Genomic DNA, 144,179 nt, shown 5'->3' on the forward strand with positions numbered 1-144,179 from the left:
CAGAGAAATTAGGCCTGATGCACATTCCAGTCTTTGAATCATCTTAACAGTTGGGAAGGAACACAACCTGAACAGCAGAGGTGCCCTGGAGCACACATCATCAGCGCCTTATCTGTCTTCAGCACCTTCTCAGTTGATGTCAGAAATTCCCATTTTCCCATGGTCAGGGCGGAGCGCCCCACGCTCGGGTTGCTTTGCTTTGCACGAGTGTGACATTCGACCACTGTGTAAATGTTGGAGCCATGAGCATCCTCAAAGCTACTTCTCTGGGCCTCCATGCCTCCTTTGGAAATTGAGGCTGGGAAGCCCTCACCTGCTCCAAGGAAGAGTGCTGAACAAAATGGGTCCTTGCAGGTTAGAGATCTAGGACCACTCCCCACACCCATGACCTCACTAACGTGTCCAACAAGAGTTTGCTGACAGACGCCACCGTGGTGGGGAGTGGTGAGCTGCTCATCACTCCTTTCTGAGCTTGTTTCTGCTTCTGCAAAGTGAGCAGCTTTGAAGCCACAAACCTCTTTGAGAATCTGATGAAAACCAGGCACCATCTCCCTAGGAGATACGCGTGAGCATAAAACATTGCATAAAGTTTCAGGAGTTCACAGGGCCCCTTTGAGGATTCCTGGACCAGGGCAGGAATAGTTGGTTAGAGGCCTCTAGGACTGCTTTCCATTCCTACTTCCTGGGGCCTGGAAGCAACGCTGGAGCAACGCTGACGACCCTAAGTCAGCGCCAGGTTGCAGCGACCTGGGGACAGGATGACCGAGGGCAGAAAGGAAGGTGGAGTGAATGACAGCGTGGGAAAGATAGCGTCTTACTGTGCTGGGTCCTTTCATCACATCAAGTCTCAGCTGGACGCGTGTCACCTCCTTACCGCCGCCCTGAGCTGCTGAACCTCTATCAGCGAGAGGCCTCAAGCTCGTCACCTTTAGGAAGCAACGTATCTAGCCAGAATTTAAAGCCAATGCTTTGCTTTCACTGCATTTTTTCAAACTGTTTTTATTGAATTCCCAAAGCAGAAAGTATCAGTGGGGATATACAGGAATAGCCACTAAACGTTGTCCCCACCTCCATCCCCAGCCACCAGCTCTTCTCTCCATAGGAGATCCGTATGCCCTCCTTCCGGAAATATTTTATGTGTATGTAAGCATATGCAAATATGCTCTTGCATTTATTTTAAAAATCAATATCTATTTATGGCAAATGAGGCTAGTTCCCATTTATGATTTTGATATATATTTTCTTTTCAAATAAATGTGTTTACATTTAAAAGAAGGGGAGTCACTTTAAGGTATAGTGCTAAGTAAATACACAGAGGTGACAAAAAGTATGAATCGGGTATGGGATGACACGCACAGGAAGTCCACGGGGATCTCTGCAGGGGAGGGGGCTGGGAGGCAGAGTCTTCACCCCCGCCTCCTCCTCCCCCCAGTGAGAGAGGCTGGAAAGTGCTTTGCTGAGGTTCAAGAGCAGCCCCTCCCCAGGACCCCTTCTCCCCTGAAGGAAGGGGAGCCCAGGCAGAGGGCACAGACCCTACTGAGAAGGCTCCCAGCCACAGAGGACATCTCTTGGTAGGACCTGGGCCTCCTGTCTCCCACAGAACATCAGACCATATGGGGTCTCTCTGTTTCTACGGTTACATCCAAGTAATGGCGGTTCCATTAGATCACACCTGACATGTATTTGCTTCCAGAAAGGATGAGTCACCTGGACACCGTCCTTCTTCCTGCTGTGCAAGGGGCCTTGGTGCAGACGTGTATACTCGTGCCTGCGTGAGTACCTCTGGGTCCCTGTGTGTCTGAACAAAGGAGCAGGGAAGCTGCAGAAATGCAGCAATAGCTCAAAATTCCTTGTACCCAGCACAGTGCTGGCCTGCCTCGCGGCCCTTAATTGTTATGAATAAAATGTTAATGCATTTTATTTATGCACTAATGAATTTCATTATAAATACAATTAACACTCTCATTCTTCTCAGATACAACACCTCATGGATCTAATGAACAAAGTTTAGAGAGAGTCAAATACTGTCATTATCCATAACTGAATTCAGATTTCAGAAGATATCCGCAGACTCTCAAAATCGGCCCTTATAACTCGAAGCGTGTACTTCTCAGAAATAGTTTTAGGAGCTGTGTTGAATTCAAAAGAGGTGGGGCATGCTTACCATTGCACAGAACAATGCTAAGATTAATTTCAAAAGGATCAGATGAAGGGCTTCCCTGGTGGCGCAGTGGTTGAGAGTCCGTCTGCCAATGCAGGGGACACGGGTTCGTGCCCTGCTCCGGGAAGATCCCACATGCCGCGGAGCGGCTGGGCCCGTGAGCCATGGCCGCTGAGCCTGCGCGTCCGGAGCCTGTGCTCCGCAACGGGAGAGGCCACAACAGTGAGAGGCCCGCGTACCGCAAAAAAAAAAAAAAAAAAGGATCAGATGAAAACATACTCAGAAATGCCTACAACTGTCATAAATAGTCACTCTGTGATATGCCACGTGTCACGCCATTATGGTCACTTATGTAGTAACAGGCTTGATTTTCTTGCGATCACTGGATTCTTGCTCATTCACTGGTTGGAGGGATGCTGAGACCCTCAGGCCCAGCTGAACCTACCTGAGCATCTTACATAGAGAGTTATTCACTGGAACACAAAACCCCAAGTCCCAGGCGCTGCCTTCAGTAAACACGTGGGCCTCTCAAGGAGCTGTGGGAAGGCTGAGGCCACACCCCAGAAAAACGTGTGAGTCTTCTATATTTGGTGTACACCTGTGTAGCTGGGGTTTTTAAAAACTAGATTTTTTTATAGCAGTTTTACGTTCACAGTAAAATTGAGCAGAAGGTAGAGATTTCCCACATACTCCCTGACCCTACACACACACACACGCACACACGTATGCACACACGGACACACAAACATGCGCACGTGCGCACACATGCACGCACACACACGCAGCCTCCCCCACTATCAACATACCCACCAGAACGGTACATGTGTTACAGTTCATGAACCTACATTGATTGACACATCGTGATCACGCAAAGTCCATAGCTTACATTAGGGATCACTCTTGGTGTTGTACATGCTACAGGTTTGGACAACTGTATAATGACATGTATCCACAATTATAGCATCATACAGAGTAGTTTCACTGCCCTAAGCATCTCCTTTAATATACTGACTTGTCCCCTGATCTACAATCTATAAGCTTTTTCTCATATCATTAAATATTTTCTGGAAAAAAAATTTTAATGGCTGCATTAGTTGAAGTACAGGCTAAGCTGCTATATCAAAGAGTGGTCCAGATAAGATACATGTCTTTGTCTCTCATCCAGCAGATGGAGGGTCCTTGAAGGAACCCTGGTTCCTTCCATCTTGTTCCCCCTTTTGCACTTTATTTGCTGAAGAAACCATGTGTTACCTTTCTACACATGTGTTACCACCCAGAGGTTCTTCTGGAAAATGGGATGATAATGGCCAGCTCTTGGGTCCATCTGGGAGCTGAACGAGATGATGCATGAAAGTGCCTCAGATGGTGTGCAGAGAAGCGGTGCTTTTCTTAGAGTATCCTTATTTCATAGGTTCAGGGGAGAGTAGAGTTTATAACAGTGACAGCGAGCTAAGCCCTTGTGAAGCACAGCTCTTCAAATTCTGCATGTGGCAGTGGGGGAGTTCCACCCCAGTCTTCCAGAGCTGCCTGACACCACACCTACCAAGAAATGACCCCTGGCAGGCCCAGCCCTGATCAGCTGCTAATGGCCTTTTCTTCCCTTCCTTTGCTTAATGGCCCTGAATGTGGACTCCGGCAGAATGCCACAAGAATCATAAAAAGAAATTTAGACCAAGGCAGTCATTAAACTGTGCAAGCCACACAGGAGGCAAGGTAATTGAATTCCTAATCACGTTCCTGTCTCCTCACTTCACCATGAGAAATTCATTTCACCAACTATTAGGCTCAAATTCACTACAGCAGGAAAGGGGCCGGGGAAGGGAGGTGCCTATGACGAAGTCAATCACCACCCCACACCCTAGAGCGGGGACTCGTCCCACAAAATCCCCTTTCCACGCTAGGGCTTTGGGGAAGGGCTGGGGGGTATTGGCTCCTGATAACACCCACCATCAAGTTACCTTACAGGGTTCCTAAACAGGAAGGCACAAAGCAAGGCTGTGCTCTCGTTTAATTTTGTAACTACTCTCAGATGAGGCCTATGTGGGTTCCCGCTGGCTGATGGGGGCCAGAGCATGGAGGGGCCTTTTCTTCCCTGGCTTCTGTGCTTGTCCCCAAGGCAGGGACAGGCCTTTCCTTCTGGTCTCCCTCCTGCTGGCCCCATGCTTGCCCTGGGGTCACCCTCACGTCGTTGAGCATCAGCGGAGGCTCTGAGACACACCCCACGTCAGCTGGGCTCAGGGTCCCCCGGGAAGGTATTTGAAAATATGTAGTGCTCTCCCAATTCCCAACAGACTTCCTGGCTTGGGGCCCAGGAATGACAGACATGCGGAGGCTCTAGTCGTAGGTGGGAGTGAGTGGGGCTGGAGTAGAGAGACACGGAATTGCCCTGAACTTGAATCTCAGTGCTGCCCCTTCACATTTTTGGACCTCATCTGCTGAGAGCTGGGTTACTCACACTCAACTAATAAGAATAATAAATAATAAATAATAATAATAATAAATAATGAATAAATAACAACAGCATCCACTCACCCAGCACCGCCGGCCTTGTGCCCCCTGTTCTAAGTGCTTGATCAGGTGCGTAACCAACTTGATCCTCAAGGCACCTCTGGGAGGTGAGCACTGTTATTATCCCCATTTAATGGGGAAGAAAAGAGAGACCCTGAGAGGCTCTCTTTTTCTTCAACTTCCCTGCAGTGCCATAGCTCCACAGTCGGCTGCTCCGATCTGCTGGATATGTGCTGTCTGCGGGGGTCCTTGTAAGACTCGGGCCATGGCAGCGTGTGCCTGCATCTTTAACGTACACAGGCAGTTGTAGGGCTCATTCTCTTTTTTTTTTTTTTTTTTCCGGTACGTGGGCCTCTCACTGTTGTGGCCTCTCCCGTTGCGGAGCACAGTCTCCGGACGCGCAGGCTCAGCGGCCATGGCTCACGGGCCCAGCTGCTCCGCGGCATGTGGGATCTTCCCGGAGTCGGGGCACGAACCCGCGTCCCCTGCATCGGCAGGCGGACTCTCAACCACTGCGCCACCAGGGAAGCCCTGGGTCAGATCTTTTGATGCAGTCGTTTTGCCTGTGGTTTGTGCTTTTGTTTTTGGCCGCACCTCTCAGCTTGTGGGATCTTAGTTCCCCAACCAGGGGTTGAACCCGGCCGGGCCCACGGGAGTGAGAGCGCAGAGTCCTAACTACTGGACCGCCAGGGAATTCCCTATGGTTTGTGCCTTGAGGTCACGGTGTATGAAGTCCTTCTCCGTCTCTAGATCACAGAGATATTTTTGGTATTTGTCATATAAACTTTATGGTTGTACCATATACGTTTAGGTTTTTACTGTTTCAAGCCTAGCTTTGTTATACGGTGCTTGATGACGATGCAGTTTTATAGTTATACATAGTGATCGAGTTTCTCCAGTATTATCTGCTAAGGTGTTTGTCCTTTTCTTTTGATTTGCAAGCCCTGCAACTTTTTAGCTCTGCGGCTTTATTTATTCAAGAGGGTAGTTTGTGTTCCAAGCAAAATAACGGAGCACTGCGAAGCAGAAGCGGCAGCCTGCTGTTCACAAGGGTGGACACTAGGGGGCATACCTTCTCTTTCTGCTCCACACAAGCCGTCTGAGCTTGGACAAGACTAAGTAACACCCAACCTCATTTTGCTCACTTGAAAAACGGGTACCACAGTTCTAAGGGCTCTTACAGAGATGAAAACAGAACCACTCACTGCAAAGGAAGTGGCCTGGGGGTGCAGTTGTTTCTCCTTGTCTGCAGCCCCCATTAGTAATGCATCTTCTCTTCACAGTTCCTCTCGGGGCCACTTCAAGGCCTTTGTTCCCCCCAGGCCCTTGTACTTGCAGAGCTACCCCGTCATTCCAAACATAGTGAACTGCAGCCCTTCCTGTGTTAAATATAATGTTTATAAATATATGGGCATTGGATCCAACGGCAGTTGATTGGCTGAAATAATATTACGGAGGCATTTAAAGACTCGTCCATTGCAATTTTTGCTGCACCAATTTTTCTTTTTTTTCTTCATATTTTGAAGCATTTTGTAAAAGGTCTCAAATGTCTTTATAAACACTAGGTCTTTTGCTCATAGTACTTAGTGGATAAAACAGCCCAGCCTTCTCTGCCTCAGCAACACTAACTCACCTTGTGGCTGTCGATAGCCCTGCTTGTATAGATACTGGCTCAAACCCGGCACCTCCCCTGCCTCCTGAGCCTGAGACCCACCTACCCATCTTCCACTCAATCGACCCCACTAAGTCCACTCGAGGACGTGCGGTATTTGTTTCTAGTGCAGGAGCCAAGAACGCAGGCCCTGGGCTAGGCCAAGTGCAAATTCTCGTCCCGCCATTTTCTGGCTGTGATCTTGGGCAAGTTCATTAACCTCTCTATGCTCACTTCCTAATTTGTAAAATGGGACATTAATGACACTGACCTCAGAAAGGCAGTTGTGAGGATTACAGAAAAGGAGTCATGTGTGCAAAGTACCTGGACAAGTACTAAATTCCCTTTTGCTATTACTACCGTTCTGTTCAGAGAAGTTGTCTTCTCCACAGGATGTACCCTAGTGTCTCCAAGATGGGCTTGCTCATAAAAATCACCTGGAGTACTTGATAAAAATACACATTCCCCACGGTGGTTGATTCCCTTGAGGATCTGATTCTGTTGGTCTAGGGTGAGACACTGGAATCTGTATTTTAACAAGTGCTCAAAACCTAGATTCAATCTCGATTTTGTAATCTAAGAATCATATACTGTTTGGCAAATTACAGAATCTCTCTAAGCCTGTTTCCTCCTATGAAAGATGGGAATAAGACCTATGTAGATTATTGTGAGAATTAAAAAAGTAAAGCCTGTATCATTCTGCATAATGCCTGGTGCATAGCTTCCTTTCCTTTTTCTCATCTTAGTCACTGCATAAAAACAATAGCTTCTTGAACTATTTCTTTCTATATTTTCTTTATTTCATTTTGAAAATTGTTTTTAACAATTTTTCTGGGTTTGTGTTTTCTTTTTTTGAAAAAAAAAGCTCTAAATATTCCTCTGAATACAACTTTAACTGTATCCCATAAGTATTCTCCTTTCTGTTATTTTCAGTTATCATAGTTTTAATCACCTCTTTGATTCAGTTTTTGAAGAATGTTTCTCAATTTCCAGGTGGGTAAGTTTCCTGAATTTATATTTTTGCTTCTGATTTATGTAATCAGATATTATAGCTGTTATATCACATCTCTGTGAAATGGACTCAGGTTTCTTTTGTGGTTTCTACAAATGTTTCATGGACATAAAAGAAAAATGTGCATTTTCTATTTGTAAGGGCAGAGTTAAACAAACTGAATGATCATGTCGGTCAAATAGTCTGTGTTCTCACTGCTTATTTTGGTCTTTTTCAGTGTTTTCTAAACTGGAGCCATTAAAAAACTCACCTTTGTGATTTTTCCTGTATCCATGTATCAGCTATACTGCTATTTAATACACTTATTTTAAAGGGAAACCAATGTCATTTGTCCTTTTAGCTCAACATGAATATGGGTCTAGCACAGGGCGCTGTAGGCTCTGAAATGTTTGAGAATGAACGTGTTACGGGCTGAACTGTGTCCCTCCCCACCTCCAAATCCCTATGTTGAAGCCCTAAGTTCCAAATGTGGCTGTATTTGGAGATGGGGTCTTTAGAGACGTGATTAAAGTCAAAAGAGGGCATGTGGTCGGGTCCTCAGACAACATGATTGGTGTCCTAAAAGAAGAGGAAATTTGGACACGGACACAGCGATGCATGCACAGAGGAAAGGCCACGTGAAGACACAAGGAGAACGTGACCGTCCACATGCCAAGGAGAGAGGCCTCAAAAGAAACGAAACCTGCCAACACCTTGCTCTTGGAGTTCTGGCTTCCAGACTCCGTCGTTTAATCTGCACAGTCTGCGGTATTCTGATACAGCAGCCTGGGCAAACTAATACACAGTGAATGAATGGGTAGTTCCCTTCTCAGGTGAGACCCGTCACGGAGACCAGAAGTACTACCTATGACCCAACCTCCACTTCAGCCTGCCCATTGTGGGTTTGGGGCCTCGCGTGCGACTCAAAGAGCAAGTGGACTTGCCTCGGACCTCACGGGGCTCAGACCTCGCTCTTTGCTGAGGGACCCATGCATGGGTCAGGCCGCCTTGGGCAGCAGCGGTTAAGTGTTGCCCCAGGCCCTGCTGGAGACTCAAACCTTCCTCCTGTTTCGAGACCCACAGCCCCTAAATCACCTGGGATTCCCTTTAGCCCGTTTTTAGGCTTGTTCTGCTGAACTGCCCAGCTGGAAGTTTGGGGATTGAGCTGACGCCACTTGTCTCCTTCTGTCCTTCAGAGTCCTTTTTGGAAGACTAGACTTTCCCTTGCTTTCCAATCAACCAGCTCTCAGAACAACTCCAAGTTCACAGTAGTAACTTTACACATAATTGTGGAATGAAAGCACAGAACTGGGTCCCACTGATTTTATCATTCTTGATAACACCCATCACCTCATCTTTTCATGACAAGTTCCCTCTTTAGCCTCCCTTTATCTCTTACTCTGACCTGCAGTTGCCTAAAATTTCTCTCTCCAACCCTCCTTCCACTCTTTATTCTGACCAAACAGTGCGATAATAACAGTCGACTTTACCACATGCTTACTCTCAGTGCTTTACGTGTTATCGGCTCATTTAACCCTCACAGCCACCCTGGGAAGGTACAATTAATATTCTCATTTTGAAGATGAGGAAACGAGGCAGAGTGAGGTTAAGCAACTTGGCCAAGAGGTGGCAGAGCTGTGATTCTAACCTACACTGCATGGGTCTGGAGGAGGGGAGGACGCTAACCTGCACCAAACCTGGCTACTCATCATTTACGCAGGGCCGGGATTAGCGTGAGGTGAGTGAGAGGCCGAGGGTGCGGAATCTAATTCTGAGTCGTGCAGGGGCCGCTCCTGCTCTTACAGGACCCTCAGTGTGCCTCTCCTCACCCCGTCTCGGCCCCGCGGTTGTGTACTTTCTCTGCTCCCCAGAGCCCCAGGATGATGCCCCAAAGCGCTGGCCCGCTGTTTGAAGCAACTTACACCTCATCTCTCCACCTTTCTCTCATTTTCTATTTCCATGTCTTGACTGCTTGTCTGTGTGGAACATCCTTTTTCCACCCCTTGAATCTTTTACCACCCCTTGTGGATCTAAAACCTGCCACCTGGCACTCACAGGAAGGGTCCCCAGGAGATCCCCTTGAAACAGGAGGGGAAGGGGGCAGGGCACGACATTTTAAAAGAATGACAGCCACAGGACGTGACAAAAACTGGTTAGAACCAACTACGTCCAAGATGGCAGAAGATTCGACTTCCAGTAGACCTTGAGCCTCATTATACCCTCGCTGCAATACATTAGCTAAATGACACACCCACAGGTGCCATGACAGTTCTGACCCTAAAAGGTCAAAGTGGGCATGGCCCAATTCCTGGAAATCCCGCCCCTTCCCCCAAATAGTTGGAATGATCCTCCCACTCATTAGCCTATGAAATTACCCGGCCCATATTTCAGGGCCTCTAGCCTTCTGAGATGGCCTGCACTCTGTCCGTGGAGTGTGTTTCCCTCTAAATAAATCCACTTCTTACCTATCACCTTGTCTCTCACTGAATTCTTTCTGCAAGGAGACATCAAGAACCTGAGCTTCATTAAATCCCGAGACCAAGTGTGTGATCTCAATTAAAAGGCCTTGGGTTCAAGTCCCAATCTGGGTTCTGGCTGGGTTCGAGTCCCAGCATGTGGGTTCATGTCCCAATCTGAGTTGCACAGTTTCACCCTAGTCCTGCTCTGTTCTCCTGGCATGGGGTACCTTCCTTTGGGGCAGCTGCTGGTTTCTAGCAGAGCTTTTCTCCTTTTTATCTGCACTCATGCCCTCAGGGCCTCATCTTTCTCAGGACTTTTAAACAGCCTCTCTGGGCTGACGCCCTGACATTTAACTCTCTATCTTGAACTTCTTTCTGGAACTCCAGCCTCATGTGTTAACCGTCCAAAACCTCTACTCGGATGTCTACAAGGCATCTCAACCTCGGCACCTAAAACTCGAGCTTCTGATATTCCTCTCAAACCTGCCCCTCCTCCGCAGTTTTCCCATCTCAGTGAAATGGCACCTCCAGCCTCAATGCTTCCAGTGTTGAAGCCCAAAATGTAGGAGTCATCCTTGAACCTCTCTCTCTCTCTCATCCCACATCCAATCCAACACTAAGTCCTATTGGTTCTCCTCTAAAATTATGTCAGACTGGGATTTACTTACCATACCTACTGCTACCACCTTGGACTAAGACATCATCTTCTCACCCCTATCACTGCAGCAGCCTCCACCCACCCAAAGCCTCAGGCTGCCCTCAGACCAGCCACCCGTGTGCTCCTGACCACCTGGAAGTGTGATCAGGAAGTGGGGTCACACTCCTCCTCTGTTCAGAGCCCTCCAGTGGCTCCCAATGCTGCTGCTTCTTACTACAACCAACAAGACCCTACCTGATCTGTTCTCTCTCTGACCTTGACTTTTATTCTTCCCCTCCTTGCTTGCTGGACTCCACCCACCATGATGGACTTAGACTCATTCCCCCAACATCCCAGTCATTCTCTGCCTCAGGGCCTTTACACTTGCTGACCTCCCTGCCTGGAATGTTCCTTCCCCCAGGATCTCCTTCACCTCCTCCAAGTGTTCAGTCAAATGCCACCTTCTCTATGGGGTCTTCCCTGACCACCTTAATTAAAATTCCACTCCCCACACACCTCCCCTTCCCTGCTTAGATTTTTCTCCGTGGCACTTATCACCACTTATTCAATATAATGACTTATGTTATTTTTGCCTATTTCCCTCAACTATAATGTAAACCCCTTGAGGACACAGATTATTGATGTTTTTGTTCACTGCTGAACTCTCCTGCCTAGAACAGTACCTGGTACATAGTATTTGCTGAAAAAATGAGGGAGTAACTGTGTGCATTCACCCACCCTACCTGACTGCACACACCTTCAGAGTGAGGTCTATGTGTGTTTCGGTCAAAGATCTCTAGAGAAAGTGGACCAGTAGAAGATAAGACAGATGACAGATAGATTCATTTATTATAAAGAATTGGCACATGCAAATATGGTGGCTGGAAGTCCCACCATCTGCCATCTGCAAGATGGAAAATCAGGAAAGCGGTGGAGTAGTTCAGTCTGAGTCCAAAGGTCTGAGAACCAGGGCCGCGGAGGGTCAATGTTCCAGGTCAAGCAATCAGGTAGAAAGAGCCAAATTCTTCCTTCCTTTTATTAAGGCCCTCAATGGATTGGGTGATGCCCACCCACACTGGGGAGGGTAAACCATTTTACTGAGTCCACTGATGAATGCAATTTCATTCCGAAACATCCTCAAGACACACTCAGAAATACTGTTTAACCATCTGTCTGGGCATCCCTGTGACGCAGTCAAGCGGACACATAAATTAACCATCAGTGTTCATTCACTCTGTATCCACTGTGCCTTGATGTACAGCACATGCCATGAAGTTTGTTTCTTGTCTCTTCACTCCTTTAGCAATTGCTCTTCCAAGGTGCTGCTTTTGCAATTACGAGGCAGGCTCTACCTCATTTTCCTGACAGACAAGAAGGCGTCCCCATCACGCACGCAGGAAAGCCAACACGGAGGGCTCTGATGCCTCCCTTCAGGTCAATTTGCATGCATTTCCTGCACACCTACTGTGTGCTGACCACAGGGCCAAGGACCTACCTATTGGCTTTTTCAGAGTCAACACATACTCCCATGCCCTTCAGCTTCACAGCAATCAGAGTGTGCTTACATGGCTGGGTGTTTTTAAGCACGTAGGAGAATTTACAAAGGAGATGGTGGCAGGAACAAAGTAGCATCATGTTGTAGAAAAGCACATAGTTGGAAGCCAGATGGCTTCTGGTCTCAGATCTGTGTTTAGCTGGTTAACCTTGACCTTGATGTTGATCAGTCAGCTTCACCTGTCCAGCCCTCAGTTTCTGCATCTGTAGACGGACTTGGAGAAGCTGACCTCCCTTGCCAATCTCAAAGCCTATGAAATAGCGCCTGAGAAACGAACAGCTGCAGTAAGGTTGTGCAGTGATGGGATCAGGCTCAGAGACGGCCAAGGGGTCCAGAAAACCCTGCTCTGCTCAGCTCCTCCGGAGACTCTTAGGAGTGCCCAGAGGGCAACGTACGGCATCAGTGATACAGGGCATCAGCAGAACAGGGTCTGCAGGAAAACCCTTGGCTCCTTAGAGTGAACTTCAAATTAAAAAAAAAATTTTTTAAGCTCTTTTCTTTTTCTAAATAAAATCTCTTGAAATGTTAAAAGTTGAGTGCTCTGATTTTAAGTGGGTTTAAGGAAAGAGGACCGGGCCTGCTTGTTGTGCGACCCCTCCAACTCCCACGTATTCATTATCGATTGCTGTGTCACAATTACTCCCAAACTTAGTGCATGTTTAGCCCATTCCCAGACCTCATATCAAGGATGGACTCATGGATGGTCAGGAAAGGCCTTCTGCTGGATTCTCTGTCTTTAGAGTCTGGTCTCCTAGCTCCTGTGTGAGACCCTGACGGACACATTCCTGCTCCGGGCATTCTAATACTCCCAGCTACCCCTTCCCCACCTTTTAAAGCTATTTGAATAAACTACTGAGTAGATACAAAGGAACATTTGTAACAAACATAAATAATGATGCAACAAATGCACAAGTCCTCCACTTGGGTTAGGAAAGAAGCCTTTAGGTCCTGGGTGCCCCTTCCTGACTCCAGCCTCTGCCCTGTCCCTTCATAGGTAACCACCAGCTTAAACTCCAGATTCTTCATTTTGAATTTGTTTCCCTTGTGGTTCTACTCCTACTGTCCATCTAAACACACATACACATTGCTTAGTTTTGCCTGTTTATGTATATAATGGAATCACACTGTACATATGCCTTTGACTTTTTCACTCACTGATCCACTGTTTGTAACATGTATCTTGCTGTTACTTCGTCTTCTGTTGTATGGATACACCGCAGTTGACCTGTCCATTCTTGTTCTGATGAATATTTGGGTTGTTTCCATGTTTCGTTTTTTTGCTATTGCTAACAGTGTCGTGTCTTTTGGTGCACAGATGTGCATCTGTGCTGGGTACGTACCTAGAGTATGCACAGGATCTTGACTTTACTGGGTCATGTCAAATCATTTTCCAAAGTGACTGTACCAATTTACACTCCTCACAGCAATAAATGCGTCCCATTTGCACCACAGCTTTGCCAACGTTTGATACTGTCAGACTCTCTAAACTGTGCCACAGAATGGGTCAGAAGTGGTATTTCACAGCAGTTTAACTGTATTTCCTCAACAAGTGACGTTGGCCATTTTTATGTTTATGCCCTTTCTACTTTCATTAACATTTGGGTCAAAGGTTCCTGACACGAGAGATTAACAGTGTCCTGAAGTGGTCATCTCTGATAGGTACAGATCCAAGTGGTAAGGCTCTACCTGCCCACCCAATTACACGAAGCTTTACGTGCCTCCGTAGTGCACGTGTAGGCTTCGTGCTGGAAGCTACGCAGCACACAGACGCAAAGAACCCTAATTATCTAGAAGTGGGCTCGTGCAGGGTAACCTGAAGTGCTCTAGAGAAAGTACAGAGTCCTGTGGAGTACACGCAGAAAGAGCTCTGGCTGGAGGCAACCCAGCGCAGGGGGGTTAGGAGCGGTGTCTTTGGGGCAGAGGCCAGAGGTGCAGGTGACTGGCCCAGGGTCTGACAGAGGGCCCAGAGCCTATTTACAGGGCTTTGGAAGACCCTGAGGACTCGGGGCAAGGGAAGTCTGAGGAATAAGATCCTGGCAATAGTGTGGAAATACACCGGCAGTGTTACGACCAGTTAGAAAAAGCACTAAAACATCTCAGACAAGGTGTTTGTTAATTGTGCGGACCACACTGCTCGAGGGCACGTGAAAACACGACGGGACCCCAGGCTTCAGCTCAGTCGCCCTTCATGAAAGCTCCCACCCGTCAGAGATGAATGAGGCAGACTGCAAGGTGGTCGAGAGGTCTGGGCCTTTGAAGTCACAGACTTCTCTGGCTTCAAAAGTGTGCTATACCACTACCTAGCTGTGTAACCCTGAGCCAGGATTCCTACCTCTGAGCCTGCTCTTCCATCTGTAAGCGGGCACAGGAGCTTCCTGAGAGGGCTGTTATGTGCCTGGTACATGCTGCAGTAACAAGCACTTAGTGGTACTGTTAGCACTCTGCAGTTACTCAGGACAGAGAGGAACTTTGGGAAGGTTTTTGTTAAGGATTACCACAAGATAGGAGTTTCTGCTCATCAACTGATGCATCAGAAAATTAAGTGCATATGAGTGAATAATCTGAGCCTGACAATAAACATCAATGTAAACACTTACTGAACCCCGGGTATGTGCCTGATACAGTTCAGAGAGAAAGGAAGGCTCACGTACCCTCACAGTGCTGTTGTCAGGTGGGGCAGGTGGGGCGGTTTTGCCACCTTAAAAACTAAGATGGACAGATCAAGTGGGGATAAGCTCAAAAATGGAATCTGGAATGCCAACACGGCTAAAATGTGAACCTCAGCACACCCACCAGGCCCCGCAGCACAGCATCGATGAAACTCACTCAGCACCTAGTTCTCACGATCGCCAACAGAAGCCCGGAAGTCCATTTGGCTGTCAGCTGAACAGTCCCAAGACCACCATTCAACAAGAGCCACACAGGGTGGATATTAACAGCTTTTAAGGTTTCACATGGTTTCTTTTCAGAAGATTTGTAACAAAAATACACGGAATTTAATACGAGTTCTGATACACTGGGCAATTACGCAGACAAGTCTATAAAGTAGAATCCTTCTCGTGGGGGCAGAACATTCTATTCCACAAAGAAGGCAGAATCACAACATGATTAGGCATGATCACCCCGTACTGCCTATCTTCTAATTTCAGAGATTGGCAGACTTGGAGAAAAAAACAAATTTAAAAATAAATAAAGAAAACTGAACACGGTCAGCTGTCGCAATTCCCCTCCCCTCTTTTCCTTTTCCCATTGTCTCCACACAACCAGATGGGACGGAGGGTGAGGCAGGGCTGTGAGGCAGACAGGGTCAGGGGATCTGCTGACTAAATGCTGGGCAGACGCTGAGTTCCCTGAGGTGACGGAGAAACGTACTTTCAATCAACCACTCAGTGCTGTAGCCGAGACACACACACAGAGGGGAGGGAATGAAAAAGGAGCTACAAGAACTGCTGGTGGGAGGTCTGACGTCCACAACATGTTTAAAATCCAACTTCTGTAGTGGGAAAACGGCCTAAATATGATCCGTCGCCAGTACATTTAGGCAGAAATCTGTAACTGTAGGGTAATACCTCTTTGTGATAATACAAGTTGGAATGCTAATGGAGCAGAAACACTTCTGCCCAAATTCCACCAAGTACAGTCAACAGAAAAAGCCAAAACCATTTGGTTTTTACACGAAAAGTCCTTCACATCCACCTGTGTTCAAAAATAATAAATTATGATATTAACAGCTTTCTTTAAAAAAGTAATTACCACAAGAGTTAAATTGTTAAGTGTGGAAAGACATTTCTCCTATGAATATAGTTCTTAGGAAGGGATAGATGCATAACACACATGAAAAATAAAGCTGTAGTATTTTGTGATTTTAGCTTAAAGCAAAAGCCACCCCCAAAAAGTCTTTAAACAAGCGTTAAATGTTTCCCATTGCAAAAGATCTCAGCTCACTTAGACCAGCACACAATGGACTAAACAACGACATTTATTGTTTTTCCCCATTTCGGCTGTGCATCTGCCTCCGTGATGAAGAACAGTGGAGATCACGCTGTACGACCAAGTTCCCTGCATTGGAATATTCCTCCTAACAGGCTGGCCAGGTAGCCATTTCATCATCAGTGGTATAGTGCCTGGGAGCACACCTGGCCAGTGGTGACCACTTGTTTTGGGGAGATGCTCTCTCCCCGGGACAAGCCTAGGAGCCACGGTGCGCCGTCCCAGCAACGAGCCACCTTATTTGCACACGGTGGCCACGACTTGCTTTTGGATAAAAATTGTCTGCTATCATCTCTACTTTCACTAACACGGCGGAGAAAAAAAATAACCAACCTGAGAAAGGTTGACAGTGAGAATAAGAAAACCTACAAAGGAAAGGCCATGCAAAAACTGCTTCGACGGTTCCATCACCACCCACCGCGCGGGCTTGAGGCTGGTGACTTCATGGACGCCCCTCTGCGAAGCGCTGCCGAAAGCCAGTTTCGAGTGCGTCATGCTGACCCCAGTGCGATGCTGCCTGCCACCCACGCGTCACCTCCGGCCCATGAGATCCAAGGGGGCCTCGGGGCTCTAAGCACAGGACACGTGGCTGCTGAAGCCCCAGAACCTTCCGCAAACTTCGCCTTGGACTTGGGCAAGAAATACGTCAGTGGTTTGGAGTCCTGGCAGCAGCACCCACACTGGGGCTTAACCTCAGCAACCGGTCTGGAGGATGTTCTCCCCCGAGCGCTTGGTCACCGACAGTGTCGTGAATACCTGCAGGGAAGGAGACAGCATGAGACTCGGACACGGGCGCAGAAGTTAACTGGGCGCAGCTCAGGTAACACCGCGGGACTAAGAATGACTTGAGTAACTACTTACAACAGAGATGTAGTATGACCAAGGTAAGCATTTCACCACCAACGTGAAAGAGAAAAAAATGTAGCTTATATCTAATAAAGCACTTACTTGCATGAGGGTGATTAAAATAATACCCTGGTTGTTTACCAGTTCTCTAAAAGAAATGTACCATGAAATATTCTGGACACATAGAAAGAAGTGAAGTGTACTATCATGAACACCCTTGTGCTCACCCAACTCAGGGAGCTTCGTAACACATGGTTCGAGCCCCATGTGTATCCCCTTCTTGATAACTTTCCCCCTCCCCGCCCCCTGACTGGTGCTTTTCTTTTGTAGGTTTTTAAAAACTTAATATGCAAATGGCAAGATGGTATATACATCCTCTTCTGCTACCTGCTTTCTTGGGCTCAATACTTTATTTCTATTATTCACGCATACGGACACAGATAGCTCTAATTCTTCCATTTCTCACTGAATAGTATTCAATTACTATAGTATACAATACCATATTAGAGTATAGTATATATACTATAGTAGTGCTCTCCAACCTTTTCGGCACCAGGGACCGGTTTCGTGGAAGACAATTTTTCCGTGGCTGGAGGGGGGCGGGCAGGAAGGGGGTGACGGTTCAGGGAGTAATGCAAGCGACGGGGACTGGGAGATGAAGCGTCCCTCGCTCACCTGCCGCTCACCTCCTTCTGTGTGGCCCAGTTCCTAACGGGCCACGCCCAGGGGTTGGGGACCCCTGTACTATAGTATTCAATCACTCAAATAGTGAGTATATTACAAATTACATACCCAGGCTCCTTTTGCTGGCCACTCAAGCTATAACCAATATGCTATCTGCAACGTGCTATGACATTCTGGTACATCTCCCTGCACCTGGAGCTAGAGGTACAACTGCTGGGTGCGAGGGCAGGATTGGCTAGATTTCCAAAGTGCCTGACGAACTGATGCTCTCACTTGCAGTGACTGACAAGTTCTCCTGGTTTCACATCCTTGAAACATTGGTCCTTGTGGACTTAGAGCCTAAGAACTTTAGTTGGCTTTGATTTGCTACTACTGAGGATTGCCTATACCAAAAAAACAAGGGCTCTCAAACCTTAAAGCCTGTTCACGCTGATTAAAATACACGGAAATTACAGATTCTAATTTGGCAGATCTAGGGTGGGCCCCAGGAATCTCATTTTTAGCAAGAGTCCCAAGTGATTCTAACGCAGGTTGCCTAAAGACCACAGATTAGAACTTCTTGAGGAACACCAGTGTAGGCAACGCACTGAGAATTTAACGCAAAATTCAAAGCCTAGAAGCCCACTGCGTGGTAAACTAACCATTGGTTGCTTAACTTTGTAGTTTCCCCAAACAGGAAACCTGCAGCTCTCCTACAGTCTATCTGTAACAGTAACTCTCTAAGTTGCCAAATCCAGAGGGCACCTTGCCGCTTTCATTTCTCAGCCTCTCTGTAGCATTTCTTGTTGTCGATCTCAATGATCTTCTAACAATTCTTTCTTCTTTTTGCTTCCGTGAAAGCACTCTTTCCTGTTTCCTTCTTTTGTGGCTACTCCTCAGCCATGGCTTAGAGGTGTGCTGCTGAAACACCGATTTTTTTTTAATTAATTAATTAATTAATTTATTTTTGGCTGCATCGGGTCTCGGTCGCTGCACGCGGGCTTTCTCTCATTGCGGCGAGCAGGCGCTACTCTTCGTTGCGGTGCACGGGCTTCTCATTGCGGTGGCTTCTCTCGTTGCGGTGCACGGGCTCTAGGCACGCGGGCTCAGTAGTTGTGGCTCGCGGGCTCTAGAGTGCGGGCTCAGTAGCTGCGGCGCACGGGCTTAGTTGCTCCGCCGCATGTGGAATCTTCCCCCCGGACCAGGGCTCGAACCCATGTCCCCCTGCAGGCGGATTCTTAACCACCGTTCCAGGTGGCACGTCCCTGAAACACTGATTTTCCCCAGCCCTTAGGGTGGTCAGAGCCCCAGGGCACGTGGGCTGCAGAACCAGGTGCCTGATCTGCTTATTCCAGTGTGCTGCCCAAACAATGCCACCGTCCACACGTGCACGACATGAACAAGGCCAGGCAGCATGGCCCTGAGGGTCCTTCCTCAGCTCTCTCCCCTTTAGATGCTCTCGTCATGGTCTCATTCAGGCAATTACTCCCTTTTAGGCAGATGGCTCCCGGTGAATGGCAGCGCCACTACTTGATTGACCAGGCCACGCGCCACGCATCTGGAATTGACCCTTCATTGACCCTTAATTCCTCTATTTCCATTACTGCTGATGTACCATCAATTAGTAAGTCTTAGATATGTTGTTTCTTTTCTGTCAAATCTGATCCCTCTTCATGTTAAGTCTGACTGAACTATGAGATTTTTGTTAGTTTCCAAAACATATGGTGCCTTCACCTCCCTGTGATGACACTGTGTGGACCACACATAATACATTCCCGCCCTACTGGACACAAACGTGGGGGGCAGGGGCTTGCTCTGGCCAAGGATACATGTGGAAGTGGGAAGCATCACTCCTGAACAGAAGCCTTGGGCACCAAGGTGCTTTTCCTATACCTCCTGTCCCTCTGCCATTCAGCCAGCTGTGCCCCTAGGAGAGGCTGCCCCACCAGCCAGGTCCTGGAGTGATGATGGAATTGGAGCTGAGCTGCAGCTGTTCCATGATGACCTTAGAGCACCACAAGGAATAAACCTCTGTTTTTATAGGCAAAAAAAACCCAAACAAAATCACCACCCAAACTGATCATCTATACTGTCCAGGCATGAAAACATAAAAGGACTTTGTGTAAAATCAATTAAACTTAGAAACTTATTTGGCTGCTGAATACAATTAAGATTTCAATCCAGGGGCTTCCCTGGTGGCGCAGTGGTTCAGAGTCCGCCTGCCGATGCGGGGACGCAGGTTCGTGCCCCGGTCTGGGAAGATCCCACATGCCGCGGAGCGGCTGGGCCCGTGAGCCATGGCCGCTGAGCCTGTGCATCCGGAGCCTGTGCTCTGCGACGGGAGAGGCCACAACAGTGAGAGGCCTGCGTACCGCAAAAAAAAAAAAATTTCAATCCAAATCTTTTTGGTCACACCAAGTAAGTTGAAAGGTAACTCTAAGTAAGATTCTGCAGAGTCCATTTGTCCTACTCTAACCTAGACCGACCTTTGAGAACCACTGAGTAAGTGTCATACTGAGACAGGAGGCTATGGCTGATTTGGGAGAGACCCCAGTGGAAGCGAGACTCATCAAGTGCTTGTATCACTGTCAGCACACCTGGACAAGCTTTTTGGTCAGCTGCATTCTCTGATTCCTGAGAAACAACTGGTCTCCTGATTTTTATTTTTATTTATTTATTATTATTATTTTTTTGCGGTACGTGGGCCTCTCACTGTTGTGGCCTCTCCCGCTGTGGAGCACAGGCTCCGGATGCGCAGGCCCAGCGGCCATGGCTCACGGGCCCAGCCGCTCCGCGGCACGTGGGATCCTCCCGGACTGGGGCACGAACCCGTGTCCCCTGCATCGGCAGGCGGACTCCCAACCACTGCGCCACCAGGGAAGCCCTGGTCTCCTGATTTTTAATACAAAGAGGAAAGAGCACAAGAAATCGAGGCCACTTTGACTTATATAGGTCAAAGCAACAGGAATCAACATCAAAAATACTTGTGAATAAAAGGGGAAAATACTTTTGTGTAAAGGAGGAACAATACTGAGAAAAACCCGTGGTCTATTTTAGCCTTAAAAGCAGCAACAAAGCCTTTTTTCTTCCTATATATCAGCAGCGCCTCAAAAAAGTCAGACCCAAGTAATGATGGCTAGTAAAACATTTAAAGTATGAACCCAGAAGAAAAATGTGTGAACAGCTTGCATCCAAAAAAACAGTAATTATAAGAAAAAAAAGGTTCATCCTTGTTAATAAAGATGTGTGAAAATCCTTGAAATAGTTATCTTTCATACTTATTAAAGAAAAAGTTACACTGAATTTTGCAACGTTTTCATTAGCACTCAAATTCAACACTGATGACACTGTAAACTAGTACAATTCTTCTTTGAAAAGCAATACAACTCCCTTGTTTAAAAAATGTGTGACTGTGGATGAGGACAGAACAGAAAGATAATATGCGATAATGAAAATAGCTGTGTTTGGATGATGGTATCACGGGCAATTTAAAACACCATCAAACATGCTCTCTCTCCAATTTTCATAAAGGAAGAAAAATAATGAGGTAGGGAATACATTAAAGCAAATTCCAGGCTTGTGAATTTGCAAGCTTATGTTTTATTTCTCAGGAATTAATTTAGAAATAGAACTTGTAGGACATGTGGTTAAAAAACTAAACCCATCAAAAATGGAAACAAATTAAGGGGGAAAAAAAGAGCTCTTATCAATAGCCAGGACATGGAAGCAACCTAAATGTCCACAGACAGATGAATGGATAAAGATGTGGCACATATATACAACGGAGTATTCCTCAGCCATAAAAAGGAATGAAATTGAGTTATGTGTAATGAGGTGAATGGAACTAGAGTCTGTCATACAGAGTGACGTAAGTCAGAAAGAGAAAAATAAATAACCGTATGCTAACGTACATATATGGAATCAAGTGACTGATGAATCTAGTGGCAGGGCAGGAATAAAGACCCAGATGTAGAGAATGGAGTTGAGGACACAGGGAGGGGGGAAGGGTAAGCTGGGACGAAGTGAAAGAGTGGCACGGACATACATACACTAACAAATGTAAAATGGATATAGTGGGAAGCAGCCGCATAGCACAGGGAGATCAGCTCAGTGCTTTGTGACCACCTAGAGGGGTGGGATAGGGAGGGAGGCTCAAGAGGGAGGGGATATGGGGATATATGTATGCATATAGCTGATTCACTTTGTTGCACAGCAGAAACTAACAACACTGTAAAGCAATTATACGCCAATAAAGATATTAGAAAAAAAGAGCTCTTATCTATTTTTCTTATACTGGAAACCATGCTGATGTTAAAGAGATGGGGGAAGCCAAACTGCTGCTGCTGGTTAGGCTAAACGGAAAAACTGATGGGGTCAGTTCTTACACATATTTTATACGTGCAGAGCTGCGTTAGAATTTTCATAAAAATACATGTAAAAAAAATGAGCAGAGGCAGCTTTTCGATCCCAGCACAAAGAACACTCACAAAAGGGCAAATGCGATAGGCATGTACCTCACATTTCTTATCTGGCCAACACCTCCCAGCCTCACAAGACCCCCTTCACTGAAGACTGTGATTATGTTGACTATTAATAAAACAAAACTTCTGACGTTTGGCACTACAAGTCATTTTAAGACATTTCACAGGGACTTCTCTCTGATGCTCCTTCTTCTTGAGCCATTTTTTTCCCTCTACAAATAAACTTAAGTTGAAATTATTACTCAAAATGATGTGTAATCAGTTTCCTATTCAACTATTACTGCTCAGATGTCCAGAATAAATTATCACCGTATCGTCCTCACACTGAATAACGCTCGTGCCATCACTGACACCCGAGGCCTTAAGACCCCCTCTCTCGTACTGAAACCAAGGGGCCTTCAGTCAAAACAACAGGAGTCCCTCCTCCTCCTCCAGCAATTCCAGAAGGAAACCCTTTGGAAACTATTTTGCTCCAAAAAGCAAAGCCTCCACTGAGGAATTCATCAACTTTTGTAAGCAATTACTTCTGAGAGCCAAAGGTTGTGCAATTGCCCAGGTTATTCTATCGAAATGGTACAGAAGAGTTCATTCAATGAATTATTCTGCAAACCACCCACAGCTGGCACGGGAGCCGGGCTAGTTCTAAACACTTGAAAGCAATGCCCAGGACCAATTTTCAAATTATTACTGTTTCTAATCCATCCAACGGACTGACATTTGTGAAGTTTGATAAAAATGATTAGGAAACAAACTTTTAAAAGGCATGTAAAATTAAAACCCAAATTTTCTATTATATCAGATACTGTCAAATTACCCTTTAAGTTTCTAAACCTTTTTTCTTCATTTCCATCCCGATCTCATTACGGACTAGTAACAAACATTCTCTGGACTGCATTTTGAGTGGCACTCCTGTACAGCACATGGCTGTTTGCTAAAAAAACAAACAGAAAAAACAACCAGTGGGTCCACTAGCAAATCCAATTACATACTATGCCAGCCAGAATCAGCATTTAGCAAGAGTGCCCCTAAAAATCCCCTACTGATCAAATTTTACTTTCCCTTAATCAAGAAGCTTTAAGGAAGATTTCCGCAGTCAGAATTTTGTCATAAGCGTTTGGTTTTTCAAAATCTAGTTTCTAAGCAAGTTGCTCAAAATCAGAGGTAAAAGCAATCACCAGAGGAGCTTTCTCGAAATATACCTCCTTGCTCCACCTCCCCTCTCCCCAAAACACTGTAAAGATGACTTTTTAGTCAAGCCACATCTTCTGTAATGAAATACCCTGGGGAAAACCAGCTAACACATGCAGTTACTGAGTATCTGCCGAATGCCAGGGACTCCCCTAGATACTTTCTGCACAGCATGGCCCATTGGCCCTGTGAGTTACAGCATCTCCACGTCAAATGCTGTGGGAAGGCGTGTAGAGCATCGTCTGCACTGCGTGGTGTCTTGGAAGCCAGCCTGCCTGAGTTTGGATCTTGGTTCTGCCACTGCCAAGCTGTCAGGTCACTCAACCGCTCTGTCCTCAATTCCCTCAGGTGTTAAATGGAGACACTCCTGCCACCCACCCTGTGGAGTTCCTGTAAGGACTAATAAGTAGGTCAGCACGCGGAGGGCAGGGTCCTGACACAGTCAGTAAGCCCTCAGGAACCTCAGCGCTTCTGCAGTGTGATTCCCCGGGAAGCTGCTCTTTCTACGACTGCTCCCTACTTCAAGCCGCAAATGTGAACCACTCTCAGTTCTTCCCATTTCCAAACAGCGGGCTAGTGCGATCAACTCCATCTCCTATTCCCTCCCGCCTGGACCATGTCTTCTGACACACACTGCCACGACCCCAGTTCAGGCCCCTGCCCCTGCCCGCCTCCAGACGTGCCTCGGCGGGACCTCTCCCCACAGCGCAGGCGGAGGGATTTCTCTCAGTAAGGTGTCTGATCACGTCCTCCCCACCCACCCCCGGACCCCGACCCCGCCCCAGCTTTAAAGCACTCTTAGCTGAACTGCAATGGCCCCGGGATAAAGTCAAAATGTCCTGCCTTGGTTTATGAGGCCATGGCCTTCCTACCTACTTCTCCAGCCTAATTTTATCATTTTTCTTAGCCCTCTCTGAGCTCTTCAAGCTACAGCAGCGCTCAGGGACCTGAAAGGCCATGAGCTCTTCCACAGAGCTCTCGTATCTGGCGTCCCCTGACCCTAGGGCTCGCCGCACTGGACTGCAACTGGCACTTCCCTCACCTGCCTCCCTGCTCCGACTCACATCCTAAATCCTTGCTGCTCCCCAGTGCCCAGCACAGTGCTAGGCACATGGCTGCACGACAGGTGCGCTCAGAGGGTGAGAAAATAGCATCCAGGGTTTTAATCTCGTTAATCAGCCGCCAGCTTGGAAAAAAGAAAAAGAAAAAAGAGCCCCATCAGAGGAGAAGAACATTCACCTCTGAGCTTCAAGGTCATAAGAGAACCAACAGATGGAGAGGCACAGTGGCAAACATCAAGACTTAAAAAGGGTTCCCATGGTGCCAGGCGTACGGCGGGAGCAGGCCTTTGGCTGGCCTCCCTGTGGGCCCGGGCTTCAGGAGGACACCTGCCTCTTCACTGCACCTCTCTGCCCAGCTGGCAGTCATCCTGCCAAGATGCTGCCGCGCTCTCACTGCTGCTGGCTCACAACACAACACGACACGACACGATACAACACAACCAAGTGAGGCGGCAGGAGGCAAGCACACGTCAGCCTTTTCAACCAGCCCACTGAGAACCAAATTCAGATTAAAAAGTTAGACACTCGCAGAACCAAGTAGGGAAGTTACGTCTTTATCCCTGTCGGAGATGACTGTTCTTATTTTAAAGTATCTTAGACTTTTAAATATACTCACTGTCGTGGGTTGAATTAAGTCTCCCAGAAAGATGTTCAAGTGCTAAGCCCTGGTAATGTGCACATGACCTTATTTGGAAACAAGGTCTTTGCAGATGTAACCAAGTTAAAATGAAATCATGCTGGATCAGCGTGGGCCCTAATCCAATGACTAATTATCCTTACAATAGGAGGGAAATTTGGCTCTGATACACAGGAGATAAGATCACATGAAAAGCGGAGGCAGAGACTGGAGTGATGTGTCTACAAGCTGAGAAATGTCAAGACCTGCAACCCCAGAAGCTGAAGCGGCAAAGAAGCCATCCTCTCTAGAGCCTTTGGAGGGAGCACAGCCCTGCTGACACCCTGATTTCTAGCCTCCAAAACTCTGAGAGAATAGATTTCCATTGTCTTCAAACGCCCAGTTTGTGGTGGTTTGTTACATCAGCCCCAGGAAACTAACACACTAAGTGTTCTTGAAAAAAAAAAATTAAGTTAATTGGCTCCTTCCCTAGACAGTCTCAGTCATTACACTGAATAAAAGACATACTGGGCTGCCCTGGTGGCGCAGTGGTTGAGAGTCCGCCTGCGATGCAGGGGACATAGGTTCGTGCCCCGGTCCGGGAAGGTCCCACATGCCACGGAGCGGCTGGGCCAGTGAGCCATGCTGCTGAGCCTGCGCGTCCGGAGCCTGTGCTCTGCAACGGGAGAGGCCACAACAGCGAGAGGCCCGTGTACCACAAAAAAAAAAAAAAAAAAAAAAAAAAAGACATACTGCCTGTTCTTTTAAGAGCTTTTAAAATCTATTCTCTTTTCAATTTTTATTTATAATGTTTGAAATTTAGTTTTACTTCACAAGAACAACAGTTTTCAAAAAAAGAAGAAAAAAAACCCACACAGAACAAAACAACACATACACACAAAGTTTTCTGTGAATAATGCCACTAAACAGGTGCTTATTAGAGGAAGACACTATCCCTACTCAGGGAAAAGGCAAAGAAAAAGGAAATGAAAACATTTTTCCAGGCTGCAGTTCTCAGTTCCATACCTAAGCCTCTTTATGAGATAACCTCTCCCCACCTCTAAGTTCTCCAGCGTAGACACTTTTTTTGGTTTCCAGGCCCTACTTAGTGGTATCACAATATTCGACTCTTGGAATGAGCACTGACAGGCATGAAGAAACACTGACACCCAGAGGCCCACATTGGTCCATTTCCAGTTCTACTGTCATTTGCTTGATCTTTTACAAGTCTCACTTTCATTCTCATTCTTTAATGTCAAAAGCTCACAAGGTAGACATCATTTAGCCTCCAGGTAGCTCAGGGATAACTAGGATTGATGCTCTTTCTGGGTACGAACAGCATTATTAGCTGACTGCCAGGAAAATAATTTAGGACACATGATAAATAAAAGATTTGAGGCACATCTCTATAAAGCACTCTCATCATTTTTACCATTTAATAGCATGACGGTACTATCTGGTTACCAGGAATGAGAAACATATGAAACAGAAAAAATCATTTCTAGAGACAAGGCTTTCTTTTGAGATATTCTCCACCACTAATAAGCTCTAAGGAGGTAAAAGTAGCTCGAGTACAGCAGAAAGAACACCAGCTGCAGAGTCCCACATCTGCCCCCTGTAAGCCAGGTGACGCTGTCACTTTGAAACAGAGCCTTTAAAACGTAGTGACCCACCTCTGCGCAGACGGGGTGGATTCCGATGGTGCCGTCCAGCTGGTCTTTGGTCAGCCCGCACTTGAGAGCTACTGCGAAGCCCTGGGTAACTTCTCCAGCATTTGGACCCAGTACGTGGAAGCCCACAACACGCTCCTAAGGTACAAAAAAGTAATAAAATTATGCGGCTTTTCCCCCCTTAACAGACTGGAATATTTCCCCAGTCTAATCTAAAACTCCCATTCAGAAATGGCCAAGGCTTATACTAATGCTTGCTGCTAAAAGCTGTCTAGGCTGCAGATACTCCAACGTGGGCCAGTACAGCACGTGTGGTCACATCAAGCAAGAAGGGAAAGACAGGAATCGGCCATGGATGATGATGAAGAGACACATGAAAAGCAAAAATGTGTGCAACCCATAAGCACCAAAATGTTCTGGAAAATGTTTTCGAAGGGCCGTTCCATTGTGCCCTCATCTCCTCTATCTGATTGTCTCAAAGCTCCAGATAAACGACCTGTGGTAGCTGAAACACTGAAGAGCAACCCTTCAAATTAAAAAATCATTTACACTAAAGTTTTGGGGGTAGATAGCACAGACTTAAGATCCTTCCAATGTGAAAACACTTTTTAAAAAATTTCTTATTGGAGTATAGTAGTTTACAGTGTTATATTAGTTTCAAGTGTACAGCAAAGTGAATCAGTTATGCATATACGTATATGTACTTTTCTAGATTCTTTTCCCATATAGGCCATTACAGAGTACTGAGTAGAGTTCCCTGTGCTATAAAGTAGGTCCTTATTAGTTATCTATTTTACATATAGTAGCGTGTATATGTCAATCCCAATCTCCCACTTTATCCCCCCCCCTTACCCCCTGAACCACAAGTTTGTTTTCTACATCTGTGACTCTATTTGTGTTCTGTAAAAAAGTTCATTTGTACCCTTTTTTTAGCTTCCACATAAAGCAATATCATATGATATTTGTCAATCTCTATGAGTGAAAGCAAGAAAAAAAAATATTTGGCAACTCTGAAATACCTGTGTGGGAATTATTTTGGATAAATTCTAAATCCCAACCTCAGGCTACCTCTGCCAAGAGCAGGGAAGCCTGTTGCGTTCTACTGCACAGACTTTCCGAGCCAGCTCGGGGGAAGTGCATCCAGTCCAGCACCCTCACAACAGACCAGGTAGCTCAGGTGGTGAGGTGCAGAGCCTGACCTAAGGTGCCATGCTCCCTGGAAACAATCAGGAAAGGCTTTCTGTATGTGATACATTCCATGTTAGACTCTTACATTATTCATCCTGACAGGGGTTGTGTATATGGATAAATAAAACACAAAATATACTAGGCTCTTAAAATATGCTAGATTTACATGTAATAATATGGATAAATCTCAAACTGAGATTCAAAAAAAAAAAGTGCAGGCTTCTATTTAGCTGAGGATACCACTCTTGTTTAAACCACATTGTATGACATTTATGGTAAGTAATAGGCAGCAAACGTATACAAATATGAACAGGTGAGAGAGTCCAACTTGAGGACAGTGCTGCCTCTGGAGTAGGGAAGGAATGAGGGGTAGAGGATCAAGAAAGAATACGAAAGACAGCACCGGCACCAGCTAGTGGTTAACAGCACAGATTCTACGTTGCCTGGGACTGAATTCCAGCTCTGCCATTAACTAGTAAGTACCCTGGCACAACTATTTAACTTCCACACTTCAGTTTCCTCGTCTATGAATGGGGATAACAATAGCACATACCTCACAGGGTTATGTAAGGATTAAATAAGTGCGTACATGTGGACCATTAAGTAGTCTCTGGCACATTTCAAGTGTTCAATTACATATAGGCTATTATAAACTGCCTCTGTGATGGTTTATCTCTGATAAGAGAAAAGCTCTGAAGCAAATACACCAAAGTGTTAATATTCATTTGAGTCTGGATGGTAGGTACATTCTCCCAACCCTTTCTGTAAATTTTAAGTATTTCGTATAAAAAAAGAATAGCACACAAAAAGCATAAACGCCTGGTAAGCAAGTATTATCTAAAACCAAGCACATCTAGACACTGTGAAGTGACCAACTCAAAATGAATAAAGCAAGCCCCAAGGATGGTCAAGTTCCAGAAGCAAGCTTTTGTATGAGACGACTCATGACAAAAGAGCAATGACAAGTATTCGTCTCTTCTAATACTATCTTTTTTTTGTATTTTTTTTTTTTTTGCAGTATGCGGGCCTCTCACTGTTGTGGCCTCTCCCGTCGCGGAGCACAGGCTCCGGACGCGCAGGCTCAGCGGCCATGGCTCACGGGCCCAGCCGCTCCACAGCATGTGGGATCCTCCCGGACCGGGGCAAGAACCCGCGTCCCCTACATCGGCAGGCGGACTCTCAACCACTGCGCCACCAGGGAAGCCCTAATACTATCTTTTTTAATGAAAATAATTGACAACACTGTCATCCTATTTATCGCCTCAGTCATTTTAATTAAGGTGAGTTTACCGGTAATGAAAATTATTTTTCATATTATATAAAAAATGCCAGGCTTCCCTGGTGGCACAGTGGTTGGGAGTCCGCCTGCCGATGCAGGGGACACAGGTTCGTGCCCCGGTCCGGGAAGATCCCACGTGCCGCGGAGCGGCTGGGCCCGTGAGCCATGGCCGCTGAGCCTGCGCGTCCGGAGCCTGTGCTCTGCAACGGGAGAGGCCACAACAGTGAGAGGCCCGCGTACCGCCAAAAAAAAAAAAAAAATCCGATTTGAACAAATGACACGGCAGTTCAAAAAAAACAAGGACAAAACAACTGGATACAGTTAAAATTAAAGACTTGCTCAGTGTGAAACTTTTGAGGTTTCATTGATTGCCTTGTGCAAATGAAGTATCTCTTGCTAGACATAAGGCTGCCAATGAGAACGTCTGACATTTTCTCCTTTTCTCCTTTCTCTTCTACAGTAGCATGGTATCTAATGTATACTCATACAAATGACGTTATTAAAACTTACGTCTAAAAAGATAAAACTCTACATGAAATTGTCCTCTATTTCTACTCTGTATAGCTTGTTAGAGGTTATCATAGTATGTCCAGTTTTTAAATGCATCTATGATGACCTTTTTTGTAGAGGATCCAGGTTTTCCTAGAACCTTGGGTTCTGCAAAAAGCAATCTGCAACTGTGCTACTGTGTACAGTGGTAGTTTCTAAACAGGATGTATCAGTTAATTATACTCAAATCCCAAGATAAGAAAATGAGTTTATTAGCCTTTTAACATATGGATTCTTTAGCATTGTTTATAGTTTTACTGGGGACACTTTTTTTAAAAGATCTCAGTTAAGTTAAAAATACCAATTCTCATAAAGATTCAATCCACATAGGTGAAGGGATATCAGGAGGTACAAACTTCCAGTTACAAAGTAAATCGGTCACCGGTATGAAATGTACAATGTGGGGAATATAGTCAGTAATTATGTAATATCTTTGAATGGTGACAGATAGGATACAAACTTGGGTTATTACTGTTCTTTTTTGTTTTGTCATTATTTGTAGACAGTTGACAGCTTCATTGGTCCCCTCTAATAAACACAAGCAGTTCTCAAGTTGTCCCTCTGGTTCCTTCCTCCAGAAAGTTCTGACTGCCTGCCCACTACATCCACTGCAGACGTGAGTCAAGCAGTGTCATCATGGGCCTCTCCCTGGGATAACATCCCAACAGGAGACCTACAGGTTGAACGCTAAAGGAATGCAATGTATGTACCATGTGAAAAATTAGTAGAAAGGTGTAAATAAGATTAGCACTTACACTGTCTTTGATATTGCAGACTATTTTTGCATAACATTTGTTGTTATCTCTTGATGGAATCGTCCATTCCAATGGCCAAAAGTGACTATGGTAAACCTAAGAAGAGGGAAGCACAATTTAGACCCATCATCTTAAGAAGTATGTCTGTCAAACATGAGTTGTGGTGTGAAGACGGTGGAGGCTCTTTAATGTTTAGTAATTAGAGTTTCATTAAACAGTAAAAGTCATGGATACATAGGAACCTGGTCAGAAGGTAAATAACTTTAAACTCATAGGTGACAAGCCCTTTTGCTATAAGCTCATCCCTTAATTACATTTCAACCTCCAACGAATAGACCTTATGTAACAAGAGCAAACAAATGAGAGAAAGAAGCCATGTAATTACTTGCTGTCTTGCATTAGAAAAAAAACAAAACAAAAAAACACCATCTAGCTACCTCACAGGAATGACAACTTTGGGCAAGAAACAAGTAAGGTGCCAGGAACAATTATAGCAATTATCTAGTTCTCTGACTTAATATTTCCAAAAATTTTCTCCTCTGAAATTATTCACCAAAAGTACTGAAGGAGAGAAGGAATGAGGGAGGGAAGATGGTACATAGAAGGACAAACAGACATCCTTACTGACATTTCATAAATTTAAGTCTTGGATGACTAAAGGGATTTTTTTCTCCTCCAACTGCTAGCCTCAATTCAAAACATATATGGTTGGTAGGACCTTTTAAAAACATACTGATTATGTAAACATTGTATAACATTCTTTTATCTTGTAATATGATGTGATTTCTTTAATGTGTGTTACAATATTGAATGTGTAGAATCATAGTACTGCAACCATTACACCGAGAAAAAATTGCTTAAAGCAATTACCCCCAAAGGCTAACAACTGCTGTGTTGTAAACATAAGCCTATGAGTAACTGTTTACTATTTCCCTTGCAGTTTTCAAGATTTCAACTCAAATGCATTGTTTTTATAATAAAAAATCCAAATTCTAGTAAAATGAATTCCAAAGATTATCTGTGAAGAAACACAGAATATATACATTAAGAACCTTAAAATTTAAATACCTTCTGATAGCAATCTATCCTCAGCAAAAAATCAGAGAAAGAGACAATGAGTAGCAAAGATGTTCACAATTCTATTTATAACAGTGAAAAACTGTAAATAATCTAATAAAAGAAAGTCTTACCAAATTACCATACAGCACCCCTAAAAGGAAATATTGCACAAGTCATTTTTAAAAGCGGTGTTTTTAGAGGGAAATGGCTTGTGACCTAACGTTAACTGCAAAGTATGACAGAAAACTGCACATAACTTAATCATGCTTAAACTAAAATGTATATACCTACACAAAATTATATACACACACAATATATATAACATATAAATACTTAGAGATTAGCATATGCAAAAGTATTAATAGCAGTTATCTTTTCATGAATTAAAATTTGTTTTTATATTTTCCTAATTTTTCAAATTTCCTATGAGGATATATATATATATATATATATATATTTTTTTTTTTTGAGAATATATTATTTTTTACAAGAAAAGAAGAGTTGGGCTTCCCTGGTGTCACAGTGGTTGAGAGTCCACCTGCCGATGCAGGGGACACGGGTTTGTGCCTCGGTCCGGGAGGATCCCACAGGCCGCGGAGCGGCTGGGCCCGTGAGCCTGCACGTCCGGAGCCTGTGCTCCGCAACAGGAGAGGCCACAACAGTGAGAGGCTCGCGTATCGCAAAAAAAAAAAAAAATGTAGAAAGCTCCTATTTAATACAGTCAACTCATGTTTAGCATTCCTAGTGGAAAAGATGAACATAACAACAAATTATATCATTTTATTATTTTTCAATCCAAAAACTAACTTTCCTAATTTTAGAATGCAACCTGTGATTTTATTTAAAAAAAAAAAAAAAGATAAGAAGAAGAAGGATTGCCTTCCAAAGCATGTTGGCTTTAGGCTAATATTTTATTTATTTATTTTTTGATTTTTGAATTTTATTTTATTTTTTTATACAGCAGGTTCTTATTAGTTATCCATTTAATACATATTAGTGTAATATGTCAATCCCAATCTACCAATTCATCAAGAAATATGAAAATAATGTGTTACTGATAGACTGATATTACATGCTACTACTGAAGCATATAATAAAAGATTAAGAAATTTAAAATAGACTTTTATATTACAAAATTTACTCTGATTCACAAATCTGGTCTTTTAGAAGGTTTTACTGGAAACTTTTTTCCCAAGTGATTTAAAACAGCAGACCCTATGTGCAGCATTATTTATATATATAAAAGTAGTTATTTCATGTGCATTTTCCTTGACTATATATACAGGATAAAAGGTGACTGGCAAAGTTAGTATAAATTAGAGGGTAATGGTAGAAAAAAAAGTTAATAAGACAGTAGAAATGTAGGTACTTTTTAGTTTCCTTCCTTGTATTTTTAACCATATAAATAATAAAAAGAAACCAGTAAAAGTGGTTTTGAAAAGTAGAACTAAGTATTACTGGGTCAACTGATAAAACTGATAAATGGAAGGCAGGTCAGATAAAAGTATTGTATCAACATCACATTGTCTAAAAAATAGTAACCACTGTGTGGTTATACAGGAAAATGTCCTTGTTCATAGGAAATACACATTCAAGTAATTAGGGGTAAAGGGGCATTCAACTTACTCTCAAATGGTTCAGGAAAAAGAAATACACACAGATGCACAAAGAAAGAGGAAGGGAACATGCAAAGTATAAAACAAATGGGCAAAATGTTAATAATACATGAATCTGGATAATGGGTATACAGAAATTCTTTGGGCTATTTTTCAATTTCTCTGTATGCTGAAAATTATTTTAAATTTTGGGGGGAAAAGTAGTAGTAAAGAGTAGAACTTACCTCAATATTTTCTTCCCCAAATTTCTCCACAGCTTTCTCTTCAGAAAGACCACAAGCACCATATTCCAAAGGAGTGAAAACGGTCGTTGGAACATTTTCATAGTCACACTGTTTCAAAATGGAGGAAAAGAGTTATGACAGAAGGAATTATAACTCAAAAGAGCATATACTTCAAAAAGGTTCAAATTTAGGAGAGGAAAACAGACTAATAAAAACCTACTATGCTGAGAACCATTAACTGATATGATAAAATTTCAGCAGCGGTTTAAAGTCCGTTAATACTAGTCATGAATAAACAATTTGCGTGGCCTCTCCACCCATCTACCAACAGATATTACAAGGACATCCTTTCTCTCCCTTAAATAAAGCAGCCAAAAACACCACCAGTGCACCCAATGCTTAAAGTCTCCTATTATCAGTGGCAGAAGTTAACAGACTTTATTGGAAAATCAATCAGGCAATACAAATCAAGAGCCATAAGAACATTTAATAATTTTTGGCCCAATAACACCACTTTTAGAAATCTATAATAATAATTTAATATATAGCAAAAGCCACATGCATTAGTTGAGCAATGCCGCAGTTCTCATCAACAGTGGCAATATTGGAGTGGCTTTAAAATGCAAATAAGGAAGTGATGCTGTAGTACATATTTCCAATGCAAACTTATGCAGCCATTAAAATGGTAATGAAGGCCACAGCAACAAAAAAGTTCATGATTACGACAGTATTTCCAAAGCACATTTTAATAGGCGTAGATGTCGGAAGGGTTCTGAAGTGAAACAAGTTTGTAAAATGCTGTAATTAGCAAATAAACAGGTTTCTCAACTATCAGATTCCTCAGAGCCTTTGATATGCTGATGTGAATTGTGAAAAATGTAATTATGTAAGTGCCAGATATGTTTGCCAATGCTATTTGGTAAAAACCTACCCAGTCACATTTGGACATAGAGGTAAAGCCTAAATTTAAGGTAAGTGCTTAAAATATGAAAAATACAATTCTCCCTCTCTAACACCATAGGGTGAGATTTTTAAAATGTGCCTCCCTCTACAAATAGCATATATAGTCTTTTCTCTCTAAAAAGAGCACAAATCCTTGGAATTCCGATTCAAAAGTAAAGGCAGACATCCACTTACAGCCATAATGGACCAGGTTTACTTCCTGTTTTAAACAACTAAAAAACGGGACAAATATGCAATACTTTTTAAGACACTGATGGTAGGGTGTGCGGCACTGTGGTCCCTGTGAGAAGGGAAACAAATGAGGTGAGACCAGCGATTGCTCTAGTCTCCTGCCCAGAGCAGTTTCCAGGGCTTGGTGCAAAGAGAGGGAACAGAGTGCAGGGTCTTCCTGAGTTATGGAGACAGAGATCCCAGTTCAGGGAAGCCAGTGTGGCCCGAAGCCGCAGGGCAGAACACCATAGTGGGTAGAGCTGCACAAGGAGAACTTAAGATCTGCAGAGAGGGCCTCCTGAGATTTGGGCTGAGGACTGATCTGTAAATGGATGCCAGAGGAAAGCACTCAAGGGTGAGGAAAGAACCACTGGAAATCAGTGAGCCCCCAGATGACCAGAGCTCTTACAGGACGGGAATCAGTTTCTGTTCCCACAGGCCAGAGTAGAGAGAGTTCGTAGTAAGAGGAACGGGGGCAGAGTCCTTGAAAGGGCAACAATTGAGTAGTGGAACTAAATTGGGCCTAAATGAAAGGCTGCTGTTGACAAACCTTAAAAAAGCTGAAAAGCAAGCTACACGAGGATAAAATTAATCCCCTGTAACATAACGGGCCACCAGAACAAAGTCCAACACTATATAAGGGAATTCAACAAAACCCAGCCCCCAACAGTGTAAAATGCACAAAGTCTGCATCCATCCAAAGTAACACAACATGCAAATGAGCAAGAACACACAAACTAATACCAAGAGGAAAATCAATCAACAGAAATAGACATTGCAAAAGACAGAAGGGGATTAGCAGAGGACATTAAAAGAGCTATTATAAGGACTTCCCTGGTGGCGTGGTGGTTGGGAGTCTGCCTGCCAATTCAGGGGACACGGGTTTGATCCCTGGTCCGGGAGGATCCCACATGCCATGGAGCAGCTGAGCTTCTGCGCCACAGCTACTGAGCCTGCACTCTAGAGTCCGCGAGCCACGGCTACTGAGCGCGCGTGCCGGAATTACTGAAGCCCGTAATTACTGAAGGCTGTGAGCTCCGCAACAAGAGAAGCCACCGCAATGAGACGCCCGCGCACCGCAACGAAGAGTAGCCCCTGCTCGATGCACTAGAGGGAGACTGCGCACAGCGGCGGGGACCCAACACAGACAAAAATTAAATAAATAAATATTTTTGTTTTTTTTTTAAAAAGGAGCTATTATAAATGTGTTCTGTAGACTCAAGAAACTAGAGAAAAATAGGAATCCGCTGAGGAGAGAAAAGGAAAATATATTTTAAATAAGTAAAACTCGTAGAGATGAAAGAAACTGCTTGAAGTGCAAACTACACAGAATGGGATTTATATCCCAAGACAGTGCAAAAGAAAAGATCAGTGGACTTGAAGACATTGCAATAGGCTCTCTAAAAAAATAAAGCACAGAAACAGGGAGAAAAAACATGAACAGAGCATTAGAGACCCACTGAGGGAACCAACATTCATTAATGTGAGGCTGAGGGGGAAAAAAGAGGGAAAGCAGAAAAATTGAATGGCTAAAAAATTTCCAAATTTGATGAAAACTATGAACAGATAAACCCCAAATCTCTACACACCACCAGAATGCCGAAACATGCAATGATCAAAATGCTAAAAAACAGTGATTAAAAAGAAAATCTTAAGAGGAACAAAGATAAAAATGAGGGCATATTCTCTTTAGAATCTATGCAACCAGAAGACAATGGGCAAATACTTAAATAAACACTGTAAATCTAGAATTCTATATTCAGTAAAAATATCTTCAAAAAAATAAAGGCAAAATAAACTTAAAAATAAAAAAGCCAAGGAATTCCCCTTGAGCAGACATGCACTAAACAACTGTTAAAGGAAGTTCTTCAGGCAGAAAATGGTATATCAGACAGAAATCTGGATCCACATAAAAGACATTTTTTCTCCTTGGTCTCAAAATTCAGTTTCCAATTGGCTTAAATAGACTATTGTGGCCTAGCCTGAGAAATGTAATCCTTGTTTTTAATACTTTATTTGGATAAAATACTTTGCAGTTTTCACAATAAACAACGTAATAAGCTTCTAGAACACAACCCATCCTCAAGTTGCAGATATGTGTACCGTGGTTTCTCTGTAGTTTCCACATAAAATAGTTTTACATTTACTGTAAAATTGAACTAATTTACAAAGAACCACTTTAAGTAATAATAAAGATGCTAGGGCTTCCCTGGTGGCGCAGTGGTTGAGAGTCCGCCTGCCGATGCAGGGGACACGGGTTCGTGCCCCGGTCCGGGAAGATCCCACATGCCGTGGAGCGGCTAGGCCCGTGAGCCATGGCCGCGGGGCCTGTGCTCCGCAACGGGAGAGGCAACAGCAGTGAGAGGCCCGCGTACCACAAAAAAACAAAACAAAACAAAGATGCTAACATTTGCTATTTGTGAAAATAAAAGTATTTCAAGTGTTTGAGAGCAATTCTAAAACGATCCAAGAGATAACTAGTGGTCCTTGGAGATGACAGCTGGAGTGCCCATCACACTGGGTTCTAAAGCTGGTACGTGTGCCTTATCATCTGGCTTTTTAAAGAGCTTAGTGGAATGTCCATCATCTACAGGCTGACTCAGCTTTATGATCTGTTCTGTTTTTGAAATGATAAAAACATTTTTTTTCATTCCTTCATTTATGTATGTTCCCAAAATAACAGAATATTTAGTGGCAAATATTTTTAGCAGCTTTGAAAATGACTTTAATCATCTTGTTAAAAAAGATTCATTTAAATTTTTCCAATATATTTTCCACTTCATTTTATTTAGTAGAAGCACCTCTGTACTTGGTGGTGGATTCTTTAAGTCTTGAGACATCTGCTCTATCCTCAGCACATTTTATAATCCATACTTCCCAAATCTTCCTTATCTCTTAGGCGATACATTTTCATGGTTAAGACAGCAGTACCTACAATCAGATGTGGACTGGATTTATGCCTTGGCTACCTCCAAGCACTGTGACCTTGGACAATTACCTAATTTCTTGTAAGATGTCATCATTTTCCACAGCTGCCCTAAGGTGGAATGAGGTATGTGTATACAGCACTTATTAGCACGGTGCCAAGCACGTCAAACATAGCCGCTCTCCGTCCCCTTTCCTCCCAACACTCTTGTGAAGCAATGAATATGTTATCAATTTTGAGGAAAGGCACAAACACCTATGATTCAATTTGGGTTCTCTTAAAATCCCATAACAGATTTAATTTAGGCAGGTGTTTATGTTAAGCTGAATTTTTCAACGGAGAGCTGCTCCTTTAAAAGGAAGGAAGGGGGCTTCCCTGGTGGCGCAGTGGTTGAGAGTCCACCTGCCGATGCAGGGGATGCGGGTCCGTGCCCTGGACCGGGAGGATCCCACATGCCGCGGAGCGGCTGGGCCCGTGAGCCATCGCCGCTGGGCCTGCGCGTCCGGAGCCTGTGCTCCGCGGCGGGAGAGGCCACGGCAGTGGGAGGCCTGCATAACGCCAAAAAAAAAAAAAAAAAAAAAAAAAGGAAGGAAGGCAGATGTGGATCCTCTGACGTTCTCAGATATGTGGGAATGTTCTATTAATACATACTGGGCAAAATTAAAAGGATTATGCAGTTCTTTAAAAACAAAACAAAACTGTGTAATTTCCCCAAATACAATTAACCTAGATATCTATTAGCATTTCAGCTTTGTTTACTGTATTTGAAGGACAGACTGGTGAGATTTCAAACTCAGGGACTTAGCACCACCTGTTTATTTTCCTGTTCGGTAAAGCACTTGTCATATTAGTTAAGACTAAAAACGGGGGGAAAAGAACGAACAACAAAAAAAGAGTCCTTTAATTTCAATTTACATTAAATTCTGATGCTGATAAAAGCTTAAGGCACTTTAAGAATTTGCTCTACCTGGCAGATGCTAGAATACAGTACTATTCTCACACACAGAAGAATATGTCCAAAGTAAGTGGATTCACTATTTTTTTTTAAGGAATTTTGTGCTACAATAATTTTAAATTTATTTAGTACCAAATTTTTGTATATTTGCCCCCTGGTTATTATTGGTATAAAAAAAATCTCTTTCCATTTTAGGAAATCACAAGGACTCAAGGTCAAAAACAAATGCACCTCACATTTTATTTCTGAATACCCCTTTCTTGGTTCACCATTACTCAAAAACTCCAACAGTTAAAGAGGTAGATAAGTTTATTTCAAATAGTGATATGGGGGCTTCCCTGGTGGCGCAGGGGTTGAGGGTCCGCCTGCCGATGCGGGGGGCGCGGGTTCATGCCCCGGTCCGGGAGGATCCCACGTGCCATGGAGCGGCTGGGACCGTGAGCTGTGGCCGCTGGGCCTGCGCGTCCGGAGCCTGTGCTCAGCGGCAGGAGAGGCCGCAGCGGTGAGAGGCCCGCGTACCACACACACACAAAAAAACAGTGATATGAACCAACTACTATTCCTTGGATGATCAGACAACCCTGGATTAAAAACCCTTTTTAACCTCAATCCTGTTATCCTCAAAACATAAGATTTTATCATGCTACAATCCAAACCAACCCCAGGTACATTCAAAATGCTTGTCACAAATTCTACTAGCAGTATTCTTTGAAGTTTCAGTTGCTGTAACCAAACTAAATCAACCCGTGATGACTTATGCACAAGGAAAGTGGGTAGTGACTAAATTCTTTACAATCGGTATTTCTAGAATCCTTTTAAAAAAATAGTTAGGGAAGGAACGTTGGTAATGGGTAGGGGACATAAGGGAAACCTCTATACCTTCCTCTAAATTTTGCTGTGAACCTAAAACTGTTCTTTAAAAAGTCTTAAAAAACTAATTAGAGCATATTTATTCTTTTCTTGCCATCTAGTCCCATGAGACACAACCAAGAGTTTCCATTTCCTGCAATGACTTTTAAAATCACTTACATATTCAACATTCCAAGAGCAGAAGATCTGCTTTTAGAAAGGACAAGGGAATAAAGCCTGAATATTGGTTCAAATAGCTCTGCACACTGCCATTGCTACCTAGATCCCCAAATCCTTCTGCAGCCTAGACAGGGGCCATAAAAAGATTTAGAAAATTATAACTCAAATTGGTAATAATGAAATTGATGTAAAGTGCAACTATTAGGAGAATATGGAACATAATAGTGCTGAAACTTGATTAACCAGGCTCATTTTATTCTTAGTGTGATTCTAAGAGTGACAATTTCCATAATAAATCACAAAGGTACAGTGGTCTTAGCAATGTCTTGTCTGGAATAGAGTTAATAAAGCACATCTAGGATGCCATCATCAAAACAACTAAATTATTCAAGACCTGGAAAACTTCACAACCACCCTACACTGAGCACCGGGAGGTACCATTAAAACAGCATGTCTGTGGTGACAGCCCCAACACTCACCTTGACAGTGGAGCTCCCATACAGCCTCCGCGCCAGCAACCTTCCTGCCTGGATTGCCACTGGGGTGAGCTCCAGCTTCCCCTCTAACACATCGCCAATGGCATAGATGTAAGGCACGCTGGTCTGCTCTTCATCCGTGACAGGTATTTTTCCAGTCCTGCAAATTCATTCAGTTAAAATCATCATCAATTACCACTATTCAGTAAGTAGATCAAAATCCCCTTTCTCCCAAAGAAGCCCCAAACTGTGGCTCTAACTGAGGGCAATGTTCTCATGTATTACCAAAACAACAACAAAACTCAGAGGAACCGAAAGCTTAGAAATTCTAGCTATTCTGAAAATCAGAGGAATAAGAAAACCGTAAGAAACCCTGGGATGGGAAAAGTAGAACACACTGGTTAAGAATGAATGAGGATTCTAAAGTGTGATAACCAGGTCTGTTAGTTATTACCTCTGTGATGGGGGGAGGGCTATTTAACATCTCTAAGCCTCATTCTCCCACCTATCAAATGGGAATAATGATAATGGGAATAATTGGTGAGAAGAAAAAGAATACCATCATCTACCTTAAGGGGTTGTGAGGACTGAATGAGAATGTGTATAAAACATTAAGCACAGTAGTCCACGGAGTCAAGTAATTACAGAATAAGTGTTAACATTATACAAAATCTAAACCTTGGCCCCAGTTGGAAACAGGCGAGTAGGTTATTAAAATGGTGGAACACTTGGTCTGCTAAATCTTATCAGACCTCCCCAACTCCTTTGTCTCTCCAACCCAAAGGGGAAAGAAAATAATAAAGCAAAAATGTTCACATTAAGATTAAGAAATCTCTTCTGTATAAATGTTATTCCTGGAAGGGGGTAGAGGGGGCACCCTGTATTTTCAATTTCCAAGGCAGCTAGCCTCTGAGAGCACTTCTTTTTACTTGGATATAAGAAGGGTGATACTGGGAAATACCCCATGCTACTCCTGTAAGCAGACAACAGAGTCTCAATTACCCAGTGATGTGGTATAGTCCAAAGGGATTTTAACTTATAAAACATCAAAGTTTTCAGACTCGTAGCTGTCACTAGAAATGTAGCGACCACTCTAGTGATCCTAAAACTTGGTAGCTTTGAACATGGTTCAGATCTGCATATTCAATGAAGCTTTCAAAGCATATACCTGCAATTCACTGGAAGTTGGATCTTTTTCTGTACACATATACATTGAAGAAACAAAATGCAAGCCAGCGTACCTCTCATTTAGATTTTGAAAAGGAAAAAAAAAAAAAGACAAATAGGAAATATCATGATTGGCACTGAAAGAAGAGTCTTCTAAGCTTAAAAAGGGAACGCTCCAACTATGGTAAAAACTAACTTTAAAATCTAAAACTCCAGTATTAATCGATCTTATAAATAACTGAAATAGTACTTAATAAAACATAATAAAGATTTTTTCTTACTGTTCATTTAACTTTACCCCCACGTTTTCTAAGCCAATTTCCCTTGTGCAAGCATCTCTTCCTATTGCCAGCAATACCTGAAAAATTATTAATATATAGTGACTGTTAATAGAAAGGCTTTGCATGAGTTATTTAATCATATTTTTTTCTGTTTATTAAGGCGATGTGATTCATTTTCCAGACCTGGAAAGACATATTCTATTAAGATAATAATGCAAGAGTTTAAACAAATCAAAATCATTTAAATTAAATCTTCTAAATTTCTTGTTAAGAAAAAGGGAGTTAACAATTCCTTAATAAGTCTAGCCAAGTATAGCGACAAAGACAGCATAGCCTATGACTGAAATAAGTTATTTTTTTAAAGTGGTGGGCTGGGAAAATGAAAGAACATGGAGCAGAGAAATTCTACCTCATTTTAAAATGTTGATACCTTTTAACAGCCATCTGATAAACAGTATTTAAGTTATAGTGGAGAATATTTGAATCCATCCCTATACCAAAACAAATTATAATATCATAAGTAATAAAGGTGTCTTAGAATAGGAACAGAACCAAGGGTTTTGGAACTAGCAACCCAGCAAACATCCAGTGAGCACACTATCTGTTTTCTAATTAAGTAGGACCGAGGTCCATTCCTTACCGTATTATACTCTCCTTCGATGGTTTTGTCACTATCAGTGGACTTAGCTACCACCCTGAGTCGGCCTGGTGTCCCTGCTTCAATTTGTTCAACCTACAAAAGTGATAAAGTTTTACTCCACGATAAAGACATGTATCAGTATCAAGATGGCTAATTATGTCCTCTCCTTCTATCTGGTTAACCCGAAGTTAAAACGTGAAATTTGGCTTGGAAGGTCTTTTATGTCCCACCTCCCTCGCATTAACATCTTTAGGATGACATGTGGTTCTTTTATGTATTTCCTTCTTTCTCACTGCTTAATGTTTGCTAGAGGGGCTTTCCTTCAAATAGTTCTCAAACGGAATAAAATTCAGAGAGAAAACAGGAAAGGAGAAAGCCAGAGAAAGTATACTACAATCTCTAAAATTAAACCAATGACTTACTGCTTCTGCCAGGCTCCTATCTTATGACTTACCCAGAACCATTAATCCCATGCTGCTCACATTCGTACATTCCCTTTTGACTACATATGTTCAGCTTTGTCAACGAAGAATAGACACGGAAATAGATCAATCACGATACAGATAAGAGCCAGAAAGCCCTAAAAATCATAGTGGGTGAGGACGTATGTGTACTTGTCATAACTAGGGGTTGTCTTCAGGTGAGGACGTAGGAAGGCTGAGCAAGCCCTGGTACTTGTGCTCTGGCAAATGAGTCTGAACATATTAACCTACTACACATAGATGTCAACAGCCAAATCATGGGTTTCTGTATAATACTTACTGAAGAGACCCATAAAATCAACTGCAATTTCTACCCTACCTTTAAAATACAATACACTCTGTATGGGAAAACTGTGAAGCGTCATTTTATTTTCAACATCAACAAATAGTAAAGATTCCCTTCTAAAATTCCCTTCCTTTCTTACGTAGTTAAGCCCCTTTGAACATACTGGAAATGTCTTTCCGTTTAAATTAAAATATTCTAATTTTTGGAGAAGAGTTGAATTGGTCCATGGCTTAGATTTGCGTAAACATATTAAAGGCCTCATCCCTCCCTCAAATTCCTTTCTGCCTCACTCACTCCTGTGTTCCAGTCAGGCCTTTCCTGTAACTAGCACATTTTCTGCCTTTAGAACAATTTCATTCCCCATGGCCTTTTTGCACATGCTATATTCTTGCCTAAAATGCATTCTCTCTCCCTCCTCTCCACAGAAGGCTTCGTCCACTGGGTCACTTTATAATACAGCCAGCGTTCACCACCTGCCTACGGGGATCAGGGACACCCTGGTAACCCCAGCAAGATATTATGTACACAGACACAAGCTTATTTCACTAGGGATAGTCCACCACATTCTCAAAGGGCCTACAATGCCCCAAATGTTAAGATATTATAAAGGAAGATGCCACTTTTCTATCAGTATAGCATATACATACAGCTGTCGTTTTCTAATCATCGTCGTAATGCTAATGCTATCTTCATTAGAACTCTAAGATAGGTGCTATCAATTATCATCATTTTACAGAAGAAACTGAGGCCCAGAGAAGTTAAGTAATTCTCCCAGAGTCATAATAGTAAGAAACTGGGAGAACAGCGTTTGCACCCAAGTCATTCTGATGCCCACGCTCATCAAGAGATTATCGGCATCAAGAGATTCATGGTCCCACAGAAAACCTATGTTATTAACCCAATAAGCAATTTTTAAACTGACAGCTAAAATTCCTTAATTTTAACAAAACAGTCCCATCCTTACTTGCCCTAAAGGAAACTGTTACTTTGAGGTATGCAAAGTGATCGATTTTGCCACTCTTATGTATCAAAACATTTGTGGTAATGTTAACAAGTCTCAAATATAACTTGGCATATTATTCAGCATTTTCAAAAGAAGATTAAATGAGCAAAACAGGTCAGCCCACATAACAAAATTAGATAATCACTTCCAGGGAGGCCAGAATAATACAATGCATCTGTGGACTATACTGTATACAAAGTAGAAATGTCTTTTGCAAGAAAAAAAAAAAAATCAGTCATCTTAAACTCTTATTTAAATAACTGGTATGTAGAACGAAACAAGTATAATAGACCAAAGATAACAAAATAATGGAATGCATAAAGGAAAGCATTAAGCAGAAAAGAACTAATAAAGGTGGTAAAGTTGAGAAGGGAAGGAAATTATTAATCTGCAAACAAGAACAAAGCTATTTAGGTGGTAGGAAGGTACCAGTTTATACACCTAAATCACACAAGTTGAGGAATTACAGCATTCCCAATGGTTTATAATGCTGAAAGGAGGCTTCTATCACTCACCCCAACTCTATTCTCTTGCCTTTTAACATGAGTATAGAATCAACAAACATATAGGCAACCCCACTTACTTTTATTGGTACAAACTGCCTTATAAACTTGATACCATGTTCTTCCATATGTTCACCGATTTTGTTGGCCATGTCCTGGTCAAATCCTCTTAGGAGAATGGACCGTACCATAACAGTGACATCTAAACCAATGCCAGCAAGAAATCCAGCACATTCCAAAGCAACGTAGGATGCTCCAACCACCAGGGTCTTACCCGGGCAATAGGGTAAAGAGAACAGATCATCACTGAAAAAGAAAAATTTTTTTTTAAAAGGAAGAAAAGAAAGAAGAGAAAAATGTTCATATGTGAATAATGACCATATCAAAGTAGACCTTTTTACTTTCCTAAGAACAAGACACTTTTAAAATTAAAAACATTCAATTAGCTACACACATAATATTTGAGATTTTATAAAGTCTTAGACACTCTCCTTTCTTGCCACTTAGCTGCTCTGGAAGCAGCTCGAGCTACCATGGCTGAGCACAGTAAACCATACAACTCTGACATTAGCCCAACTCCCAGTCAAACACATTTATTCTGTACTATCCAGAATAATTCTCCACTTACGTGTTTACAACCATACATTTGCAAACCCAAACTCCCACCCTCCTCCCACCACTCAGCTCTCCCTGAGGTACAAACCCGGTGTTACTTCCCCTCACCTACAACACCAATTATCAAGCGGGAGAGAGAGGGACTTCCCTGCTGGTCCAGCGGTTGAGACTCCGCACTCCCAATGTAGGGGGACCAGGTTCGATCCCTGGTCAGGGAACTAGATCCCGCATGCTGCATCTAAAAGATCCCACATGCAGCAACTAAGACCCAGCACAGCCAAATAAATAAATATTAAAAAAAAAAAAAGAGTGGGGAGAGGGGTGGGGAAAACTTTCAACATATGGGTTTTATAATATGAAAACCAACTATAAAAAGACACTGATGAAAGAAATTGAAGATGATACAAAGAGATGGAGAGATATACCATGTTCTTGGATTGGAAGAATCAACATTGTGAAAATGACTCTACTACCCAAAGCAATCTATAGATTCAATGCAATCCCTATCAAACTACCACTGGCATTTTTCACAGAACTAGAACAAAAAATTTCGCAATTTGTATGGAAACACAAAAGACCCCGAATAGCCAAGCAATCTTGAGAATGAAAAAAGGAGCTGAAGGAATCAGGCTCCCTGACTTCAGACTATACTACAAAGCTACAGTAATCAAGACAGTATGGTCCTGGCACAAAAACAGAAAGATAGATCAATGGAACAGGATAGAAAGCCCAGAGATAAATCCACTCATATATGGACACCTTATCTTTGATAAAGGTGGCAGTAATGTACAGTGGAGAAAGGACAGCCTCTTCAATAAGTGGTGCTGGGAAAACTGGACAGGTACATGTAAAAGTATGAGATTAGATCACTCCCTAACACCATACACAAAAATAAGCTCAAAATGGATTAAAGACCTAAATGTAAGGCCAGAAACTATCAAACTCTTAGAGGAAAACATAGGCAGAACACTCTATGACATAAATCACAGCAAGATCCTTTCTGACCCACCTCCTAGAGTAATGGAAATAAAAACAAAAATAAACAAACGGGACCTAATGAAACTTCAAAGCTTTTGCACAGCAAAGGAAACCATAAACAAGACCAAAAGACAACCCTCAGAATGGGAGAAAATATTTGCAAATGAAGCAACTGACAAAGGATTAATCTCCAAAATTTACAAGCAGCTCATGCAGCTCAATAACAAAAGAACAAACAACCCAATCCAAAAATGGGCAGAAGACCTAAATAGACATTTCTCCAAAGAAGATATACAGACTGCCAACAAACACATGAAAGAATGCTCAACATCATTAATCATTAGAGAAATGCAAATCAAAACTACAATGAGATATCATCTCACACCAGTCAGAATGGCCATCATCAAAAAATCTAGAAACAATAAATGCTGGAGAGGGTGTGGAGAAAAGGGAACACTCTTGCACTGCTAGTGGGAATGTGAATTGGTTCAGCCACTATGGAGAACAGTATGGAGGTTCCTTAAAAAACTACAAATAGAACTACCATATGACCCAGCAATCCCACTACTGGGCATATACCCTGAGAAAACCATAATTCAAAAAGAGTCATGTACCAAAATGTTCATTGCAGCTCTATTTACAATAGCCCGGAGATGGAAACAACCTAAGTGCCCATCATGGGATGAATGGATAAAAAAGATGTGGCACATATATACAATGGAATATTACTCAGCCATAAAAAGAAACGAAATTGAGCTATTTGTAATGAGGTGGATAGACCTAGAGTCTGTCATACAGAGTGAAGTAAGTCAGAAAGAGAAAGCAAATACCATATGCTAACACATATATATGGAATTTAAGGGAAAAAAAAATGTCATGAAGAACCTAAGGGTAAGGCAGGAATAAAGATGCAGACCTACTAGAGAAAGGACTTGAGGTTATGGGGAGGGGGAAGGGTGAGCTGTGACAGGGCGAGAGAGAGTCATGGACATATACACACTAACAAACGTAGTAAGGTAGATAGCTAGTGGGAAGCAGCCGCATGGCACAGCGATATTGGCTCGGTGCTTTGTGACAGCCTGGAGGGGTGGGATAGGGAGGGTGGGAGGGAGGGAGACGCAAGAGGGAAGACATATGGGAACATATGTATATGTATAACTGATTCACTTTGTTATAAAGCAGAAACTAACACACCATTGTAAAGCAATTATACCCCAATAAAGATGTTTAAAAAAAAAAAAAAAAGTAAAACCTGACAGAATCTTCTAGCAGAATGAGGAAGACACAAGACATAAGAGATCATAAAAGCATTGTTGGGAGATGAGTTTTTTAAAATATGAGAAGGGAGCCCATCCAAGACAGCAATGACAAGAGTTGTCATCTGAGCTGCCCCCGATGAGGCTCAAAGGATAAACTCCTATTACAAAAGAAAAAAAAGAAAAAAAAAAGCCTGGGAGAAAAAAAAAAAAAAAAAGCCTGAAAACAAGTAATTTATAACACCATCAGAAAACCATGTAAGTCCTGGGCAAAAAGCATCCAAGAAGACATACTTATCAACAATGTCTTAATGACTTCATAATTCAAAACTCCTGAACAATAATGTCACCATTATTATCACTCGATGGACAAAAATAAACCACACAGCAAAACCTTCCTGCTTGACTCACTGATTTCAGAAGGTCCCTCTACACTGACAATGCAACCATACAAATGGCAAAGGAGTAAGGAAAAACTAGGATCTGAGAAAACTAAATGGCCTGCTATCCTCTAATTTTTTTAGCATCTACATAAAGGTAATATATGATTCTAGTTTTGGAAAAACAAAAACGTATCTATCAATTATTTTATAAAATGTGAATATCCATCTGGTTTTATATAGTATACACGTATAACATATACTCACACAAATATAAATTTCAAATATAAATATTGTAAGCATGTATCTATATGTTAGCAGCGATATTAACTCTTGGTGATAAGATGACCAATGTTTATAGTTCTGAATTTTAATGTTCTCTGGTTTAAAATAGTTTTTCCTTTCTCTTTTTCCTAATTCCCTGTCCCTCTGGACAAAAATGTGGTGGAAAAACTAAGTTTCAGGAAAAGGATTAAATGGGTTTGAAGAAAAAGCAAAAATCCCCTTTTCTCCCTGCAATTTGTCCTTACCTGCTGATGCAGTATTCTTTGTCACCAGGGATACCCAAATAACGTGGCCTTTCACCAGTGGCAATGAGAAATCTCTCTGCAGAATAAATCTTCTCTTTGCCTTTGTTGTTTGTTGCCTACGAAGGAACCAATATATCAATTCTTAATAAATTATTATCCTTTAGAATTGTAAACGTTATAATTAAAAAGGCTGTTTTACCACATTGCCCAATTTGATCCTCATAAAAATTTGCTAATGCAGTAAGAAAGAGATACTAAGACTCTGAGTAGTTAAGGGATCGCTCAAAGTCCCAATGCTAGGAAGCGACAGAGCCAAGACTCAAATCCAGCTAATGTGGCCCCAAATCCAGATTACCCTTTACTATACCACAAGAGAAAGTCCCTAAGAAGTAATTGCAAAATCACCAAACTGGATGGTCTGGGTCACAGTGGCCATCATTTTTATTAGGATAATCACCTTCTCTTTTCCTCCCCCAACAAAAGCTTAAAAACACACCAAAAACAGCTACGTACACTGTCACATGGTTACCTTAATCCTATGAGGCCCAACAAACTGCCCGTATGCGTTCTCATAGGTGACCTTTTTCTCCCGCAGAGCCACACGGTAGCCCCAGTTCAGAGAGCCAATGTGATTCTGGACAGCTTCTGTCATTCTCTCCCAGTCATGTTTCACTGCACGAGAGAGTAAGACAAAATGTTTAGCTTTTCTGCTGCCACCTGGTAAATATCATTTCCCAGTAACCATTTAGTCTAAAAGGGCAAGTCCTTCATTTCAAGCACATAAACAATCTTTTCAACTATTTTTCCCTTTTAGAAAACTACCAGACAATTAAATAGTGCAGAATCTCTGGCAGTTCTTAAGACTAAAATAACCATACCCAAAGCTTTTTCTTCTTTATCTAGAAACAAATGGGAATTGTACCTTGGATTGGGAACACTGACTGCTGGGGTAACAAGGTACTTAGGTTCTTGAGAACCTAAGATTCCTAAGATTCTGAATGTGTAACAATCTCTAAGAGATTCTGATGTAGCCAGATTTGGAGTTACCAAACTGGTTAACAGTGTCTAGACCAGGGGGCTGGCAAATTAAGGCCCCACCAGTCAAATTCAGCCAATCACCTTTTCTGTAAATAAAGCTTTACTGAAATCCAGCCACGATCATTTATTTCCGTATTGTCCAGGGCTGCCTTCATGCAACAACTGCAGAGGTGAGCAGTTGTGACGTAAGCCAGATGGCCCACAAAGCCTAAAATATTTACTATCTGGCCCTTTACAGAAAAAGTTTGCTGATCCCTAGTCTAGACAGAGAAGTTTAAGAGCCTGCCTCATTGCCTCCCAAACTTCCCATCTCACCAAAGAAAGGAAGAGTCTTAAAATTCTACCATAAAATGAATCCTTTGAGCCAAGGCACTAATATAATATTGAATTTCAATGGATAAAAATCAATCCTGTCATTCATTCATTACTAACTTCAACAATGATGATAAAAAAAAAAGATACGGGTAAAATATACTCTGGTGGTAGAAGAAGGCAGGTTCTGGGGAAGCTGTGGTTTGGAAGGAAGGAGAAGAGAATCAACATGCATTGAAAGCCTCTGTCACAGAAATGAGCGTCTGAGTCTTAGAGTCAGGGCTAAGTAGCTTGGTCAGGCAGGAAGTGATGCAATCAATTCTATGAGTACCAGTGGCCAGCCGCTGGAAGTAGGAATGACAGCACAAAAATTGGCTTGTGGCCTCCCAGAGCACAGATTATAAAGATTCAATTAATAGAACCATAAAATGTCAGAACTGGAGCAAACCTTCAGAGATCAGTTCAGCTGGGGAGAAAAAAAAAGGGACCTTGGAGGCCATGTGGTCATGAGGCCAGGAGGATTACGTGCTGGGGCGTGAGGGATTCTGCAGGGAGCCTCAACCAGCCTGTCCATCCGGTGTCCGTCCGCCACCACTACAAAAAGTGGAGGCAGGGGCTTCCCTGGTGGCGCAGTGGTTGAGGGTCCACCTGCCAATGCAGGGGACACGGGTTCGTGCCCCGGTCCGAGAGGATCCCACATGCCGTGGAGCGGCTAGGCCCATGAGCCATGGCCGCTGAGCCTGTGTGTCCGGAGTCTGTGCTCCGCAACGGGAGAGGCCACAACAGTGAGAGGCCCACATACCGGAAAGAAAAAAAAAAGAGGAGGCAGGACTCACTGTTTCCCCACCAGGAATGGAACAGAATAGTGTAACTCGCTCCCACTTGCCAATCAACTAGCTGCAACAATTACCAACATTTTGCCAATCTCATTACATATACGTCTTTTAACTAAAATATTTTAAGCGAATCCCAGACATCATTTTTGGTGGTGGCTTTGGCTATCACTGTGAATTAGGGATGCCCAAGGGCCAGTGATGCTATCCTCCGCTACAGTTCCTTACAATTAGGAACTGTCCAGTGCAAAGTGCCAATAAAGCCCCTGGGAGAAACAACAGATCAAAGGCCAGATTAATTCCTGAAACTTTACAGTGGCAGAAGCACTAAGTGGATTCTACTCTGCTAATCCTACAGGAGATACCATATTCTAAAAGAAGACATAGCTGGGACTAAATAATAGTACCAATAAATTATTTCAATGACAGAAATTCAGATTCAATGATCAGACCTAATTCAACCTTAATTCTGTTGTTAAAGCCTTCCTTTGTAACTGTCAGGCCCCACCTGATTTCCAAACTCCTTAAACCCCCTTTCTCTACCAAAGTTCCTTCATCCTCTGGTACAGTAGGCAGGCACCAATCTCTAGTGTGGTTATGCTCAGGCAGAAGAAATTTAAAAACTGCAGCCTACTAGTGGTTAAGAATCCGCCTGCCAAGGACTTCCCTGGTGGCACAGTGGTTGGGAGTCTGCCTGCCAGTGCAGGGGACACGGTTTCAAGCCCTGGTCCAGGAAGATCTCACATGCCACGGAGAAACAAAGCCTGTGCGCCCCAACTACTGAGCCTGTGGCTCTAGAGCCCGAGAGCCACAGCTACTGAAGCCCGCGCACCTAGAGCCCGTGCTCCACAAGAAAGAGAAGCCACCGCAATGAGAAGCCTGCACACCACAACGAAGTGCAGCCCCCGCTCGCCGCAACTAGAGAAAGCCCGCAAGCAGCAACAAAGACCCAACGCGGCCAAAAATAAACAAATTAATTAATTAATTTAAAAAAATAAAAGCTGCAGCCCACCAGTTTAGGATTCAGCACCAAGGTCCTCCACCTGCTCCTATGGTCCTGGGTCTTGCATTCCGTTCTGATAACTGAGTTTCTGTCTTATAAAATCCAAATTCCTACTTTACATCCTGCTGGTAGTAAATGGATCCTTGTTGGACTGATTACATGCCCAGAACCCCAGTTCTCTAGGGCTGCCCTGCCTTCCAGTAATGCCCCAAGTCCACTGCCTTCCTGCATTCCCAAATACCACCTGGATGCTCCCCAACCGCACTCAGCCCAGCCGCTGGCATGGCCCAGCATTCCCCCTAGGCCTCCTGACTCTGCTGCTTGGTCTACCAGCTGTAATCCAACGCTGAGCCTCTGCGATGCGGATTCTAGCTGGCGAGGCAGGACCTGTATTTCACCTGGGTGTGCCCTTACGCCCACCTCAGCAACTGGGTCTTAAAGCCAACTCTCGGATGCCCCTGATCCGCCCCCCTCCTACTGTACACCCCTGGGTTCGACAATACTAATCAAACTACTAGCATCCTTACATCTTCGCCTCACCTGCTCACTTGCACCTCCAAGTCCCTGAAGGGGCACAAATTCCTTCCACTATATACACAGGGAAATGAAGGATGGGTGACCTGCCCAGGGCCACACATAAACTCATGGCAGCACAGACATGTATGTGAACCCTCAGGCGTGTGGTAGGAGAATACGTACATCCAGAAATTCTGCAAGCCCCCAACTGCAAACCAATGACCTTGCTTTCTCTGGGATCCTAGAACTTCACAAACGCTTAATTTTTTAAAGGCACACTTAATTCCTGAGCACAAGAGAACTCAAACAGATAAATCTGAAAAAATATGAAGCCAATAAATCTTTCAGAAACTTCCGATTCATCCAGTTTACATGACTGAGCTCACATAATTCTTTTCTCGGCACAGTCTCAGCTTGGAGCTTTTAGGAAAAGAGCAGATCACAGGCTGAGTCCTGGATATGTCACCCCCCCGCCCCAACCCCATCACCAGGCAGATTCAGCTGTGCTGCCTGGTCCAGGTCCAAAGGGCCCTTCCTCCTTCACCACGCTCAGAACTATTTGCAGTGTCAGAGAGGACAGTCTTCCAAGAAAACGGGAGTGCTGTTCTTTGGTCCAGGACATGAGATTAGATGTGTTTCTTTCTGAAAAATGCAAAATAAGCCTTCATGCTTCATCTCTTGGGAACACGGACCAGCAGCCTCTAGGGGTTTCTCATTTGAAAAATACACCTCCAAGTTTCCTTCTTCCTCGAAGATCTAATGACGAAGTGATGTTTGTCTAAATCCACTGTATTCTTCACCACAAGCGTTTTAGCACAAAAGGAGGGAGGCAACAACTGCTCCCCCAGTTGGTGGGCTCCCTCTCCCTTGGTGTTGGCCCCGGCAGGCACAGCAGGCCACTCCCGTGACGCCCAGCTCTGGTTCCCACAGCCAGGCCACAGCCTGCTCCTGAGGCTTAATGAGAAAAGCTGAAGATGACAGTAAGCGAACCACCGGGCTTCCATTTAGGAAGAGTGAGGGGATTTAAACAGTAGGCACAGCTCTTCAAACAGCTCGCGTCAAAGACTCTGGGATTGCTGCTGCTGACAAAGGCGTACAGGGGTGGGAGGTATACAAATACCAAGTTATATGCTTCTACCTTAAAATCTGGAAAAGGGGAAGAAACACCAAAGAGCTAACTAAAACTGTTAAATTAGTTGAACAAATAATTTCTGTAGGGATAGAAAAATAACGTAACTTTGATTTGGTTCAAGTTTTAAAACCTCACGGAATTCAGGAGCTTCTGCTGGTTTTAATGTGCAGATCTGGACTGTGCTGGTAGTGGCTTCTTTATTGCCTCGTCTTTGTACACTTATTAGTTCCTCATCATATAATTTAGAAATAAGTTCAACATAAATAAGTAAAGGAGTTATTATTGTTACGTGACAGCTACCTATATACTCTGTTGCTGGAAAGAAGGTTCGTCAATTCCTCAAGTTATATTTTACCACCCACCTGATTACTGAATTTATTAGAATTATACTTTGTTGACCCTGTTAATAAAATTCATTTGGCACACGCCTATACTTATCTCGTAAAGATTCTAAAGACCCATTATATGTACTTTCCTACATTTCTAACCAATCTAAGTATTCTGTTCCACCTACTTCATTTTTCATAAGAGTTGACAGTTTTGAAGCTAACATCCACTACTTCTGCATACCAATTTGAGTACTAGACCTTATATGAATGAATAACATTTTCATGACTCTGAGTTATAGCTCTCCAGAACTGTTACTGATTGAGATTTAAGGGCCAGTGGCATTCACTATGAAGAAGACACTATATGGAAATTATTACAGCACAAATCAAAATTTGCTTGGAACAACCTTATTTTTCCCAATAAATACTAGACTTTTTCAGATTAGTATTCTTGTTACATGTCCTTCTAAGAGGGAAATAAACCGTTCAAATACACAACTTCCTGTAAGATCCACAAATGTTTCCTACAACCCATTAAACAAAGAGCCAAGAAAAGTGCTTGGAGGAGTCTGCTCCAATCTACTGATGCTCTGAATAGGGAAGAGTTACAAGAAGCAAGTCCAGGAGGAAGGGACAGAAACTAACATTCACTGAGTGGCAGGTATTTTAATCACACTGTTGAATTTAATCCTCACCACACAGGTAGTACATAGCAGAGTCAGCACTAGTGCCCAAGTCTGTCTACGCTAACAACCTACACTTTAATGGGGCAAAGGAAGGATCTTAACCCTAGGTGCTCTGGGGAAAGAAGTCTCACTGAGAATACTGGTAAAAAGAGTATGTGTGGAATGATGGGGCTGAGAGGGATCACAGATCTTATGAGAGTGGTTAGAAAATAAAATGAGTGGTTCTTAGGTTTTCCTCCCAAAGACCCAGAGGAGTATGGCCTACAGACCACATATAGAACTTGCCCCTTTTGGGGGGACCATGGTGAGGAGAGGTAAACACAGAGCCATGTCAAAAGCTCTGAAAGTACCCGCCACTACAACAGCTCCTAAAACTCTGGTCCTACAAAGGAATTGCCACTGAAGCCACGAGGGCTTAAAGAACACCACTTGTGTACACTCCATCTGCTGTGAAGTCAGTAAGGCTTCAGTCTAAACCTTAGTGCTGCCAATTTCTCAGCTATGACATGGGCGCACTACCCCACCCCCTAGAGCTTCAGTCTCCTCGTCTGCCAAATGGAACAACGGGATCTCCCTCCAGGGACAGCAGGCTTACATATGTACTGGAATAAGATGGAATGGAGAGAGAAGCCCAGAGACGCCGTCGTCGACGTCGCCAGTGCCTGCACCTCTGCTGCTGCCCGCGACCCCCCAGCCCCTCTCTCTGCCCAAGGCCCCGAGTCGGCCCTACCGCCGACCCCCGCCGGGTGCTGCGAGGCCCCTGGCGTTGGCAAGGCCAGGCCTGGCCCCGACGCCGCTCCGCCTCGTGCAGATCCCAACTGTCTCGAATCGCGTCTCAGCGCTGTCTTCTTTCCCAGGACTGGTTTCGTGGGGGCCGCAGGCGCACAGACTCGCCCCCCGCCGGAGCGGCCCCTTATAGACGTTCGAGGAGCCAGGTGAGTGCCGTCCCGGCACCTGACCACCCACCGTCCGGCCCGCTTCTTCCTGATGCAGACTGCCGTCCACTAGAGGCTGGACGGACCCCCGAGCTTCCAGGGTATGGATTGTGAACAAGTTGGTTTTGTTTCACATGTTCATTTACAGCGCTTTTGTGTTCTACCTTTCCAAAATGAAAGTATATAGCTTTTGGATTAATGGAGTGCTGATAAAAATTATGATATTAATTTCATCTTGTGCATACTTTGCTGTGTTAGGTGATTCATGGCAGGGGACGTGGAAGGATTCTGTTTCTCCATCCATGACACCAGGGTCTCTGCTGGGTTCAGAGCACTGTATGAGGAGGGACTGCTTCTTGATGTCACTCTGGTTATTGAAGATCATCAGTTCCAGGCCCATAAAGCACTCTTGGCCACCCAGAGTGATTACTTCAGAATTATGTTTACCGCAGATATGAGGGAGCGAGATCAGGACAAAATTCATTTAAAAGGTCTAACTGCTACCGGTTTCAGCCACGTCCTTCAGTTTATGTACTATGGAACTATAGAACTGAGTATGAGCACTGTTCATGATATTCTTCAGGCTGCCATGTATGTTCAACTTAGAGAAGTGGTGAAGTTCTGCTGCTCTTTTCTATTAGCAAAAATCTGCTTAGAAAACTGTGCAGAAATTATGAGACTCTTAGATGATTTCAGTGTAAACATCGAGGGAGTCAGGGAGAAGTTGGATGCCTTTCTGCTAGACAACTTCGTACCACTCATGTCCAGGCCTGATTTCCTGTCTTATCTGAGCTTTGAGAAGCTCATGTCTTACTTGGATAATGATCATCTGAGCAGGTTCCCAGAGACAGAGCTGTACGAGGCTGTGCAGTCTTGGCTGTGGCATGATAGAAGACGCTGGAGACATACCGATACCATCATTCAGAACATCAGGTTAAGACATCAGAATTTTATAGATACTCCCGACAGCTGCGCTATGAAGTTGACCAAGCCTTGAATTACTTTCAGAACGTTCACCAGCAGCCTCTGTTGGACATGAAATCAAGCCGCATCCGCTCTGCCAAACCCCAAACTACAGTATTCCGAGGCATGACTGGACATAGCATGGTTAACAGTAAAATACTTCTCTTAAAGAAACCAAGAGTCTGATGGGAACTGGAGGGCCCACAAGTACCTCTGCGTCCGGACTGCCTTGCTATCGTGAATACCTTCGTGTTCTTGTTGGGTGGGGAAGAACTGGGCCCAGACGGCAAATTCCATGCTTCTTCCAAAGTGTTCAGGTACGACCCGAGACAAAACTCTTGGCTCCGGATGGCAGACATGTCTGTACCACGTTCAGAATTTGCAGTTGGTGTTACTGGAAAGTTTATTTATGCTGTAGCAGGCAGAACCAGAGATGAGACTTTCTATTCAACAGAGAGATATGATATCACCAATGATAAATGGGAATTTGTGGATCCTTATCCAGTTAACAAGTATGGACATGAGGGGACAGTGCTCAATAACAAGTTGTTTATCACTGGTGGAATCACCTCATCTTCCACCTCCAAACAAGTGTGCGTGTTTGACCCCAGTAAAGAAGGGACCATAGAACAGCGGACCAGGAGAACTCAAGTAGTTACCAACTGTTGGGAGAATAAGAGCAAAATGAATTACGCTAGATGTTTTCACAAGATGATTTCTTACAACGGCAAGCTTTATGTCTTCGGTGGTGTCTGTGTGATCTTGAGGGCCTCTTTTGAGTCTCAGGGATGCCCTTCCACAGAAGTGTACAACCCAGAGACTGATCAGTGGACCATCTTGGCGTCCATGCCAATTGGTAGAAGTGGCCATGGTGTGACTGTGCTGGACAAACAGATAATGGTTCTTGGAGGCCTTTGCTACAATGGTCATTACAGCGATTCTATTCTCACTTTTGATCCGGATGAAAACAAATGGAAGGAAGATGAGTACCCGCGGATGCCCTGCAAGCTGGATGGTTTACAAGTATGCAACCTGCATTTTCCAGAATATATACTGGACGAGGTCAGACGTTGCAACTAATGGCATCTTTCTCCCTTCAATAAAGCCAAACAAAAAATTTGTTTGCGACAAAGTAGTTAATTAAAAAACATAAAGAAGAACCCCACTAGTTTTACTATCAAAGCCATTGGTCTAATACATGAAAATGTTTTCATTCTGTTCTCGCATCCTTTTTATTCTTTTTAGTGGTCTCAAATTCATGCAATAAGTCAATTCTAAGCACTAGCTCTTGAAACTACTTCCAGAAGCAGTTTAATAGAACAATTCACTTATCTGGGAAGTTGATGTTATGCTTTAAACATTTCTTTCAAATGTCAGTGTAGGAGTCAGGCGTCTTCTAAGAGAAGACCTGATAAGTGTCACTGGATGTAATTTCAGTTCCTATCTCTATCTGAAATCTTTTTGAACATTTATTTCGGTGTATTGCAGTCTGTTAGACTTTTTGATTTTATTTTTTAAGTTTAAAACTCTTGACCTTTTTGCATGGCTTTTTGCTGAAAATGCAAAAATATAAATTTTCTACAAATTTAACTTTTTTATATTCAGAACACTATTTCTAAGCTGCCTTCTCTTATCTGCATTGTGTTAGTGAAAGCACAGCCACACTTGCTTACATCTTATGAATATATAAGGCACATCCCCTTTTATGCGTGGTTAGGATTCTATATTTTTAAGCTAGTGCACTTGCACACACGGTTTGCCATACTTGTTGTATTCTAGATGTAACGTCTTTTCATGTATTAACATTTTTAGAAAGTTAAAATAACTGGAGTCCTCGTTTGGTATCAGAGTAGCCTATCTTCAGTCCATACTGATTCAGTAATACTCAAACTCCTTATATTCCTGAAACATGTATGGTTTTATGAAAACTAACATTTTATGTTTTATTTTCAAAAGTAAACGTTAGTGTTGCTTATCAATGTATGTCTTCTTTTTGAAAATGTTTTTCTTTGCAGTCTGTTTAATGTTACCCTGTTTTTAGTGAGCATCGGAGTGGTATATGGCAAGCCCTGGCCCTACAGCGTGCAAGCACTTTTAAAGAGAATTTAGGTAATACCAGAGTCCGAAATAAAGGCCCCTTAAAAGTAAGTGCAACTCCCATTCTTTACATTCAATAAGGCTGCTGCATCTGTTATTGAATGGAAAGTAGCAACTTGTGGAAAATTTGAGCTCAGTTTTGACTTAGAGGTAAGGAATAGAATTATAATCTTAACTGGTCATATCTACTTGTTTATTTAGTACAAAATATTTAGTGGCACTGGGGATGAAAGCCCTCAGCTTTTGTTTTATTTACTGAAAGCTACTAGCATGAAAGATAGTAACCTCAAAGTTCAGAATGGATCAAGAATAACTGTTTAAAAGCATTTATAATAAGTGTTTTAGGATTAGCCACACCTTTCAACTCTTTCAACTTGAAGAAAAAGCATATAGTTGTCAAAATTAAGCAAGAATAACCAGGGAGTGGATCATCCAAACTGATGCCATTTTCTTCTGAGTAGACTCTATATATGATACAGACTAGATCTACACTGGCAGAACTTGCCAGATCTTGGGATATTGGTGCAATATTGCAATGCCTTCTATATGGCTGTTGTGTAAATTTTCTAGTTTTACTTTTTTTTTTTTTTTGCTGCTGCCGCCACTGAATATAAAATGGAAGAGTGAAATCATGGAAATGTGAAGACTTGTTTCATTTTTGCAATTAAAATAGACAACTGAAAAAAACCTGATTTTAAAACTCTACAACTGGAGGCTAGAAACAGTCAGGTACGTAAGTAGTTTTTTAAAAAGTGAAACATTGGGATTGGCTTTAGAAATCAACTTAATATTCTTTTGTATATGAGACTTAAATTTTTATTAAGTGGTCCTATCATTTACTTTCAGTTTCTAAAAACGAAATTCAGTATCCTGTTTCCCATGGTAATATGGGTAAAAGTCTTTTTCTACATCTTAAAAATCATTTTTAGTCATTTTACTTTTGAAAACTAGGAGTTAGATTAGCCGTTTAATTCTTTTTCTAATATATTAGTTGGCTTAGTGTTTTATATGTGTGCCGTCTTGCTTTAAAGAAAATAACAGTAACGTCTTCATTATTTTCCTCATTGTTGTCTTTTGCTGGAAAAGACAGAGACAGGGAACCCCATCAGGCTTTTACACTCCAGTGGTGGTTCTCTTTAATTGCTTAGATATGACTTCGTAGTCCTAGTTAAAGAAAGATCTGGGCAAACAATTGAATATTCTTGGTCTTCATTGTAAAAACACAAGGCCAAGATCAAAGTTCATGTTTTGGAAAATTTGTGAAATCTTTTAACTTGAACTAACTCTGGGTTTAGCTTCACACGTACGTCATGTCTGACCTGATGTCAGCTGTAATCGGTTTTGAGCTTTAAGAATAGTTGTTATTGCTTGGGTTCTGAATGTATGAGAAAACTCTTCTGTTTATATGTAGTGCTAATTTAGCTTATTTTAAATCCATGATTAACTTACATTCCCTTTTTAAATTATGGTTTAATTGCTGAAAGAGATTTATTTTTGTTATACTAAACTATGGAAAATTTTTTCATAGAATTTTTTTCAAGTTTATTTTTTGTGTGCTTCATTTGGAACCATTTTTGTTTATATACATTATATGTGCTCAAAATAGTTTTTTTAAAATTCAGTAAGATTTAAAACTATACAGTGTAGTTGCTGTGATCTTTGTGTGTTAATTTTCACTTTACATTTTAAATGCCAGACTTTACAAAAATAGCTGATTTTTGTTAATTGCATCTTAATTAGAAACGTTTGTTCTCTTCCATGTCTTTGACCTTCTAAGTTTTTATTTTAATTTAATCTGCTTAAAGAAAATCCTTGCACTACAACCTTTTCATAAAATTCAAGATCTTCACGTTGAAGGTTTTGTATTGGAAGAAATACTACTGGTTTTTAAAAAGTAAAGCTTAATTAATAGAATTATTAGCTTTTCTTGAGACAGCTTTCTCTGTGTCCTCATTACTCTGTGTGAGTGTTACTATAATTTGTGAAATATCGACTGAGCCCTTCACTTATCTTTTCTAAAGCAGCACCTCTGGACACCTCATTCTGGGAAGCCTGCTCGAGTCATAGTAAAGGACACACATTTGTGTGGGGAGAAGTGGTAAAAATGGTTTTGTCTTGATTACATGAAACTAAGCTTTAAAATATTTTATAACAAATTATTTGAGCTGCATTATCTAAACATGTCAAACGTTCAGTGGGACTATTTTTATATATGTATATGTGGTTGTAGGTCATAACATTTCAGTTTATAATATAAATTGTTATTTCAGTTTATAAGCTATCTCTCAGAAAAGACTAGCTCTTTTGAGAATACGTAATTTAAAATTTTAGACTGAAGTAAAACAACATAGATAATAGTGTAAATTAGATATAAATGAGGGCTATATGGCAGTAAAACTGCTCGTGCCATTTTTCCCGTTTGCCTATTTTACATTTTTTTTTTTTTTTGTACTCTGAACATTTTTAGGGATCATACGTTCTATCAGATTAGAGTTGGTTTGGGGATAAATATCTTCTAAAAAGAGATTTATCTTAAAAATGAAAGTTCTGAAAAACTAGTTTATCAAGAGTTTATAAAGTCAAATATTCAATAGACATAGACTGGAATAGGTAAACTCATGGAAGTCGTTTCCTTTCAGTATACCAGTATAACTTCAATATTACACGAGTAACATTGAGAGAATGCTGTCAGCTTTGTTTGTTCCTCCTTAATGTTCTTAGATTTTCTTTTTACATCTTTGGGAACAACTACATTAAAAACCTTATTACTCAGTATATCAGTAAGGATTAGGTGTTTGCTTTCTGAAGGAATGTTCCAGTGAGGTGATCAGAGAGGTTATTTTCTATCTAACTTGTATATGCCCTATACCCCTTGGGCACATTTTGTCTATAGAAAAAATATTTTGACCTTTAGGTACATTTTGGGCCAGTAGTCAAATAATCCTAGGGCCAATTTAAAAATCTTAGAATAATTTAAGGTTTGCCTTTTATACCTGTTTTGGAAGTCTTTACATTTTTGTCAGGTAATTTTTCCCAAGCCGTGAATATAATCTATTCAAAACATGTTTATGCTATCCATTGTTTTTAAATTGAAAAAAAATGTTAAAAGTGTTTATGAAGAAAAGTTTAAATAAAATATTTTTAATCTTAAAAAAAAAAGATGGAATGGAGAATAAAGAGGAAAATGAGATGATCTGACTTTAATCACGACTCCTGTCCTGCAGGACCTCGATGAATCCATAAGGCTGGCAGGAGGCTGAGGTGGGTAGTGGGGAAAGATGGTAGCTTCCTTTCTGCTACAGCTATGGTCTTTATCTCCTCTCCCCATTTTCTTCCCGCTACTATCCCAACAATCACAAAACATCTGTTCCAACTTGCCCTCAGCACAACTGTGCAGCTCCCTAAGCTGGTCCACATTCCTCCTCCTACCCTTGTTCCAAACCACCCAGGGTGTTCAGCCCACAGCAAATGTCCTCGTTTATGTTCCCCACATGCTCCCTGCTCTAGAGATGCCAGGGTATTTACTATTCTTCAAATATGTACCTCGTTCCTTCACTGTCTAAATGAACTGACCTTCCCCTCCTCTGCTGGCTGTCAAGGACACAACATCTAAAAAGTCATCTCCAGTCACCTCTTAAATCATTTACTGATCCCACCTCTGGGCTCCCAGGGTACTTAGTTGGTACATCAATGATAACAAAACCTGTGTACCTACAGATTTGTGTTATTTATCTTTATAAATATTTGTGTATTTCCCCAGCAGAGACTCAAGTACAAAGAACAAGCACTCGATAGTAATATTATATAACTTCACTAGTAGGATTTCTAAAAAGTCTACTAAAAAGTCTAATACATTAACTGAAGAGAGACTCTGTTGTTAACTGGGTAGTACATTGACAGTAGGCTCCCAGGAAGGCAAAGAGTGGATTAACAGCAGACTCAGTTGGGCATTCAGACACGGGAGTAAATAACTTGGGAGGTGGCGGGGAGGGTAGAGGTGAAAAACAGAGGTGGACCATCAGCAGATGAAGTGTTAAATTCACGTTCCATAGGTCAAGAGTCTGCTCAACTGCCTTTCTGTTGGGCAAGGGAAAAGGACATGGAGCATGGCACCTTAGAACCAAATAACAAAACTCTCAGTACCAGTCTCAGGCCTCCAAAGGTCACTGACAGAAAGCAGCCTTCTAAGGGTCTGAGGAAAGAGATATGACCCCAGCATAAGAAAACTTCAAGTTAAAAGCATCAACAAAGGAAGCATGACTAGGTTAGAGGAAGAGCAAAAATTTTCAAAGCATGTGTTTATACCTTTTACACATGGGTATCTAGTAACTCTTAATTAAAACTCAGAAAAAGCCACAAAACAATTTACCCTAGCTGCTGGCTAGAAGATTTTCCCTCCAATGTCCCTCAGAACTAAAATCAGATAAGGGTTGGAGCCTCACTCTTCAAGGACATAGTGACCTACGTAATTAATTAGGCAGGAAGCTGTGCCAGACCTCATTTTATTCTTCTACAGATAATGTCATCTACACCTTCTAAAGTCAACGGATTCCTGTTCAACTTTTCTAGGGTTTCTATGGTAGTCTAAATATTTTTAATCCAACAAAACCCCCCCTTCTCAACAAACAATCCCCCCAAATATCAGCTCATGGAACAGACTTTTCTGGTGAGAGAAAAATGTAATAGCTTCAAAGGAAAGCAAATGTAGTTTGCACTTCCTTAGGAAACTCTATACAACTATGAGAATTTATTTGAAAGAATTCTGGTTTTCTATTATAAAAAGGTACTCCAAGTGCAATATCTGTTCTTACCATACATAATAATAGCTACAGAGCTAACACGACACAGGATAACCCCCGTGATTTTATCCATTAAAAAAACAAACAACAGGGCTTCCCTGGTGGCACAGTGGTTGAGAGTCCGCTGGCCGATGCAAGGGACACGGGTTTGTGCCCTGGTCCGGGAAGATCCCACATGCCGCGGAGCAGCTGAGCCTGTGAGCCATGGCCGCTGAGCCTGTGCGTCCGGAGCCTGTGCTCCGCAACGGGAGAGGCCACAACAGTGAGAGGCCCGTGTACCGCAAAAACAAAAACAAAAAAACAAACAACAGAGACGAATTCCGGGTTACTTGTAGATGGATGGCGCATTGCAAGATCCCAGCTTGAACCCCTCAGAAGCACAAACGGAAGAGCAGCTTCCCCCACATACCTATCTCCTCGACGTTCCACCCGTAGTTTCGAGAGTCTCGGAGGGCTTGTCCTAACAAAGCTGCTTGGTGCATCAGTTTTTTAGGTATGCAGCCCACATTCACACATGTTCCTCCGAGACCTGCAACAACATTGAGAAATCAGCTTATAGCCCGTATTACAATCCTCCAAAGAAAAAAGGCAATGATTATTACTAACATCACAGAGGAGATTTCCCTTCTATCCCTCTTGAGTTCTTGTGGTTGGACTAATAATAAATTTGACATAACAGATCCCCAGGAGAAAAAGAAAGAAATTTTAATTTGTGCACATGAAGGTTTCATAGAAATGGGACCTAAGAAGTAGCCAAAGCAGGCCGTTTTTATACTTTTTAGACAAAGAAACAATACATTTGTGAGAAATTGACAGGACAAAGAAACTTAGGTTTTGGGTGCCCAATTATTTAAGCATCTAAACAGAGTTTAGGCTTGGGACGAATTAAAGAGGTGACAGGTTTGTGTACAATAGGCTCTTCAGCCCCAAATTCCGTATCTTTTGTGATAAGGCTGCCTCGCTACCTCCAGATGCAGGAAGTGCACCTTTCGCATGACTTATTTCCTGCTTTCAGAGACAAAAAGGAGAGCCAGAGTGTCCCTCTTGCACTGGCCATTTCTTAAGTAACTTTAATTCAAAATAATCAATATGCCACTGTGTGTATTTTGGGGTGGCCTGCCCCAAGCACCAGTGCTATTGTATTAAACATCATAATTTATTTGCTTAATGTAGCCAATACTTTTTATATGAGTTTATTCCTAAGTCTCGTGACATTTCTAAGTTCAGAGAGCCTTATAGACCAAACACAGGAACATTACCCTAAAATGAAAATGAGCAGATTTCCACAACTTCCACATACTTCAAAGATTCAAAGTTAATTGACTGCTGATAAAAATGCCAGAAACTGAAGCCTTACTTTGCGTACAACCTTACACTTGCCACCAGCCCTATGAGTAGAACTGATAAAGGGGTTGTTGAGCTGGGCGTGGCTGGACTGCAGTGGGCCTGGGAGCACACAGAAAGTTTGGTGTATACGAGCATCTCTTTACGGAGGCGGTCTATAGCCTTCGCTGATTCTCACCAAAGGATTCATGACACCACCACCCCCACCCAAAAAAAGTAAAGATTTAGTGTCCCTGAGTTTAAAGAACATGGTGATAACTTGTCTCCGTTAGGCAGGTGGGGAGGTAGCCAAAATGGCATGAGTAAGACTGCAAGATGGCAGTGGACTCCACAGTGAAGGAAATCGAAGCCCTCTCAGGAGAATGCTTAGTCGAGTGTCATTATGGAATGTGAGCTCCACAGGCCAGAGGGACTACACCCAGCACCAGAACAGTGCCCGACACAGAAGTGACACCTTCACAAATATTTGATGAACGAATTAGAAATTGTGACCCTGTCTTATCCAGACTTCCTGCTTCTTCTTGCCTCCTTCTAATTTGAAGCAGCTGAGTCATCTTGATAAGACTTACCTACTTCAACATTTAACTGGAGTCCATTTTAACTTAGCACAAGTGAAAGAAGTACATGTTTGGGGTTCTTTTCTTTTTCCTTATTTAATTTTTAATTTTAAAATTGGACTTTAGGGGCCATTTAAACCAGTGCCAGGGAAAAACCTGCTCCTACAAAGTCACTTCTAAGGTATTTTAAAAGCCTACCCCATCTAGTTCCAAGAGGGGTTGGAGTGACAAAATCCAGGACCATCACCTTCTTGCCATATTTGGCTGCCTCCTGGAAAATAAAATTATTAAAATGAGTTGGAATGGTTAACATGATGGACTGGAAATGGGCTGTTGAAAACCCATGTTATTTTTACTAGGCTATAATGCCTAAAGCATAACCAATCATTAATACCTGAGAATTTCATAAACCAAAACGATTAGTGCAACTCCAAGGTAAAAGTTAAGCAATACTTAGTCAATAAGGGTAGCTTTAAAGAATATGCAGATTACAGTTGCAGAACTGTCAGAGTCAGCTGGAATCCCTAGAATCCTATTATGTAATTCCAGCCAAACGATAATAAAGTAAGCAATAATCTGAAAACTATGTGGCCATTTCTAAGCAAGTGGTAAACAGGCAGTAAAACAGATATACTGATAGTCTACAATCCTTGTTTCAACCTGTATCCAGTAAGACAATATTTTTATAAGTACTTCGAAGTTTTATCTACTTCAGTTTCTGAACAGAATACTGCAAAAGTTTTTCTTCTGAAATTGTCAGATTTCCTAAAATGTTCATGCGAAGAGCCAGTGGAGAAGTTGATGATCTCTCTAAGGTTTCCGAATCTATTTTAGGGGAGTGACGACCATCACAAGTTCATTTTGCAGAGTATCCTTTATCTTTCTCAGAGAATAAGCTTTGTGTATTTGCAACTAGACCTCCAAAGCTTATTTGAAAGGACTGAGTCTATGTGTCCTTCAAAGCCACCACTGCTAGAATAAAAAAAATCTGAGATTACTCCTGAATCATTTACAGCAAAGCAATGCTTGATGCCAGACATTGGCCTGCTCCCAATTTGAACAGCTTCATTTGAATCTACCTTTACTGATTCACCACAAGCTACACCTTAGAGGAGGACAAACAAACAAGGTGATAGGGAACAACGACAGGCACAAGGGCCCCTCACACATGGAAAATGTATCTCAATTCAGGGCCAGGAGCCGTACTCCTAATCTCCTGTATTTATACGTCCTGTACTCCATCACCTCCAGGCCACAGAGTTAGTGGATACACTCTTACCTCATTTCGTACACAGGGGAGGCAAAAACTTTTAGTAATTAAGCTTAAGAAATCCAACTGCTCTCCATCTTTCTATTGGGGAGGAGGTTCTGTGATTAGGGAAATCATCAAAGTGAAAACAACTAATAATTATCGTATTTATAAAGAATAAAAATATATTTACTTCTTTTCAAGCCATTTGCATACAAACCCCTTATTATCTTAAAAAAAAAAAAATCAACCAAACTTAAAATGAATGAAAATGTGTCCCAGAATACTGGCCCCAGTATTTTTATACAAAGAATATACAGCTGAACCTGGAAAAATGTCCTTAACGTTCCCTGCCCAAGTTAACGTATAAAACATCACAAGAGTAGCTCAAATTCCACAGGGGACCTGGAGAATGTTGTCGGGGATGTGACTATTCTACCCATATCCCAGAACACACAAGAAGCCTTGCCTTAGCGGCCGCCAGTCCTCCTGAGCCCCCTCCAACGATGATGAGGTCATAGTCATAGGACTCGGGGAGATCCTCGGGGCCGTTCATTTTCAGTAGATTTTGAAGTCTGCCCTCCTGATAAGCCTAAAGAAGAAAAACAATGGAAGTAAAAATAACTTAAAAGCAGCAATGTCTGACAAGTTTTGTGAAAAACCTTTCCTCAAAGAAAAGCAAAGGAAAAATATTGATTTACATCATAGCATGCAATGGAAATGTTCAACCTTCCTTCAAGTGGTCATCAGTAACCTGCTTTCTGTTAGGACTGTCCTAATGCATCTCCACATCACAGATAGCTACTCTGAAGTGTCCTCATAGTACACAAAACTAAGGCCCTGATGGTCCAACAAAGCAACTTAGACCTAAGTTAAGTTTGATCAGCTCTTTTTTCCTAGAATTTTTAAACTAGGCTTTAAATTAGGTTTTAAAAACATCGGTACTATACGTTTTTAATAGACCCAATACAATTTGGCAATCATTTTCACTTTCTAGTCAAAGGTAGAATAATGAGTAGGCTAAGGTCACAGATTAAGATAGGGACCTGGTAAATAGCAACTGAAACAGGTTAGCCAAATATTTAAAACTTTTTCTACATTGTTTAGGTAAAGCATAAAATCTAGAAATTCAGAACAAAATCACTAATTGACACTGACCTGAACAAAATGTTAAAAGTCCCTGCTTTCATAAGACATTTTAAATAAATGGGGGAAAAAGGTTAAATAAATAAACAAGTGACCCTTAAAGCTCATTTCTTTAATCTGCTTATGTATGAAGCCTCCTATATTTAGTAGTTTCCATGTACTTGGCATTTATAATATAAACGTTAGACTTTTAATTTTAAAACATCCTTTGATTCCACTAGTTTTAAAACACATTAGTTACATTTCATATTAGCATGGAACACTGTTTCGGTGAATATTTAAAATTATTTCTTATTTTAAAAATCTGGGGCTTCCCTGGTGGCGCAGTGGTTGAGAGTCTGCCTGCCAAAGCAGGGGACGTGGGTTCATGCCCCGGTCTGGGAAGATCCCATGTGCCGCGGAGCGGCTGGGCGCGTGAGCCATGGCCGCTGAGCCTGCGTGTCCGGAGCCTGTGCTCCGCAACGGTAAAGGCCACAACAGTGAGAGGCCCGCGTACGGCAAAAAAAAAAAAAAAAAAAAAAAAAAAAAATCTGCTAACATGAGAGAATGATTGGAAAAGTTGTTAACAAGCACACAAAAATGTTTTTCTTTTTTAAGTCAAGTTTTAACATTGGTAATCAAAAAAGCCCCCAAATTTACCAGCCCAGACTGCACATTTTTCTCCTGCCTACCATCAGATGTGGGGGACAAAAGGCAGAGCTTAGGAACAGTAGAATTGGATGCTTGGGATGTAGAAGGGGGTGCAGTATGGAAAGGTGGAGGAGGCGCGGCACCGTGGCTGCCCCCGGGGCAGCGTGGCAGGTACACACCATGGCTCAGGGATTGAAGGGAGAGCACCTGGAAACCAGCAGGGGCAAGCCTGCATCACCCTGACCGTCTGTACAAAAGGTCTAACATGAGAGGCTGGCTGGCATTATGGCCGAGGCTCCTCCAATGCAAGGCACTGTGGGGAGAAAAACAATTCGGTAATGACAGCCCTTCAGATCAACGGAGCAATATAAGCCTCAGGTCACAAGCGTTCCTCTCTCTAGCTGATCTCAGAGCGGAAGGGCTGACCTGCTGTTTGAAAAGAATTAACAAATAGATGCAGCTAGATGTTCTTCTGGAAAAATAACCATTTTTAATCTCAGCCTCATTTTATCTGCATGTACTTAACACAGATGGTGCCAAAACACAATCACTGGCTGCCTAAATAAAAACCACCTGTTCTTATAACCGCCTCCCCCAACACATCTACTGAAACAAAAGAAGGAAAATGCACTGTCATGCTGGAAAGCTACATACTCCCTCTACCAATGTTTATAAAAATCTGTTCTGTACTGAAATTTTGTATCAGACCTGGGTTCTTATGGTTCAAGTTTAAATCAAATTGTATCAACCGGGCACACAGATTTTACCAAGAAAGCTCTCAGTGAGCCTGAACATTTTTAGTTCTGTAAAGTAAAATCAGCAAGACAGGCAACTGAGGCATTCAGCTGACCCCAGAACTAAACATGATGTTTTAAAATTTTAATCCAACTTAAAACTGAAGTTGCTGTCATTCAACTGCAAGGAAGTGGTTGCCCATCTGAGATAAAAGTAAGATAGACAATATAAGACAGCTCTCTCCTCCACAGTGTAAGGAAGGCGCACACAGATGGGGTAAGGAGACACAAGAGAAAAATGCCCCGCGTTCTCCAATTACGACTGCTAGAAATATTGGTAACTACTGACCAGAGAAGCTGATAAAGAACAGGAGTTCTCAAACTCTTAGTCTCAGGATCCCTTCAGAACCTTAAATTATTTAGAGCTTTGGTTAATGTGGCGCTTAGTATATTGGAAACTAAGAAAAAAAATGTAATATCTTAAATATTAAAATACTTTAAGTTATTAAAATATCTTTAAATTTTAAATATCAAACATCATTGTTAAACATAAACAACTGATTAAAACATTTTTAATTAGTGAGAAGAGTGGCATTATTTTATATCTCTGTAATTCTCTGTGATGACTATCTTTTCTGTGTTCAGTCTGTTGCACCACTCTGCCTGCCATGTAGCCTCTGGAAAACTCCATGGTAGACTTGCAAGAGAATGAGTGAAAAAGGCAAAGAGCACCTTAGTATTAAGATAATTCTGACCTCAAGGACTTCCTGAAGGGGGTGGGCAGAATGAAGACCACAGTTTGAGAACCAAGGACAGCAGTGTAAACATACACCCCCCTCCCCCCAGCAGCTGTTTGTGAGGTTTACAGATTGTGTATTCTTCCATCTGCCTCTCAATGCCTTTCCTCCACCCCACCGCTAGCAAAAACTGTGCTCCAGACTCCCCCAGAAAGGCACAATGCTGAAAGCAATTCAGATTTCTTTAAAATCTGAGTAAGTCATCTTTATTTTTCCCCCAAACATGACTCCTATCCTTTGGGCACAGGCTTTTGTTTTTTTAACTATTACACATGAGCTCTGGTGTGGAAGTGACCTAGGTGAAAATACTTGCTCTATCACTCTCAAGGCTAGGTGACTTGGGCTCATCACCTAATCCTTGGGAGTCCGTTTTTTCCTTTTGTAAAATCAACATTCCCCCCACCCCCACCCCCAACTGCTGAGCCTGAGGTAAAGCATATTGCCACCGTGGTTGGTAGGAAAAATCCCTTCAGTCACTAATTCTCCCTTTCCTACAAAAGGGAACCTGCCTGCCCAAGGGGCTAAGTCAAAAAGCTCTGGCATGTTTTACAGATGTTGTCCCCTGCACTTAACCTGCATCGCCTCTCACCTGAAATGCCCTCTTCCCATCAAATTCTGATCCAGTATATCAACTGCATGATGTTTTATTATTTTTATTCAATGTACATAAATATGTCACCCTTTCTAAAGCATTCCTTTAGGCTCTTTTACCAACATCCTAAGACACCAACGTAAGGCCCGTTTCTTCCATTGTTTCCCTAAGGTTCCCAAACAACATTCTCCTGTTTCTTGCAACTGTATTAACACAGGTTCTCAGAGCACTTAGTGAAGACTGTTCCGCGCCTTCCTGTCCTTCAAGATTTAGCTGGAAGCCTTTACTTGACTGTGCCCAGCAGGCTGGATCCTCCTCTGATGCCCCTGCTGGCATCTTCACACAATCCCATCAACTCTACAAGGACAAGCATCTTGTCTCATTCCTGCATCACCAGTGCCAACTCCACATGCATGTGATGTTCAAAAATATTCTTAGAATAAAACACCTGGGTGCTAATTCCTACTCTGTTATGTATACTGAGAGGCTGGGCTTCAGTTCAGCTTCCTCATCCCTGAAAATAAAACTGTGGGAAAACACTGAAAAAGTACCAGGGGTGTAACATAATAGGTTAGGAGCTTGGATTTAGTCCAAATCTGAACCTGACTTTGTCACTTATGTGATCCTGGGCAAACTGCTTAAATTCTCCTGCCTGGGTTCCTTGTCTGCAGTGACTATATAAACGATACGAACTGCTGACTGCTTGTTTCCTTTGAAATCTGACTGCTGTTGCCAGCACGTTGGCACCCACTAGGCGATATACCTCAAGCCTCTGCTTTGGAGGATTATGGGCCATGAAAGAAATAAAACTAAATGATGGTTTAAATACTACAGACCTTCTGAAGAGCCTGGGCCCCAGGCCTATAACAGGAACTGGCAAACTACAGCCTGAGGGGCAAACCCAGCAGGCCTGTAGTTTGTTTTTTTCACAGCCCCTGAGCTAACAATGGTTCTTCTTAACATTTTTAAATGATAAAGGAAAAAAAAATCAAGAGCAATACTTAATGATACATGAAAATTGTAAGAAACCCGAATTTCAGTATCCATAAATAAAATTTTATTGGAAAACAGCCACACCCCTTTGTTTCAATATTGTCTAGAGCTTCTGTTTTTGCAACAAGAGCACAGTTGACTAGTTTCAACAGAGGCCATATGGCTCACGAAGCTTAAAATATTTACTACCTGGCTTTTTGCAGAAAAAACATTGCCAACTCCTGGCCTAGGGAAAATTTCAATCAATGCTGACAGGTGGTGCTGGGTGAAAACTATCAAACGGTAATACTGAGGTGAATACAAATCAGAGAACTGTCTTTGTGCCCAGTCAGTGAAGTAGAGATGCTTGCTACACTACCTTCCTCCTAGGAGGACCAGGGAGGTTCTGGTTAACCATCTAGACCTGCCAGCTATCATGTGCCTAAAATGTTTAGAGCCACAGTAATATTTAACATTCACTCTGTATCGAGTATTCTGGCAAATGTCTCACAACAAACAGACGCCATTTCAATGCCTCCTCCCAGGGGCCACCCTGACCCAGCCTCCCAGCCACTCTCCAAGCAGTTTTTCTCCAGAGCAGTCATCACTGACAGAATTACTGTGGTCTCCCACTCTGTGACAGGCTCAACAATGGTCCCCTAACACTGAAGTCCAAACCCCAGATCCTGTGAATACATTACCTGTAAAAGAGTTTCTGGAGATGTGATTTAAGAATCTGCGGATGGGGAGATTTTCCAGGATTATCCCACGGGGCCCAACTTATTCACAAGTATCCTTTTAAGAGGGAGGCAGAGGGAGACTGCATTACAGTAATCAATGTGAAGACAAAGAGGCTGCACTGGCAGCTTTGAAAATGGAGTAATAGTGTATCAAGGAACACAGGTGGCCTCCAAAAAGGCAAAACAGATTTCTCTCCTCAGAGCCTCAACAGGAACCGGCTGTGCTGACACCCTGAGAAACCGATTTCAGACTTCCAACCTCCAGAACCGTAAGAAAATTAATTTGTGTTGTTTTTAAGCCACTAAATGGTAGTTCGTTACAACAGCAATAGGAAACTAATACAGCCATTAGAATATAAACTCCATGAGAGACGGACAATTTTCAGTTCACCACTTTCCACCACCACCCCGCCCCCCTGCCTAGAGCTGTGCCTGGCACAGTTGTTGAGTGAATTAACAAAGTACCAATTCTAATCACTTGGTAATGGTTTCCCCACAACAAAGGCAAGAATATGAGAAAGTCACGACATCTAGACTTAAAGCAAAGTGTATGAACCGTGACAGAGATGTCACCATGGAAGGAGGCAGCAGCGTGGACTTTCTGACACTGATCTACTACTGAGTGAGGGACTAACATGAGTGCTCACAGCGAGCCCAACCTTGGGCTAGATGTTTGGTATATATCATCCCATTTAATCACATGCCATTCCCATTTCAGAAATGACAATAAGGAAACCCTTAGAGGGCTTCCCTGGTGGCGCAGTGGTTAAGAATGCGCCTGCCAATGCAGGGGACACGGGTTCAAGCCCTCGTCCGGGAAGACCCCACATGCCACGGAGCAACTAAGCCCGTGCGCCACAACTACTGAGCCTGTGCTCTAGAGCCCAGGAGCCACAGCTACTGAAGCCCATGCACCTAGAGCCCGTGCTCTGCAACAAGAGAAGCCACCGCAACGAAGCGTAGCCCCTGCTCACCACAAGAGAAAGCCCGCGCGAAGCAACGAAGACCCAACGCAGCCAAAAATAAAGAAAGAAAATAAATTAAAAAAAAAAAAAGAAACCCTTAGAGATTAAGAAACTTGCCCATGAGTCAATAATTATACCCAGGTCTAAGTGATTACAAATCTCTTGCTTTTCTCACTATACCACACCCATTAATTCAAAGTACGTCACATACATTTTCTCATTTGACAGACATTCAATGTATGTCACATACATTTTCTCATTTTATCCTTACTGTAAATTTAAGAGAACAGGTAATTATTCCCACTTAGCAAATAAAAAACCTAAAGGTTTGCGGGTTTAATAATTTGCCCAAAGTCTCCAACTAGAACGTTACAGAGGATCTGATCCCAGGTCCTTTGATCAGAGAGTGGTTCTGTCAAACAACAAAATCCTAGTTTAAAAGATTTCCATAATATTCTCCTGAAGTTCAGCTGATTTTACTGAACCTGCGAAATATAAGGCACTCTAACTATATTAGAGGGAAACCAGCAGACTTGCAGCTTGGTTCATATCTAATCTCTATAATTATCTATTGGTCAATTTTCCTTTTTTCTTCAAGATAAACAATCGCTTTAATTTCCAAGTGATGAGGCAATCTATGTGTCACGACAACCAATTAAAAGTAGAAACAAGTGGTCAACCTGATTTATATGTTAACAGCTATTACTTTAGAGAAGACCCAGAAGATTACCTTCCTCCCAAACCTCCACATTCTCTGTTAATGCTTTTAGTCATCACTAAGTTTCAAATACTCCTGTAAAGGCACTTGGTGTTTAAAGAGAGAACTGGTGGTGAGTAGACCTGAGGCAAGATCTTTTTTGCTATCACTAAGATTATCTTTTCCCCAAACAGCAAAGCTCTGGAAAACCTAAGGAACCCAGTTGGTAGAGGCATGCTAAAGGGAGGATCAGAGACCAAATGATGCTTCCACAATTGCTAGATCAAAGGGTGGTAGACACTGGGAAGGGTGAGCATCCCTTCATATAAAAAAGGGGAAAAACTGAGTACTTCAGAAAATAATTGGCCCAGTTTCATGAGAAATTTCTCTTTTTGCTAAAAACCTCCACTATTACTGAAGAACCTCTCAATCTCAATCTTCTCTTGATCTCGAAGTCATTCATTTAGTCTTTGGATTTCCCTTCCCTGTATTACATTTAGACTTGGTGGGAAAGTTTATCATTACTGCTATGCAAAGCAGATACTTATCCACTTGCCAAATAAGATTTAATGGCAAGACCCCCTGCTACCAAAGATTTAGTTTCTATAGGGATCAAGGAAAGCATAGGCATGCTCACTGCACCTTCAAAACTTGTTTTCTTAAAGACTCAAATTTTCAGCAGTAGCGTCCAAATAAGGTGGTAATTTATATTCTTAAAACAATCACAAGCAACAACACTAAAAAGCCTTTATGGCTTTATGCTAAGTGAAGAAAATGAAGAAAACTTGGATTAATCAATCATATATTTCTGTTTAAACAGTAAGTTTCCAGGCATTTAAAGCCCTACTTAAGAAATCAAAATGGAGTTGGAAACAAATATTCAAAGCTGTTAACATGATGAAACATCACTGATTCTGAGGGACACTCTGTATCAGCAGAAATTACAAAGGGAAGCTAGGGGCCAGAGAAGAAATGAAGCAAGTACATGAAGACTATGTAACTGGATGTTAAAAGATTTTGTGTTTGAAATAATCTGGCAAAGGTTACCTTCTACTCCTGAGGTCACTAACAGATGAGGTATGCCAATTTTTGCCCAGTTTAACATTCAAATGGAGTAGTCTTCCAAAAAATCTTACAGGTCTCTCTGGAGCCATAACTTCTCACAATTCCATGTATTTGGCCTCCATATTTCTCTGCGAGACTACCTTCTTTACCTTTGACCAATTCCTGCTTGCCTTTCAGCACTTAGTTGATGGCTCACCTACTACAGTAGAGATATTCTACTTTTGTTGAGTCCAATTGCAGGAGAAATTATTTCAAATATGGATACCCACTCATTAATCTTTCTGAGTCTTCTTTGCAATGAAGCATGGCATCTGAATTTTTTTTTTTTCTTACAGTATTAACGTCACTTAGGCTCTGCCCTACAGAAAGTCTTCCTTGACCATTTTTTCCACCCACTCTTCTCCCCAACCTGGTCAAGAGCCCCATTTGGGATTCCTGTGGTTCCCCGGAGCAGAGGAAGCAAGGCAGTAAGTATCACAGAGCACCATAACTAATTTTTTTTGGAAAATTATCAAATACCTTTTAATTTATGGAATTCAGAACTGACTTTTATTATTAAAGTCTTAAGAAGCATTCAAAATAATTTTCCCATGAACATGCCAGTGAGATTTTTTTAGCAACAGAAGATCATGACAACTTTATAAACTACCAAGAAAAATACACTGCACAGTGAAACAATTTCTGATGTTCTTGAAAATACTTTTTCACTTCACAAGAGATACAATATGTGTTTCTGTTTGGATTTTACTCTCCATTTTGAGATGCTTAAGAAAAGCCACAAAATGTCTCCTACACTAAGAACAAAAATCTTTAGTACGAGTTTGTGATCATGGCCTCTGAAATTTCAAAAGTTGCCACAATATTTTTCCAGTCCTGTAAACTCAAAGATATAACTCCTTGTTTCCTACAATGGGAACTGGAATCATTCCCCTCACCCACATGGTTAATATTAATGGGCTCCAATATTGGCAGCCTGTCATGGTCAAGCCTTATTCTTGCAAAACCATCCCTTATAATGAAAGAAACATAAAATATATTCTCCACAGTACGAGAGAAAGAGTTTGGGTCAATCACAAACTCAAAATAGGACACGGGAGTATCAGGATACTTCTGAAAGTACGTTTGCAACAATCCCAAGATTCTTTCTACTTCTTTTTCTGTCGCTTCTTGATTACTACTCAGGTCCAGCTTCCTCAGCTTTGTAGGCATATCCCCGTTTTCTTCCATTCTGTGAACTCTTTTCCGGTGCTCAAGTCGGGGCTTCCGCGCGGAAGGCTCTGATTTGAATGAACCGAATATAAAGTGGAATGTTTCAGCTTGCAGCATCCACGACGTTGCTTCCTTTTGTACTGTCTCCCAAAAAGAGCGAACTATATTATCATCACAGTCACTCAGCGCATCACGTCCATCATCTTCCATCCAGTTTAGACCCACAAATATAAGCAGAAAATCACAAAATGCCACCTGATTAAAAAGGCTCATGTCAGAGTTTAGCTGCTTTGCTTTTTCTTTACCCAAATCAGAAGCCAAAACAAGAAACTGAGCGTCGAGGGCCGCTTCTCTCGTTCGACTCACTGCATCAAACAGGACATTGGCTTCTTCGAGAGCTTCGGTTAAGGACTCGCTCGTCGTGTTCACTATGTCATCACGGTTCTGCTGGACGTTATAGATGAGCTGCCGGTACTGCTTGCGGATACTCCGGCATTTCTCCTCATCAACCAGCTCCAGCAGGCTTGGGTCGATGTCGGCCTCCCCACAGCTGAGGTCGTCAGAGCAGGCATCAGGCCCCGCCTCCGCTTCCACCTTCATCGGCTCCTCCGCCGCCTGCTTCCCAGAGCACGCACCACCGGTAATGGTTACCACCGGCTCCTCGCCCTTCTCTACGTCTCCCCTCAGGCAATCTTTTTCCTCAGCCATGTCGGCGACCGGTAGCGCTCAGGTAACGGCCTTCGCAGTGTTTCGGCCAACGGCGGAAACAAGGGGTCAGCCGGAGCGGAGAAGGACGCCTGACCATGCGCACTAGCGGAGTCCCGCCGGCCCCGCGCCCGGCGCGCCCCGCCTCCCAGCGGTCCCGCCCCGCGGAGCCCAGACCCCTCAGTGTTCGCAAACAAGCCCCCGGCCGGCGCAGAAGGCGCGCGAGAATGGGTCCCACCCCCACCCTAGTAACACCGCTCGGTTCAAGCGACAGCTACTATTTTGGCGTTTACTGGCAGTGTCCTCTAGCTTTCAAAGAAACGCTTGGACAATCTTATGACAAAATTATGGGGGACCAAACGTCCCGTGCTTTAAAACATTTGCTGTCACATGTTGCGGCAGCGCTTTTTCGCTCTGATTAAAAGACTTTTTAGGGGGGGAAACTAAATCTGGCTAAATTATAAACTGCTCACAAAGCCAAAGATCGTGGCCTGCGGTATCTCCATTACAGATAGGCTGAACTCTCAGGGTCCATTTGCAAGGTGGTTGCTTGGAACTCCGTCTTCATTATACTAACGTAAATTGTGTTAATTACCTAGGCGGGCCCTCAAAACCTTCAAAAGCCAAATCCTCTCTAACCTACCCCAGTGGGGGGCGGGGTCACCGGGTAAACCAGGGTCCGGACTGGCGCAGGCGCGAAGGTGCACTACCCTACCCCACTCCCACCCCCGCCCTCCGTCCCACAGCGTTACGCAAAGCGATCTCTGGTGCTGCGCCACCCAAGGGTACAAGAATAAAGTGGACAGGGTCTCCATCAAAGAGCTGTTCGGAGGCTTGCCAGAAGTAAGGGTCACAGACTCCGAGTGGGTAGTAAATCTGAACCCTAAAAGGTGAGAAATCTGTGAAGATTTTAGACACAATCTGTTATAAGGATATGAATGTGAATGCTGTAAGTCGGGTGACTAATGTATGTTGGAAAAATACACCCCGCAGTTCACTAGGAAATCACATACAGTTGGAGAAAGGGCTTAGCTCATCAGTCACAAGAGCGGAAGGAGAGAGGGAAAGAAAGGGAGAGAGACCACCACATTGCATCTGAAGCTCTGGTTTCAAGGCACCAGGAAGTATATTGGCCCTACCTTCCTTCCTATGCATCTACACTGGTTCTTTATTTTTATTTTTATTTATTCATTTTTTTTGCGGTACGCGGGCCTCTCACTGTTGTGGCCTCTCCCGTTGCGGAGCACAGGCTCCGGACGCGCAGGCTCAGCGGCCATGGCTCACGGGCCCAGCCGCTCCGCGGCATGTGGGATCTTCCCGGACCGGGTCACGAACCCGTGTCCCCTGCATCGGCAGGCGGACTCACAACCACTGCGCCACCAGGGAAGCCCTACACTGGTTCATTTTTCTTTGACATTAGCATAAAGTTTCTTGCAAATACATGAACAGCCAAGCCTCATGTTAAGTTACTTCAAAATAGTTACTCTTCGTTCACCATTATTCTTTTTAAGTAGGGGTAAAATTCAGAAAGAAACATGCATTTTTCAAAAACAGCATGCAGTACTGTTACTTGTGCATATACATTACCCTGCCCTATTAGACTGTTAGCTTCCCTAAAGCAAGAATTTGGTTATAAATCTTCCAAGCAAAGCTATTTTCACATGGAGGCATTTGAGTATGCACACTTGAAAGTGTAAGCGTAGATGAAAACCTTTGTTCCAGTACCTATTGCCAACTTATTTGGAGCAAAAGATTTCACAGATTAGTGGAAGAAATAGATCTTACACACTGACAATAAGTTGGGACTTCCCTGGTCGTGCAGTGGTTAAGAATCTGCCTGCCAATGCAGGGGACACGGGTTCGAGCCCTAGTCCAGGAAGATCCCACATGCCGCAGAGCAACTAAGCCCATGCGCCACAACTACTGAGCCTGTGCTCTAGAGCCTGCGAGCCACAACTACTGAGCCCACGTGCCTAGAGCCTGTGCTCCACAAGAGAAGCCACCGCAACAAGAAGCCTGTGCACCGCAACAAAGAGTAGCCTCCACTCACCACAACTAGAGAAAGCCCGCGCGCAGCAACAAAGACCCAACGCAGCCAAAAATAAATTAATTAATTAATTAATTTTTTAAAAAAAAAGTAAAGACTGCTTTTCAGAAAGTCAGCCTTATCACTTCCCTGAAATGAAGAAAAAGCAAGAGAAAAACAAAGCTGGGGACCAGGATCATCAAAGGGCCATATCTTAGCCCCAAGTCTGGCCAATTACAAACTAATACTTACCCATCTTAAATCTTTGATGAAAACACATAGTTCCAAGTTCCAAGTCCAAAACAGTTTGCTTTTATAGTTAACCATATTCTTGGGAACTTCTGATATCCATTTCAAATTCAGTAAAAGTGATTTATAAAAGAACTCCAAAAGATAAGCCAACCTTCCCACCCTAAGGTGCCTATTTTCTCCTGGCTCAGAGGATGGAAAACAGACTGACACCAATTTGCTCCATACACAGCCTTTCTTCAAACAATTTTTAAATGCCTTAGAAAAATAAATTAATTTTCCCAACCTACTTATAAAGTATTACTGATGTATCACCTATAGGGATGTCACAGGAGGTAAAAGCCCACACAACTTGCTCGGAGCAACAGCACACATCAAGACCAGCATCATATTACTAAGTTGTGATTTTCAGTGCTGAATTTATTCTCTGCTAGATCCCTGCTCATAAGAACCTTGGTAACATGTAACTTAGGTCATCCTTAGAAAGTCATACTTGCATTATACTCTGCCTTTTAAAATCTGCCTCTAGAGTGCAAAGTTTAGATGTGGCTACAAAATAAAAATCTCAAACCTAATGATGTTCCCTGATCATTTGAAGAATGGGATTTCTGCACTTGTGAATCCTTAAGTCACTAAACGGTGATTTTCCAACCCGAGGTCCAATTACTAGTAATAATTATATAAATGCAGCTTAAAAAGAATGCACAGCAATACATAATTTGTTATACCAGTAAACTTCTCTGTGACTCTTAACAGAAGGCAAAAAGTGCAAGTACTTCAAAGAAATCACTGAAGTCTACCTTCTTCTTGCAGTAAGACTAGTTCAGGTCCCTTAACACACAACCTGCCTCCAAAATAATTTAGCTTCCCTCTTCCCCCTTTTTCTCTTTCAGGAGTTGCTGCTAAGGCTCCATAGGGCCTCCATTTCCTTTCTTCTTTTCTTCATTTTTTTTCTCCAGTATTACTATTCAGTCCCTTTGCTAGGAGTTCAGATTCATTCATTCCAAGCATTCTTAAGCTCTTTCCCACAACCCCTAGTGTTCAACACAAACATGGTGGTACGGATGAATGTTATAGGTTATAGGTCTCTCTATGGTCAAATTTTAAAAGTCACATAGGACCCACTATCTTTTCCAGTGGGGTTTTACTGCCTGATTAATCTACAACCAACAGATATTTAAGAGACTTCTGAGCCAAAGCCAAGAACCAGTCAGGTTTGAGTCCCGCACTCTAAAAGATATGCTTATCCTGCTGTTAGCTACCTCCTGACACTTTTCTGTTCCTCCTTTCACAGCAGTTTTTCTCCCCTCATCCTGCCAGGGTATTGATTTAATACTGAGCTGTGAAGAGATGTGGTGAAGGCCTAGCTTGATTTGCTGGAGTAGCTGGATGTTAGGTATATGTTCTCTTTCATCTGAATTTCCTTTTAGGTTATGTTTGTGTGTGTATATTTTTGCTTTGTTTGGCTTTTCAGTATTAAAGGTAAACTTTCCAATGATCAAGGCAGATATCTGTGTTTTTTAAACGAGTTTCTGAAAAGACCATGGACAGTGGAAGGAGGCAAACCTGGGTTCCAATCATGACCTATTAGCTATTAGCACTACCTTAGGTTGCTTAACCTGTCAGCCTCCAGTCTCCTCATTTGTAAGATGAGAATACTAGTACTCAAATCATAAAGTTACTGTAAGTATTGAATGAATGAGAATTACGTGATAGATCTGACAATATTTTCAACTATTGAACAGGTACTTAAATCTTCAGTTATCCCAAAGATAGCAAGTGATTAATAAACATTAAGACACTAAATAGGAAAAAAAAAAAGTGTATACAAACCAGTAGCTTCACTCCTGGGATGTTGTTTTAGGAACAGAAAAATATTTTAAAGGCTAAATATCCATAAAGAAGACAGAGAAGTATATCTCACTATAATAATACCAGTGAAAAGAAATTTGTCACATAAAATTTAAAAACCTACTAGGGCTTCAACTAATGGAACTGTGTATAGCACTTTGAAGGGTAAACCACTCTACTAGAAATTCTGAATCAGGGCCATGAAGAGTCTGAGATTATATGCAAAATTCCTTTCTTTTTTTTTTGGAAAATTTATTAAAATTAATCAGTGTGGGTTTATTTAAATTCTAATGTCAGTTAAATGGCATAGAATTTTTTTTTTTTTTTTGGCTGTTCCACGTGGCATGTGGGATCTTAATTCCTTGACCAGGGATCGAACCTGTGCCCGCTGCAATGCAAGCCCAGAGTCCTAACCACTGGACTGCCGGGGAATTCCAGCACAATTCTTTATGTATATTTTTCTCATAAATAGCTCCTTGGACTTCAGCAGATTCTTTGTAAACACCTGGTATCTAAAAGAGGCTTTGAATAACTGTTCTATTCAAATAAGAAGGCTTTGCTGTTAGTTGAAGTAAAAGATAAAATGACAGTCAAGCCCCACAAAATAGTTTGGACCTGCCACTGAAATACTTTAGAGTATATAAAACCTCCGCCCTTGCTCTGTGGTTGAAAGTCATATATTTAACTGACACTTCAGAAAACCAAGTGCTGGCTGATTTGCCAAGCCTGAAGAAGTAACATAAACAAGGGTGTGAGATGAGAATAGAGAACCCTTCCCCTTGTAAGAGCCATTACCAACTCTCCTGGGACACCTCAGAAGTCAGCAATGATCAGGAGCATCATTCTGATAGACTAAGGGTAGGAAAGCACTGGGTATTCGGCTTCTAAAGGAGGCAGCCTTGAAAAAGCTCAGCTCTGGAGCTCTGGGTTAAAATCAAAAGTAGTGCTTTCTTCGGAGTTTGAGTTTCCTCTTTTGTAAATGTCTTCTATCCGACGTCTTCTCTGTCATACAGAGCGGCCACGACTCTTTGTAAAAAATCATATACAAACATCTGTTGACAAAGGTATTTTAAAATATATACATTGCCCTACAGACTTGAGTTAGAGATAACAAAGACAGAGCCTAGCTCAACATCAAGAACACAGGGGCTCAGTAAACAGTAGCTAAATAGACATAATGTGACTTTCTTCTCAACTGACCTGACACAGCTACATAAACTGAAGATGGACAATGCCGCTATCATACAGCTCTTTTAAAAGTCTGAACTGCTTTATATGCTGCCTAGAACCTCTCCTGAACTATTATACTTAGGGCTTAATCGCTAACGGAGACAGTCCACTTTCACCAAATCAGACACCTTGTAGCTAAATCCCTCACTGAAGTCAGTCCTCTGGCCCTACCATCAACCATTCATTCCACAGGTATTTACTGAGTGCATACTAGGTGTTAAAATAACACATGGAAGATACAAAGATAAACCATTTTCATCCTAAAGGAGGATGTTAGCTACCTCCTGACACTTTTCTAAAGGAGGGTATAATTTAGCAGGCACAGAGGAATGCAGTTCCACTCAGCAAGCATGCTATGCACAAACGCCAATTTGCCAGAGCTATGCTAGGAATACCAAGATTTGCATGGGCTCAGCCATGAATCATGAGCACACAATCACACCAGGGAGATCAGGCACGCATCCCAACAGCGATAACACAGAGCCAAGTGCCAGAAGTGTGAGAACACCAGAGTGAACTTTACAGACAGGCCTGCGCTCCATCCTGGCTCTGCTGCTTTATTAGCTGTGTCACCGGGGCATACTCCTTAAGTTCTGAGGGCCTCCATTTGCTCATCTGTAAAACTGGATCACACCACCTCCTTCACAGGACTACTCCTGGGAGGATTTCAGTCAACTAGGTACCACAGCATTTAGGGGCTATCACACAACAGACGTTCAATAAATGGTAGCTGCTATCATTGACAGACATTCATTTAAATTTCTGATGAGCTCTAAGGCAGATCTAGAATCCCAGGCACAAGGAATAAGTCTAACTCTTCACTTCTGATATTGGCAGGACTCCTCCTTTCCCAGGGACAGGGATTTGCGGGAGTGCTGCGGGAGCGGAGGAGGGAGAAACAGGCAAATCTGGCCTAGTACTCTGACACAGGTAGGCAGTTGGAAAAGTGGGTCTGAGCAGGAAGAAAAGTCGAGAAAGAAAATGAAGAACAGAACAAAGGAGGGAAATTTTAGGGACCACAGCTCCAACAGTATTCCCACGAGCTTCCAGTAGAGATAAACGGGGGCAGAGCACGAGATCACCAGAAAAGCAGGTTGGGGCCAGACCCTGGAGGACACAGAAAACCAAGTTAAGAAATATATACTCCTTCTGCATGCAGATCTGGGGGCAGCAAAGAAGCAATCAGGAAGATGGTTCTGCAGCAGATGGACTGCAAGGACAGGGAGATCAAAAGTGGGCAGCCAGTTAGAGACCGTTTAGGTAGGAGGCAACAGTACCTGAAGTAGCCTGGGCAAAAAGTTAATAGAAGAAGTAGGCACCTGTGTGGGAAACCATCAGGCCCTGGTAAATGAACACACAGGAAAGGTGAGAGGAAATCCAAAGCCTGGACCAGAAGAGTGACACCACTGTACAAGGACTGACAGACAGCAAAGAAGAGGCTTGTGCTGTCACCTGGTCAAAGTGGGAGAAGGCACTGGGTCTCACCATGCATTCCCAGCTAGTAAAAATTTTACTATATAATCAGCACCAAACAAATTCATTGTACTAACAATCCATGCCTCTTGTAAACACTGTTAGTCCTTACTCTTACCTTCTTAAATAAACCAGAGTCAAAGCATCCTTCAATTCTCCTTAGGCCTCAACCTTAACTAGGCCAAAAAGCACATACACTACTAATCTCCCCGGAAGGGATTATCTGAGAAGAGAATCAAGTTTTCTGCCCATTTTGGTAGAGTATTAAGAAAGAAAGGGAATGGTCAGAGTTATTAAGTTACCACTCATTTCCCGATGTCTATTCAGTGAGGAGTCTGGTTTCTGGTAACTTTTAGAAGTTAGGCTTGAAAGGAGACCTGCCTGTTTCAGTGCCTACCCCAGGCCCAGAACGTGGGGGGCTCCCAGCCTGACCACAACACCATCACCTCTGAGCTCCTCCCACACTGGCTCCATAATTCCCTTGGATGTTAATCATGCACCACTTTGTGTCCGTCTTGGAAGAAATTAAGTCCCATGTTGCAAGTTTTAGTCTTAATCTCCCAAGATTATTATCTCAAACTACTGAAGGCTTAACTATGTCTGGCACTTTGTATTCCAATAAGCACTCTTTCACTCACTTTGCTTTACCTCTCAATACCACCGACAGGCATTCATTTTATATGAGTGGTTTCAAAACTCTGGAATCCTGGAGACACTGATTTACATATAAGAAAGAGTCCCTGTAGGAAAATTTGCAAGCTTGCTCTTAAGAACTACAATGTTTATGAAAGCCGTATGTCTTTGTGCAACAGGAACTATATTCATAGTTCTTAGAATTTAGTAGCTAGCTAGTGCTAATTTCACACGTGGACACACAAGCCCTGACCACAGATAGCACAGTTCCCCATTTTTCTATTCAGGTAGGAAGTGTTACTTGCCTGTTGAGTTACTATTTGCCATCTTCTAACTAACACCTTTTAGGTATTAAATAGTAATCTTTTGTTTGGTTTTCCTCGATTCTAATTATTTAGCAACTAATCGTGACCAAACTACCTTATACATTAAAGTAAGTCTCAAACGTGATATTTATCATAAGAATTACCTGAGGAGGCTTGTTTAAAATAAATTTAAAGGCAGAACCTAGCCCCTTCCAGAGGGTTCAATGAACAAGATCTCGGGTAAAGCCCAAGCATGTGTGTTTAACAAGCACTCCAGGGGACTCTGTGCAGGTGGTCCATAGTCTACAGTTTTTTGAAAGGCACTAAAGCCTTCATCCTGTAGGTAGTCATCTAAATGTATCAGTTCCTTGGAGTAGGGCTGTACTCCCTGGTCTCCCATAGCACACTGTGAAAACAAGGTAGGTTTTGCTGCTGCTGCTATTTATTGAGGAGAAAGGAAGACAAAGGAAGAAACAATATTAAGAGGAGAAAAGAAAAGCACATGTTTTAACGAGCTCCCTCCCTCTCCATTATTTAGGTTGCAACTAAAGCAGGAAATCTTAAGCTTTTTTAAGGTGTGGACTTCAGGATTATAACACTAATTCTATAAGCACTCAACTCTCCACTAAATAAATGCCTTTCTCCACTCAAACCCAATGTTCCCTAAAGAATTTCAAGACCTACCATTTAGTTCCAAACGTGGGCAACAATTATCTAGAAATTCACAAACATTTCAAAGCAGTAGCCTTACCTTGTTGTGTCTTCTTCCATATCTTAGTACTCATTAAAAACCAAAAATATATCAAATGATACAAAGGAGAGTGGTAAGTTTACTTAAAAGAGATGTTCATTTTTAAAAATTTAATTATAACTTGGTGGTAGGCTTTTCATGCATGGCATCGCACCTTACTAAATGTCTGAAATTAACTATGATCATATAGAATTGAGAATATCAGATCTTACCAAAAAAGTAGGTGCAAAGCTTATAAAAAAGTGATTTTACTTTTTACTCCCACTGGTGTTAAAACTAGGACCATGTGTAGAATTTATATAAAGATCAAATGCCTATACAGCTTTTTAAGTACAAATTTATGACACAGGCAGAGAAAAGATCAGACAGGAAAGAATATTAACAGGACTTTGTCTCATTTTACTTGCAAACTAAAGGTCTTGAGTAACACAGTGTATTTTATACCAAGCTAAAAGCCTTAATCTCCATTAATTATTTTCCATTAGTTTACTATTTGTCTTTGAAGTCTATCTCCATTTCTTATATCCATTCTTCAAAAAGGTAATAAATAAGATTCTTTTAAAAGAAAAGGTAGTAAATAAAAATACAAATTGTTATAACCTTCCTAAACACACACACATCTAAGTACATTGTTACATTTAACTGAGGCCTCAGGCTTACTTCTAAGAGGCAATGTTCAAGTATAAGATCCATTTCTTTTTTTTTTTTTTTTTTTTAAGATCCATTTCTTAAACATTACATTGATACAGACAAGGAGGACAAAAAAAATCAGCAAAAGTTAAAGCTATACCAAGGTGATAGGATTCTAAGGCTTTCTAACCTGGTCATCCACGTTGCATATCTCCCCCAAATGTGCACCCAACCTCCCAGCATCTTGCCTTTATGGCAGGTCATGACCCATCCAGCCTCCCAGCATCTTGCCTGTATGGCAGGCCATGACCCATCCACCCCTCAGTGGATGGTCCTAAGGGAGGACGCCACCACACTCACCACCACCCAAAGGAAAGATTTATTTCTCTTCTTTCCCTCTACCCAGTTGTTAACTCTGGGCTAGAAAAGAGATACCTGAAGGGAAATGAACTTACTCTAGGAGCTTGCTGGTTGCTCTCCCCTGAGCCTGGGGTTTCTGGGTTTCCCTCCCTGAGAATTAAAGAGGAAGACGATAGGGACGTACAAAGATAAAGCATTTCTTGACCCACTTTTCTCAGTACTTCTCTAAACGACTCACTTTCAGCAGTTTACATTGCTGCTAAAAAATTTTGTTATTTGGATTTACTGGGAAGGAAAGAAAAAGGACACTTTAAAAAACCTATTTAAAAGAAGAAAATAGGCCGTCTGCCCTTCCACGCTTCCCACTTCTGAAATGTGTGTCTCATCCACGTCGATTAACACGTGAGCTGGCCCCCACGTTTCTTTGTCGTTTTCTAAGGATGTGCTCCGGTTGGAGGTTCGCTCACAATCACCCTGGCTTTGAGACCACGGCCGGATCGATGAGCTCGTTTGCAGTTCAGGCGGCAAAAGAGACGTTAAGGTCCCCTACCTACCTTCAGGGTTGGACCATGGCCGCCTAGCTTTCTCCGTTTCACAAACACAACGGGTATGTCGGTTTTCAAGGTCAGTTCGCAGAGCGCTCCCTCGAGGCCCCGCCCGTTCTCTGGGGCGCAAAAGCAGAGCGGATCCGGTCAGTCTTTCCGCCCGGGGCCGTGGCGGGAAGTGCGCGGCGGGGGCGGGGCTTCCGCGTCCCAAACTGCACTCGCCCGGGCGACAGCCCAGGCCCCAGCCCCGGCCCTGACCTTGACTAAGGCCGGCCACCAGCTCGGGTCCCGGACCGGCGCACCTACACGCGGGCTGGAAACATGGCCTCGAGGCCAACTAACACCTCCCAACTTAATCTTCCTTTGAACTCTGCATCGTATACACAGAATGCCAAAAAACCAACTTCCAAAGTTTCTCTGAAATTTGAAACCTCGAGGCAAAATTAAGAACACTGCCCACTTGGGGTGCTTTTATTAGAGAACCTTGAAATAATACAGCAACACCCTAAATGACATGCTTGGTGCAAATGGTCCAATTTTACAAACGGGCGAACTCAGGTAAAGAATGAGTCAGTGAGAATTAAAAATAGACTCTAGTTATACTGACATCAGGTCCATTCATGAGACAAAAACCACACCAGCCCCCAAAGTATAGCTGTTTGACAATAATAATAATAATAGCAGCTAACGATTCTGTAGTGCTTTGCATATGTTAATACTTAATCTTCATAACTACCCTGTTGAAGTAGGTCCAATCAGGTCCATTTCACCAATAGGGAAACTGAGGCACAGAAAAGCTTCCCTACCCAAATTCAAGCAGCTAGTCAACGGCAGAGCCAGGATTCAAACCAGGCAGTGCAGTGTAGCCTTTAACCCCTACCCTGTACTGCCTGATACAGTGAGATAAGCGCCGGTTCCTCTTAGTTGTCTCCTTTAACAGCCTAGGGAAAGTCACAGGAGTCTAAGCCTTGGTCTCCCCACTTGAACACACGAAGACACACGTGATTTGCCAATCTCTCACAATTTCTGAGGATTCAGTGGTGTGAAAATTCCTCGAAAGGCATCCTTTAATCGTTATACTCGCTTAATGCTGACAAGGCTCTGTCAATCTATTCATCATATTATCACCTACATTTCAAGACTCGTGCATTAAGAAATGATACAGAAACTATTTTCTCCGATATTCTGCAAACCGTCTCTATAAAGAAGAGCTGGAGACAGGAAACCACCAGCCGACAGGGGGCCGGTCTCACCTACCAACACGCCAAGCTTTCACCTCCCCGGGCGAAACAATGAACACCGTCAAGAAGCTCACCCGACTTAAGAGAAGCCTCGGCCCTACTCAGACACGCATTCAAACGTCTCCCCTTCCCCTGCATCCACAAGGCACCCGGCAGGAGGATGCTCTCGGCCCAGAGTGTTCACAGCCCAGGGGCTTGGGGCTTCCTCCGTTTTCAGTAAACCCGAAGCTTACACGAACACGAGTCCTTGGGCACCAGGCGCTCCTTCAGACGTCCCAGCACCTGCTGCTCCGGTGCAATGCGGGACTGAAGCAAACTGAGGAGGAAAGGCTGCGGGTTCCCAGTAGCTCCGAGAAGCCGCGCCCTCCTCTGAATGGGCGGGCAAACCGCCAGAGTCAGAATGACAAAGCAAAAACCCACTCTTCGTGCAGCACTGGCAACTAGGCTGATGCGCTTAGCAAAGTGGGATCTCCTAATTGGGTGACAGCATATCCTCTTCCTGCTCACAGCGCCCCCAACCCAAGAAAGGAGCAAAAACAATTTAAGAAATATTTGGAACCGGAACCAAGAGTGTGCCTTAATTGAACAAAACTGGACTATGCCCTCGGGCAGTGACTCCCGAACTTTGCTACTGATTGTAATCATGCGAGGATCTTCAAAAACGCTGCCGCCTGGCTCCCACCCGCAGACATTCTGATGTAATTGGTATTGCTTGCGACCTGGCCATCTGAGGTTTTTAAAACTCCCTGGATGATTTTAGTGAACAGCAGTTTGCGACCTACTGCCCTAAAGTAATGGATTAGTCAGTCTGGTGATTCCCTAAAGGAAGCGATTAGGCTTTAAAAAAAAAAAAACTTCTAGTCCATCCTGACTAATTCTGAAAAGAAGTGACAAATTTTCACCAACACATAACTTCGCTTTATAGTACTTCCTCCTTATCCCACTCAGATTTTGGTTCGTCATGTTGTTGAAGGAAAACTGCGTATATTTAACTCCAGCCATGCCCGGCACCTGCAGCCAGCTACCCGAGTGAGCCACACTCCCTCATACTTCCCTGCTCTTACTCATATTCTTACTCAGCACCTTGTGCTAGCAGGTAGCTATGAATATTTGATGAAGAAATAAATAAATGAATGTCTTTCCCACTTCTTTGTCTGGATACTGCCAGACTGAAACACGCTCAGGTTGCTGGTTTCTAAAGGCTCCGTGAAGCCACAATTTGCTCCTTTTGAGTCCCCTCCCAGGTGCAAGGCAGAGGCTTGTTGCAGCCTCTCAGTTTCAGAACGCGTTCACACACACACACACACACACTCACACACACTCTACACATTGTGAGGGAGGGAAAAAACCCTCTGCAGACACAATGGGACCCAGAGAGGACTTTGATCAAACAGGCCTTGCTGAGTGCCCCTAGTCTACCACACCTAGTTCATGGTATACTTTAGTTTTCTATGGTGATAGTTGTTCTTCCTGAATAGGCCCTTTAGGCGGTTAAGGGCAGAAGGTAGAAAGTTCTTCCTGAGGTTTTGTTTCTTAAAAATAATCAGCCCCAAATCATCCTCAAACCAAAGAGACACATTTGGGGGTGGAAAGTTTTGTTCCCCTACAAGGTGCTAAACTGACACTCTGTTTGGTGGTTATTTATGTGAGTGCCTAACCTGATTCTGGGGTCCTTAGAAGAGAAGATGGGTCTAGCACATAGGTGTTCAGGAAACAAGATGACTTAGGAAGCAAAGAATGAAAAAATGTGAAGGAAAGACAGCTGGGATTAAGGCAGAGAACTTACCATTTACTCCCAGCTGCTGTGCCAAGCTTTGTACTAACCAGCTTACATGCCTTCTTTCATTTAACCTACACAAAACAACCCATGAGTTGGCGTCATAACTCCACATTCTTAAACATCTATAGAAGCTACAGTTTATTGCAAAAGCATGTCTTAGGATACAGAGGGACTTTAAAATCATTTAACTTAATGTGCTAAAAGCAAGTGACAAGGGTTGACTTCTAAGAGCCTTCTGGGACAGACAGGTCCGAGTTACCACAGTTAGCATTTTCTAATGGCATTCCAGAAAAGGCTAGATAAGGCATTTTAACTTTAAACTGTTCTTAAGTGAGCAGATTATAGCACAAATCCCAAGAGCAGCTCCATGTAGTTATTTTTTAAGTTAAAAAAAAATATCACCGTTAAAAAAAGCTTCACTTTCCTTTCAAACCCAGATGCCTTACCCTTGTCAGGAAATAGAACGCCTTAGTTCTATTTAGTTGCTGGTCAATGGAAGAAGAGCCGCTCGCTGGCACTCACACCCCCCTCCCCCATTTCTCATCATGCAGCATTTGTTCTAGTGGTACATCTTGCATCTCTTGACTGGGTTCATGTTATTCCTCCTGCCTAAAATTATCTTACCTCCCTAAGGGCCTACTCCCTCAAAGCTCATCTGAAATGTCATCTCCTGTGGGAGGGCTTGCCTGATTTCTACCCTGTGTTTATCGCTCCTTCCCTCTTCTGTGTCCCCAAACACCTAAAAATAATTACAAATCATCTAAAGCCAAGAGAGTTTTGAGAAGGCAAAACCTTGCTTGATTTATCATGCCCTCCCAGAACCTGTTATATATTGTAAGTATGCAGAAAATGCTGGAAAAGACCCTCTGTTCCTGAGCTGTCATCTAAGGACACTATTAACAGGTCTATGAAGGTGTTCAATCAAGGGTCCTCTTGCACTAAACTACCATTCCTCAATAAGTCTTTCTCATACATACACACTGAGCTAGAACCACCTTCCTGACACCCAGATCTCTGCGCAATCCTCCAGTAGTTCTCTAGGAACCTCTAAATAAAAATCCAAACTCCTCAATTGTACTGAGTTGGCAACGGCCACCCTTGTTAAACCTAGATGTCCACATATTCTGTACCCTACTTAACCAGAAAACATTACTGGAGAAAACACAGAAATTAAAAGTAATTTCACTTTAGGGCTTCCCCGGTGGTGCAGTGGTGAAGAATCTGCCTGCCAATGAAGGGGACACAGGTTCAAGCCCTGGTCCAGGAGGATCCCACATGCTGCAGAGCGACTTAAGCCCGTGCACCACAACTACTGAGCCTGTGCTCTAGAGTCTGCAAGCCACAACTACTGAAGCCTGCGCCCCTAGAGCCTGTGCTCCTCAGCAAGAGAAGCCACCGCAAGGAGAAGCCTGCACGCCGCAAAGAAGAGTAGCCCCCGCTCGCCGAAACTAGAGAAAGCCCACGCACAGCAACGAAGACCAAACATAGCCAAAAATAAAAATAAATTAAATAAATAAATTAAAAAAAAAAAAGAAACAGCCAACGCAAGAGGGACACTCTGACTCTCCTTTCTGTCTCACTGAAAATAGGAAATAAGTCACTCATGTGAAATGTGCACTCCTTGCATCTAGAGGTAGAAGGACACCCTTAACACAAAAGATAGGGAATTTGGGGCCAGGAAGCCTATATAAACAAACTCATTACTTCTTTAATATACTACCCCAAGCCCAAACTCTGCTGATAATCGTCACTAGTTGGGCACCCAAAACCTAAGTTTCTTTGTCCTGTCAATTCCTCACAAATGTATTGTTTCTTTGTCTAAAAAAGTATAAAAGCTGCCTGCTTTGGCCACTTCTTGGGTACCATTTCTATGGGATCTCCATGTGCATGAATTAAAATTTGTTTCTCTTTCTCCTGTTAATGTCTTGTGTCAATTTTATTATTGGTCCAGATATAAGAACTCAAGACAGGTAGACTGGGAAATTTCCCCCTCGCCAACACTCACCACCCAGTTCTACCAGGGTTAAGTCGGAACCCAATTCAGTTGCCCACCAACCTGAGAGGAATTCAGGATGGAAACAGGATGAAGCACTCCGTGCTTTAGATAAACAGGCCCTTAAATAGCCAGATGCGTATCTCAGGAAGAATTTTAATGACCCCAGATTCTTGCATCTTCTCATATTTAGCTAAGCACTTAAACTTGAGATATCTGTTCTTTGTGATTAGCAGTAATCTTTTACCAAGATGTATGCTTGACAGTGTGTATTTCCTAGCCCCCCCAAAAAAAAAAAAATCATATATAAACGGGTCTCTCCCCTACTTCTTCGGAGCAACTCCTCAGAGATAACTGAGTGCTGTCTCTGGGCTATAGTCCTCAATAAGACCCTGAATAAAACTTAAACTCACAACTTCTATGTTGTGTGTTTTTCTTTAAGTCGACAACACCTACACCTTGCCATTGGCTCATGACCTGCTTTCTACTTTAAGAAAAGAGAATCAACCAGACAGAACTCCCACCTATTTCCCTTTTTTTTTTTTTTTTTTTTCCGGCTGTTCCATATGGTATGCAGGATCTTAGTTCCCCCACCAGGGACAAACCCGTGCCCCCTGTATTGGGATCAAGGAGTCTTAATCACTGGACTGTCCAGGAAAGTCCCAAAGTCCCACCAACTTCCATCTCAACCACCAAGCTGCCATATTCCCCGCCTTCCCTCTTGATTTAATGAAGGCCAGCCTCTCCACTTGTGTGCGCATTTTCATCTTTTCTTGACTTCTCAACCTTCGATAACTTCACTCCTCCCATTAGCCTCCCTCTCTGGCATCATCAGTTTCTTGTTCTCTACCTGATCATTCCCATCATCATACAAGCACACTGTAATGTTCCCATTTTTTAAAGTCTCCCAAGATCCCATATGCCCAATTCCAGTAGTTACCACCCAACATCATTTCTCCCCTCACAGGGCGAAAAAAAAATTTTTTTGGAAAGGATTCTTTGTACCCTGAGAATAAAGTAGGGTAGGGAGGTCAGGAAAGATCTAAGTATATGGCACTCGAGCAGAGACCAGAGTGAGATGAAGGAGCAAGACTTAAGAGGGGGAACTCTTTCTAAGCAGAGGAAACAGGAAACAGCTCCCTAAGCTGGGAGCCTGCCCAATTTGTCCACAGATCTGCAAGGGAACCAATGTGTCTACAGCTCAGTGAGTGAGGAAGAAAGTGGTAGGTAGTGAGGTCAGAGGAGTAGCCAGGGGTCAGATCCCAAAGGCCATAGTCAGAAATTTGGATCTCATTCTTAATGTGATAAGAAGCCAAAGTGTCACAAGAGAGGAGAGGGAAATGATCTAGTTTGTATCCTTAAAGGATTGCTCTGCTGTGTGGAGGAGAGACTAAGGTAAGGACTCAGCGTGGAGGAACACAGACCAGTCAAGAAGTTACCGTGGTGGTCCAAGCTGAGATGATGAAGGTTTGGATTAGTGAGTTGAGAACATATATCTGAAGATAAACCTAATTAGTTTTACAGATGGATGGAACGAGGGGTGTAAAAGAAAGAAAAGAATCAATGACTCCAGGGTTTTGGCCTTGGCAACTGGGTAGATGGGAGCACTCCCTGATGAAAGGGGGGATACTCAGGGAGGAGGAGAAAAGATGGGAATGGGAGATGGAAAGCAATAGTTTGGGACAAATGCATAGTATGGTTTGAGAAACCTACTGTTATCCAAATGGAGATTTTGAGTAGGTAGCTGGTATGCAAATCTGGAATTCAGGGGAGAAGTCAGGGCTAGAAATAAAAATTGTTAGTCAAACAATAAAAATTGTTAGTCAAATATAAAAGGTATTTAATGACATGGATATTGCATTGTAGATAATGTTGGGGTTTTCCAGAGAAACTGAGAGAGAGAGAGAGAGAGAGAGAGAGAGATTTTTTTTCTTTCTTTCTTTCTTTTTTCTGGCTGCGCAGCATGCAGAACTTCCCCAACCAGGGATAGAACCCATGCCGTCCCTGCATTGGAAGCACGGAGTCTTAGCCGCTGGACCACCAGGGAAGTTTGAAAGATTTATTTTGAGAGAATGACTCACAGCATTTGGTGGCTGGCAAGTCTGAAACCTACAGAACAGGTCAGCAAGCTGGAAATTCCAGCAGTCTTAATGTGGCAGTCTCGAGTCTGAAGGCAGTCTGGAGGCACAATTCTTTCCTCTGCAGGAGACCTCAATCTTTTCTCTTAAGGCCTTCAACTGATTGCAGGAAGCTCACTCACATTATGGAGAGTAATCTGCTTTACTCAAAAGTCTATTGATTTCAGTGTTAATCACATTAAAAAATACCTTCACAACTACATGTAGACTGGTGTCTGACCAAACAACTGGGTACCATAAAATCAGCCATCACATCATGCGACTAGATGAAATTACCTAGTAAGTTAATGCATTTAGAGAAATGAAGACAGTCCAGGACTGAGCCCTGGCAAAGTGCAAAGGAGAAGGGTCCAGCAAAGGAGGCTGAGAAGGGAGGTAGGAGGAAAACCAAGAGAATGTGCTAAATCAAAAGCCAAGGAAGACGTGCTCCGAAAAGGAGGAAGATCAATTATATCAGGTGCTGCTGAGAAAACCTGCAAGATAAGGACTGAATCATGGAAGTTATTGCTGACTTTACTGAAAATGATTGGGGGAAAGAAAGCCTAAGTACAGGCGGTTCAACAAGAAACAGAGGGCTTCCCTGGTGGCGCAGTGGTTGAGAGTCCGCCTGCTGATGCAGGGGACACGGGTTTGTGCCCCGGTCTGGGAAGATCCCACATGCCGCGGAGCGGCTGGGCCCGTGAGCCATGGCCGCTGAGCCTGCGCATCCAGAGCCTGTGCTCCGCAATGGGAAAGGCCACAACAGTGAGAGGCCCGCGTACCGGTAAAAAAAAAAACAACAAGAAGAAACAGAAAAAAGGGACAAGGAGATAGTAAGTATAGCCAACTCTTCCAAGGAGTTTTGCTATAAAAGCAGAAAACAATGGGATTTTGTCTAAGAAGGAAGTTATTATAGCATGTTTCAATGCTGAAGAATTAATCTAGTAGAGGAAATTTGGTGATTTCCAAAGAGGAAAGGAGCAAGATGAGATCTGTAAATTACAGAGGCAAAGTACTTTGACTATATACATCTATTATGCAGCAGACTTAAGTCAAATCTAGGTTCCATCACTGATTAGACAGTCAAATTACTAAGCCTCTCAGCTTTCTCATCCTCTTTCTACAAGGTCCTCTGTGGTCCTTCTACCTCTTTATCTCACCCAAACCTTCCCTCCGTCTCTATGCCCCAGCCATTAGCCTTTTTTCAATCCCTTTAATTAATCTAACCACAGGCTTTGCTAACTCCCAATCACTCAACACGTCTTAGTTCAAACATGTCTCAGTCACATAAGCCAAATCCCCCTATGAAATGCTCTTGTGTTACCATGTATTCTTTCTGATTAGTACCTACCACAATTGCAGTTATATTTTTAAGTATGGTTATTTGATCAATGTCAGCCTCCCCCTCTAGAACAGCTTAGTTCAACAGAACTTTCCATGATGATGCAAATATTCTATATTAGCATTGTCCAACCCAATAGCCTCTAACCACATGTAGTTATTGAGCAAATAAAACATAACTAGAGCATATGGGGATGTAGCTCAGTGGTAGAGCGCATGCTTTGCATGTATGAGGTCCTGGGTTCAATCCCCAGCATCTCCATCTGATTTCTCCTTGTTTAATCCTTGGAAAATATGGCTAGTGCAAGTGCTGATCTGAGTTTTAAACTTTATTTATATTTAATTAATTTAAATGTAAATAGCTACATGTGGGCAGGGATCAGGATTATTTATGTTCACCACAGTGTTCCCAGCACTTAATATAGTGCCCACACTTAGTAATTGCTCAAAAAATGTTTGTCGAAAGATTCGATCTGTACAGTGGGGATATTACTAGTTAACTTGTAGATTTCATATTTTTCTAAGAGGAAAGGAAAAAGAGTCTTTACATAGTAACTGTCAAAGATTCTCAGTCCTCTTATAAAGGTGAATCTGACCTTCAAAAATTTGATCAATCCCAGAGGGTGGCTGAGAACATATTGGGTATCTGAATAAAATAACACCTGTAATATGCCTAGGAGTGTGCCTAGAACATGTGGTGGTCCATCAACTTCACAGAGGGCAAGCAAATAATGGTGTAGGGAAATTGGGGAAGCAGGTGATATTTGAACCATACCTGGAGGAATAATAAAGGTAGTAGTAATGGGAGTGGGAGTAATACCTAAGAATTTTTCAGTGCTTACCACATGCCAGGCATAAACTTGGGTCTTTACATGGCTAATTTAATCCTCACAATAATGCAATGAGTAAGATACCATTATTTCCCCCATTTTACAGATATCTGAAAAAAACCTGAGCTATAAAGAGGAAAATTATCTTCCCATGGTCACCTAGCTAATAACTGGCAGAACCGAGACTGATGCCCAGCCCTTGGCTATTACCACGATGCTGTTCAACTCTTTTTTCTTTTCTTTTCTTTTTTTTTTTTTTTTCGGTATGTGGACCTCTCACTGTTGTGGCCTCTCCCATTGCGGAGCACAGGCTCCGGACGCGCAGGCTCAGTGGCCATGGCTCACGGGCCCAGCCGCTCCATGGCATGTGGGATCTTCCCGGACCGGGGCACGAACCCATGTCCCCTGCATCGGCAGGCAGACTCTCAACCGCTGCACCACCAGGGAAGCCCCTGTTCAACTCTTAAACAGAATTTTTCTAAGCAGAGGGAGCAATAGGTACAAAGACACAGTAGTAGGAAAGAAATGGTGTGTTTTTGCATGATGCAGAAACATAAGGGGAGATGAAACTATAAATATATGCTGGATTCAGTTTGGGGTTCCCAAGGCAGCTAAGTGTATGGCTCTTTCCCCTACATTCTCAGTTAATTTTTAAAATCATCCAAGTATTACACCCATATTATAAAATTAGAAACAGAAATTCCAGGAAGTTAAGAATTTTGCCAAAGCTCACAAAGCAGGTGTGTTGGAGATGGGATATAAATCTAGGTGTGCCTATCTCCAAATCTATTGTTTGTCTTACTACTCAATAATGTATAGTGAGGTAAGGGCTAAAAAAAAAGGCAAAAGGAACATGCTCTAGGGCCAAAAAAAAAAAAAAAAAGATTAATTTTCTGACAAGAGCCAGGTCAGAATTCATCCATGAAGCATCTACCCGAAATCCTGCTTGGGGCACCAAGATCTCTGTGAAGCCTTCTCTGATCAAACAGAATTAGTTACTCCTTTATTTCTTATGTCAAGCTACAGAAAAGCTGTCTGTTTACATGTCTGCCACTCTCAGAACTGTCACTTAGTGAGCAGCTCTGTGCCAGGAGCTTTACATGTTCTCATTAATCCTCTTACTCACCCTTTGGGATACATATTATCATCTCCATTTGCAGATGAGTAAACCAAGGATAAGAGAGTGGCCAAAGTTCTGAGAGCTAGTCCAGGACTTATGTCCTCATGCTCTTTCCTCTCCACCACAGTCATTTTCACTCTGGGGGCTGGTTTTTGCACCCCCCGTACTTGGCACAGTGCCTTCCCCATAGTAGGCAGGTTTGAATTCAACTGGCAGGATAGCAGGCTTTCGAATGTTCATGAAGTAAAGAGAAGAGAGTCTAAGGTGTCCTGGTAAACCAGCTTTGGGTGGCAGTTGCGGGGAGAAGCCCTCACTTGTAGCATCTGCCAGTTTCCGTGGTATAAATACCCCCACTTTGGCTGATTTCAAGCTACAAACCTGCCTGCAATATTCCCGAACGTTTAACCATGGCTCTCTTGTGCTGGTAAGAGCCAGCTCCAGCACACCATCTAAAAGCTCAAGGTCATGAGGTACAAACTACTTTCCCTCCTACATGTCTTCTGCATGGCAGCTCTCTACACTTAGACTTCACTGCAACCCCAAAAGGATAAGGATTCTTCTACCTCTGCTAAAGCTCACCTTTATCAGAGCCCATGACCTATTCTAATTCCAAGTACTCTTAGGGACTCCACATCCCTTAAACATCCTCTTCTTAACTTGCATCCCTGACCATTCAATATTTAAGCCTTCTGTCTTCAAATGTGCCCAGGTCTCCTCTTTTGTGAATATTTCAGCTGATCTCACAGCCTCATCTAGCTTTCTGCTGACAAGCAGTATGGCCCAATAGTTACGGGAGCCTCCTCTGACATCACATAACCTGGCGTTTCTGCTGACAGGTGGCATGCCCTTAGGCAAGTTCCATTACCTTTCTGTGCCTCAGTTTGCTTATCTGTAAATGGCCATAAAAAATAGCACCTGCATTTTCTGTGGCAGTTGTGGAAATTAAATGAGTAAGTAGACGTAAAGGGCTCAGAATGTGGTAGGTACTCAATATTTGAGTTGCTATTATCACCATTATGTCCTTAGGCATGGCACAAATCTAGGAAGACCTCAGTGTGGTTAAGAGTTTGGATTTTCTCCTTTGACAATTTAGTTATTCACAGTAACTGTTAAAAATGTGTTACACTAGGGGCTTCCCTGGTGGCGCAGTGGTTGGGAGTCTGCCTGCCGATGCAGGGGACGCAGGTTCGTGCCGGGGTCTCCCGCGTGCCGTGGAGCGGCTGGGCCCGTGGGCCGTGGCCGCTGGGCCTGCGTGTCCAGAGCCTGTGCTCCGCGGCAGGAGAGGCCACGGCAGTGAGAGGCCCGCGTACCGCAAAAAAAAAAAAGTGTTACACTAGACTCCGTTTAAAACTTAATTCAAGGGGGTAACCTATTCATCTTTCTTTTAATTAGCAGTCTATTGTTAAGCATGCCGTTTTTCACAGTCATCCCCTCTCATTGCTCACAGCTTGTTCTTTCTCTGGTAGAAGAAAAATGTAATTTTCTCAAACAACTTGCTAAAAGAAATGCAAAGACATGAGGAACTTAAAAAAAAGTTCCTCATGTCTTTAATCCATTTTGTATCACATGTACCTACATGCATAAGGTACAAACCCTAGTGCAGAAACATCCCCCTCCTGCATTCCATTTGTTTTAGGTCTCTCAGCGTCCCATTTCAACTCTAGAGGAAAGAAAACCTTTTTAATCTAGAAAACCAACTGGCCGGCAGAACCTCAGGAGGTACAGGCTTTACTGCAGTCAAGCCTCAGACGTCTCGTCTTATAAAACTGGAGATCAGCCGCCCTCACCGCGAGCCAAGGGGTTGTGTGAGTATTAATTAATAGTCTTAAACAGCTTTTAGATCTTACAGATGAAAGGAGTGCCATATACTTTATTATCATTATTAACCTCCAAATTCTTAAACCCTATTAGGTAGTTGACATTGAGAGGAACATCCCCCTCTAATTCTCCAAGAGCCCAAATTCCAGAATCCCAAGAGAGTTTATGACTACAAATCGGTGGTGGAGGGCTATGTTCACCCATAAAGTAGCCTTGAATATTCCTGATTGGCAACTAATACTCCAGAGCTGATTTGAACTAAGAGTGACCTATGTCTCATTTATAACTTGTATTATTAAGACCAACTTTCCCCCTCTAAAGACAGATGAGAACGTTGTGGCTTCTCCACCAGAGTATTTCTGAATTCATTTATCTACAGGTTTACAACGCTCACTTAATCTTTCAATAATCTCAGGAACTCTTTTGAGGCCTTGTTGCAATAAAGGAGGCTGGACTACCTCCTACTCATCTTGATAGGGTTCAATGTTACCCATTAAGTGAGTTTACTAGGCCTCTAGTTCAATGTTCAGTCATTGGCCTTTTTTTTTTTTAAACATCTTTATTGGAGTATAATTGCTTTACAATGGTGTGTTAGTTTCTGCTTTATAACAAAGTGAATCAGCTATACATATACATATATCCCCATAGCTCCTCCCTCTTGTGTCTCCCTCCCACCCTCCCTATCCCACCTCTCTAGGTGGTCACAAAGCACCGAGCTGATCTCCCTGTGCTATGCGGCTGCTTCCCACTAGCTATCTATTCTACATTTGGTAGTGTATATATGTCCATGCCACTCTTTCACTTCATCCCAGCTTACCCTTCCCCCTCCCTGTGTCCTCAAGTCCATTCTCTACGTCTGTGTCTTTATTCCTGTCCTGCCCCTAGGTTCTTCAGAACCATTTTTTTTTCAGAGTCTATATATATGTGTTAGCATATGGTATTTGTTTTTCTCTTTCTGACTTACTTCACTCTGTAAAGTCATTGGCCTTTCTAAGAAAACAAAGTATTTTCCAGCTTACTACCATCATGTGATGACCTTAGTATGGTGCCTCTATTCTTATAACTGAAGTAGAAGAAAAATGTATGGAAATTATTGTACTAATCCCTTCAGACAAACCAACCTCAGCTGTTCCACAGGTGAGCAAAACCAAGATGTTACTAGAATCACGAACTGGATTCTTGACTTTCAGCTTCCTAAAATAATTTCATTTCCCCATCTTCTTATATGGCTAAGTGACTAAATTTTGGCCAATAGGATGTAAGCAAAGTGTCATGTGCAACATTCAGAAAATGATCTTAAATGGAAAGGACATGCTGTCCTTCAACTCTTCTTCCAACTGATGGCTGGACTTTGGGCACTCATCTTGGGACATAAGATGGAAGACAAATGCTGAGGACTGTGGAACATGAAAATAGGAGGACTCAACATTGGTTCCAACACTGTAGAGTACCATAAATGCCCTGGACACACTACCCCTATCTAAACTTCTTTTAGGTGAGAGAGAAATAAGCTTACATTTAGTTTAAGCCACTGTTACTTTAGGTTTGCTGTCACATGTGGCAAAACCTAATCCTAACTGAAACAGTTACATTACACTATAGGAAACACTTACATTTACACTATAGGACGTTTTAAAATAAATAAATAAATAAAGCAAAGGAAGAAAAAGAGTTATTCAAAATTTCACCATCTGGATGCAATCAAGATCTAACTCTTGGCTCAGTCCGCAGACTTTCCCTGAGTGCGTCTGTTTTTTCCCACAGCTGCAAACCTCAGCTATAGATTAAACCTTTCCAAATCGGTATCTCCCACTCACCCAGACCTATGTACCTACTAGCCTATATATCCACATTGGACAATCACAACATGTCCAAAACCAAATTCATCATCTTCCCTGGTCCAAACCCTGTCTCCTTTCTCAATGACTGATACTACCATCCTCCCTCTGCACGGCAGAAACTGAGGCAGCTTGCCTGACTTCTCCCTCTGCTTCAGCCAACGCTGGATTGTGATCATCTGTCTATTAAAACCTCCCCCTAAGGAAGAACCAGATCTTATTCACCTGTGTTTCCTCAGTACCTACTGCATGGCAAGACAGATGCACAATATTTGAGTGATTATTCATATTTTGTGCCTTTCTTTCCAGTCTTTTCCTACACTTTTTCAAGCAAGATATGACTATTCTATAAAAACTATTTTAAACTCTTTGTTTTTTCATTAAACATTATAGTACTGAAAGTTTCCCCATGCTATTAAATATTCTATGTGAATCTTTTTTTTTTTTTTTTTTTCGGTACGCGGGCCTCTCACCATCGTGGCCTCTCCCGTTGTGGAGCACAGGCTCCGGACGCGCAGGCCCAGCAGCCATGGCTCACGGGCCCAGCCGCTCCGCGGCATGTGGGATCCTCCCAGACCGGGGCATGAACCCGTGTCCCCTGCATCGGCAGGCGGACTCTCAACCACTGCGCCACCAGGGAAGCCCTATGTGAATCATTTTTAATGGCTGCATAATAGTACATGAATTAGCAGCTACTACTAAGCACTGACTATGTGTCAGGAACAGTACTAGGCATTTTACATACAATCTCACTTTATAGATAAGAAAACAAAGGCTCAGAGGAGCAAAGAGTCCTCTACTTGTGGTGACTATGACTAATAACCCACAATAGACAATGAGCCCATGAAAGGCAGAACTCATATCCTTTATGTATAAGGGCAGGCCCTCCAGTATTTGTCAAAAGAATGAAAATAATCAATAATTTACTAGAATGTGTATCTGGCAATTAAAAAGATTTATCTTGCCTTATAAAAAGCTTAATCTATCCTTTTCATATCTGACTACAATGGGAAGAGGACATTAATTAAACGCCATGTTAGATGCATTACAAACACCCTATTTAATCCTAACGACTCAAACAGAGGAGTAACACTATCCCATCTGCATGGATTTGAACCCAGGTCTGCATAATACAAAGATATATTTTCTACTTCCTATTTAAGAGAAATCCTTTTATAAAATGTGTAAGTTGTTTTCTTAAATAGATAATCAGCTTCCCTACTTGCCTTGCATTCATTCCAAAACAGAAATTTACTTAAATAGAAGTATATATGTATGGATTCTGATGTGACTTCTATATAACCATTGGTCTCCATCCTCTTGATCCATTTATACAAAAGCAAAGCACACATGAGGGGTCCAACCAATGCAGTGGTTATTTCCGTAAATAGCACTAATACAGGTGTAAAAACTGGCCTGGTGTGTGAGGCGTGTGTGTGTGTCTGTGTGTGCATGCATGTGTGTAGAAATTAGTGGGGAGTACCATGTCCAATAAGATCATAAGCACAGCTTAGCTCAGAGAACAGTTCAGCATTGATTAAGAGCCTGGCCTTTGGGCCAGATTCCCTAGTTTCAAGTTCTAGCTCTGTCACTTACTGGTTGTATGACCTTGAGCAAGTTCTTTAACCTCTTTGTGCCTTTATTTCCTTTTCTGTGAAATGGAGAAAACAGTTAATATCTCGCAGAACTGTATGACTGAATTAGTTAACACTTGAAGTGCTTATAGCAGTGACTCATAGAAATTGCCATATAAAGGTTTCCTGCGAAACATGAACAGATAATAGAGATAACAATAATATAACATATGGAAAAATTTTGCTGCATTAGTAATCAAAGAAATACAAATTGAAATAAAGCTATATTTTTTTACCTCTCAAATTGGCAAACGATAGTTTTTAAAAACTTATTATTTCTAAGACTCACTAAGAACAGGGAAAACTCATTGAACTTGTGGAGTTATCAATTAGTACACATCACTTAAAAGGCTCTAGAACTTTAGAAATGTTCATACTCTGACCCAGATATTCATTCCAGTAATTATCCTGAGAAATAATTCTAAATACAGCAAAAACTTTATGCCCAAAGAAAAATATTTCTAACTTGTTATTCCATAGTAGCAAAAAATTGGCAACAGATTATTTGTCCAACCATAGTGGAATGGCTAAATAAAAATATTATATGGAATATTTCATAACTGAGAAAATTATTAAGAACTTGTAATAACATGCAAACTATTTTAATAATAAAACAGAATACAAGATACATAAAAGATACACAAAAATATTAATAGTGGTTATCTCTGGATATAACTATATGTTATTTTTGTATTTTATTATAACTCAGTCTCTATATTTTCTCAAATGAACATTTCTGCAGACCAAACCAAAATGCTTAAGGAATATCTTAAGCCTCATTCATAAAACAAACAGAACAACCTCCATGGATCCCCACTTCCTATAGGATAAAGTCTCTTGACTTTTCCACTTTTATCTCTGATCGTTCTCTCTGTCAGGCCCTCCTTACTACATTCGCTCTAAATGAACAAGCCGTGATGTTTTCTAACTTGTTTTTGTTTACGGCCGTGAATTCCTCCCTTACTACTTTTTTCCACTGGGAGAACACCTATCAACACCCTATCACAGCTACTCTGTGATCCCACAGCCTTTAGAAGAGAGACAGATACAAATAAGCAGAATGACCTTAAAGAACGAGACTGCCTTATTCATCTTTTTCTCTCCAGCCAGTGCTTGGCACATAAACAGGTGCCCAAAACACATCTGCTGAACGAATAAGCATCAGTACCAAAGTGGTGAGACCTGAGCTAGCCTGGGCTCCTCTGCCTGTAGGGGCTTTTATTTGTTTAAGGCAAGCAATCTCTGAAGAGGCGACTGGGAAACCAGATAGCCTGGGCTTGACACAGCAACACTGAGCAAGCTACTAAAACGCGGAGCATCTTCTTCCTCACTTGCGAAGCAGAATTAAATCCAGCAACCCCACAAGGTCATTGTGAGGACTGAGTGAGAGAGATGTGAAACACTGGCATAAAAAAGGAATGTTAGTTCATCAATATATCTCAAATGTTAGTTCCTCTCCCTCTTGCTGAAGGCATTAAAGCCGTGCCTTCTATAAGCAGCCAGGGGACAAGGATGATACACCTCAGAACCCCTGGGCTAGTAACATATGGCATCCAGATCCATACTTTCAGCAAACTGTCACACATGTCCTCTCAAACCTTATATCTGCTTTCCACATCGATAGCTGAAGAATGGTAGCAGCTGCCAGACCGAATTAAGATGATTACCTTGATGTTGTCTGTTACTCAGATCAAAGTCACTGGGCAGACACTCGAGACCAAGATACGAGCTTTCGTGTATCAGCCAGCCCTGTGAGTGGCAGCCAAGGTACAGCTGCCACGGTGGCAGGTGGCACAACCTCCGGTTACAACAGCCATCCTCACATCTAGGAACACCTACCATAGTATCAGTGCCATGAAAACCATACACAAGGCAGGTAGCATGAAACGTTCTGAGGACGGAGGCAGTGGAAGTAGAGGGGAGGGACCAGGAATTACCAGTGGGTTCACTGGCAAGCCAACTATCCTATTAATACTTTTCCATGCTTTGTTTCCTCTTCATATGAAGGTGATATTACCTACCTCACTGATGGTAATTTGAAGATTAAATACGGGAGCATGCATAAGCCTCTGGCACAGGGAGGATAGGATTTGTGACCATTACCACAGCCCAAACACAGATACTAATGCCATGCCTTCCGGTGCTGAGCGCCCCTCTCCAATACCAATCGCAATAGATCTGAGTTCACCTTGACAGTTGTTCTCAAATAATAACCTTAATTCATGTACACAGGCTCAAAATTGGCCCAAAAGAAGGAAGAAAACCCAGTCTCACAAAGACAAGTAGTTAGAAAAAAGAGAAATACTTAATAGATTTTTCAGATAATTGTGGATATTCTTTTTTGATACTACACCAAAACTCAACAAGTGGTGGTTGATTAAAGGTTAGGTGCAGTGTGGAATCTGAAACCATGTGGATGAGGTTTTCATACTCTATCACATTAAAACGCACTGGTCTATCTTACACTTTGAATGACTCTTTTACCCATGAATGACTTTGTAAGATCATACATTGACCATTAAGAAAATATTCATTCACTAAGCTATGCAGCTCTTCCAAATGTTGACATGTTTCAACCAGAATATTTTTAAAAAATTATATTCATAAATAGTACCACCAACCTCATCAGAAAAGTCTTTAAGTATTAAAAAGCTGTTGAGCTCACATGGCAGATACAACTTCCCAAATTCTAATTTTCATGTGAAAGGTCAAATGTTATCATTAGCAACAAACACTGTCAGTTGTTTTCCTTGAAGTGACAGACTTGTTTTGTTCATTTTGGGGGAAATGCCTGCCAAGTACTCAAGTTTGAATAACCATAGTTTGACTGTCAGTTATTCTTTCAAGTATATATGGTGTTCCATGAAAAAAGCAGCTAGTTCAGTTTGCCACGCAAACTATTAATTGCACGAGTGCTTCTTCTTGAGAAAATCATCACACTCCTGTGGCAAAACACTTTATGCATTCTTTTCTCATCACACAGAATATTAAAAAGATGTATATTCAAAGGGTTGAGATTTAATAAAGTTAATAATGTTTATGACTTCATCGAGAATAGTCTTAAGTAAAATAGACATTTTCTTTTACTGTGTGTGTGTGGTGGCGAAGAATATAATATAAACTAGTATAGTTTGGTACCCCTAGTTTGATTCATGCTAAGCCATCAGCAGTTTTACCCACCATTGCTTTGCACCGTCAATGAAAATGTCAAAACAGTAATGGTAAATAACATTTCAACATTATTATGAAAAGTTTTGACCTTGAGTATCCCCAAAGGTCACAGGCACCCCCAGAGGTCTGCAGACCACATTTTGAGAACTGCTGGCTTACTTTATAAATCCTGATCTGTCCCTGCAAGCTGGGCAGACTGTGAGCATGAACAGGAAGAAAGCTTCTTATGTGTGATGAGGCAACAAGTGAGGACACAGAGCACCATCCACTCCCTCATCTAGTAAGAGGTTCCCACTCTTCAACCACAGACAGCTTCAACCTATCCCAATACACATGCTTTTAAAGCAGGACTTTAGCAAGGGGGGAGTAGTGACCTATATATCTATGGCTCACAGGGCGAGAGCTTCCTGTCTGATTAGTGTTGCCAGAATCAAAATTTCAGAGAAGTTGATGCTTGCCTTAATTGATCTCCCATCCACCTTTTGGCACCCTTGCCAACCTCCTTGCCTTCTGACTCATGCCCCTCAAGCACCTGGCACATCCATCCTGCCTATCCTCTTCCAGTGTTACCTCCCTTACTTTTCCTATCCTTAATGGACATGTTCATTTGCTTTATCTTGTTAGTTTAATCACCTTTTTTTTTTTTTTCTAATTCACACCAAGTTGCAAGTGACTTAACTTTCCCAGGAAAACTTTTATTTTTAAAAGGCTACTTTTTGGCCTGAATGAAATTTTAATTATTGGGATTTCCTTTCATATACTATGGAGTGTTTAGGAGCAAGAGTCTTCCTTGATGGAATGATAGAAAGCTCACGCTAGGAGAGACAGACAACATGGTATTACGGAAAGAACATAGACTTCTGAATTAGGCCTGGGTCCAAATTACAGATATATTAGTTATATGACTTTAGGGAAGTTTTTTGACCTCTCTGGGACTCAATTTCTTCACCTGTAAAATATAGATAATCTCTTCTTGTAAGGATTAGTGACTTTGTATATAAACCCAGCAGAGTCCCTATGAAACAGCAGGCATTCAATAAGAGGCAGCTATTATCTGGTCTGTGTTAGGGAATCTGTCTTTAGAAGCATCAAATAATAGTTTCCTGCCCCACCACTACCTCCTTTCTGCTGAGCCTAGAAATGAGCTTTCTATCCTAGTTACCATGTCTCTCTCTAGCTGAGTCTCTTCTCTATTGTTTTATTCCTTTGGAGACTGGGCTGAGACTATAAATGCTTAGGACTCTGCTTCCCCAAGCTACTAGGCCTGAAGATTACCTATACTTCCTGATCTGGAAGGACCCACTTTCTCGACGAGAAATGATGATGCTGGCCACTTGATCAGATTCTTAATAATGTCTGACTGCTGAGTCTTTGGGATTTTCTGACCCACGAACAAAAAGCATGATTGCCCTGGTCCTAGGAAGAGGCTATCCACTTTCCTCTACCTACCTTTCTTTCCCCTAACCGTATGCAACTATTTCCCAATGGTTCCTTTCATGGATCTTTATCATTACTGGTCTTTATATGTTCTTGCCACAGTTTCTAAATACACCTCAATTTATATTTAATTAAAATATTATTTGATATGACTTTCCAGAAAGGAGGCAAATTTGCAAAAATAATAAAGTTACCGTAAAACTAGCAAATACTGTACCTGTAACTAGACTCAAGGTTAGTAGAAATAATGATTTCAACAATAGGAAGCTCAGAGTAATACCAAGGCTATAAACTAAAGACTAAAGGTAAATATGATTAGTGCTAGGGGAAAGCTCTGCCTAAACAGTCAAAAAGAGGAATCAAGTGGTAAGAGCTTATTAAACAATAAAAACCTCAAGGAAGAAAAATAAAAACAAGACAGAACAGATTAAATAAAATGTACAGTCATCAGATATAATTTACATATTAAACAGAATCTTACCTGCTTGATCAAGTTCGAGCAAAAAATAAGGAACAGATATAGATTTAAATAACTTCTTTACCTGGAAGAATTTGAAAAACAAGGGGGAGAATGTAAAAAAAAAAAAAAGTTATAACCAACAGTAGAGTCTCTTGCCCACGTTTGTTACTTTCCTCCTCAATCAGCCTTCTCCTCTGAATACTTTCTAGTTCATTTTTATGTAACCCACAAGATACTCCCTGTTAACAGAAAGGTATTTAAGAGGGTATTTGAAATCTGTTGATTCTAATCTGTTTTCAGTGATTCACCTGTATGGCCCCATAAAATATATTTTACATGTTTAGTGACTCAGTCTACCCCACTATAAAATGGGTTTAATACTAACCATGTTTAAAAAGGCACTGGAATACTTAAGGTTTCCAAAACATCATGTGGCAACCCTGAGAAAAAACACATCCTACTATAGTCAAAGTATTATTTCTTTTTGGCCAAGTAACTTTTAACCAACAAATCAGTTACAAAAGTCATATGAGCAAGGTTATATAACTTTTAATGGCAAACCCCCAAATTTTAAAGATAAGAATCCTTTCTAAGAATGATGGGCTATATAAAAAGGGACTTGAAGGAAAGGGCAAGGAAAGCTATAGCTGGAAGACTGCATGGACAAAAGTCAATTCATTTGCCAGTGCTCATTTTCTAAGACTAAAAATAAAAAGGTCATAACATGAAAGCATGGACTCTTAAGACTTCCTTATCTGCTTAGTTTTAAAAATAAAGCATTTGCAGTTTGTTACCAGAAAAAAAAGAAAAAAAAGTTTTCCAGATTTAGAGAGTAAATCCTAAAAGTAAATTATCAAAATTTCAAAATTATCAAAATATGATAATATGTGAAATTTTAGAAAATATACTCTCTAAATTCCAGAGGACACATGACCCCACTTCGAGAAACTATTTTGTAGGTTATTTTAACTCTGATTAAACTTAAGCATTGTTCATTAATATAAGATTAAAGATCTGTACTGAATATCAGAAGTGCCAGTTTCTAGTGTATTTTTATTGATAAAAGTAGAGAATGGTAAATTTTGTCTGTAAAGTAGACACACTATGGAGAAATGGCAGTGGATCTGGATATCAAGCAGTGGATAAGCTGTAATGAGACATCATTTGCTAATTCCAACTGCAAACTTCTGACTTCCCAACGAAACAAAAATCACATTTTCTGAAAAGGTTGGGGGGGGTGTGTATCTTTGCCCTTTTTTTTTTTTGAATTTTATTTTATTTATTTTTTAATACAGCAGATTCTTATTAGTCATCCATTTTATACACATCAGTGTATACATGTCAATACCAATCGCCCAATTCATCACACCACCACCTCCACCTCCCCGCCGCTTTCCCCCCTTGGTTTCCATACATTTGTTCTCTACATCTGTGTCTCAATTTCTGCCCTGCAAACCGGTTCATCTGTACCATTTTCCTAGGTTCCACATATATGTGTTAATATATGATATTTGTTTTTCTCTTTCTGACTTACTTCACTCTGTATGACAGTCTCTACATCCATCCATGTCTCTACAAATGACCCAATTTCGTCCCTTTTTATGTCTGAGTCATATTCCATTATACATATGTATCACATCTTCTTTACCCATTCGTCTGTCAATGGGCATTCAGGTTGCTTCCATGACCTGGCTATTGTAAATAGTGCTGCAATGAACACTGGGGTGCACGTGTCTTTTTGAATTATGGTTTCCTCTGGGTATATGCCCAGTAGTGGGATTGGTGGGTCATATGGTAATTCTATTTTTAGTTGTTTAAGGAACCTCCATACTGTTCTCCATAGTGGCTGTATCAATTTATATTGCCACCAACAGTGCAAGAGCGTTCCCTTTTCTCCACACCCTCTCCAGCATTTGTTGTTTGTACATTTTCTGATGATGCCTATTCTAACCAGTGTGAGGTGATACCTCATTGTAGTTTTGATTTGCATTTCTCTAATAATTAGTGATGTTGAGCAGCTTTTCATGTGCTTCTTGGCCATCTGTATGTCTTCTTTGGAGAAATGTCTATTTAGGTCTTCTGCCCATTTTGGATTGGGTTGTTTGTTTTTTTAATATTGAGCTGCATGAGCTGTTTATATATTTTGGAGATTAATCCTTTGTCCGTTGATTCGTTTGCAAATATTTTCTCCTATTCTGAGGGTTGTCTTTTCATCTTGTTTGTAGTCTCCTTTGCTTTGCAAAAGCTTCTAAGTTTCAGTAGGTCCCATTATTTCCATTACTCTAGGAGGGAGATCAAAAAAGATCCTGCTGTGATTTATGTCAAAGAGTGTTCTTCCTATGTTTTCCTCTAAGAGTTTTATAGTGTCCGGTCTTACATTTAGGTCTCTAGTCCATTTTGAGTTTATTTTTGTGTATGGTGTTAGGGAGTATTCTAATTTCATTCTTTTACAGGTAGCTGTCCAGTTTTCCCAGCACCACTTACTGAAGAGACTGTCTTTTCTCCATTGTATATCCTTGCCTCCTTTGTCATAGATTAGTTGACCATAGGTGCATGGGTTCATCTCTGGGCTTTCTATCCTGTTCCATTGATCTATATTTCTGCTTTTGTGCCAGTACCATATTGTCTTGATTACTGTAGCTTTGTAGTATAGTCTGAAGTCAGGGAGTCTGATTCCTCTGGCTCCATTTTATCCCCTCAAGACCACTTTGGCTAATCGGGGTCTTTTGTGTCTCCATACAAATTTTAAGATTTTTTGTTCTAGTTCTGTAAAAAATTCCATTGGTAATTTCATACGGATTGCATTGAATCTGTAGATTGCTTTGGGTAGTATAGTCATTTTCACAATATTGATTATTCCAATCCAAGAACATGGTATACCTCTCCATCTGTTTATATCATCTTTTTTTTTTTTTTTTTTTTTTTTTGCGGTACTTGGGCCTCTCACTGTTGTGGCCTCTCCCGTTGCGGAGCACAGGCTCCGGACGCGCAGGCTCAGCGGCCATGGCTCACGGGCCCAGCCACTCCACGGCATGTGGGATCTTCCCGGACCGGGGCACAAACCCGTGTCCCCTGCATCGGCAGGCAGACTCTCAACCACTGCACCACCAGGGAAGCCCCTTTCATCAGTGTCTTATAGTTTTCTGCATAGAGGTCTTTTGTCTCCCTAGGTAGGTTTATTCCTAGGTATTTTATTCTTTTTGTTGCAATGGTAAATGAGAATGTTTCCTTAATTTCTCTTTCAGAATTTTTATCATTAGTGTATAGGAATGCAAGAGATTTCTGTGCATTACTTTTGTATCCTGCAACTTTACCAAATTCACTGATTAGCTCTGGTAGTTTTCTGGTGGCATCTTTAGGATTCTCTGTGTATAGCATCATGTCACCTGCAAACAGTTATAGTTTTACTTCTTCTTTTCCAATTTGTATTCCTTTTATTTCTTCTTCTTCTCTGATTGCCATGGCTAGGACTTCCACAACTATTTTGAATAACAGTGGTGAGAGTGGACATCCTTGTCTTGTTCCTGATCTTAGAGGAAATGCTTTCAGTTTCATTAAGAATGAGGTTTACTGTAGGTTTGTCGTATATGGCCTTTATTATGTTGAGGTAGGTTCCCTCTATGCCCGCTTTCTGTAGAGTTTTTATCATAAATGCGTGTTGAATTTTCTCAAAAGATTTTTCTGCATCTGTTGAGATGATCATATGGTTTTTCTTCTTCAATTTGTTAATATGGTGTATCACATTGATTGATTTGTGTATATTCAAGAATCCTTGCCTCCCTGGGATAAATTCCACTTGATCATGGTATATGGTCCTTTTAATGTGTTGTTCGATTCTGTTTGCTAGTATTTTGTTGAGGATTTTTGAATTGATATTCACGAGTGATACTGGTCTCTAATTTTCTCTTTTTGTAATATCTTTGTCTGGTTTTGGTATCAGGGTGATGGTGGCCTCATAGAACAAGTCTGGGAGTGTTCCTTCCTCTCTAATTTTTTGGAAGATTTTGAGAAGGATGGGTGTTAGCTGCTCTCTAAATGTTTGATAGAATTCACCTGTGAAGGCATCTGGTCCTGGACTTTTGTTTGCTGGAAGATTTTTAATCACAGTTTCAATTTCATTACTTGTGATTGGTCTGTTCATATTTTCTATTTCTTCCTGGTTCAGTCTTGGAAGGTTATACCTTTCTAAGAATTTGTCCATTTCTTCCAGATTGTCCATTTTTTTGGCACAGAGTTGCTTGTAGTACTCTCTTAGGATGCTTTGTATTTCTGCGGTGTGTGTTGTAACCTCTCCTTTTTCATTTCTAATTTTATTGATTTGAGTCCTCTCCCTCTTTTTCGTGATGAGTCTGGCTAATGGTTTATCAATTTTGTTTATCTTCTCAAAGAACCAGCTTTTAGTTTTATTGATCTTTGCTATTGTTTTCTTTGTTTCTATTCCATTTATTTCTGCTGTGATCTTTATGATTTCTTTCCTTCTACTAACTCTGGGTTTTGTTTGTTCTTCATTCTCTAGTTCCTTTAGGTGTAAGGTTAGATTGTTTATTTGAGATTTTTCTTGTTTCTTGAGGTAGGCTTGTATAGCTATAAACTTCCCTCTTAGAACTGCTTTTGATGCATCCCATAGGTTTTGGATCGTCGTGTGTTCATTGTCATTTGTCTCTAGGTATTTTTTCATTTCCTCTTTCATTTCTTCAGTGATCTCTTGGTTGTTAAATAACGTATTGTTTAGCCTCCATGTGTTTGTGTTGTTTACGTTTTTTCCCCTGTAATTCATTTCTAATCTCATAGCATTGTGGTCAGAAAAGATGCTTGATATGATTTCAATTTTATTAAATTTACTGAGTCTTGATTTGTCACCCAAGATGTGATCTATCCTGGAGAATGTTCCATGCACACTTGAGAAGAAAGTGTAATCTGCTGTTTTTGGATGGAATGTCCTATAAATATCAATTAAATCTATCTGGTCTATTGTGTCATTTAAAGCTTGTGTTTCCTTGTTAATTTTCTGTTTGGATGATCTGTGCACTGGTGTAAGTGAGGTGTTAAGGTCCCCCACTATTATTGTGTTACTGTTTATTTCCTCTTTTATAGCTGTTAGCAGTTGCTTTATGTATTGAGGTGCTCCTATGTTGGGTGCATATATATTTATAATTGTTATATCTTCTTCTTGGGTTGATCCCTTGATCATTATGTAGTGTCCTTCCTTGTCTCTTGTAACATTCTTTATTTTAAAGTCTATTTTATCTGATATGAGTATTGCTACTCCAGCTTTTTTTGATTTTCATTTGCATGGAATATCTTTTTCCATCCCCTCATTTTCAGCCTGTACGTGTCCCTAGATTGGAAGTGGGTCTCTTGTAGTATATATATGGGTATTGTTTTTGTATCCATTCAGCAAGCCTGTGTCTTTTGGTTGGAGCATTTAATTCATTCACGTTTAAGGTAGTTATCGATATGTAGGTTCCTGTGACCATTTTCTTAATTGTTTTGGGTTTGTTTTTGTAGGTCCTTTTCTTCTCTTGTGTTTCCCACTTAGAGAAGTTCCTTTACATTTGTTGTAGAGCTGGTTTGGTGGTGCTGAATTCTCTTAGCTTTTGCTTGTCTGTAAAGCTTTGGATTTCTCCATCGAATCTGAATGAGATCCTTGCCGGGTAGAGTAATCTTGGTTGTAGATTCTTCCCTTTCATCAATTTAAATATGTCATGCTGCTCCCCTCTGGCTTGTAGAGTTTCTGCCGAGAAATCAGCTGTTAAACTTATGGGAGTTCCCTTGTATGTTATTTGTCGTTTTTCCCTTGCTGCTTTCAATAATTTTTCTTTGTCTTTAATTTTTGCCAGTTTGATTACTATGTGTCTCGGAGTGTTTCTCCTTGGGTTATCCTGCCTGGGACTGTCTGCACTTCCTGGACTTGGGTGGCTATTTCCTGTCCCACGTTAGGGAATTTTTCGACTATAATCTCTTCAAATATTTTCTCAGGTCCTTTCTCTCTCTCTTCTCCTTCTGGGACCCGTATAATGTGAATGTTGTTGCGTTTAATGTTGTCCCAGAGGTCTCTTAGGCTGTCTTCATTTCTTTTCATCCTTTTTTCTTTATTCTGTTCCGCAGCAGTGAATTCCACCATTCTGTCTTCCAGGTCACTTATCCGTTCTTCTGCCTCAGTTATTCTGCTATTGATTCCTTCTAGTGTATTTTTCCTTTCAGTTATTGTATTGTTCATCTCTGTGTGTTTGTTCTTTAATTCTTCTAGGTCTTTGTTAAACATTTTTTGCATCTTCTCAACCTTTGCCTCCATTCTTTTTCGAGGTCCTGGATCGTCTTCACTATCATTATTCTGAAGTCCTTTTCTGGAAGGTTGCCTATCTCCACTTCATTTAGTTGCTTTTCTGGGGTTTTGTCTTGTTCCTTCATGGGGTACATAGCCCTCTGCCTTTTTATCTTGTCTATCTTTCTGTGAATGTGGTTTTTGTTCCACAGGCTACTGGACTGTAGTTCTTCTTGCTTCTGCTGTCTGCCCTCTGGCGGATGAGGCTATCTAAGAGGTTTGTGCAAGTTTCCTGATGGGAGGGACTGGTGGTGGATAGATCTGGCTGTTGCTCTGGTGGGCAGAGCTCAGTAAAACTTTAATCCACTTGTCTGCTGATGGTGGGGCTGGGTTCCCTCCCTGTTGGTTGTTTGGCCTGAGGCAACCCAACACTGGAGGCTACCTGGGCTCTTTGGTGGGGCTAATGCCGGACTGTGGGAGGGCTCACACGAAGGAGTACTTCTCGGAACTTCTGCTGCCAGTCTCCTTGTCCGCATGGTGAGACACAGCCACCCCCCGCCTCTGCAGGACACCCTCCAACACTAGCAGGTAGGTCTGGTTCAGTCTCCTATGGGGTCACTGCTTCTTCCCCTGGGTCCTGATGCACACACTACTTTGTGTGTGCCCTCCTAGAGTGGAGTCTCTGTTTCCCGCAGTCCTGTCAAAGTCCTGCAATCAAATCCCACTGGCCTTCAAAGTCTGATTCTCTAGGAATTCCTTCTCTCGTTGCCGGACTCCCAGGTTGGGAAGCCTGACGTGGGGCTCAGAACCTTCACTCCAGTGGGTGAACTTCTGTGGTATACGTGTTCTCCAGTTTGTGAGTCACCCACCCAGCAGTTACGGGATTTGATTTTATTGTGATTGCGCCCCTCCTACCGTCTCACTGTGGCTTCTTGTTTGTCTTTGGATGTGGGGTATCTGTTTTGGTGAGTCCAGTGTCCTCCTGTTGATGACTGTTCAGCAGTTAGTTGTGATTCTGATGCTCTCGCAAGAGGGAATGAGAGCACGTCCTTCTCCTCCGCCATCTTGAACCAATCTCCTATCTTTGCCCTTTAAAAACCCACACTTCACAGTAGGATCACAATAGGATGTGTTATGCAACAAGCAGGAAACTAACTTTATGTAGAAGTTAATTTCCTTGTGGGCAATTCCAATTTGAATTAATGCATTTCTCATTCTAGAGAGAAATATGAATTAATCAGGCCAAGTACAAATATAAAAACAAAGTTTCACCACTCTGACTCACTCACATCACAACTGCTAAATGAGATAATAAAAAGCAAAACTGAAGGAAATAACCTGGGGGAAATTCTATTCCAAGGTAATTTTTTTTTAATGAATGTGAACAGCCAAGTATATAAGTTGTACCCCCCTCAGAAGAAAATCACTGTTTTTACCAGGAGAGGCACCTAACCATCTTTCATGGCCAAAGACATTGAAAATTCATTTCCATATTAATTGAATATCTTATATTCTGAAAAGCTAAGGAACTGTTACATGCCAAGGTAAAACCAGAGGATATTTGTCCAGAAGTCCTGGCATACCCAGAAATTATTCAGATAATGACATTAAATTATTCAGATAATGACATTAAAGTTGCCAGAATAATTATACATTTTAATAAGTGTGCAAATACCTACCACGAGCTGTGTAGGAAAAGTTCATCATTCCCACAGTACAGGCAATTAAGTAAAACTGCCTAAATAAATAAATAAATGGCAAGGCTTTACCTTTTTAGACACAGGGCAGAGAGCTGAGAAATGAGGAAGTCAGGAGAATTCAGGGATAAGATAGTAGGAATGAAAGTAGTTACAGGTCAAGGAGATCTGCGATTGTCAGGAACACATAATCTGACGGCCTATCACTAGCAGCAACCCTGACCACACTAGCCCAATCCTTCATTGCAGAACTAGAGCAGAGTCAAAATTGGAATTTTCTAATTCTTTACTAGTGTTTTAAAATATAAAAGTAGAGTGACCAAAACTGGCAATATGGCAGGCACTCAGTGGTGGTTGTTATTAATAAAAGCGTACACTGTAGGCCTCCAAGTGCTTTCACATAGACTTGAAACCATCTGGGCCTCACAATAAAGCTGTGTATTTTACAGATACAGTAGATAAGGTGGCACTGCCATCCTCATTCTATTGTTGAGGGAACTGAGATTTACGGAAAGAGAACTGAGGTCTTTTCAGTCCAGGTGTTCCTTCTGCTGTACCACTGTGAGCATGCAGCTATGAAAGGAGAGGCTAGGCTAGAATAAGAAACCTCTTTTTAACAGGATCAGTTGTGCTTGGAACAGAGATAGATATTTGTTGACTGTGATTTAACCAAGGCTCAGAATTGATAGAATGAAGATCACCATCCCAGGTCTTAAGTCTTGATAGGAAAACAGGAAGAGCAAGTAGTTCTCTTATTTAATCAACACTTTAATAGCATTTACTATGTACCAGGCATGTTCTATGGCATTTTACAAATATTTACTAATTTTATCCTCACAACAAAGTTCTGAGATAGGTACTATTATTATCCTTATTTTACAGATGAGAAAACTGAGGCACAATAGGTAAATAACTTAACCAAGGTCACACGGCTAATAGGATGCGGAACCAAGATCCAAACTCTGACTTCAGAATTCAGGTTCTTAACCTTATTTGGTAACAGAGAAGATTAGACAACCACATAATTTCAGAACTAAAAGGAATCTCAATCATCAACTAGTCTCAGCTCTTCATTTTAAAGATTAAACAAGCGAGAAGAATCTCAAAAGATCACCAGAGCTAGATAACTGAGCCCCCAGAGGGCCAGAATCATACAACAGATTTCTAATACCCAGCCCTCTTTTAAATTCTCTACCATTTACTGCTTATACTAATCATTTAGAAGTTAGCATGGGTTATCTTAGATCATTTTTCTTTCTAAACATATGTTCTGCCTTCTCAGTTTGAATAAACCCCCTAGGGATGGGACCTATACCTACCTCTTGGTAACCCTACTCCCAGTATGATGTCCCACACAAAAGGCACCATGATGACATTAACAGGGATGAAGCCTCAGGTGACAATGAAGCAGACTATGTTCAGGTGAAAAACAAAGGTGAAAGGTTCTGCCTACTTTGTTTCCACTGCTTGCCCGCCTTCCCTTTGTTCTTATTTGGAAAAAGAGAAACACACACACACACACACACACACACACATACACACACACACACACACACATACACACACACACACACACACACACACACACACACACACACACGCAGAGCCAAAAAAACCTGTCTCTACATAAGGCTTCCAGAATAAAAAGTCTTCTGAATTCAACCTCTCTGAGAACTGGAAAATAAGTCAAGAGATAGACAAGCTGAGGGAAAACTGAACTTAATAAATTACCTGGACAGATAGTTATGTTTACTAAATAGTCCATCGTGTCTAGTCCTAGAGCAACCCTGAATATAATTTAAAGTTAAACTTCAGTGCTATTTAAATGCCCTCAACCTTCCTATTAAGCACCTGATCAGGTTTGTCTTTAAATCCTCAACTTCAATCTGTGGTTAAATCGAGATGGATTAAACCAGTCCTCTCCATGGCTGTGATCACTGACCTTGTCTCTCTAATAATCTAAGATCATGAACCAAGTAGGAAGCACAGTTCATTCTCTGCCCATAATAAACCAGAGCATAAAGAGATATTTATCCAAATTTGGAGTACCTTAAGTAACAGCTCCTTAGGATATAGTGCCTATAGACGTGCCTAAAAGGGAAGCAAATCACCTGGTTTGGTAACTCCCCTACCTCATCTTCCCTGACCTTGACTACCTGACGACTTCTAGTACTTTGCAAAAACTCAGAAAAAGATTACTCAAGCAATGTTTTGTTCTCATATCAACACTCTCCAAGTACTCGGAAGCAAGTTACACCTACACACACACCCTTCCTAGGGTGAAATCCAATTGTTTATACCTGAGCTCGAAAGTCTGTCAAATTTCTATCATTCAACAATTTGTCACCACCTGCCGAGGTTAAAGCCTCACCTCAGTCCAGCGCTTGCACGTGGACTTGCTGAGGGTGACCTCAGGGTGGCTGTCGATCCAGGCATGCAGCTGGGCGCTGGGGCCTGTGAGGGCTGTGCTGGCGGACCCTGAGTGACCACTCACCCCGGTGGTTGAGCTTTCTGGCGAAGTTGGACTAAAGAGATGATCCTTAGCTAAAATAGAAGCAAAGACGGTAATTATCAGAAGGAAGAACACGATGTTGCATTTTCTAATATCAGGTTCGCTCAAAGAGTCTCACAACTTCAGCCCCAGCAGCCACACTAAGGGATCTGAGGAGGGACTCCAACGCGGACGACACATTTAGCTCTGTCATCTGACTGGAGACTTCTGGCAACTCATTCGATATTCCTGACTCTTTTTTTTTTTTAATTAATTTATTTTTTAATTTATTTTTGGCTGCGTTGGGTCCTCATTGCTGGGCGCGGTCTTTCTCTAATTGCGGCGATCGGGGGCTGCTCTTTGTTGCGGTGCGTGGGCTTCTCATTGCGGTGGCTTCTCTTGTTGTGGAGCATGGGCTCTAGGCACGTGGGCTTCAGTAGTTGCGGCGCATGGGCTCAGTAGTTGTGGCTCGCGGGCTCTAGAGCACAGGCTCAGTAGTTGTGGAGCACAGCATGTGGGATCTTTCCGGACCAGGGCTCGAACCCGTGTCCCCTGCATTGGCAGGTGGATTCTTAACCACTGCGCCACCAGGGAAGCCCCTCCCAACTCACTTTGCATACTCAAGATTAGTTCTCAGGGGATCCTGACAAATAATAGCAAGAGTCTGAACCATCCCTGGAGAAATAGTAGAAGGCTCTGAACACTGAGGGCCACATTTACCCGACTCCTACTCCTATCCATGGCTTACATGCAGAGAGGCCCTGAATCAGACATTATGTCCCCTTCTCACACAGCCCTGCTCAGAGACACGGGAATAGACGACTCAAACCAAGCCTTACTCCTTTTCCTCCAGCTAATTCCTGGATAAGACACAGGATCTTTAGTACACAGATGCAACAAATTTTCAAAAAAATACTTTTTTCAGAATCTCTGTTTCCTCTCCAGGAGTTTGCTGGGGTCCAATTTGGCACCATAACAAACATGACCCGGCTGAATGGTATGCGATCCCCACATGACAGCACCGTCATCCTGCACAGCATCACCAACCAAAACCACTGAGAGACTGCTGCCTCTGGCCTGTAAGTATCTTAAACTAGCTGTCTACTTCAGGGTCCACACACAAACCAAGGTCAATCCTACCCTTATTACTTGCTCTGCAAGTTATTTCTTCTCATTTCTGCTTGTCTGAGACTTACCCATTCTCCAATCTCTTCATCATCTTCATAGTTCATATTCATGTTTATTAGGCAGGGAGTGACTATCTAGATGCATCATCTCATTTAATCCTTACAAGGATACCATTAGGTAGGCACTGCTACCATCATCCCTATTTTGCAGATAAGGACACTTACTCAGAGAGGTTAAGCAACTTCCCCAAGGTTGCACAGTTTACAGTAAGTGATGGAGCTAAAATTTCAAATCTAGGTTGTAATTCTCTAGAACCCATACTTAAAAAAAAAACAACCCAGCTTTATTGACATATAATTCATATACCATAGCATTAACCAATTGAAAGTGTACATACAATCAATAGTTTTTAGTATATTCAGAGTTGTGCAGCCAACAACCAATCTTAGAACATTTTTATCACCCCAAAAAGAAACCCTGTACCCATTTGAAGTCACCCCCTATCTTTTCCCAGCAAGCCCTCCTCCTTCACCACCTCTAAGCAACCACTAATCTATTTTACAGAGTCACACAATATAGTCTTTGTGACTGGCTTCTTTGACTTAGCATGGTATTTTCAAGGTTCATCTATGCTGTAGCTTGTATCAGTGTTTTATTTTTTTTAATTGCCAAATAATGTTCCATTATATGGATATACAACATTTTATTTATCTTTTCATGAGTTGATGGACATTTGATGGACATTTAGCTGTTTCCACTCTTTGGCTATTGTGAATAGAGCTGATGTGAACATTTGTGTACAGGTTTTTGTTTGAACTCCTGTTTTCAATTCTTTTGAGTAAACATCTGGGAGTAGAATTATTGGGTAATGTTAAGTCTTTTGAGGAATCACCAAACTGTTTTCCAAAGCAGCAACACCATTTTACATTCTCACCAGCAATGTATGAGGGCCCCAACTTCTCCACATCCATGCCAACACTTATCTGTCTTTTGGATTCTAGCTATCCTAGTGGGTGTGAAGTAGTGCATCACTGTGGTTTTGATTTACATTTCTCTGGTGGCTAATAAAGTTGAGCAAATTTTCATGTGCTTATTGACTATTCGTATATGTATTTCTTTGGAGAAATGTCTGTTCAAATCCTTTTCCCATTTTATAATTGGGCTATTTGTCTTTTTATTCTTGAGTTTGTAAAATATTCACAAATCTGATATCTGATCAGATATATGATTTGTGAATATTTTCTCCCATTCTGTAGGTTTTTCTTTTTTACTTTATTTGATGGTATCCTCTGAAGCACAGAAGTTTCAAATTTTCTGTTTTACTTTTATTTTTGGCTGTGTTGGGTATTCGTTGCTGTGCCTGGGCTTTCTCTAGTTGCGGTGAGTGGGGGCTACTCTTCGTTGCAGTGCGCAGGCTCCTCGTTGCAGCGGCTTTTGTTGTGGAGCATGGGCTCTAGGTGCGCGGACTTCAGTAGTTGCAGCACGCGGGCTTCAGCAGTTGCAGCGCGTGGGCTCAGTAGTTGGGGTGTGCAGGCTCTAGAGCACAGGCTCAGTAGTTGTGGCGCACAGGCTTAGTTGCTCCACGGCATGTAGGATCTTCTCAGACCAGGACTGAACCCATGTCCCTTGCATTGGCAGGCGGATTCTTAACCACTGCACCACCAGGGAAGTCCCAGAAGCTTTAAATTTTGATAAAGTCCAATTTATCTATTTTTTCTTGTACTTTTGATGTAATATCTAAGAAATCATTGTCTGATCCGAAGTCACAAAGGTTTTACTCCTATAATTTTCCCCTAAGAGTTTTATAGTTTTAGCTCTTACATTTAGTACTATGATCCATTTTGAGCTAATATTTGTGTATGGTGTGAGGAAGGGGTCCAACTTCATTCTTTTGCATGTAGATATCCTGTTTCCCAGTACCATTTGTTGAAAAGATTATGCTTTCCCTATTGAAATGCCTTGGCACCTCTGTCGAAAATCCATTGACTATAAATGCAAGGGTAGAGCCCATGATTTTAACTAGTATGCTATACTGATATACCTAGACTGATATTTAAACAAAGTGTTAACAAAATCAGCTAATCCCAAGAAATGTTAACAATAGTTATCTCTACTAAGCTGAACTTGCACTTTTCATCATATACTCTTTTACATTATGTGTTTTAAAACATGAATATGTATTATTTTCATAAAAAGTTTTTTAAAAGCTAGTCAGTTATAAATTTTAAAAGCTAACCCCTATTATATTCTGTCAAGACAGGGTCAACAACTAAGAGACTGTTTTTTAATGTACTAGACATTCAAATATTACTAACACCTGAAATATAGATAGAAAGGTGAAAAGGGATCTAGAAATCCTCTTATCTCTGAAATATGAAGAATGGATGCTTCTTAAAGAAAAACTAAAATCCAGTCAATTAGTTATAGGATCCCAAAAGAGCAACTGGGTTTTGTATTCATGGCAGAATATTCCAGATCAGACTATACCCTTAGTATCTGTCCTCCATAAGCTTGTAGTCTAAGATAGGCTTCTCAGCCTTTGCGTCAGAATCACCTGGGTTCTCTAGGTCTCACTCTTGACCTACTGAATCAGAATCGCAAGCCATGGGGCCCAAGCATGTATATTTATGTATGTGTATGTATATATGTATGTATGTGCACACACATAACTATACATATATTTTAAATGTTCACTGGTTATGTACACTCCTAATTAAGAACTACTGAACTAAGGCAACATGACACATGACTACAGCCCAACAAATGATACTTTGAAAATTTTTAATTAAGCTCTGGTTTTTATTTTGCTTATTTTAGAAGGCAAAGCGGAAATAAGGATTCTTAGTGGTAACATCTCATAGAAAGAGAATCACAGGATATGAGCATGGGAAAGACATTTGGGGTCACTAGGCTAACCAATTCGTTCTACTGATGAGGAAACTGAAGTCCTCAGGTAATTAATGGGCGTTAGAGTCAGTGCTACCACACCAGCCTCGTGATTCCATTATGCCTTACTGACTCCTTTGATTTCACAGATGACTGACTCTAAAAGAAGGTGACAATTCCTTACAAAACATCTATGCTAAGGGCCCCACCCTCCTATTAAGCTCAGATAGTTGCCAATACACAGAACACAGTACTAAGTACCATTACAAGGAAAGGAATATCTTCCGTAATCAAAAAGAGCTGCAATCTTACTGGGGAGAGACTATTTACCAAAAATAAAAATAAACAAACAGATGGATAAATAAGTAAATAATAAGAGATTGCACAACTAATCAAAATCATCAGAATTTTTCCCTAAATTCCACCTCTAACAAAAAAGGCAAATAAAATTTAGTTAACCATTTTATCATTTGTTTCCAAATTCCCCCCCTCAATTTTGAAATAAAATTTGAAACAGCACTGAAAGAAATATATTAAGTAAATGTTGCAAGAACTACACAGGACCAGTTGGTCAGGAAAACTCAGGTAAAATTGTAATTATAAGTTTCTTTTATTTTGCCCCAACTCTTCTGCCTAAGATCAATTCCTAACGTTTAGATCCATCAAGTACCTACTATCCACTTATAAAAAGTCTAAAGGGTAATAATATAAAATATGCTCCATACTTAAACATTTACAAGAATTATGTACATCAGCAAAAGAGATTGGATAGCACAGAAATAGACAAATATAGAATAATTTATGATAAAAGATATCACAAAGCAATAAAGAGAGAATGTATTTTTTTAAATAGTATAGTAATGATGGCTTGATAATTTGGAAAAAAGTTTTTTCCCTTATCGCTTACTATATAACAAAGCATGTTAAATGGAACTTTGAGATCTCTGAGGCAATAACTTCCTAAGCTTAGAAGTAAATACAAAGGAAAAGAGCAACAGATTACACTGCAAAATAATAATAATAATAATGTTTTTAAGGCAAAAGAGTAGCTTAGGGAAAATATTTACATTTAAAAAAAAACAAAACAACAACAACAAAAAAAACCTCAAGCAAATTGGTGAGAAAACAGCAGTACCACAAATGATAAAATGAATAAAGAACAGGAATTCTTTAATTCATTAGAAATTTAATTCATTAGAAAGAAAAGAGCAAACCTAGAATAAAAAGGTGTATTTATTTTTATTTCATAATCAGAAATGCAGATTAAAGCAATGAAGTGTCACTTCTTACATATTAAAAATGGAATTCCCATTGGTGGTAAATGTACATTGAGGAGAGTCCATGGATATAAGGGGGTATGTAAATAAGCTATTACTATTCTTTTGGAAAACAATTTGACAACGTGGATCAAAAACCACTAAAATGGCCATATCTTTTAACCCAGCATTCTCACTTGTGGGAATTTATCTTAAAAAAAAATCTAAAATAATGAAAACATTATATTCACAAAAATGATCCCCACCTCCTAGTCTTCTCGCAGAAGCTTTCAGTAGTCTTTATTAATATACCAGCATCACCTAGTTAATGGAACACTTCCAAATTCCTTTTTGATACAAGTTCTATAACTTTAGGAATAATCATGTTAACTTCCTGTAAAATCCAATGGAACAAAATAGGCCACTGACCTAACACTCTCCACTCTCTATCTCCTGAATGTGTGTATCACCTTTCTAGAGACAGGGACAAAGTTATATCTTGTTACAGCTGCCTTTCTGCCTCCAAAGGCTATATCACAAACAGATTCTATCCCTACTGTCTAGCCTACTTCACCTCTTTCTATTCCCAGTCCTCAATCCCCTCTTTTTCTCTAATTAGTCCCAACAGTTTAATTACAGTATAAACTGTATACTGTACAGTTTAGTAAAAAATTAGAAATAACAGATGTCCCACACTGGGAGAATGGTTAAATTATAGCAGCTGTCTTGTTCTTCAATCATTTCAATGGCTGCATACTATTCAAGATTCAAAACAATATAGAAATGGTTTGACATAATGATAATTAAAAGGAAGCAGAATACCAAATCCTATGTACTGTAGTTTTGCAATTATGTGAAACTCTGCATGTAGGAATCTTGAAAAGGAATCCAAAATGGTTATACGAGTTGTACTGGCATGACAGGATTGCAAATGGCTTTTCCTTTCTTGTATTTCTCAAACTTGAGAACAGTTTTTTTTGCAAAACCTACTAACTGGCCACAAATTGCTACATATGATCCTTAAATAGCTCTTGGAGCCAAAAAAATTGGGAGACAACTGAATAAATTTTAATAGACTTGTGTCGGATGATATTATGTTTCAACATTAAGTCCAGTGGGTTTATGTGGAAGAGTAATTGTTCTCAGGAGGCACATCCTGAAATACTTAGGGTGAAAGTCATGATGCCTGCAACTTGTTCCAAATGGTTCTGGCAAAAAGTGTGTTTGTGTGTAGAGGGAGAGAGAGACTGGGAGGGAGAGAGAAAAGAGGGTGTAAAGAAGAAAACTAAAACAAATGACAGGAAATGTGAATCTTGTGAAGGGAATATGGGTATACGTTATATTATTCTTTCATCTTTTCTGTTGACCTGGGTGAACTGCTAGACTGCTGGGTTAGCAGCTTTTAAAACTTTCCTACAGAGCCCATAGTAGAATATTCCTGCTTGGATTTGTGGGGAAAGTCTGGTTCATTGACCTTCATCACCTTCAGCCATGTCCCTGCACTGAGGCTGGTTTGTGTTTGAAAAACTCAGGAAGTTGTATGTCAGCTAACCCTAGAGACATTAAGAAGCTCAGAACCAATCCCTGGGACTCATTTCTTGATTTCCATTGTTCAGGCAAATCCCAACGATTTCTCTGATGCAACATAAACATCTCTAAAATCAGTGGCTCTCAAAATGTGGTAGGCACACCTTAGAGGTCCCTTTACCTCTTTAGAGGTAAAGCTATTTTCATAATAAAATACATTTGTCTTTTTCACTGCTGGGGTTCTTAATAATGTTTAAGAGTAAAGGACAAATTTTTGAAAACCACCAACCTTGACATTTTGAAAAGTTTGAAAGAAAGAATATGTGAAAAGTGGGGTTTCATTAGGACCCAAAATTTTTATGTAGGTTTGCAAGAAAACCAAGTTCTTCCCTTAAACCTAAGTGAAGTGAACCCAAGTTGGCTCCTCTTTCAAAGCCCCTGAAACTAATTGGAACAGGGCAGTCCTCTAGGCCTCGTTTTAAAACATTGTTGTTGTTCTTTTGTTATGAGTTCTAATTCCAGGACACTTAAAATGAAGGAGAAGGAGAAGAATAAGGAGAAGGAGGAGGACACAGAGAAAGGAGAAGAAGCAGAAGCAGAGCAGCAGCAGAAACAGCTTGACTATAAGGAAGAGATCCATCAACACTCCCTCCTTTCTGGATCCTTACACATTGCATGAAGCTGCAAAGGCCTGTGTTTCTATTTGGTGGTCATGGCAACTAACAAAAAAACAGCAGATCATCATGAGGGTTGACCGATTACACTTTTGAAAGGACCAGATCAAGGTCAAGAGGTTTACACCAATCAAAGGATGAGAGAAATAACCTAAGAACTTCAAAGCCGGGAAACAAGGGGGAAGGCGAAGAGGAGCCCAGCAAAGAAAGCAAAATGGCAAGGTTAAACACAGACTGGAGCTGCCACTTGTTAGAACTTGAACTTCTGCCACTAATTAGCAACATGATCACTTCAAATGTGATGATAAAAATTTTATAGCACTCCATTCAAGGATTTCTGCAGATCCCACAGTTCTTAACAAAACTTTTTATTCAGTTCAAATGCAAAGAGTTTTGCAAACACATCACCACTCTCAGATTTTTAAAAAATAAATTAATAATTTTTAATAGTATTTTATTCAAACCACGGAAACACGGAATATTATTACAGTTGAGTGTAACAATACACCATCAAGTAAGAGGTTATTCCATAAAAAAAACCTAAGAGTAGGGAAGCTTAAGTGGGGAAGCATATATGATCTATAAAGTGAAGAAGACAAGATAATTGTACGTGTGTTTTAAAGTCTGCAGGGTATGAGACATGCTAGAAAAATAAAACACAAGTATTTGTGGAAACACAAGGAAGACTGGAAACTTAATGGGACATGCTGATGGCTCTCTGACGCTGAATATAGTAAATACATCTTAGTTTTTAGTACTATTTATTTACCACATTGAAATCAAACACTGGGATGGTTTTTAGTTTTGAAAGGGGTTTTTAGTTCTTACAAAGAATCTGCCACATGAAGTACTAATTATGTTAGAAGCAAGCTGCTACAGAAGGGCCTACAACACCCTGGTTATAGCTCTTCTTGTAGCTCCTTCCAAGGAGTCTTATTAGAAGATTAAAATTAAACCTGGGTTGTGGTGGGGGTTCTAGCCTAGAATGAATTTCCCACTTGCCTCACTCCACAACTGTATTCTTCTTCTTTTTTTAAATAAATTTATTTATTTTTTGGCTGTGTTGGGTCCTCGTTGCTGCACGCAGGCTTTCTCTAGTTGCTGCACGCAGGCTTTCTCTAGTTGCGGTGAGCAGGGGCTACTCTTCGTTGTGGTGCGCAGGCTTCTTATTGCTGTGGTTTCTCTTGTTGCAGAGCACAGGCTCTAGGCACGCGGGCTTCAGTAGTTGTGGCATGCAAGCTCAGTAGTTGTGGCACACGGGCTTAGTTGCTCCTCAGCATGTGGGATGTTCCTGGACCAGGGCTCGAACCCATGTCCCCTGCATTGGCAGGTGGATTCTTAACCACTGCGCCAACAGGGAAGTCCCACAACTGTATTCTAATACGATTATACGCCACGTCCAGGATTCAATGGCTATACGAACCAGAGAACACACATTGTGAAAGTAAATATCTCTTCCCCAAAGGACTGGTTTATGATGGGAAAAACTATACCAGAAGATCAAGTGTGTTGTTACTGCAGCAGACTCTGTGTGGAGGTGGGAGTACGGTTGGTCTTAGTTTACTGGATCACTCGGCCCAAACATCATTCTGTCAGGGTGAGGATTTACCACAGGAATTTGGAAGGGTTATTTAAGGACCAAATGGTGGGACTTCCCTTGTGGCACAGTGGATAAGACTCCATGCTTCCAATGCAGGGGGCCTGGGTTTGGTCCCTGGTCGGGGAACTAGATCCCACATGCATGCCACAACTAAGAGTTCTCATGCCACAACTAAGGAGCCCATGTGCCCGCCTGCTACAACTAAGACCCAGCACAACGAAATTGATTAATTAATTAATTAATTAAAACTATTAAAAAAAAAAAAGAACCGAATGGTAAAAGAAAAAAATATCCAACTTTCTCCTACTGTTAAATTTCATATTGATGCTGTTAATAAGATAATAAAATCATTTTAGGGACTTCCCTGGTGGTACAGTGGCTAAGAATCTGTCTGCCAATGCAGGGGACATGGGTTCAAGCCCTGGCCCGGGAAGATTCCACATGCCACTGAGCAACTAAGCCCGTGTGCCACAACTACTGAGCCTGTACTCTAGAGCCACGTGCCACAACTACTGAGCCCACGTGCCACAACTACTGAAGCCCGCATGCCTAGAGCCCATGGTCCGCAACAAGAGAAGCCACCGCAATGAGAAACCCACGCACCACAACAAAGAGTAGCCCCTGCTTGCCTCAACTAGAGAAAGCCTGTGCGCAACAATGAAAAACCAATGCAACCAAAAATAAATAAATAAATAAGAAAATAAAAAATTTTAAAAAGAAAATCATTTTAAAGGCAATACTAGAGAACTTTTTTAAAATCAGAAATATAAACACTTTAAAAATATTACATGAAAGAATAAAATTTTAAAGTTTTCCTTAGTATATTATATTTTTTAAATGATTTAAGAAATCAGATTTTTCTCATCCATGATGGATATACTCTTGACTTGATAATGCTCTCTAGATTTCAATTTCTTCATCTACGAGATAAGAGTTGGTCTAGATATGTACAAAATTTCTGCAAAGATGTCTTTTCTGGACATAAAGCATACACATGGAAGAAAGTGTAGGTGCTATCTTTCATTGTACAACATACCCACTATCAAATCTGAATTACAGTCATTAAAATACAAAAGGAATATGTGGAAATGACTAAGCTGATCCCTCACACTCACACACTCACACTCACACACTCACACACACAAACCCCTACCAAATACCACTTAAAAGCTAACTAAAAGAAGTTCTCTTACCTATACTAGACCATTAATTCTCATAATTTCACTGAACATGCTTCAAATATATATACATACAGAAAATATTTTGTATTTCTCTTATTCTTTATGTTACCTGAGTGTTAAAAATAGCCAAAAAATGGAAAAGTCATAGTATACTAAAATGTCCAGCCAATATGACCAACATTAGACTTTTAAAGAAACTGTCTCAATCTTTCCAGTTTTCTCATAAAAGGTTTAGAAATAAGAGATAAGGTTGCATTGTGTTTGAACAGATTTTCTTTTAAGGACTTAAGAGAAAACTATAGAGTGCTCTTGCCTTCTGAGATGGCCCTCACTCTGTCTGTGGAGTATGTTACTCTCTAAATAAATCCACATCTTACCTATCACTTTGTCTCTCATTGAATTCTTTCCATGATGAGACATCAACAACCTGAGCTTCTTTAAGTCATGAGACCAGGTGTGTGATCTCAGTAAAAGGACTGTGGGTTCAAGTCCCAATCTGGATTTTGGCTGGGTTCAAGTCCCGGCTTGTGGGTTCAAATCCCAACCTGATATGCATGGTTTCAGCTGGTGACCATGAAGGGACAGTGATAAGACTACAACAAATAGGGAGGAAATTTCTGCAAAAAAGTGAGATGGACCTTAAGATCTTGGCACCAAATATCGTTGACTCTATCATTGTATAGAAAATTTCATCTCTAAAAGGAAGAAGAAATACAATCCTGCAGCCTGTGGAACAAAAACCATATTCACAGAAAGACAGACAAGATAAAAAGGCAGAGGGCTATGTACCAGATGAAGGAACAAGATAAAACCCCAGAAAAACAACTAAATGAAGTGGAGATAGGCAACCTTCCAGAAAAAGAATTCAGAATAATGATAGTGAAGATGATCCAGGACCTCGGAAAAAGAATGGAGACAAAGATCGAGAAGATGCAAGAAATGTTTAACAAAGACCTAGAAGAATTAAAGAACAAATACACAGAGATGAACAATACAATAACTGAAATGAAAAATACACTAGAAGGAGTCAATAGCAGAATAACTGAGGCAGAAGAACGGATAAGTGACCTGGAAGACAGAATGGTAGAATTCACTGCTGTGGAACAGAATAAAGAAAAAAGAATGAAAAGAAATGAAGACAGCCTAAGAGACCTCTGGGACAACATTAAACACAGCAACATTCACATTATACGGGTCCCAGAAGGAGAAGAGAGAGAGAAAGGACCCGAGAAAATATTTGAAGAGATTATAGTCGAAAAATTCCCTAACATGGGAAAGGAAATAGCCACCCAAGTCCAGGAAGCACAGAGAGTCCCATACAGGATAAACGATAAACCCAAGGAGAAACACGCTGAGACACATAGTAATCAAACTGGCAAAAATTAAAGACAAAGAAAAATTATGGAAAGCAGCAAGGGAAAAACGACAAATAACATACAAGGGAATTACCATAAGGTTAACAGCTGATTTCTCAGCAGAAACTCTACAAGCCAGAAGGGAGTGGCATGATATACTTAAAGTGATGAAAGGGAAGAACCTACAACCAAGATTACTCTACCCGGCAAGGGTCTCATTCAGATTCGAGGGAGAAATCCAAAGCTTTACAGACAAGCAAAAGCTAAGAGAATTCAGCACCACCAAACCAGCTCTACAACAAATGCTAAAGGAACTTCTCTAAGTGGGAAACACAAAAGAAGAAAAGGACCTACAAAAACAAACCCCAAACAATTAAGAAAATGGTCATAGAGGCTTCCCTGGTGACGCCGTGGTTGAGAGTCCGCCTGCCAATGCAGGGCACACGGGTTCGTGCCCTGGTCCGGGAAGATCCCACATGCCGCAGAGCGGCTGGGCCCATGAACCATGGCCGCTGAGCCTGCGCGTCCAGAGCCTGTGCTTGGCAATGGGAGAGGCCACAACAGTGAGAGGCTTGCGTACCTCAAAAAAAAAAGAAGAGAAAATGGTCATAGGAACATACATATCGATAACTACCTTAAACGTGAATGGATTAAATGCTCCAACCAAAAGACACACGCTGTCTGAATGCATACAAAAACAATACCTATATATATGCTGTCTACAAGAGACCCACTTCCGATCTAGGGACACATTCAGACTGAAAGTGAGGGGATGGAAAAAGATATTCCATACAAATGGAAATCAAAAGAAAGCTGGAGTAGCAATACTCATATTAGATAAAATAGACTTTAAAATAAAGAATGTTACAAGAGACAAGGAAGGACACTACATAATGATCAAGGGATCGATCCAAGAAGAAGATATAACAATTATAAATATATATGCACCCAACATAGGAGCACCTCAATACATAAGGCAACTGCTAACAGCTATAAAAGTGGAAATAAACAGTAACACAATAATAGTGGGGGACCTTAACACCTCACTTACACCAATGCACAGACCATCCAAACAGAAAATTAACAAGGAAACACAAGCTTTAAATGACACAATAGACCAGATAGATTTAATTGATATTTATAGGACATTCCATCCAAAAACAGCAGATTACACTTTCTTCTCAAGTGTGCATGGAACATTCTCCAGGATAGATCACATCTTGGGTGACGAATCAAGCCTCAGTAAATTTCATAAAATTGAAATCGTAGCAATCATCTTTTCTGACCACAGTGCTATGAGATTAGAAATGAATTACAGGGGAAAAAACGTAAAAAACACAAACACATGAAGGCTAAACAATACGTTACTAAATAACCAAGAGATCACTGAAGCAATCAAAGAGGAAATGAAAAAACACCTATAGACAAATGACAATGAAAACACAACGATCCAAAACATACAGGATGCAGCAAAAGCAGTTCTAAGAGGGACGTTTATAGCTATACAAGCCTACCTCAAGAAACAAGAAAAATCTCAAATAAACAATTTAACCTTACACCTAAAGGAACTAGAGAAAGAAGAACAAACAAAACCCAAAGTTAGTAGAAGGAAAGAAATCATAAAGATCACAGCAGAAATAAATGGAATAGAAACAAAGAAAATAGCAAAGATCAATAAAACTAAAAGCTGGTTCTTTGAGAAGATAAACAAAATTGATAAACCATTAGCCAGACTTATCACGAAAAAGAGGGAGAGGACTCAAATCAATAAAATTAGAAATGAAAAAGGAGAGGTTACAACAGAGACCGCAGAAATACAAAGCATCCTAAGAGAGTACTACAACCAACTCTATGCCAAAAAAATGGACAACTTGGAAGAAATGGACAAATTCTTAGAAAGGTATAACCTTCCAAGACTGAACCAGGAAGAAATAGAAAATATGAACAGACCAATCACAAGTAATGAAATTGAAACTCAGTCTCAATGGTGAAAAACTGAAAGCATTTCCTCTAAGATCAGGAACAAGACAATGTTTCACTTTCGCCACTATTATTCAACATAGTTTTGGAAGTCCTAGCCACGGCAAGTAAAAGAAATAAAAGGAATACAAATTGAAAAAGAAGAAGAAAACTGTCACTGTTTACAGGTGACATGATACTATACATAGAGAATCCTAAAGATGCCACCAGAAAACTATTAGAGCTAATCAGTGAATTTCGTAAAGTTGCAGGATACAAAATTAATGCACAGAAATCTCTTGCATTCCTATACACTAATGATGAAAAATCTGAAAGAGAAATTAAGGAAACACTCCCATTTACCACTGCAACAAAAAGAATAAAATACCTAGGAATAAACCTGCCTAGGGAGACAAAAGACCTCTATGCAGAAAACTATAAGACACTGTTGAAAGAAATGAAAGATGATACCAACAGATGGAGAGGTATAACATGTTCTCGGATTGGAAGAATCAATATTGTGAAAATGACTACACTACCCAAAGCAATCTACAGATTCAATGCATCGCTGTGAAATTCCCAATGGAATTTTTTAGAGAACTAGAACAAAAAGTCTTAAAATTTGTATGGAGACATAAAAGACCCCGAATAGCCAAAGCAGTCTTGAAGAAAAAAACGGAGTTGGAGGAATCAGACTCCCTGACTTCAGACTATACTACAAAGCTACAGTAATCAAGACAATATGGTACTGGCGCAAATACAGAAATATAGATCAATGGAACAGGATAGGAAGCCCAGAGATAAACTCACCCACCTATGGTCAACTAATCTATGACAAAGGAGGCAAGGATATACAATGGAGAAAAAATAGTCTCTTCAATAAGTGGTGCTGGGAAAACTGGACAGCTGCATGTAAAAGAATGAAATTAGAACACTCCCTAACACCATACACAAAAATAAACTCAAAATGGATTAGAGACCTAAATGTAAGACTGGACACTATAAAACTCTTAAGAGGAAAACATAGGAAGAACACTCTTTGACATAAATCACAGCAATATCTTTTTTGATCCACCTCCTAAAATAATGGAAATAAAAACAAAAATAAACAAATGGGACCTAAGGAAACTTAAAAGCTTTTGCAAAGCAAAGGAAACTACAAACAAGATGAAAAGACAACCCTCAGAATGGGAAAAAATATTTGCAAATGAGTCAACGGACAAAGGATTAATCTCTAAAATATGTAAACGGCTCATGCAGCTCAACATTAAAACAATAAACAACACAATCAAAAAATGGGCAGAAGACCTAAATAGACATTTCTCCAAGGAGGACATACAGATGGCCAAGAAACAGATGAAAAGCTGCTCAACATCACTAATTATTAGAGAAATGCAAATCAAAACTACAATGAGGTATCACCTCACACCAGTTAGAATTGGCATCATCAGAAAATCTACAAACAACAAATGCTGGAGAGGGTGTGGAGAAAAAGGAACCCTCTTTCACTGTTGGTGGGAATGTAAATTGATACAGCCACTATGGAGAACAGTATGGAGGTTCCTTAAACAACTAAAAATAGAATTACCATATGACCCACCAATCCCACTACTGGGCATATACCCAGAGGAAACCATAATTCAAAAAGACACATGCACTGCAATGTTCATTGCTGCTCTATTTACAATAGCGAGGTCATGGAAGCAACCTAAATGCCCATCAACAGATGAATGGATAAAGAAGAGGTGGTACATATATACAATGGAATATTACTCAGCCATAAAAAGGAACGAAATTGGGTCATTTGTAGAGACATGGATGGATGTAGAGACTGTCATACAGAGTGAAGTAAGTCAGAAAGAGAAAAACAAATATCATATATTAACGCATATATGTGGAACCTAGAAAAATGGTACAGATGAACCGGCTTGCAGGGCAGAAACTGAGACACAGATGTAGAGAACAAATGTATGGACACAAAGAGGGGAAAGCAGCGGGGGGGTGGGGGTGGGGGTGTGATGAATTGGGAGATTGGGATTGACGTGTATACACTGATTTGTATAAAATGGATGACTAATAAGAATCTGCTGTATAAAAAAATAAATAAAATAAAATTCAAAAAAAGAAAAAAAAGAGAAAACTATAGAAAGCAGTGGTATTTAGAAGTCCCTCTGATCCAGCAATATTTTCAAATGTATAGAATACCAGGAGAAAAAATATTTAATAAATATACCAATATACCAATCTACACAATCTTGTCCAGAAAATACAAGACGAAGGACCATTTTCCAACTCATTTTATGAGACCAGTATTACCCTGATACCCAAACTAGACAAAGTCAGTACAAGAAAAGAAAACTGTAGACCAACCAATATCCCTCATAAAAAAGACATAAAATTCCTCAACAAAATAATGTCAAATTCAATCCAGCATTATATAAAAAAAATAATAATAATATACCATGAGCTAGTGGGGTTTATCCTGGAATGCAAGGTTGGTTCAACATTTTAAAAAAAAATCAATCAATGTAATCTGCCACATTAACAGTCTAAAAAGAAAAATCACGTGATCAATTGTATGCCAACAAATTAGATACCTGCTATGAAACTAAAAGATTCCTAGAAAGACGTGACTACCCAAACTGACTTTTTTTTATTAATTAATTAATTAATTAATTTTTGGCTGCATTGGGTCTTTGTTGCTGTGCACTGGCTTTCTCTAGTTGCAGCGAGCGGGGACTACTCTTTGTTGAGGTGTGCAGGCTTCTCATTGTGGTGGCTTCTCTTGTTGTGGTGCATGCTGTAGGTGCACGGGCTTCAGTAGTTGTGGCATGTGGGCTCAGTAGTTGTGGCTTGCGGGCTCTAGAGCACAGGCTCAGTATCTGTGGCACACGGGATTAGTTGCTCCGCGGCATGTGGGATTTTCCCAGATCAGGGCTCGAACCCGTGGCCCCTGCATTGGCAGGCTGATTCTTAACCACTGCACCACCAGGGAAGTCCCCCAAACTGACCTTTTTTTTTTTTTTTTTTGCGGTATGCGGGCCTCTCACTGCTGTAGCCTCTCCCGTTGCGGAGCACAAGCTCCGGACACTCAGGCTCAGTGGCCATGGCTCACGGGCCCAGCCGCTCTGCGGCATGTGGGATCCTCCCGGACCAGGGCACGAACCCGTGTCCCCTGCATCGGCAGGTGGACTCTCAACCACTGCGCCACCAGGGAAGCCCCCCAAACTGACTTTTGAAGAAATGAAAATCTGAATAGACCTACACTAAATAAAAAGATTGAATTAGTAGTCAAAAACTTCCCACAAAGAAAAGCCCAGGCTCAGGTGCCTTCACTAGTGAATTCTACCAAACACCTACAGCAGAATTAACACCAGTTCTTCACAAACTCTTCAAAAAAATAGAAGACGGAACAGTTCCCAACTCATTTTATGAGACCATTATTGCCCTGATACCAAAACCAGGCAAGGACATCACATGAAAAGAAAACCACAAACCAGGGAATTCCCTGGTTATCCAGTGGTTAGGACTCCATGCTTTCACTGCCGAGGGCCTGAGTTCAATCCCTGGTTGGGGAAGTAAGATCCCACAAGCCGTGTGGCGTGGCCAAAAAAGAAAAAAGTAAACCACAGACCAATATCTCCTATAAATAGAAACACAAAAATCCCAAAATCCTCCACAAAATATTAGTGAACCAAATCCAGCAACATACACAAAGGATTATATACCACAATGAAGTGGAATTTATTCCAGGATAAACTTTGCACAGGTTGATCTAACATATGAAAAATAAATTGATGCAATATCCCATGTTAATTGAATAGGGACAAAAACTACATGATCATCTCAATAAATGCAGAAAAAACACTTGACAAAACCCAACACCCTGTTATGATAAAAACACTCAACAAACTAGGAATAGAAGAGAACTCTCCTAACCTGATAAAGTCCATCTATGAAAAACCCACAACTAATATCATACTTAATGGTGAAGGACTGAATGCTTTCCCCCTAAGATCAGGAACAAGTTAAAGATGTCTGCTCTTGCCACTTCTATTCAACATTGAACTAGAGGTTTTAGCCAAGACAGTTAGGCAGTAAATAAAATTAAAGTTATCCAAGTTTGAAAGGAAGTAGTAAGACTATCTGTGTTCACAGATAACATGATATTGTATATAGAAAATCCTCCGGAATACACAAACACATGAACACACATCTCTTAGAATGAATGAGCAAGTTCTGCAAGTTGTAACATAGAAGGTTAATATAAAAATCTTCTTCAGTTACATTTCACTAGCAATGAGCAATGTGAAAATGAAATTAGGCAAGCATTTCCATTAACAATAGCTTCAAAAAGAATAAAATACTTAGGAAAAGGTTTAACAAAAGCAGTGCAAGGCCTATACATTGAAAACTACAAAACATCATTGAAAGAAAGAACTAAATAAATGGAAAGACATCTCAAGCTCATTGACTGGAAGACTTTAAGATTGCAATATTCCCCAAATTAATCGTGGAGCCTCTGCTGCAACTCTGGGTCCAGCAGGGATAGCTGTGTGAGCCCCTCCCATCTCTGGCCGAATCTAGGGCCTTCGCTCAGCAGTCCCTGAGCCGTCTGAGTCCTGCCCACAGGTAGCTTGAGTAGCCTGCACTGTACCAGGTGGCGCTGTCTGAGAAGCTCCGGGCCCTGGTGGACATACTGAGTGCCAGAGCTGCCCTCTGAGAATCCCCTGCTGGGAGGTGCCTGAAATTAACATGAGTCACTCACTATAGCACACCCCCCCCCAAAAATCTACAGATTCAATACAATCCCTATCAAAATCCTAGCTGTCTTCTTTGCAGAAATTGATGAGATGACCTTAAAATTCACATGGAAATGCAAAGGACCCAGAATTGCCAAAATCTTGAAAAAGAGGAACAAAGTAGAAGGACTCACACTTCCTAATTTCAAAACTCACTACAAATCAACAGTAATCAAGACAGTGCAGTACAGGCACATGAATAGATAATAGATCAATGCAATAGAATTGAGACTCCAGAAATAAACCAGTATGTTGATTTTTTGACAAGGGTTTCAAGACAATGCAATGGGGGAAAGTAGTCTTTTCAACAAGTTGCTGACAACTCTATATCCACATGCAAAAGAATGAAGTTGGACCCCTTCCTCACACCATACACAAAGATTAAATCAAAATAGATCATGGAACTAAATGGAAGAATAAAAACTATAAAACTCTTAGCAAAAAACATAGGAATGGGGCTTCCCTGGTGGCGCAGTGGTTGGGAGTCTGCCTGCCAATGCAGGGGACGCGGGTTCATGCCCCGGTCCGGGAAGATTCCTCATGCCGCGGAGCGGCTGGGCCCATGAACCATGGCAGCTGAGCCTGTGCGTCCGGAGCCTGTGCTCCGCAACAGGAGAGGCCACAGCAGTGAGAGGCCTGCGTACCTCAAAACAAACAAACAAACAAAAAAACATAAGAATGGACCTTCCTGGTGGCACAGTGGTTAAGAATCCACCTGCCAATGCAGGGGACACAGGTTCGATCCCTGGTCTAGGAAGATCCCACATGCCACGGAGCAACTAAGCCTGTGCACCACAACTACTGAGCCTGCAATCTAGAGCCTGCGAGCCACAACTACTGAGCCTGTGCACCACAACTACTGAAGCCCACGTACCCTAGAGCCCAAGCGCCGCAACTACTGAAGCCCACGTGCTCTAGGGCCCATGTGCCACAACTACTGAAGCCCGCAGGCCTAGAGCCCGTGCTCAGCAACAAGAGAAGCCACTCCAATGAGGAGCCCGCACAACACAATGAAGAGTAGCCCCTGCTCGCCACAACTAGAGAAAGCCCAGGTGCAGCAACAAAGACCCAACGCAGTCAGAAAAAAAATATATATATATAGGAATAAATCTCTGTGATCTTGGATGGTTTCCTGGATATGACACCTAAAGCACAAGCAACAAAAGAAAGCAAAAGATTAAGTGGACTTCATCAAACTTTAAAAGTTTTATGCTTCAAAGGGTACCATCCAGTAAAGTTAAAAAACAACCTACAGAATAGGAGAAAATATTTACAAATCATATATCTGATAGGCGACTTGTATGCAGAATACATAAAAAACTCTTACAACTCAACAATAAAAAGACAAATAGCTCAATTATCAAGTGGGGAAAGATTCTGAACAGACCTCTTCCCAAAGAAGACATACAAATAGTCAATAATCACACAAAGAGATGCTCAACATCATCAGTCAGGGAAATGTAAATCAAAACCACCATGAGATACCACTTCACACCAACCAATTGGCTAAAATTTAAAAGATAGTAACAAGTGTTGACAAAGATGTGGGAGAAATTAGAACCCTTATACATTGCTGGTGGGAATGTAAAATGGCATGGATTTTTAAAAAGCAGTTTGGCCATTCCTTAAGAATTTAAACATGTAATTATATGATCCAGCAGTTCTAATTCTAAGTATATACCCAAGAAAAAAGAAAATGTGACCACACAAACTTGTACACTTATGTTCATAGAAGTATTATAGATAATAGCCAAAAATAGAAACAAACAAAAAAAAGTAGAAACAACACAAATGTCCATCACTTGATGAATAAATAAAACGTGGTATATCCATACAATGGCATATTTTTTGTTCTGTTTTCTTCATTGTTTACTCAGTTGTAAAATTATTTATTTTTCATAATTTATACACATATATAAGCATAAATATAAATAATATGATCCCTAGAAAAATGATCCTAACATCTTTCTATAGGATTACTTCAAACAGAGGCAACAGACTATATTTCCTTTTTGATTGGACCTCAGAGTTTCAGACACAAACAATGGCATATTATTCAGCAATAAAAAGAAATGAAGTACTGATAATATGCTACAGTGTGGATTAACCTTGAAAATGTGCTTAGTGAAAGAAGCTAGTCACAAAAGACCACATAGTGTATGATTTCTTTTCTATGAAATGCCCAGGATAGGCAAAATCTATACAGACGGAAAGTAGATTAATGGTTGTCAGGGTCTCCTGGGAGAGAGGAGTGGAGAGGGTATCTACTGCTAATGGGGATGAGGGTTCTATTTAGGATAGTGAAAAGATTCTAAAGTTGTATAGTAGTGTTGGTTGCACACTTAACTGTACGCTTTTAAATGGTGAGTTTTATAGTATGTTAGTTATATCTCAATTTTTTAAAAACCTGGACACAAATGTTTATAGCAGCTCTATTTTTAATCACCAGAAAATGAAAACAATCCAAATGTCTTTCAATAAGCGAAAGCTTATATTATGGTACATTCATACAATGTAATAAATGCAATAAAATAGAATACAACATATTGTATGAATCTCAAAGGCATTACACATGTGAAAGGTTACATTTTGTGTGATTCCATGTATATGGCATTCCTGAAAAGACAAAACTATATTGATGGAGAACAGATCAGTGGCTGCCAGAAGTTAGGAGAGGGGATAGGTTGTGACCACAGAGGGAGAGCAGGAGGGAGTTTTTTGGGGGGTGATGGAACTGTAATATATCCAGACTGTGTACATGTGTGTTAAAACTTATAAAACTGACAACCAAAGTGTCAATTTTACTTGTAGATTAAGTCTTAAGATTTAAAAAATATCCCAAAAGATATACTCAGTTACTGAGCAGCTGTTATGAAAAAAGAAAACAAGACTGCAATGAAGATCTTATATATAGAAGAGGGACATGAATTTAAGAATCATTCCTTTCAGAGAACTGGTTCCAGAAATGTACTTGTATTTATGCAAATCCCTCTAATCTTTTTCAAATGCAATTAAGACATTATTTTTGATTTTAATATATTTATCACTGTAAAGCAAGTTCTTTCCTGCTATCTCAGGAGTTGCTGGCTTGCCCACATAAAATGAAGTGAATGAGTTAAAATCTTAGTAGTTATTCAAGCATGTATTACAGGAGCCAAGACAGGAAAACAGACATGTCTTAGATAATAAATGTGAAATTACCTTGTATATTGTGGAATCCTACAAAATGCTAGGTATTTTTGTATGAAATTATTACATGTCCTATGCATTTACTTTTCTTTTTTTTTTTTTTTGGCTGCACTGTGAGGCTTGTGGGACCTTAGTTCCCCGACCAGGGATTGAACCCGGGCCCTCCTCAGTGAAAGCGCAGAGTCCTAACCACTGGACCGCCAGGGAATTCCCTGCATTTAAATTTTTCTGGGAGACAGATCCATAGAATTTTAGAGCTGGGAAGGATTTAAGGTTTATCCATTCACTTTATTTTGCAAATGAGGAAACTGAGGCCCAGAGTGCCATGGAATGTGTCTCAAATCACACAGCTAGTTGATGGTAAAACAGGAGCTAGAACTCTGTTCTCTTGACTCTGATTCTCTTTCCACTCCCCCGCAAGTGAATTGTGGAGCCATAGTCTACATAAGCAGCCCTCAAATATAACAGGAGTGCTCTGTAATGATGGTCCTGTACTGGGATCAACCTTAGAAGCTAAGTTGTTTTATATCAGGCTCTTCCAGTTCAAGGTTACGTTCCAGGGACCCGACTGATCCTGTGGACACGAAGTGATAAAGGGATACTACTATGCTTTGAAGGCAGGGTCAGTGAGCCCACAGCATTCAGCACTCATCACCTAAGCTGGACATTTTAAGCTGTATTCAGGATTTCTATGACTAATTTTTAGTCTACTTGTCCTTAAACATAAGGTTAAACTGTCCTGAATATGATCCTTTTCCCCTTCATTTCCAGGTACTGGCAATCCTCCTAAAAGTTTTATTTTAACTCAACTGCTTATTTTCATGGAAACACAATGTTTTACTTTCAAGTCTTATGATGTGATGGAGGGACGCAGGTTCTCATTACGTTAAAAATGGCTAATCAATCTATTGAGGCAGTAGAGCATCAGCTTCCTGGGGGAGGATCCTGGCTCCACTCCTTACTATTTGTATGTCCTTTACCTCTCTGTACCCAGTTTTCCTCATTTGGTTGTTGCAATGATTGAATGAGTTAGTATATGTAAAGCACTCAGCATAGTGCCTGACTCATAAAGAGCATTCACATATATCACTACTTTTCATAAAAAGTCTCAGAAGTTATATTCCACTCCAGAAAACAACCCCAGAAGGGCATGTTCAGTCATATCCCCAGTCCCTACAACAATGCCTAACATCTAGAAGATGGTTAATAGGTGTTGAGTGAGTAGATATAACCTAACTTAAAAGACTACCTTAGGAGTTACCCCCTCTTTCAAAAAAACTATATTACTGGGAACTACAACACCCCATATGGAATGTTGGAAAAACCATTCCTTCTCCCTCATGACAAGGGCAATTTTACCTGACTGAGTTGTCTCATTTGTAAGATTCCAAAGAGTCAGAGGCAAGAGAACTAGATAATAGAAGTTTCCAAGGGGGGAAACTGGTTCCTGGATTGATCAAAAGTGGGAGAGAAAATCAGACAGGAGAGAAAAACTCGACTCACTTTATTCAAATATTTACTGAGCACCTACTATGTGCCATGCACTATCCCAAACAGGAAATTCAACTCTGAACAAGACAACCTTACCCTGGGAACTCAGTCTAGTAGAGTATATTACACACTACACAATATGTCCTGTAACAGAAATGCAAAGGGCCACAGGTGTCCACAAACGGCAACACTAACTCTATTTGGGGAATCACAAAACTGTCATTTGGACTTGGTCTTGATGGGTAAGGAGAGTTTGCCCAACAAAGAGAAGGAAGGGTATGTATTCCAGGCAGAAGAGACCAACCATTGAATAATAAGATAAGTGAGGCAGCCTGGCAAGGTCAGGGAACAGAAAAAACAAAACAAAACTGGGCCAAATGCAAGAGAGGAAGCCTTTAAAAGAAGCCTAAACCTGTCAAAAGTTCTTTGCTCTTAAAAGAAAATTCCCCAGGAGTTACAGCATTGATCTAATCCAATGTGAATGATTATTAACCGGTGCCTAAGCAAAAAGATCATACACACAAATCCCTTTAAAATCTACCACCTCTGCCTCTCACACTACTCTGCCCACACCCAGAGCCAGAGAAGTTGATCGGGCTTTGCTTTGTTGTTGTTTTAATAAAGAGTTAACGTTCCTTAGCAAGCCTGCTCCAACTGCTGTACCTTAAAACTAGCTGCCAGACACACCTGCTCATGCTTCCCTTCTTGCCAGTCCCTACCTTCGGCTGCCTTTTAGTGATACTTAGAGAGAGCTTTTACTGGTTAGTCCCTGTGCTTGACTGAAGGCCAAATCCCAGTTCAGCTTCCCTTATGTTCTACTTTGACCTGGAACCCTCTCTTGTCCAGCCAGATCAGCCTGGCCAAATCCCGAGAATTACCAGTCCAGCAGATCAAATCACACCCAGGAAGATACCATGGAGCCCTGCTTGCTGCAAATGGGTACAAGAAAACAAACCATGCTTCCTGCTTTCCCAACACAAGGAATGTTTAGCCCAGTATTATATGCCTGACAAGCTTGACCTGGGGGTGGGGAGATGCTTACTGAGTTTCAGTTCCTTCTACTTCTTTTCCTTGATCTCATTGCATACATAAAAGAAAAAGCAAATCTAGCTCTTGCTCAATCAGGTAAGATTACTTCCGTAAACCTAAAACAAACGTGATGACCAAGAGTGCTGCGCCCACTTCAAAATGAATCTTTGTGATAAAGCACTCTATGAAACTGGATATAGAGGGGGCAAGACTTCAGTATGCTCACACTGGCTTTAATCCCTCTGCAGGCTGCTGCACACACTTGAAAAAGTAGGCAAACTAGGGCAGCACAATTTGAGAAGAATAAGCAGCTTAAAATACCACTAAATAAGTGAGCAGTAACTTCAAGGTAGTCATAACTACGGTGTAATACCCACGATCTTAAGAAAAAGTATCCAAAACTTGGAAATAAATGAAGGGATGACAATGTCCTTTCAATGTCATACTGAGGCATTGTTAAAAAACCCACTCGAGACTCATTTAATAATCTAAGAGAATATATTTGTACTATTTACTATTTTATTAGAGTCCAGACACTGAAGTTTCATGTTAACTTGTACATTTCTGTCCAGTAATACCAAAGGTTACAGTTTTATTGACCTGTAGGACATTAATCAGTTTTGTAACTACTAGCAAAATCCATTCAGCAATTCTTTGATTGTGTAAGTCTCTATTCCTTGAATTCTCCTTTAAATCAGCTTTGCTACCTTATTGATTCCTTCATTAATTGATGAGTTTAATAAATTTTTATACAGGTTCATTTTGTGTACAAGAATCATGTTTTTAACTTTTTGAAAAATCATACTTTGATAACAGTCATTACATTGTTCACTGAGTCATTTCTCTGCATTGTGGTCTAAGAAGAACTATTTTCTGCCCTGGCCACTCCTCCCATACATTCAAAAGGCACATTTTTTGTTTTTTTAACATGTGCCAGCTTGACATAATTTTACACAGTCACAGGCCTTAATTACCTACAATCATACAATCAGATCTTGTGTGGTCCTCAGTGTTTTGTTTTATTTAACTGAATTATTCTGACATTTACAAACTGGAAGTCACAAAAATAATTAATAAATATGGATTTCTAGTTTCTTTTGAGAAATCAGAAGGTCTGGCAACACCACTCATTTTCTCACACAGTGGAAAGGGAGCTGAGTAGAGGTTGCCCCTTTTTAGAGCATTCTCCCCTCGGTTAGCCACAGTCCCCAACACACCCTGTTGTTTACCATACAGATTAATGATTTCTTTCAAGAACTTAATCCAACTGTAAATCCGAAATGCATTTAAAAAAAAAGACTAGGTCTTCCCTGGTGGCGCAGTGGTTGAGAGTCCGCCTGCCGATGCAAGGGACACGGGTTCGTGCCCCGGTCCAGGAAGATCCCACATGCTGTGGAGTGGCTGGGCCCATGAGCCATGGCCGCTGGGCCTGTGCGTACGGAGCCTGTGCTCCGCAACGGGAGAGGCCACAACAGTGAGAGGCCCGCGTACCGCAAAAAAAAGACTAATTTAAAAGCTTTAAATACTCAGTACACTTCAATACAAAGAAGTGAACATTCAAGTGTGAAGATCTAAGTCATGTGCAAAGATTTTAGTTACATTATCTGGCTAATGTGGGCTAAAAGCAATTATGCTCTTGATTATCTAGTAAATCAGGCAACATTAACTTCTAATTGCAGATTCCTAGCCTGTCAGCCAGGATGATCTTTGGTTCACAGTTTTCAATTTCCTCTTACTGCATCTGACTCACTCTATCAGCCTCAATGATCTGCAGAGGCTGCCTCCACCCATGCCTCAGCCCCACTGCTGAGGACAGGAGCCTCTTCTGGGAAAAGATGGCTTGACTCTGGCCCAAACACCTCACTGCTGCCTTCTCAGACCTTGGTTCAAACAGAATCAGCCAAGCCACCAAAAGTGAGGATTCCTGGCCCAATACCCTGAGACTGACTTACTAGGTCTAGGTTGGAGACCAGGAAAAGGAGCTTTTAATCTCCACATCCCTTACATGTATTAATTCTCTTGTAGGTGGTCTTAGGACCACACTTTGAGAAACGCTGTCTTATGTAATTAATTCTTACATAATTAATTCTCTTGCAGTTGGTCTCAGGACCACACTTTAAGAAACACTGCATCTCTGCCTCACTAAAGAAGCTGATCAGCATTAGTAACATCTCAGCTTATGGAAAATTCGTCACTTAAAAAAAAATTGCCCTTTGCCATATGGACCATATGGATACATTTACTGACTCCTAACTATCTTTAAGGCACCATGCCAAGGACTGTGGGAGATGCAATAATGAACAAGACACATTTCCCGATCCTCAAAAATCCAGCAGGAAAAATGTTTACAAGTTAATTAAAATAGAATGGAATATGTGTCATGGCAGAAGTACAGATTAAAATCTAAGCACCCAGAAGTGAACTCTCTCTACCATTTTTCTCAAGGATCTTGTACCCATCCAGCTTTATGATTACACATGATGACACAGCATTTTCTATGTTACTCATCTGCACTAGACTGTAAGTTCAAGGGCTGAGATCATGCCTTATTCTTTCTGGTGTTCCTAGTGCCTGATAAGAAATAAGATGCTTGGTTGAAGAGTCATTCAGTCAAGACTCATTACAACTTGGGCCGGGTTGTGAGAAACTTCACATTAGATTCTGGCTGCTCATTGAAGAAATCGGTTTCTTGCTTGAAACCTAATAATTTACAGTGGGAGGGAACTTTGAGAACATATGACCTAACATTTCACTAAATTTGGTGTGCAGATCACTGGTGACACTCAAGAAAGATAGCTTCTAGAATATTTATAGGTGCTACAGGAAAGAACATTTTAAATTTCGATAGGATGCATATATGTATGTGCATAGAAAAATATCTAGAACAAAGCAGTGCTTTCATAGATTGATGCTTAAAAAATGCTAAACTTATTTTGAAAAGTAA

The 144,179-nt window shown here is 41.5% G+C and overlaps 3 protein-coding genes across 8 annotated transcripts; 1 reads left to right on the forward strand and 2 right to left on the reverse strand.

The window, feature by feature from the left end:
• Positions 1–11,241: 11,241 nt before the first annotated feature.
• TXNRD1 (thioredoxin reductase 1) lies at positions 11,242–117,268 on the reverse strand. Of its 6 annotated transcripts, none has more exons than XM_079937568.1 (14): positions 117,039–117,268; positions 66,090–66,212; positions 64,570–64,642; positions 62,880–62,999; positions 48,357–48,499; positions 47,828–47,943; positions 44,149–44,374; positions 41,795–41,887; positions 41,155–41,231; positions 39,710–39,866; positions 33,148–33,255; positions 30,249–30,344; positions 26,481–26,615; positions 11,242–16,708 (listed from the first exon to the last, which is right to left on the reverse strand). In XM_079937568.1, exons 2-14 carry the CDS (start codon positions 66,174–66,176, stop codon positions 16,646–16,648), a joined length of 1,494 nt encoding a protein of 497 aa, XP_079793694.1. In that variant the 5' UTR covers positions 66,177–66,212; positions 117,039–117,268; the 3' UTR covers positions 11,242–16,645. The 6 variants fall into 6 exon arrangements, with proteins under 6 accessions (XP_079793694.1, XP_079793693.1, XP_079793690.1 ...); XM_079937567.1 differs by lacking the exon at positions 117,039–117,268 and adding an exon at positions 101,600–101,636; XM_079937564.1 differs by lacking the exon at positions 117,039–117,268 and adding an exon at positions 87,400–88,359.
• LOC307194463 (kelch-like protein 15) lies at positions 54,502–56,690 on the forward strand. The gene is given in 3 exon segments (XM_079937562.1): positions 54,502–55,543; positions 55,546–55,757; positions 55,761–56,690. Coding segments are annotated over 3 exon segments (1,773 nt in total). The 5' UTR covers positions 54,502–54,876; the 3' UTR covers positions 56,655–56,690.
• On the reverse strand, positions 73,627–76,006 carry EID3 (EP300 interacting inhibitor of differentiation 3). Its single transcript, XM_079937460.1, has one exon. The coding sequence runs from the start codon at positions 75,873–75,875 to the stop codon at positions 74,769–74,771; it is 1,107 nt and encodes a 368-aa protein (XP_079793586.1). The 5' UTR covers positions 75,876–76,006; the 3' UTR covers positions 73,627–74,768.
• Positions 117,269–144,179: the final 26,911 nt, after the last annotated feature.

Source organism: Stenella coeruleoalba (assembly GCF_951394435.1).
Source record: "Stenella coeruleoalba genome assembly, chromosome: 11".
NCBI lineage: Eukaryota > Metazoa > Chordata > Mammalia > Artiodactyla > Delphinidae > Stenella > Stenella coeruleoalba.

Bases quoted from the DNA above. Each gene is read 5' to 3' on its own strand.
- EID3 (XM_079937460.1), bottom strand. From the start codon at position 75,875: ATGGCTGAGGAAAAAGATTGCCTGAGGGGAGACGTAGAGAAGGGCGAG.
- TXNRD1 (XM_079937563.1), bottom strand. The intron at 48,500-62,879 runs GTATGTGGGGGA...TCTCTCGTGCAG, and splicing joins GTGGAACGTCGAGGAGATAG to TGAAACATGACTGGGAGAGA. The intron at 33,256-39,709 runs GTGAGTGTTGGG...ATTTTGAAACAG, and splicing joins ATGGGAGCTCCACTGTCAAG to TGTGACTATGAAAATGTTCC.